This window comes from Phascolarctos cinereus, unplaced genomic scaffold (assembly GCF_003287225.1).
Source record: "Phascolarctos cinereus isolate Bilbo 61053 unplaced genomic scaffold, phaCin_HiC Scaffold_7;HRSCAF=346, whole genome shotgun sequence".
Lineage (NCBI taxonomy): Eukaryota > Metazoa > Chordata > Mammalia > Diprotodontia > Phascolarctidae > Phascolarctos > Phascolarctos cinereus.
Window position 1 is genome coordinate 122,023,509 of NW_027556180.1, and position 144,179 is coordinate 122,167,687.

Consider the following 144,179-nt stretch of genomic DNA (forward strand, 5'->3'; position numbering starts at 1 on the left):
ATGATATGAGTGAAGAAAAGGGAAAGTATGCAAGAGATATTGTGGATTATAATGACAATATTTTGCAATGATAGTATATTACATGTAATGATAATGATAATATATAAATAAATATAAATAAGTAACATTGGGTAGGTATTACACTTGTACTGTATCAGAGGAAAAAAGAATGAAAACATGTTTGTCATCACCATGGCAATTTTTTAAAAAGTAAGATTATTACCCTCAGGTAATTTTTTTTTGTTAGATCAGAAAGAAATGTCAGCTAATGGCTAGCGTGATAACCTTGAACTGTTTTAAATTTGATACTCCATGTTGTTGTGTAAAAGACAAAACAAAAATGACCAATTGTCAATTACTTGTAGGTCTTGTCACTGCCTGAGGCGAACAAAATATTTCCTAAATATTGTCCAATTCTAATAATGACTGTACTCAAATGCATAGAACAGGGTCATGTTTTGTATCTAAATGGTAGCCAGGGTGTGAAGAAGTTTCATTTACAGCATTAGCTTGCAGATTCCTATGTGGTAGGGAAAGAGTAGCATCTAGTGGTGTGAGGTATAAGCTACAGGCCATCAGGAAGTTGCCCAAGAGATCCTTCACAGTAAGACACTCTGAGAGCATTGGGCCTTTACAAATGATCAGCATTCTCTAAGGCCTTTTCCAGCTCTAAGATGAAATAAAAGCTTCTCTGTTTTAGCTGGTAAAGATCTTCACCGGGCCTCAAGCTACCTTTCCAATCTTATTATTTATTATTCCCTTCTCTATTCTACAATCCAGCCAAAGTGGCTTTTTTGCTATTCTCCACAGACAACTCTATCTCCCATCTCACCACGTTTGCATCCCCATGCTGAGAATGCACTCCCACCTCACCACCACCAAACTAGAAAGGTCAATTGATGAAAAAAATTTTTTTTACTTTGAAATAAAAATTGTCATCTTGCTAGGAGAGCCAATTGACACAAATTTTTATTTTGAAATAAAATTTTTCATCCTATTGCTAGTTTTTTTAATGATAAAAAAAATGCACTCCAACAATTGAAGCAGCTTGGTCATTGAGTTATTCTTAAAACAGAATCCTTCTAGTGTTAAAATCCTTGGTTTTGTTTGAAACTCTGCTCAAACAATGCTTTCTACACAAAGCGCTTCCTCATCTCCCCTCCCCCAATTGCTGTCTTCTCCCTTTCCCTTCAAAAAACAAAATATCACTTGTGTATTTTTTGTATGTATTTGTGTAACATAGCATTTCCCCAGTTAAAATGTAAACCCCTCATGGGCAAAGACTATTGTCTTTATGTTACCAAAACCTAGCCCAGTGCCTGGCACAAAGCAAGAACTTAATAAATGTTTGTTAATTGATTTGTTGATTAAAACTAGGATCCTATGATCCTGGGCTTCGGGAGTTTGTGCACATCATGTTAGTTTCAAGTTTTGAAGGTAAGTTAGGGATAAGCCAGGAACAGTTTCCAAAGCAAGGCAATTGATTCTCCAGGAGTTCCAGCGAGAATTCCATAGCCTCAATTTCTTGCTAATCCAATTTATGTTCTAGCATTTTCTTGTTAGGTTAATTATGTGGGGCACCATGTCTTATCATTTTATTCCACAACTTATCTCATTACTTGAAAAGATCTTTGATTTTATCTATTTCATCTATTGACCTATATCACAACTCCTACCTACCTTACTAGACAGTTTTATAAGTTTCTGTGGCCAAATAATTTTCACCTGTCAATTCATCATCTGGTGATGATCCTACCCGAACCTACCTTCTGTTGGTATAGCCTTCAACAACCCAGAATTACAGCCATCTCATGATGGCTATCACATATCAGCATAAGACTTTAGTATTCAATAACTAAAGTCATATTTATTTCACTGGATACAACATTAATTATTGAATATTACTATCAATAGATCAACAAGCATTTATTAAGCACCCATTATGAGCCAGGTGCTCTGCTAAATTCCACAGCTACAAAGACAAAAGACCCTGTGTTGGAAAGTAAACGCACCAACTATGCCATTTCTTAGGTAGAAGACACAGGAAGGCTTTTAGCACATCTCTCACTAGCAGGTTCACTTCTGATCAGGTCAGAAAGGAAGACAGGAATGAAGTCGTAATAAGGGGTTAAATAAGCTTACTTTATTCTAGTCTAGTCTTCTCTATACCTTTTTCTTTTCTTTTTGGTGAGACAATCGGGGTTAAGTGACTTGCCCAGGGTCACACAGCTAGTAAGTGTCAAGTGTCTAAGCCTAGATTTGAACTCAGGTCCTTCTGACTGCAAGGCAAGAGCTCTACCCACTGTGCCACCTAGCTGCCCCTCTAGTCTAGTCTTCTCAAAGGGAGTTTGCTGATAGTGGGAGCACCAACTCCTACAGCATTCCCTAACAATCCTTCTCTCAGGGGCTGGCATGAAGGGGGGAACTACCCCTCTATCTCTATGAGGTCAATCAAGACAAGCACACTTTGTGCACTCCCTTAAATCCTCTCAACCCTCAACGGGGGCTAGTTGAGGCAAACATAGATTCCCCCTTCTAAGCCTTGATGGAGGCCGATCAATGCACAGCATTCCAGCCTGCACATTCACCCCTAAGGGGATCCCCAGTCACTGCCCACTGCCCACTTGCTTTACAGGGCATCAGACAAAGAATGCACATTGTCAGCAACAGCCTCACAATTTTATACTACTGCACCCTTATATCTACCACAACTGTGCAGTACAAACTGTTTTGAACCATCATCATGAGAACTCATATCTAACACCTAGGAGGTAGAGATTGTTATGGCTATGGATCTTGGGAGGAAAATGCTAAGAAAGAATAACAAGAAATCTGCTTTACACACACTAAAATTCACCTTATATACACCCTGCCATAACAAGAGGGAGGGCACTAGTAGCTGAGGGGCTCAGAAATGATTTCATATAAGGAGATGCTAATAGACCGTAGTGTATATGAAGGGGAGTATCGTATAATAAAATTGGAAAGGTAAGAAGGGGCCATGTTTGTGAAGAGCTTTAAATGGCAGACATAGTGAACTGCTCCCTTTATAGAGAGCCAGGATCTGAACTTTCCAGTAACTTTCCACTTTCTAGGTGGCGCAGTAGATAGAGCCCTGGATTCAGGAGGACCTGAGTTCATATCCGGCCTCAGACACACAACACTTACTAGCTGTGTGACCCTGGGGAAGTCACTTAACCCCACTGCCTAGCCAAAAACAAAAACAAAAACATAATAATAATAATAAGTCCCCTGTAGGTCATTTGTGAAAGTCAGAAATATCCATGGCATTTTTCCCATCTGTAAAATTATCTTTTTATCCACTTTTATATATGATATGATGAAATCCATATACTGCTTAGCACAGGGGTTCTTAATCTGGAGGTCCATGAACTTGTATGTACTTATGTGAGTGCATATATATGTATATGTACATATGTATATATATGTATTTCAATATAATAGGTTTCCTTTGTAATTCTATACATTTTATTTTATACATTTAAAAACATTATACTTATAAGGGGTTCATATGTTTCCCCAGGCTTCCAAAGAGGTTACTGACTTAGAGTGAGCCAAAAGAACAGTGTCTATGGTAGAAGCTAGTTTGACCTTTGTAGGTTATCGTCTGTCTGACTGTGTTTGTGACAAGGAAGAACAATAATAAAAATAATAAATGAGACTTGTTAATTCAAAAGTTTCATATTATTTGAAACAATCCTTTATTGATAATGTTAGCAAATGGCAGTGTTAATTTAACTAAGCATAGCTTACTAATGGAAATGCTCAGCTTATGAGATGGTTCCATTTCAGTAGCCAGTCACAGTGGAAATAACACTGAGAACTCAGAAGATCCACATCTAAGTCCTGGTTCTATCTTTTACCAACTTCAGGACCTTATGCAAGTCGTGTATACTCTCTGAATCCCAGTTTTCTCATCTGTAAAATGGAGATAACACTATTCATAACAAATATCACTCATATTGGCCTGCGTCATTTTATATGGGGCTGCTAATATGTAGAAGGAGACAGACTTTGGATGCTAAGGAAACATTATGTAACTGTATGGGGACAGGATTGTTGCCAGAGCTTCTGAAGTGTGGTATGAATTGTTGAGATTCTTCAGGAGAAACACAGGAAGAGAAATTCTTAGGGAGCTATGGACTTGTAAGGAATCCAGCTCCTTGGTACATCCCCTATTTCCAACTTTCCTCCCTGGAAATTTCAAAGATTTCCCTTCTTCAGTTCCTGTCCCTTTCAGTTGGTGGATTTGGTTTAAAAAAATACCATAGTCTCAGCCTTCCAGAATCTGCTTTCATTTGCATCATAGATTTCAAACTGGGATGGTCCTTTAGAACTCATCTGGTCTAACTCCCATAACTTGTCCAAGCTTACATAGTAAGTGACAGGGCTGGGCTTCAGATCCAGGTCCTTTGAATCTAATAAATCCAAAGCTCTTTGCTTCTTCCAACTCTCAAGTCCAGGTGTGAGAAGCTAGAGCAGGAATCACTCTCCAGCTCAGTTTCTCATTATGGGCTTTATGTCTGTGTTTTCCTCATTCTAGCCTCACTAGCCATAAACACTTGAAGTCCCCTATGGTCAGTGGAGCCAAAGGGCAATGGAACATGATGCTTTTAGAAACACTGTTTGTACTCAGTTGATTATTGTCCTTAGAGCAAGAAGTAACAGGAGGTGTGGGATAGGGAGAGAGGAGATATGGCAGGAAGATGGTCCCAGCTGGGTGCCTGGAACTGGCTGAATGTGAAATAAGATAGGAGCTAGAGATCTAGTTGTGATCTCAGCGGAAGGAGGAGAGGAGTGAGCTAGGCTTCTGACTGTCCCTAGGTTTTTTGTAACAGGTTACATCTATTCTGAGTAGGCTCCCTTCTCCCTGGCCTGGTCCCCAAATCATGCCTCCAAATATAAAATCTACCTTGCTGAAAATTTCCAGCTTCCTAGCTAATTGGTGTTTAACTCAGAGTTTCATTTTTCTCATCTGTAAAATTGTTATACCAGCTGATCTCTAAAGCCTCTCCTCCCAGCTCTGACATTCTATGAATCTTTAGTTCATTAAAGTTAATCTCTTCATCAGTGTTTACACAGGACTTCTATTACAGTCTTCTGTTTAAACAACTAATCCTTAGCTTGAGAGGCAATCAAGGCATGATGATTAAAGAATTGGCCTTGTGTTCAGGAAGATAATAGGTTCAAGTCCTGTTTCTCACACATACAGGCTATGTTATCCTGAAAACAAACAAACAAAAAACCGCTTACCCCTTCAGGACTCCAGGCTGTGGCCTATGAGTTTATTTGTTTTTTAATATATTTTGATAATCTTGTTTCAAAATAATTTTCCTATTTCAAAATAATTTCAATATATTTTATTTTTGGCATTTAATAATATTATTCTTATTCACCCAAAATGGTGTAGCTCACATTAAAAACAAAAAAAGCCCCTGCTCTAAGATTGTATAATTATATAGGAAGTGCCATTTGCATTGGAAAATGAAGTAACTCATTGAGAACTCCTTACACAGATGAAATCATATGTCCTACTAAAAATAAATCTTCACCTTGCCTTTAGCTCAGATATTAACCCAAAGCGTTCAGGTAGATCATTGAAATGGAGGAATTGTCTTAAACTAATGAACAAGTGCATTAAAGTGATGAACGATATAATGAACAATCTTTCTGGTTTATCAAAGTTGCAAAGAATTTATCATCACCCATCCCAAAGTCTGATTCCCATCTCTCATCCCTCATTCAGGGGTAGAAGGACTCTGCATAGAGCTACTCTTCTTCCACATTCTGGCCCCCATAACCTAGTTTTTGGATGTAACCCTACAAAGGAATAGGGTAAGCCAGAACAAAATTGTAATACTGGCTCCGGCCTTCTCTGTTCCTCCAATACATTATTGAGCCTGCTTTTCACAAAGAGAGTTACTCCCCAAAAAGGTAGAATGATGTGGGATTGGAGGCCCATAGAAATAGAAAGTTGGAGAAGAATTAAAAGTTAGGTACTGAGTAAAAACAGAAGGTGAAAAGAGTTAAAGGTAACTCAGAGGCGGTGATAGTGGGGGTGGCATGACATGATGAAGTATAGTCAATATATAGGAGTGCTGGGGATTACACATTATACATACTAATTAGAGGCTGCAGTGAAGAAGAGGGAAAAGAAAGAAGATAACTGAAGCTGCAAAAATAGTGCACTAAGTTATACAGAGAAATTAAGGTAAAAAATAAGCTCTAAGAAGTTGAGGAAATGGGAATATAAAAACAAATGGGGGGAGGAAAAATCAATCTTTAGTCAATAAGCCTTTATTGAGCACCTATTATATGCAGGGCACTTTGCTAGTATTGGGGATACAAAACAAAAGTTAAACAGTGAAGATCTCGAGGAATTTATAATCTACATAGAGAAGATAAACAAGAGGAAGGAAGGAAGGAAGGAAGGAAGGAAGGAAGGAAGGAAGGAAGGAAGGAAGGAAGGAAGGAAGGAAGGAAGGAAGGAAGGAAGGAAGGAAGGAAGGAAGGAAGGAAGGAAGGAAGGAAGGAAAAGGGGGGAAGGAGGAGAAAAGGGGGGAAGGGAGAGGAGGGAAGGGAGGAAATGCAAAGTAATCGGGGAGTGAGATACTAGCAGTTGGAGGAATCAGTAAAGGCTTCATGTAGAAGGAAGCAATTCAAAGTAGAACTTCTAAGAGGAAGCAGCAGGGAGGTAATACACTCTAGAAATATGGGAGATGGAATACTGTGTAAGAGGGACCAGAAGGATCATAGTGTGCATGAAGGTGATTAATATATAATAAGGCTATTAGGTTAGGCTGGAGCCTAAAACCCTTTGTGAAGGGTTTTAAATGCCAAACAGAAGTGTTTATATTTTATTTTGGAGCAATAGGGAGTCACTGGCATTTCTTGGGTAGCAGATTAAATGGTCAGATGTGCATTTCAGAAAGGTCACTTCAGGAGCTGTGTGGAGAGTGGATTGGTGTAGAGAGAGAAGTGAGGTCAGGAGACTAAAGAGAAGGCTATTGCAGTAGTCTAAGCAAAAGGTGATGAGGACCTAAATAAGGGTAATGGCTGTATGAGTGGAGAAAAGGGGGTATATAACAAAAGATATTATAGAGATAGGAGCAGCAAAATTTGATGATTAATTTCATATGCAAGGTAAGTGAGAATGAAGAGCTGAGGCTAACATGAAAGTTGTGAACCTGGAGAGCTGGTGGAATGGTGAGGTCCTCAATAAAATAAAAGTGCTGGAGGGCAATGTCTTCAGTGAGGGGAAAGATGAGTTCTATTTTGGACATACTGAATTTAAGATGTCTGCAGAACATCCTATTTTAAAAGGTCTAATAGGCATTTTGTGATACAGGCCTGGAACTCAAGACAGAATCGAGGTCATGATATATAGATCTGGGACTTAACATAGAAATGATAATTAAACCAATTAGAGCTAATGAAGTTGCCAAGTAAGAGAATAAAGAAATAGAAGGAAAGAGAACCTGGAAGAGAAGAGAGAATTTCTAAAAATGGAAAGTAGGCCACAAAGTCAAATGCTGAAAGGAGGTCAAGAAGGATGAGCATTAAGAAAAACCCCAAGATTTGGCTTTATGAGATCCCTCGTAACTCTGGAAAAAGTCATTTTATTATAGCGATGAAATAAATCATAAGCCAGCATTGAAAAATAAGTGCAAAGGGCTGAGAAATGGGTGAGAGGAGAAATGGAGAAAACTAATATAGATAGCTTTTTCTAGGAGTTTGAGAAAAAGGAGAAAGATAAGGCAATAGTTTAAGGAGATAGTAGGATCTAGTATGGGTTATATATATGCAATAGGGAAGGAGATAAAAGAGAGATATGAGGAAATTGAAGATTAGAAAAGGGAGGAATGTTGGGGGGTGAAATATTCTAGAGAAGACAGAAGGGGATGGGATCAAGGATAGATATAAAGAGGTTAGCTTCTGAAAGAAGAGCCACATCTTCATCAGAGACTAAAGAAAGGGAGGAAAGAATGGGAAATTATGTCAATGGGTTTAAAATGTAAAGAGGATTTGAGGAAATAAAACCAAAAATGGCCTCTCTTTTCTTAATGAAGTATAAGGCTAAGTATTCAACTGTGAGGGTGGAAGAGGGATGGTTTTGGAAAGTTGAGGAAAGAAAAGTTTTAAAGACCACTTTGGGGAGTGGAATAAAGAATCAATTGGGGAACTTCTGGATCATGTAACCAAAAAAATGGAGAATTAGGCATTTTCTGCAGTCCCCTCCCCCAGCTAGTAAACACACGCGCACACACACACACACACACACACACACACACACACACACACAATTGTGAACCAGAGGTAGAGAAATTACAGCTGAATCAACAGGATAAGAAAGCGAGAAGCCCAACAATGTAACAGCCTTTTGAATAACATTGGAGAATACTAATCTTTAATAAGCTCACTCAGCATCCCTGCTTCCCCCAGCTATCTCCTACCTATCCCACTGCTGAAAGCAGCAGAAATTGACTATCAGTGACACGACGAGGAGAAGATAATAGGGTGGCAAGAATCTGGCTTCCTTCTGCCTGGGTTAGCCCATCCACAAGGCCACAGAACACCCACTTCACCCTCCCCCAACTTTGAAAAAAAAAAAGACAGAAATTGACAACTCAAAGAAGAAAAGAATAAGAACCAAGGACAAAACTGAAATTGGGAGATGGTGTGAATGGGAGGAGACTGAGGCAGCTTTGTACTCCAGCTATGGGAGTATATCCACTATCAAAGAAGTCATAAAGTGAGGAACAGGGGAACACACATACATATAACATGTTTATTACGTGTGTATAGGTCTATGTGTGTATATATAATTTTTAAAACTAGCAAACAGAAGAAGTTAGAGAAGAGGGGATATTGAACTAACAACTAAGAAGGGAGGACAAAAGGGAGAAAGAGGGGAGGAATTAGATAAATAAAAGAAAGAAAAATCAGTGAGTTAAGGGCCGACAAAAGAGACTGGAAGAAAAGAGGCAAGAGAGATGGGGGAAGATGGTTGCACCAAAGTTGATTAACCAAAATTAATCATAAGAACAAAGTACAGACTTAAAATAGGAAGAGGAACCAAAAAAAATCCTACCTATAAAAAAGAAATACCAGAGACAAATAGAGGAAAATATAATCCTAACTCTCATAACTTTAAACACAAATGAAACAGTCTGATTAAATCAGCCAATCAATAGACATTTATTAAGCACCTGTTTTGCATGCAGTGCTACACTAAGTACTAGTGATGCAGAGAAAAATAAGAGGCAATCTCTGCTTTCAAGGAGCTCACAGAGTAATGAGAGAGACAACAGGTATACAACTATGTACAAAGAAGACCAGAATTAAGAGAGATAGGAAAGACTTCCCGTAGAAGGTAGGATAAGAGATACGACATTACCATATTGGATAAGAAAGCAAAACTCAATAATCAATCATTTACACGAAACATATCTAAAAAGTAATGAGATATATAGAATAAAAATGGTATTCTAGAAAAAAATTTACTTCAAGTGGATCCAAAAAAGCAGCAGTTGCAATCATGCTATCAGACCAAAAAAAAAATTAAAATTCACAATATAAATAGATAAACAAGGAAATTACATTATGTTTAAAGGAACCATAGACAATTTCTTCAATTGGGGAATGCTTAAACAAATTGTGGTATATGAATTTAGTGAAATATTATTATTCTGTAAGAAATGTCAAAAAGAATGGTTTCCGAGAAACCTGAGAAGACTGTATTAACTGATACAGAGTGAAGTACATAGAAACAAGAGAACAATTGCTATAATATCAACAACATTATAAAGAAAAACAATTTTGAAAACTTTGGGAATTCTGATCAATTCAGTGACTAAAAATAATTCCAGAGGACTGATGAAGAAGTATGCTATCCATCTCTGAATAAATAAAATATAGAATAAGATATAAATTTTCAGATATGACCAATGTATGGATTTGGTTTTGTTGGGTGTGAGGGGGAGGAAGGAAAGGGATAAGCAAGAGGGAGAGAAACAGAGAGAAAAAAGACAACCAGACAGAGACAGAGAGGTAAGAAGAAGGAGATGAAGACAACCAGAGATAGAAAAAAAGAAAGAGGGAGAAGGAAGGAGAGCAAGCATTAAAAAAAAGCTAGAAAATTACCAAATAGATTCAAAACAAATTAAAAGGGAAATCTTGAAAGTTAGAGATATATAACTGGAAACCAAAAAAATACTATAGAACTGATAAACAAAACTAAAAGCTGGTTGTCTGATGACTCTCAAAATTTATAAGCTTTTAGCTAACCTGACTAAAAAGAATAGGGCAACAAAAATTAACAAGGTGGAATCACAACGAAAGCAAAAATAAAATAAAAAGGATGATCATAACCTAGTACACACAGTTACATGTCTACAAAACTGAGAAAATAAAAGAACACAAAAATATAAAATACCCAAACTTACATTATACCAAACAGAAATCTTAAATAATCTAATCCCATAAAAGGAATTAGAATTATCTATAAAGGAACTGCCATTCTTGGTAAATTTAGAGGAGAAAAACACTTAAAGAATAATACCTATACTATGTAAAAGTATTCTCAAAAATTGATCAAGAAATTATTTTACCAAATTCCTTTTCTATATAGCCCTAACATCTAAACAAAGGAAGGATAAAACAAATAAATAGAATTAAATGACCAATATCATTAATGAATATTTATTTTAAAACTTTTAATAAAATCCTGGCAAAAAAAGACTATCAACAATTTATCCCAAAAAATCATTTATTAAGTGAGTTGGAAAGAGTAAAGATGGTTCAAATATAATGAAAGTCAATCTAATTAATCATATTAAAAAGAAAAAAATCCAAAACCCCATGATTATCTCAATAGATTCAGAAAAGGCTTTTGAAAAAGTACAACAATTATGCTTTAAAAAAATTTAAGTTAAGGCATATAGGCATAGGGAATCTTTTTTTATATGAATATGAACACACACATATGTATAAAAGGAACCATAGACAATTAACCAAGGTCAACATTAGTGTGTGCATATAACTAAAAGCAGACGTCATCTGCAATGGGATTGCACTAGAAGTTTCCTGATAAATACAGTAATAAAGCAAGGATGTCTCCTTTCTGTGCTATTATCTGATATTTTCTAAAAATCTTAGCAATAGCAATAAGGCAAGTGAGAAAAATTAAAAGCATAAATAAACACAAAAAGGAGACAAAACAATCCCTGTCTGCCAAGGACTTGGTGAATGTTGACTTAGAAAATACTAGGGAATCATCCTAGAAACTAATTGAGACAATAACTTCAGCAAAGTTTCAAATAAACCTACAAAAAGCAATAGCATTTCTATATAATAACAATAACAAAATTCAGGAAGCAATACTAGCAAAGGAAATCTCATTCAAAATAACTACAAAATGCATAAAATATCTATCATATCACATTCCATACTTGTATAGATACGACTACAAAATGTTCTTTAAAGAAATAAAGAATAACAAATAGCTAGAGAAATATTCAGTGCTCATAGCTGGGATATACCAAAATAATAACAATATTACCAAAGTTAAAACACAAATTTAATGCTATAACAATCAAGCTACCAAAGGGATACATTACAGAGCGAGATAAAATAATAACAAATTTCATTTAGAGGAACTAAAGATCTGAAATGTCAAGGGAAATAATAAAAAATGGGGGTAGGAATGAAGAGAGTATAGCACTTCTAGACCTCAAACTATATCATACAGCAGTAGTCCTCAAAAATTTGGCACTGGTTAAAAAATAGAAAAGTAGATCAATTTAAGACTACACAAGGAAAAATGAGAAAAAGTCTAGCTCAGCAACACAGTGTTCAGTAAACCTAACAACATAGATTACATAAGAAAGAACTGTCTATTTAATAAGAACCACTGGGAAAACTGGAAAAACAATTTGGCAAAAATTCAGCTAGGACCAACATTTTATGCCATATTGTTACATAAATTAAAATCTCATAATTAACCTGAATGGTAAAAATCATATCCCTATAATATTAGAAAAGAAACAGATAATAAACATTTCATAGCTATGGGTAGAATATGGATTCTTAACCAAAAAAAAAAGCAATAGAGACAATTGCAATATACAAAATAGATTAATTAAATAATATTAATAGATTTTGCAGAAACAAAATTAATGTATCTAGGACAAGAAGGGGAGCAGTCAACTGAGAAAAAAATCTTTATATCAACTATCTCTGATAAGGATTTAATATAGAAAACATGTCTGCTGAGGTTCTCTAGTGTAAGAATCATAGGACTATCATTTTAGAGCTGGGAGGGACCTTTGGTGCCATTTAATTCAACTCCACATTTTACAGTTGAAGAAATTAGGCAAAAAAGAAAAGAAATTAGAGCGAGAGACATGAAGCAACTTCCCAAGGTACCCAAGTTAACAGAGTAGAGATCTGAGTTAGGACAATTCCCAAAAAAATTTCTACCATATTGATTCTCAGGAGCGAAGAACAAGAGTTGGAGTAGCGAGGAAGACCATTAGCCAGATATAGAACAGTGGCAAGGGGTCAGAACTTTAAACTACAAAGGAGTTCATATTTGATCCTGAAGATGATAGGGAGCTACTGGACTCATTGAGCAGAAGAGTGACAGGCCTACACTTTAGAAAAAATAATTTTGGCAGTGGAGTGGAGGATAGATTGGAGTAGGGAGAGAACTTGAGGCAGGAAGACCAGTTTGAAGACCATTGCAATAGTAAGACCAAGAGGTGATAAGGTCCTGCACAAGAATTAGTGTTGTGTGAATGGAGAAAAGTGTATGTATGCAAGAGAAGCTTGGAAAGTAGAAACCTCAAGATCTGCAATGGATTTGTGGGGTGAGTGAGAATGAAAAGTTGAAGATGACCCACAAGGTACAAGCCTGGGTGAGGAGGAAAATGCTACCATAATAGTGAACAGAAATAGCAGTAACAGGGAAATGGGGAAGAGGGTAGGGTTTGGAGAGAAAGATAATGAATTCTGTTTTGGACATGATCAGTCAACCCACAAGTTTTATTCTGCCTGGTCTCAAAGGTCAGAACTCAGAGCAATGCACCGAACTTGCAAAGAGACAAATTTAGGTTTTGCATAAGGCAAAACTTTGTAATAATTAGAACTATCCAAAGGTAGAGTGTATTACATTGGTTACCTTCTTCTTGGAGGTTTTCAGACAGTGACTGGATGAACACTTGAGAATACAGTAGAAAGAATCCTTAAGGATTCAGGAATGAATTGGATTAGATGACCTCTGAAATCTTTTATGACTCTGAAATTCAATGAATCTCAATCTAGTCCCCAGTATTTTTAAAGTTTGGGTTCACTAAAAAAATCATAACCTTTCATAACCTTTCATTGGGTTCTATTTCTTGGTCCTCCATTCCATTCCGTTGACCTATATCTCTGTTCTATTTCTATTTCCTGACAATTGTAATTGTGCTTCGAAGTACCTTTTAAGATCTCGTAGTAGTAGTTGCTCTTTGCCATTTTTTTCTTCATAGTTCTTGATATACTTAGCCTTCTGTTTTGTATGTGAATTCGTGTTCATTTAATCTAATTTTATGAGCTAAGCAATTAATATTGTATTAAATCTGTAATTTTGTGAAATGTTGATATATTGCTTGGCCTAACCATGAGCAAGAAATATACCTCCAGTAGTTCACTTCTTCCTTGAGTTCTGTCAAAATTATTTTGAAGTTATATGTGTGTGTATATATGTATATATATATATATATGTCTTATTTTTTCTTATCTATAAATGCTCAAATTGATAAACTTTGTTATTATTATCACTATAGCAAAAAGTATTTCTCAGGGGCAGCTAGGTGGCCCTGGAGTCAGGAGTACTTGAGTTCAAATCTGGCCTCAGACACATAATGTTTCCTAGCTGTGTGACTCTGGGCAAGTCACTTAACCCCAATTGCCTCATTAAAAAAAAAAGTATTTCTCTTTTTGTCAGTTTCTTTTGATTCTTGCTTGTAGAATATTAAAATAAAAGGTTTGGTTAGGGGTATATCATATCTTCTTACTTCATCAAAAGTTATTTATCTTCATTATTTTGTTGTTGTTCACTATCTTGAATGTTCTGGACAGAAATTTTTGCATTTTCTGTCTCTTACAAGTAGAGATATTTTAGTTTTTATTGTCAATGCTTGTTCATGTTCAGTTCTTCAGTCATGTCTGACTCTTTGTGACCCTACTTGAGGCTTTCTTGGCAAAGATATTGTAGCAGTTTGCCATTTCTTTCTCCAGCTCATTTTATAGAAGTGAGGCAAATAGGGTTAAGTGACAGCTACTCTGAGGCTGAATTTGAACTCAGGTCTTCCTGACTCCACACCCAGCGGTCTATCCACTGTACTACCTTGCTGCCCTCAATGCTTATTTCTTTCATTTCTTTTTTATTCCTTTTTGCTATTGCTAAATTTTCTAAAACTATGTGAAATATAAATAGCGGGAGTGGACACTCCTGTTTAACATCTGTTTTTAATGGGAATGTTTCTACATATTCATTTTAATTAGAAACTCAAGAAAAAATTATTTTTTTCATGAAGCCCAGGCATAGTACTAACTCCCGCTCTTACTCTATGGACAGGCTTGCTCATCCAAACTGCACTTTCACTGGTAGTTCTGGTGCTCCCAGAGGGGAATATGACATGCTGCTACAATTCATACTCTCTCCAAAGGTCCTAAGAGTAACCCTGGTATTGGGAGAAGGGCATATTCCTACTACCCACCACAGTGCTTCCTGAGACCCCACCTGTACACTTCCCATTTATATGAAATCAGTTACCCCGACACCATTAACTCAAACATAAGCCATTTACTTAACAATAAGGCAAAAGCAAGAATAATCATAACATTTATTTAATAAAAGGGAAGGGCAGGAATAATCTTAACATTTACTCAATAGAAGCCAAAAGAAGGAATAATATTAACATTCACTCACTAGGAAACCAAAGCAGGAAGAATAACATTATAAGAATCCATCTTTGAACCCTAGGTCATACTATTCCACCAATGTATCAAGTGAAAACTAGCAGGGAGAGATGAGAGTAGGGAAAATGATGTGCTTTGGGCAAGTCACAACTGGGGTATATTATTCCTCATTATTTGTCCTTTGTTCTTGAATCTCGCCACTGGACCCAAATGGCTCCGGAGGAAACAGTAAGGCTGGTTATATAAGTCAAGGAAGAATAAACAGCCCACAAAGGTGCTCCCCTTCTGGTCCTCACTGATTTCCCTTTGGACAAAACTCAGAGCCATTCTTAACAGGGCACTGAGGAAGCAGTGGTGTCAAACTCAAATAGAAATGGATCTCTGTGGGTTGCATATTGACTTAGGAAACCACAAATTAACATTATCTATGTTGTATTGTATTTCTGTTTATCTTATCAAACATTTCTATTTACATTTTCGTCTGGTTCTGGTGACACTTGCCACAGCAGAACTTTGACCCTTTGACACTTCTGTCAATAGAGTGAAAAGTAGTTTCTCTATGCCAGAGGACTACCAAGTTCCTCAACTCTGCAAATAGCGTTGGATTCTGCTTTGTCTAAGAGGTTCCAAGCCACGATGCATGGCAAATCACAGCCTAAGCAAAACATATACAAAGCTTGTCTTTCACTTCTGTTTTTCCCCCTCAAACCAGAGGTAGAAGTAGAAGGCAACTCAGATACTCCAGATGATTCCCCTTTTCAGCCTTTAGGTGGTACTAGAGAGCAATAAATACGAACTGATTCAGCCCCCTTTGGAAGAGCCTCTAGCAGCGGCTCTATCTTTTCTCCAAAAAAAATTCACCAAAGCTATGCATCTCTTTCAATCACGAAATTCCCAGACAGGAAGCCACAGAGTCCACTGTCCCAGCTATCTTCTTGTCTTTTGTCCCTGGCTTCATTGTGACAGATACCTTCATCTCATCTCATTTTCCTACTATTTCTTCTTCTATCTCTTCCCATACAGCTTCTTCTCCTGCTTTACTGCATAAGAGCTTCTAATACCTCAAACTAGTCTCCCAAGAGTCAGTCACTTGTGTTTTCCTTATGAAATAAAACTCAAGAAAATCCATCTTTCTTTTATGTGTGAACCCAGCTGTCTTGATATAATTGTCTCATAGTCCCCAGACTATTGTTTGATCAATAATTTTATTGCTTATATGCTTCAAAATTCTATAACAAACAGCCACATGCAAATAAGCTAATATACCACAATGCCTTGCAGGTGTCATAACACCTCAGGCACTATGCTGCCTTTCAAATAGATCCTCTCAGTAAATTCACCTGAGGAGCAGTTCTTATCAGGTTCTCAAAACAGTCTGTGTTTCATTTTGACATTTTATCTGAGATGCAGTGTTCCTCCCTTCCTACACACACACACACACACACACACACACACAATCAAACACACAAACACATACACAGAGGTTGCCTTTATAAGTTTTCCTTATGTGAAAGTTTTTTTTTATTCTCCTTTTCAGACACCAAATTTTCCCTCTACAAAAAGGGTAGTACCTTACAATGGCATAATCCCCTTCCCCCTCCTTTTTTTTTTCCAATTTGGAAATAGCAACTACTGAGATTTCTCTGACCAAAATCTTCGAATTTTAGAGTTTGAAGGACCTCAATTGTCATCCAGTCCAGTCCTAAACTTTCCCCTTATCAGGACAGACAGTTATATAAAGACAGCTGCAAGAAAAGCAAGCTAAATCAAAAAACTACAACAGAAATAACAACAATGAAATTAAATGATACAATCACAGCTCATGAATCCCCATTGATCTCTCTTTTACCAAACTAACCAGAAGCAATACAAGGTATGTAACAAAGAATTATATTAAGAAGGAACATTCCCAGCAATGATTCCCCAAAATGGTGTCTTTCCCAAAAAGTAGAGTTTGAGGGTAGAGGCAAGAATCAGGGATGGAATGCAGGTCTCAGCTATTACCTCCACATCACAGCAGGAACCAAGGAACAGAATATATTGTCACTCAGGCAAAGTATTATGACTTATTAAAGAGGAGGGGAAGAGTGCAGAATGAACAGATATCGAAATTCAATTAACTTAGCCATAATTGCTATGGAACTCTAGGTGAATCATTTGGTCAATGGAAGCAAGAATCTCAGAAAATCCAACCATAGATAGGCTTGTGTTTGTTTATATTGGGGAGTGTTCAGGAAAACAACGAGGAGCAACAAGTTTATTAAGACGTGGTGACAATGTTCTAGGATCCAGGTACAGGTGAAACTTCCCTTTTAATTTGCTGACAAGTCGTCAAACCCAGGCTTTCCAGAGAGACTGAAACTGCTGTCTTTTGCACAGCAGGTGGCAGCACTTCCACTGGGGGTCAGTCTCAGTGTTGCAATGGTATGACACAGTAGCAATTTCACAGAGACCTTGGAGAAGTGAATTACCTTGTTGGCCTAAAGATACAGACTAGAAATTTCTGTTCTCACTTTTCAGACTTTTTCTGACTTCTTCTGTCACTAGAATGCACTTGATCTTACTTTGAAGACGACAGGGCTTTCATAATCCAGTTTTTCTTTTCCTCAGAAGTGAGCAAAAAAGTTATTTTCATTTATGCAGATTAAGTCGAAGAATATGCAGTGGAAAGAGTGCTAGGTTTATACTCTGTTCATGAGACAACACCCTAGGACTTAACTGATAAATCATAGATGAGTTGCCCACTTAATGTCCACACCTGGAGTTTTTACACTCTAACATAATAGCAGATCTTTCACTTGCCAAGTAAGTAAAATACATTTCTAGACACTGAATCTTATTATTAGAAGGAAACTAGAGATTGAAAAGATCTCACTGGTCATTTAATCCAACCCCATCATTTTATAGCTAAAGAAAATGAGGACTTTGACCTAGCAATACCACTCCCAAACCTATATCCCAAAGAAATCAAAGTAAAGAGGAGAAGGAATCATAATGCACAAAAACATTTGTAGCAGTTCCTTTTGTGGTGGCAAAAAAAAACCAAAACAAAACTAGAAACTAAGGGATACCCATCAATTTGGAAATGGCTGAACAAATTATGACATATGAATGTAATGAAATATTATTGTGCTCTAAGAAACAATGAAAGGAAGAGTTTCAGAGAAACCTGGGAAGACTTGTAATGAATTGATACAGAGTAAAGTGAACAGAACCAGGAAGACAATTTATACAGCAACAACACATTATTAAAAGGAACAATTTTGAAGGATCTCTGATCAAGCACAAGGGCAATGGATGACTCCAGAATACTGGTGATGGAGAATATTAGCCATCTCTTGATGGAGAGGTAATGGACTCAATATGCAGAATGAGATATAGATTTTAGGACATGGCTAATGTATAAACTTGTTTTGTTTCACTCTTCATATTGTTATGAAAGGTTTTTTTTTCTTTTTTCTCATGGGGTAGAATGAGGAGAGAAAATAAATGGTTGTTAATTTTAAAAGTAAAGTTTAATTTAAAAAATATTTTGTGTAGAAATCTTTCAGCTGCTCCTCAATTCTCCCTTTCCTTCCTCTCATTGGTGATTAGGCATTATGGCACCATATATTTGCATCATGGATTTTCACTACTTCAGTATCTTCTGATATATAATCTGATACTTACAAAATCCTATCAAAAAAGGAAATGAGCTTATTTGGGCATGACTTATTTTTAACTTGACATATTGATTTCTAATGATCACTATTTTATTTTAAAAGTGATCATAATCATCTACCTAACAATCTACCCTATAGTTTTGCTTGGGCTCAATATCTAAAGACCCAAATAATTAATGAAATATACTTTTTTCTTCTTTTTGAAAATTGAGGTATTTGCCTATCTCCAATCTTCTGACATCTTTCCAAATCTTCATAACATTTCATAGGTTATTAGCAATCATTCAATGATCATACATTCAAGTTCCTTCAGAACCTGAGTAATAATTCTTCTGATCATTAAAGATTTTAAAACATTCAATTATTATTCATGTTTATATAGCACTTTATAATTTATAAAGTCCTTTCTTCATAATTATTCTGTGATATAGTAACATATCCTATTATATTATCTCTATTTTATCCTTGTGCTTGATCAGAGATCCTTCAAAATTGTTACTTTTAATAATGTGCTGTTACTGTATAAATTGTCTTCCTGGTTCTGTTCACATTACTCTATATCAATTCATTACAAGTCTTCCCAGGTTTCTCTGAAACCCTTCCTTTCATTGTTTCTTAGAGCACAATAATATTAGATTACATTCCTATGTCATATACCCATTAAATAAATGAAGAAAATTAAGTTGAGTGATTAAGTAAATTATCCATAGTTAACTAATAATTGTCCAAACTGGGATTTGTAACCAAGTCTTCTAATTCCAAGTACATTGCTCTTGCTACTACATCTAATGCTGTGAATAGGCACTTACTAAAACCCTAGAATATAAAATTTTAGTGCTGGTTAAAGGAATCTTACAGCTCGTCTGGTCTAATCCTCTCATTTTATAGACAATGACCACTCACCTATCTTTTTTCCATTTAATTCTGAATCCTTTCATCAAATTCTTCCTATTGGTTATGATTTTGTTGTGTTGTGGTCAATAAAAATATGTTTACTTGTTTTGCTTTTCTGAATTTTTATTTGTATTTTTATACCTTAGCACCTACTTAATTTTTGTAACAGTGCCATACAAAAGCAAGAAATATGTTTACTCCTTACAATTCCCATTCAGAGCCTTGAATTAATCACCTTACTATTTCACTTTACAGATTATTTTTATTCCCCAAAGAACTGAACCTATTAGTGTTTTAAACTGCATTCAGACACCATGTAAATAGTTCACTGTAGCTGAATTTATTTTACTTGTTATTATTCTCTTCCTTCCCTCTTAAGTCCTCCTCCTTCCCTCTCCCCGTGCCAACCTATTTCTTTGTTTTAATGCATTTCTTATTTATCTTTAGCTTCATATGTATGTGTATCTGTGTGTGTACATTTACATTTGGGTGTGTTGTGTGTACATTTACATTTGGGTGTGTTGAACTTCCCTTTGCCTCGTGAAGATAAGCATGAAGTTCATGAGATGCCTGCTCTACCCACCCTTAATTTCATGTTCGTATACTCTTCATCTAATATATTGCAATTACAAGAAATAGTAAGTTCCTGTCTTTTCTTCCTCATTTCTTCCCTCAGCTATTCCCATTTCCCCACTTCCCTTTTCTTTACTTTCCTAAATCAAACACAACACAACAAAACCACCCAGGCTCTGCATTTGTCATAGGATCATAAATAAAGAGTTGGAGAGAAGCTTAGCTCTATATACTCATTTAATAGATGAAGAAATTGAGGACCAGAGAGGTTAAGTGACTAGTCAAAGGCCATACAGGGTTCAGAAAGGACAATGGTCTTTTCTTCCCCTGTTGAGATATAAACACAATCATTTAACCTTGTTCAACTGTATTTATCTTTATAGGTTTTATTTGTTTCTTATGATAATGTTGTTTTTTCTTTCTCCTTTTCCCCCTTCTGATTCTTCTTTCACTACATGAATATGTTTAATATGATTGTAAGTATGTAGCCTATATTAGATTGCATGCCATTTTGGGTAGCAGGGAGGAAAGGGAAGAAAATTTAGAACTCAAAATCTTGTAAAAAATGAATGCTAAAAATTAATAATTTAATAAAAGTTTAAAATAAAGGGAAAAATTAAAGTTTCATTAAGGAAAAAAGAATATACATTGACAATTCCAGGGGATTCATAATGAAACATACTAGTCACATGCAAATAGAGAGGTCGTATACTCAGAGTACTGACTGAGGTATATATTTTTTTGGACATAGCTAATGCAATGATTTGATCTGCTTAATTATATGTTCGTAATGGGATATTAGTGCTCTATCTATCCCTCATCAATTTTTTTTGTGCTCTACTTGTTCACATGCTTTATTTCCCCTCAGTAGAACATCAGCTGCTTGAGGGTAAGAGCAGTTTTATTTTTGCCTTTTTTATGCTCAACACTAAAAATCCATACCTTGTGTCTTGCAGATAAAAGTTGCTCAATAACTGTTTAACTGACTTGAATTATGTTATGCTACAAAGCACAACAAATAGGGTGAATTGTTTTAATAAGTTCTATATTTGTTCACTACAACCAATGGTCAAAACATGTTGCATCTTCTTGGGCAACTATTTTCATCTCTGTGCTGAGATTATTTAATAATTTCCTTTTTTTAATCTTTTTTTTACATTAATCTATTTACTGTTCATTGGTCAATCCATTCTTCCTATCCCAGTGGAAAGTGAGCTCAACTGTGAAGGTGAAAAGAAAAATTACAGGATGATACCCCAAAAGGCATAGTAAAAAATAGGAATCTCCCTACATTTATAAATTAATTTGGAAATGAATCAAAGTTCATATCTTTACCTTTCTTTTTATTTCAGCATCACCCTCAATGTTTTCTTTCTTTATAGAGAATCCTAGCCAGGTATATTAAGAGCAAATAATATTCTGCCTTTAAGGAGCTTATATTTTAGGAGGGAGAAGGCAGATGCCTAAAGAGCTATGTTACAACTGAATACACAATAGAAGTCCAAACAAAGAATCAAAAGAGTGAACCCTCAGATCTGGAGAATTAAGGAAAACTTCAAGAAATAGTCAGGTCACACATGAGCTTAGCCTAAAAAGAAAGTTTTATCACCCTAGAGCTTTGTATATTGCTCCTTAAGCACCTAATAATTACCTATGTGGGCAGCCAAGAAATGTTCAATGCTACACTACACGTCTATTGAAATGTCTCTGTCAGTGTACATAAGGTCAGATGGTAGTAGGAAATGAAAGTGCTTAACTGAGAAATTATTTTTGTGGTTTTCCTCTTAGGAAAAGAATATACTTAGGTGAAGTGAAAAAAGTCATTCTACTTGAGGCTCAAGAGTCCATTTCTTACATCATAATGAGTGGGTATGGACCCAACCAGAGACCTTTGCCCCTTACCCCAAAAAGAATTTGGGTCCCATTTGTCTAATGACTCTCCTTGAATTCTCCTGCTAGATCTAGGAAGCCTCTAGGTTTGCCAGAGGCTATAATGCTATCAACTATCCTTTCATTATTGCCTATGCCCAATCTACCAATTCATTGTTACCCTTAATTTAGCCTAGCCCTGCTTTGTCTATTACCTCCTGATTCCCACCCCCCTGCCACTTCCCACCCTTGATCCTATCTAGACCCCATTCTATCTCCCAATCATTCTCATCAAGATCCTCCCTAGACCCCTCCTCCCATCACCCCAGGTTACTGTCCATTCCCATCAAGATACCTCTACTCAGGGACATCTGGTTGGCACAGTGGATAGAGCACTGGCCCTAGAATCAGGAGGACCTAAGTTCAAATCTGACCTCAGACACATAACACTTACTAACTGTGTGACTGGGCAAGTCACTTAACCTGAATTGCTTTATCAAAAAAAAAAGATACCCCTTCTCCCAGACCCCTCCTCCAGTCACCCCAAACTACTTGGCCACTCCTAGATCCCTCCCACAATCTTTCTGTATATAAAGTCCGACTCATCTCCATTAAGAGGCTGAGATTCTTAAAGTCTAGCCAATACTTAGATTCTTATAATCCCAATAGCTCAGAAATGTTCACATTCCTTAAGACTATGGTCAATATGGCAGATCTTTAATAAACCTTGTCTTTGGCTGAAAAAAAGGCTTGGATCAAATTCATTCAGTCAGGAACCACATGTCATGATTTTGAGGTGCCAGCACCCCTAAATCTCTAAACCTCAACAGTCATAGTTATCCTATAGCTATTCCTTCTACACCCCCTCCCAGAGAGCCAACCCCTACAACAAACAGTATTTTTAGAATGAAAAAAAAGTCAGTACAATTGATTAATACATTGAAAAAGTCTAAAAACATGTGCAATATGTAACACCTGTGATCCTCTACCCTCCACAAAGGGGTGTCCTCTCATATAGATTCATTCTAGTCCCACTTGAGCTTTATAATTTTGTCACATTCACTTTTTACTTGTATGTGTGTGGGTGTCCTTTCCATTTACATTGTTGCAATCATTGTGTATGTGGTTTTCTTGACTGCTAACTACTTACTTGGCTACTGCATCAATACATATAGATCTTTCCATGCTTCTCTGTATTCATCATACACATCATTTCTTACAGCACAGTATTATTCCATTATATTCATGTACCACAATTTGTTTAGCCACTACCCAATTAATTAACATCTACTTTGTTTCTAATTCTTAGCTATCACAAAAAGTGCTGCTATAAATATGTGGGTTTATTGAGACTTTCTTCTTATTGATGACTTCTGGTAATGGAGTCTCTGGTTCAAAGTGTACGGACATTTTAGTCACTTTATTTCCACAATTTCAAATTGCTGTCCAAAACTGCTGTACCTTTTCATCACGCCACCAACATCATATTAGTGTGCCAATCCTTCCATAGCCCTCCAACATTGGCTGTTGCCATTTTTTGTTCATTTTTGCCAATTTGCAGGGTATGAGATAAAATCTTGGGGATATTTTGATTTGCATTTCTCTTATTATAAGTGATTTGGAGCCGTGTGTGTGTGTGTGTGTGTGTGTGTGTGTGTGTGTGTGTGTGTGGTTGCACATATGGTGGCCCTGGCTGTCTTTTCCCGTTTGTGTTTTCTTCCCTGAAAATAGATGACTAAACCCTGAGGTGGGCATGTCTACCCTTGAAGGTGGTCTTGTTAGTTCAATAAATTGGGAGTTTCTGGGTCTGTCCGTCAGTCTTCACTGGAAGCCAGAATTCTGCATCAGAGAGGATGACCACTGACAGAAAGATGAGCACAAGGTCTCTTCTGGCTTACCAGAACACCCTACTGCTGGACAAGTAAACACATCGACTATGCCGTTTCTTAGGAAAGAGACACAGGAAGTCTCCTAGCACCTCTCTCACTACCAGGTTCGCTTTTGATCTGGTCAGAAAGGAAGACAGGAATGGAGTCATAATAAGGGGTTAAATAAGCTTACTTTATTCTAGTCTAGTCTTCTCAAAGGGAGTATGGGGATAATGGGAGTACCAACTCCTGCAGGAATTCCTTAACAACCCTTCTCTCAGGGGCTGGCATGAAGGGGGACAACTATCCCTCTGTCTCGATGGGGTCAGTCGAGACCAGCACAACTTGTGCATGCCCCTAAATCTCCTCAAGCCTTAATGGGGCTGGTTGAGGCAAACACACAGATTCCCCCTCCCAAGCCTTGATGGGGGCCAATCAAGGCACACACAGCATTTCAGCCTGCACATTCACCCCTGTGGAGGTCTCCAGTCACTGACCAGTGCCCATTTGCTTTATAGGGTATAAGTAAGGTAAATTTTAGAGTGTGTAAAGTGGATTTTTGGTTATTGTTTCTTAGAGTTTTCTTCCCAGGATCCACAGCCATAACAAGCTTTACTTCCCAGCTGTTAGATATGAGTTCTCACAATTATGGTTCAAAACAGTTTCTACTGCATGGTCGAGGTAGATATAGGGGTGAAGTGATATAAAATTTGGGGGCTATTGCTGGCAATATGCCTTGTCTGTTGCCCTATAAAGCAAATGGGCACTGGTCAGTGACTGGTCAGTGACTTGATAGGCCCCCTCAAGGCTTGGGAGGGGGAATCTGTGTGTTTGCCTCAACCAGCCCCCATTGAGGCTTGAGGGGATTTAGGGATATGCACAAGTTGTACTGGTCTCGACCCCTTCGAGACAGAGGGGTCGTTGCCCCCTTCATGCCAGCCCCTGAGAGAAGGATTGTTAGGGAATGCTGTAGTAGTTGGTACTCCTATTATCAGTAAACTCCCTTTGAGAAGACTAGACTAGAATAAAGAAAGCTTATTTAACCCCTTATTATGACTTCATTCCTGTCTTTCTTCCTGACCAGATCAAAAGCGAACTTGCTAGTGAGAGATGTGCTAAAAGCCCTCCTGTGTCTTCTACCTAAGAAATGGCCGTAGTCAATGTGTTTACTTGTCCAACACAGAGGAACAAAGAAGGCCCATTGCCAGCAATAACAATTTTACATCACTTCACCCTTATATCCACCTCGATTGTGCAGTAGAAACTGTTTTGAACCATGATCATGAGAACTCATATCTAAGACCTGGGAAGTAGAGATTGTTATGGCTGTGGATCCTGGGAAGAAAATGCTAAGAAAGAATAACAAAAAATCCGCTTTACACACACTAAAATTCACCTTACTTACACCTAGACATAAGACAAAATGCTAGGGTCTAACACTGAGAAAGTGCCCTTAGTAGAGGAGGATGTGGAGCATCCTAGTCACCCCACCCTCAGGTCCAGGAGTGAGTGTCATTATATACCATGGACTTGAAAATGGACTTTATGTTTAGATTGGTTTCATCAAGCCTAATCAATTCTCAGTTACTAACACAGTGATAATGTTAAAAAACCTGGTGCCTACAGGGCCTGAAATCCATGAGGCTCATTTGTGGCAAGCTGCCTCTGCTTTGAACTTTGTGGAAATTGAGCCATCTCTTCCTGCCTAACCCTAAAATTTTATAGACACTTCCATACCTAATATTTGCATTTCATATTTCTTTTACATTACCCTCCTAGAACCAGATACATCTGAGTGAGAGCTCCCTTCCTCACCTTCCCCCTCCTCATCACCCTCAGCTGCATTTGTAAGTTTCTGTGCTATGGAAGTGATGAAAACCCATATTCGTCCATATTTTGACTGGGTAGAATGCTAGAGAGTTTGATATGCAAATCTAAGGCAACCTCTTTGAAGGATCACCACTGAACCCCCTTTCCTTTTCACTGGCATGAAGAATATCTCGCCCAAAATTCTGGTGACTACCCTGGTTTTATTTATTAATTTTTTAATTAATATTTTCTATTTCTTACAGAAGATGCCCTCACCCACTTTCCATGGTCCTGCCTCCAGTTGTTTCATGTTAGGCCTTATGCTTCCTTTTGTGTGAGTTAAAACATGCCTCAATAAAGATTCATTGCTTTATTCATCACTGGTCTGTCTGATTCTTTTATGAAACCTCCACTATGTCCCATAACATTGTGATAGACCATAGCAAACACTGATGAATAGGGGCATTAACATACGGTATTGAAATCTGTGTTTACAAACTTTCCATCTAGGTCAGTATAAGCTAAGTAGCCACAGCAGAATGGTCAGCATTAATTTGTAAACTATATTTTTTTAATCTGATTCTGCCTTAAAATCATATTGGCCACCTCTCAAAGGACCAGTTGGATGTCTTGATCTGGTTTTCTTGATTTTGGTATTATTTGGAAATACTTTTCTGTTTGGAATATTCCTTCTAGGGGCCAATATTAGTGAAAGTGACAGCAGGGAGGGTCACTTCCCCCTGGGAGAATAATCTCCTGAATCAGAAGGAAAGACACAAATTACTACCCCAATTTTATTATCCTTATCATAAGCAAGTCCTCTGAGATTCAGTGTTCACTAGTTATCTACAACAGTTTCCAAAGCACTTACCAACACCTTTTACCTCTAAATGAATGAAAGCAAATGACTTCACGTAGGACTTCCCTGTTTCAGGGATCCTTTAAGACATCAGTTCAGAGCACTATAATGACAAGCAGAGGTGCTTGTGTGTGTCTGCAACATGTCTTGGGCGTATGTTTCCAGAAAGAGAAACACTAAAAAGGAAGTAACTATACTCTCTCTGCTTTCAAGAATGGGGATGACTTCAGTTAAAAAAAAAAAAGAAACTTAAGGAAGGAAGGAGGAGAAAAGAATTGCACGTTCTTCTATGACCTCTCACAGGCATCATGAGATAGTGAGGCTCCCAATCTAGACCCTGGGGAAATTCCCCATTGGAGTGCAGTGATGATGGGAAATGACTCAAACCACCTATCATCCCATCAGGTTTCTGACCAGCTACATTACTTTACTGAGGAATAAATATTTGAAAAATTTTTGTAAGCAACTGATGCTAGTGAGGACCAGCCAGTTCTAACTGGCTTAAATTTTCTGTGAGTGTTTTCATCTTAGAAATTTTTTTTAAAAAGCCACAAATCAGAGCTTTGTTTTATTGATTGTCTAAATGTTGCTAATGCAGATTAAATTTAAAAGTATGTCCAGAGGACATATTTTTTTTTCAGAGAGCCAGTTGTTAAACTTTTACCTTGGCCCTGGGGTCATAAAATGTTAGGACTGGAAGAAACCTTAGGGATCATATAATCCAATACCTCATTTTAAGGGCAAGTCAACCAAGTAAACCAAGAATTAGAGGTAAATGGGATGGCCAAGATCACACATCTCAATTGTCAGAGTTAGGACTGTAACTTTTTAGGGTCCTAGTACTCTTTCCACTACACCACCCAGGGAGTAAATATTGATTGGTCAGGGCCTCACAACAAGGTCCAACACTTTGGTCAGGTTAATGAAAATCATATTGATATCTTCATTGTGTGGTTAAGTAAACTTTGCCTGTCATGAGGTGAAGACCATCAGTCGATCAACTGGTTAATCAGCTAACATATATCAAGAGCCTCCTATGCCCAATGCTGATACAAATACAAATACAAGGGTGAGGGATACAAATACAAAAGTGAGCAGTTCCTGGCCTCAATGAGCTTATAGTCTACTGGGAGAATGTAACATGTTCACATAATAAATACTGTGTGTGTGTGTGTGTGTGTGTGTGTGTGTGTGTGTGTGGCACAGACTCTGCAGCTGTTCTCCTAACCAGAGGTGGGGGACCTGCAACCTTGAGGCCACATGTGGCCCTCTAGGGTCTCAAATGTGGCCCTTTGACTAAATCCAAACTTCACAGAACAAATAAATTTGGATTCAACCAAATTATTGACTTGAGGACCTAGAGGGCCACCTGTGGCCTCGAGACCACAGGGTCCCCACCGCTGTACTCCCCACCTCTGTACCCCTACTTAGCCTGGCAGGCTGAGTCCTAAAAGGTCTGATGACCAAGATTCTCAGCCAACACAGCCACTTCTCTGTTGTACCAAGGATGTGTTCAAACCTATCAAACAGAGTGTGTTCTCACATGATACATGTATGAGGGCTTGGCATCTTATCATTTACTGTAAATACAGCCAGTTGTTTGATTTATTCAATCATTCCTTCTCCCCTTACATAAGGAATAAATACAAAGTGTTTTTGTTGGGGTGTTTATGGAAGGGGGAGATTTGCAACTGTAAGAATCAGGAAAGGCCTGTTGAAGGACTTCAAGCAGGTTCCAAATGTTGGAGGCAAGGAGAAAAAGCACTCCAGGCATGTGGTGGGGAGGGTGGCTTAGTATGTGCAGAGACACAGAGGTGAAAGATGGTATGTTGCATATTCGGAAGAATGAGCAGACTATGTCTACAGACTCTTAAAGATGCCTGAATACAGACTCTTGAAGGGAGATCTTTTTATCATGGCTGACCTAAATCAATCACCTAATTAGAACTGTGGCAGAATTAAAAATTCTAATTGAATGGTGGTTTATCCTCAAAGACATCACTCTTAACTGAGTCACAGCATGAGTCAGAACCTCTGAAGCTTTCCTAGGATCACTGTTTGTGACCTGTACTAAGGGAAAGAAACACAAAGCAAAAGAGGCAACTGAGGACTTGAGACCCAGTCTCTGGTTCAGCCAACCAGCATTCATTTAGTGCCTACTATTTGGCAGCTAGGTGGCACAGTGGATGGAGTGCCAGCCCTGGAGTCAGGAAGCCCTAAGTCCAAATCTAACCTCAGACACTTACTTGCTGTATGACCCTGGGCAAGTCACTTAACCCTGTTTGTCTCAATTTCCTCATTTGTAAAATGAGTTGGAGAAATAAATGGCAAACCACTCCAGTATCTTTGCCAAGAAAACCCCAAATGGGGTCATGGAGAGTCAGACGTGACTGAAATGATTCAACAACAAAAGGGCAGCTAGGTGGCCCAATGGATAGAGCACTGGTCTTGAAATCAGGAAGACTCGTTGTGAGTTCAAATCTAGCCTAAGTCAGACACAACTGAAAAATGACTGAACAATTAGCCAGGAACTGTGTTGAGTAATGTAGATACAGGTTCACTGCTGGGTAGCTAGTGCTGGGGTGGGGAAGGGGAGAAAAATCACTTCCCACCCCTTACTAGAAGGAAAACTGACATTGTCATGATCCAACAGAGAGAGAGGATTAAGGGTAATTATTACTTCATTAGTCACCAATCCTCTTTGACTTAGTCCCTTTTACCTATCATGAGGACCAAAGAAGCAACCAGGAGTCAGTGGATTCACATGTCCCTTAGAAGATGGTCCACAGGAAGGGGCCAAGGCACAGTCCCATCCCCACACATGCTCCATAGGAAGTACTCCAAACTAATTCCCTGCTCTGTTGGGATGGGCCAAAGAACTATAGCTCATGATGGAGGCAATTGAAATGAAAATATTGGGGAAATAGGGAAATTCCTGGGTTTAGAGAAGGAAGTGACTGAGCAAAGTGAGATGAGGCAAGACGTGGTGGGAAAAAAAGTTGAAGGCCTCTATAAAGGAAGTTTAGCTCTTGTTCAAGTCACTTCTCAGCTTTGTTCCTGGAATTGCCCTCTTCCTTAGCTCAGAATGATTCTCAAGGTATGATTATGTTACAGACTATTTCTTTTGGTTTGATTTTCATCTCAACTCTTTTTTCCAGTTATGTGATGTTTTTGCTTTGAAAATGGCATTTTACTTTATTTAAATGGAAACTCTGATTTATAGATCACTCTCAAATATTAGTTATGCTTATATGTTTATATGTTTTCCCCCCAATAGAATATAAGTTCCTTGGGGAAGTAAAACTTTTTCATTTGTTTTTTCTGTATATTCTGTGCCTAGCACAGCACCTGACAAATAGTGAATATATAAGTGCTTATTGATTGAAAATTGAATGCATCTTTTTCTTCACCTGATACTATAAGTAAAAGGGACTCTTTTTTTTTAAATTGAGACAATAAATAGACATGATTTATTAAGAAGTTAGTCAACTCATATGTGTAATGGGTTTCATATTTCTTATCTTCTCAATAGTTGGTGAAAGACTGGAGGGAAGGAGAGAATTCAGAACTGGAAATAAAATGCTTGAATTAAAAAGAGATTAGTCAACATAGTGTTACTTATTTTTTACTTTGAGCATAGTTTTTATTGTTGTTTTCAATAAACATAGGACCTAGAGTGGCTGGGAACCTTAGAAATAGCCTAGTCCAACCCATCTCCTTTATCATAGGATGCGGCTGAAGTCCAAAGAACTTCAGTGTTTTGCCCAAGGCCAAACATGTAATGAATAATAGAGCCAAGATTAGAACCCAGACCCTTTGACTCTAGAACCAATGATTTTCCATTTTACCACCCTGCTTTCTCAGCTGACAAGGAAAAATCAATCAGATGCAAAAAGTTATTTTGAAGATAAGAGGGAGAAAGTTAAGTTCCCAAGTTGTTGAGTGTCACTTATTTCTTTCTCTTCATCTCATTTTTCTTAATTTCCTGGCCATTCCCTTTAGGGCCAATGTAGGGTTACTTGTCCTTTGGAAGCATGAGATGCCTTGTAGCATAGTGGAAAATGAATTGGTCTTGGAGTCAAGAGAGACCCGAGTTTTAATGCCATCTCTATTATATGCTCCCCACGTGGCCTTCAGCAATCCATTGAACTCTTAACTCTAGTTTCCTCATTTGTAAAATACAGGTGATAATACTTAACATAGCTCTGTCACTTAGTTGGGGTGGGGGGGAGGGAGAAAGCACTTTATAAACTGCCAAATGCTATATAAATATGAATGACTATGTTTATTTAAAGACTTCTAAGCAGGCTTCTCTATGGAGTGGCTGCCTGCAGTATTGATGGCATCACAGAGTTGGAGTAGGCATATAACAACCTACTCTGAGATCCCACTTTTGTATCTACTCTCCCACTGTTTTCCAAATGGAATGGACTTTTCACAAAGTAGTGAGTTCCCCATCACTGGAAGTTCTCAAGAAAAGGCTGGAAAAACACTTGTGGAGAATGTCATAGAAGAGATTCATACATCAAGCAAGGTTTAGACTAGACCAGGTTAACCTCCTATATTCCTTCCAGCTCTGAGGGTCTATGATTTCTCTGATTGAACCTCATCATATGAACACCCAACTCTTCCCCACATAGTAGTGCCATTACTGATAGCTTGTTCCAGTAGAGAAAAAGAGGAACTCTGCGCTATCACTAGCCAGCTCTAACGTAAAGATACAATTGGAAAGAGAAAGCATGTTTTAGAACTGCATTTCCCAGAAATAGACACAGATATGTTGGTAAATCTCCAAAGTGGCTACTATCACAATAATCTCTTCCTCTTTTCCCACTTTAAATTGGGTTTGCAGTGATTCCAGAGCACAAAATGGGAATGCCTCCCACTTTGCCTTTTTTTTTTAGGCAGTTGGGGGTAAGTGACTTGCCCAGGATCTCACAGCTAGTAAGTTTCAAGTGTTGGTCTGAGGCTAGATTTGAACTCAGATCCTCCTGACTTCAGGGCATGTGCTCTATCCACTTCACCACCCCGCTGTCCCCACTTTGCCTCTCTTGAGGCAGCTGGTGGAATGACACTGGACCTGGCATCATGAAGACCTGAGTTTAGCCTCAGACTAGCTGTGTGACCCTGGGCAAGTCACAACTTCTGTTTGCCCACTTCCTTAACTGTAAAATGGAGATAATAATAGCTCCTATCTCACAGAATTATTGTAAGGATCAAATGTTTGTTGTGGTTGTTGTTCAGGTTTTCTGACTCTTTGCAACTCCATTTGAGATTTTCTTGGCAAAGATAATGAAGTGGTTTGCCATTTCCTTCTCCAGTTCATTTTACAGATAAGGAAACTGAAGCAAATAGGGTTAAATGACTTGCCCTGGGTCACACAGCCAGTAAGTATCTGAGCCTAGATTTGAACTCAGGGAGCTGAGTCTTCCTGACTCCAGGCCCAACACTCTATCCACTATACCACCTAGATTCCCTCAAATCAAATGAGATATTTGTGAAAGGGTGCTTAGCACAGTGCCTAACACATAGTAGGCACTGTAGAAATGTTCATTCTCTCCTTCCTTTCCCTAGTGTAGTGAAAAGAGCACTGGCTCAGGAATCTGAGTACCTGAGTTCAAATCCCAACTTTGATGCTTATAATCAATATGACTTTGGGTAAGTCATTTAACTCCCTTCAGCCAGTAAAATGAGGGATCTGTAAAATGAGATGGCCTCTGAACTCCCATCCTACTCTAGATCTATGATCTTCTGACCTATTGTCCCTCAGCCCCATCTCAGAGACTTCCCTGAGAAAATCCCAACACAACAGCCTCCACTAATATCAAGGCTTAAAAATAAATGAATAGTAACTCATCATATAACAACAAAAGACACAGCGACCTATACGTAATAGGTAATTAAAAATGCCTATTTAATGAAAATGTTAGAGACAATTGGCTTAGATTTAGAGAATCTGGAGTTGAGACAAGTTCATGGACAAAACCCTTAGATCTAGAATAGTCAGTCATTGGGATTGGGGCCATTTGTGGTGGTGTTCCACTCGCTGGCTTCAAAGAAACGAGACAATGTATGGGGATGGGAGTTAGCATGGTCTGCTCACAAATGCAGGTATACCTCATTATAGATAATTAGTGTGTTCTTAGAAAACTACATGCAACTAAAGGAAGTTGAACTCTGAATAATTATACTGACCAATCTTGGTCTCAGAGAATAGATGATACATCCCTTCTCCTGGTAGGGACACAGGAGGAATATGCCACATCCAAAAGGGCACAAATAAAACTTGTTTTTGAAAAGTATGCAAATCAAATCATATTTTAAATTCATTTAAAACAGGAAGTTTACATTAAAAACCTCATCATGGTTCTTTTTGTAAAGCAAAGGACCCTTGTGAAATAGAGATAATGATCTCAATCTGTTATGTAAGGATTTCAGCACCTTAGTGAAGTGGGAAATACATGAGACAACCGTGATCAAGTCTCAGCTCTGCCATAGCCATCTGGGTGGCCACAGACAAGTGGCTGCACCAATCTGTGCCCAAGGCTCCTTCTTTGTAAAAGGAGGGCATTGGATCTGGTGATTTCTAAGGTTGCTTCAAACACTCAGATTCTGAGCCTACAATTTGTTAGCTCTGTATGTTACATTCACTAGGAAGGGGCACATACCTATAAGTAAAAATGGTAACTCCTCTTGTAGGAGTATGAAAGAATAAATGCACAATACTAGCAGCTCATTGAAAAATCTTTCCTTTTTAAGTCCATCACAGACAGCTTTGCCAGTGTCATCCATGGCCTAAATGTACAGCATCTGACAGACCAAGTCCTTCAGAGAAGCAAAAGGATGATCCTGGACACTCTGGGTGTTGGCCTACTGGGAACCAACACAGAAGTCTTCCACAAAACAGCACAGTATAGTAAAGTAAGAGTTCAAAAGTATATATTAGAGGGGCGAGTATGCCTGACAATTAGTGTAATGCAATATAACATAACATAGCATAGTATAATAAAATATAATGTGATGTAATATAGAGGGGCAGGACATTGTGGCACACAGGGCTTGGAGACAGGAAGATGTGTGGTCATGTCCAACCTCTGATATATTCTGTGTGACCATTGACAAATCACAACCTCTCAGTGCCAATAGCAAATGTTCTACCCTTCCCCAAAAACCTTCCCCTGTACGTAACTTGCATGTTCCTCTCAAGGGCACCACGATCCACTGAGTCATCCTGGCTTCCAACCGAAGTGTCATCCTAGACTACTCACTCTTTCTTACAACCCCATCTCCAAAATGTTGCCAAATCCTGTAGATTCTACTTGGACAACATCTCTCCCATATGCATCCCCTTCTCTCCTTTGACATGACCATAACCCTGGTGAAGGATCCCATCATGCCTGGACTACTACAATAGCTTTCTTGTTGGTCTCCTGCCTCAAGCCTCTCCCCACCATATCCTATCCTCTACTTGGCTTTCAAAGTGATCTTCTTAGTATGAGTTTTTACCATGTTGCTCTCCCTATTCAGTAAATGCCAGTGGCTCCCTATTACCCTAGGATCAAACAAAATTCTCTGTTTGGCTTTTAAAGCCTTTCATAACCTGGGCCTTTACTATCTTTCCTGTCTTCTTATACTTTATTCACCTCTATGATGCAACGACACTGATCTCTTTGCTGTTACTTGAACAAGACACCCCATCTCCTGACTCTGGGTTTGTTTTGGTTTGGTTTTTTGTTTTGGTTTTAACCAGTTGTGCACTATGCCTGAACCACACTTCCTCCTCATCTCTGCCTCCCAGCTTCCCTGACTTCCTTTGAGTCTCCACTAAAATTTCACCTTCAGCAAAAAAATCTTTCCCAATCCCCTTCAATGGAGAAGGGGAAGGAAATAAACCTCTATATAGCATCTGCGATGTGCCAGACACCACTGAGTACCCTGATAAATATTATCTCATTTGTCTCTGCAAGGTAAGTGCTGTTATTATCCCCAATTTACAGATGAGGAAACTGAGGCATTCAGAGGTTAAGAGACTTGCCTGGGTTCACACAGCTAGTATGTGTCTAAGGACATTTTTGAACTCAGGTCTTCTTGATTCCAGACCCAGAGTTCTATCTACCATACCACCCACTGAATCCAATACTACCTCCACATGTTTCCCAATGTTGAATGTCTTCCCTCTGGTAATTATCTCCAAGTTATCCTGTATATAGCTTGTTTACATATTGTCTCTCCCTGTTAAACTATGGGCTCCCTGAAAGCAAGGACTATTTCTTCCTTTCTTTGTGTGCTCAGCACTTACCACAGTGCCTGGTATCACATAATTGGTACCAAAGAAATACTTGTTAATGCTAAGACTATAAATTTCAGACAAATTGGTAAACTATATCAGTAAAATCAATAGAAGTAGTTTATGTAATTTCTTTACACCAGTGAGATCACAGATATAGACAAAAACCATTCACACATATGTGATTATATATGTGTGTGTGTGTGTATATATATATATATACATGCATAATACATATAAGATCTGGAACATGCATATATACATGTGGGTGTGTGTGTGTGTGTGTGTGTGTGTGTGTGTGTGTGTGTATACATACCCACACAGGGTTTCCCAAAACTCTTTCTTTTTTTTGGCTAGGCAGTGGGGTTAAGTGACTTGCCCAGAGTCAGATGCTAGTAGTAAGTGTTATGTGTCTGAGGCTGGATGTGAACTCAGGTCCTCCTGACTCCAGGGCTGGTGCTCTATCCACTGCACCACCTAGCTGCCCCTGTCCCAAAACTCTTAATGCAATTTTAAGCTTTAATAGCTTAAATACACACACACACACACACACACACACACACACATAGTCCAGATCCATGATAATATAAAAGTTGAGTTATGATATAGCAACATATACAACATATAGAGTAAAAATAATAAACATATCTATGATACAGCTACATATACAGTGTGTATGTACAGTGAAAAATAATAAGCTTTGTATATGTTATAGACATATCTCTAGTATTAATATAATGCTATACAGGCACTTATTTGTTGTTTATACAAATATGTCCAGCATGTCTATGATAATAAACATTGTATCACAGAGACCTGTTTCTATAATATAGGCATTTGGAGTATTATTTTTTGGACCAGATTTGTGACTTCATAGATATAAGGAACTCCCCATGTAATGAGGAAGCTCCCTCTACCAAAGCAGATTGGCATCTTCTTTGTACTTCGAAGTCTTAAACAGTTGCCTGAAAAGTATATCTATGAAGGGGAAATACATATATGTGTATATATACACATATATGTGTGTGCCAGTGTGTATATACGCATACATGTAGATCCACATGTGTGTGCACATGTATATATGTATGTTTACACACATATTTGTATATATAGTAACCTGCATATTTATAATAATATATTACATAATACATTATTGACAATATGCCTATAATAAATAAAATCTGTTTAGAGTCACCTTGGCATAGTGAATAGCGAGCTGGTCTCAGAATTAAGAAGACTTGGGTCCCAGTCTCATCTCTGCCACAAAATGGATGTTGGATGCAGGGCAATCACTTAGCCTCTTAGTGTTCCATGCCCCTCTCTGAAACTAAATTGCAGAGCAGTCCCAATCTCCAGTAGCAGAGGAAATTCCTCACCAGGAGCTCCTTAGGCTGATACAATTGCAGGTCTAGTTTAAAACACACACACACACACACACACACACACACACACACACACAAAATACATACAATAAAAACATATATATAGTAGGTATAAATGTCTAGGATCATCAGCTTAGAACTGAAATTTTTAAAAAAGAATGTGCAGATAAGTCAAACCTCTCTATGCCTCCCATTGTCTGCATCGGGAACTTATATGAGAGGCTCACAGTCTTCTCTAATCTAGATGTGAAGAAGGAATTGTATAATCCCCTGGGCCAAAGAAGAAGAAATTTATGGAATGTGGTTTACATTTGTCATCAAAATTTGTTAGACTAACAAATGCCAGCTAGTATTATTATTGATCTTATGTTCCCCATCTATAAAATGGGAATAATAATTGTACCTACCTCATAGGATTATTGTAAAGATCAAACAAAATAAATATGTAAAGCACTTGCAAACCGTTAAAAAAAAAATTGTTAGACTAGTGACCCCAATCATTAAAGAGGAAGGAGCAAGCAAGAGACAGGCGGTGACCTGCTGCCCCAGTTTGACTCTTCTGCTTTTGTTCCAGATCTACAGTAGTGACGCCTCCAGCTGCGTCTGGGGACGGCCAGACCTCAGGCTCCCACCCACATATGCCGCTTTCGTGAATGGAGTTGCTGTAAGGATCTTTATGTAGCTTTTCAAGTCTCAGATATTCAGTATCATCAGTTTTTGTCTCTGTTGTTTCTAAAGCTTTTAAAATAAGCCCTTTTAGAAGCTTCAAAGGATAGTTAACTATGAACAGATGAAGCCAAGGACTTGGGGAAAAGGAGGCTTTCATGAAGTACAGAACACTCTTAGGATACCCCAATGATAAGTCTGGACTCTTTCTCCAGATCTCTGTGGCAAAAAAAAAAAACCTCAATGCCAAAGCACTTCATCTAGTGGGAAACATAAGACTGATACACACACGGTAACAACCATAAAAGGAAACCTAAGATAATCTTACAATGGGTGATGTCGATACCATTAGAGGATTTCAGAATGGAGGGAAAGCATTTTTGGCAGGGGTAATCAGAGAAAGCCGCATGAAAGAAGTAGCATTTAAGCTTGGCTTTGAAAGGTCTCAATGGTTGTAGGGAAGGGGGTAGGTCAAAGGAACAGACCCTGAGTAATATTGTGTCTAATGCCAGCACTGCAATGAGGAAACCTTGATCTTGAAACTGCTTCAGACTGATACAAGTTATACAATCATGGACAAGTCTTTTAACCTCTCAAAAACTACATTTTCTTCATCTGTAAAATGAGTATGACAATACTTGTGCTTCCCTTTCTTAGGGTTGTTGTGAGGATAGCACTTCAACCAAAGTGTCATATAAATGTGTTTATTATATTACATCATATTATATAATCTAGTATTTCAGAAACAGTGAGTAAAGGAATTTGACTGGAGGTTAATTTTCTATGTGGTAGTAGTTGGAAGAAAAACTGGAAAGGTAGGTTAGGGCCAGATAACAGAAGGTCTTGAATGCTAAGTTACAGAATTTGGACTTTATTTGGTAGGTACTGGGGAGCTATTGAAGATTTTTTTTTTTAGCAGGGCACTGAAATAATCAAAGCAATGGTTTAGGAAGATGGCATGACAGCTTAGAGGTGTAAAGATCCTGAAAGCAAGAAGACAAATTAGAAGACTTCTGCAATGAGTCAGACATGAGTGATGATAGATGGCTAAGCAGTGCAGTGGGTATGGAAAAGAAGGGATGGAGTGAAAGATTATTAAGGAAGAAATAGCTGGACTTGTCAATTAACTTGATGCAAGAGGTGAGGAAAGAGGAAAAGTCAGAAACAACTACAAGGCTTCAATCCTGCATGAGCTGAGCAGTGAGAAAGGGAAGTCTCTTTAAGGGAGAAAATAGTGAGTTGTTTTATAAATGCCCAGTTGCAGATAACAGCAGGACATCCAGGTAGAAACATCCAGGAAGAATTTGGAAATGAAACTTATAAGCATGACAATATCCACAAAGATTTTATTTGAGAAGGCAGTGTTTGGAGTTGGAAGTATTTGGACTAGAAGAAAAACCATCCACTTCCTTTCTCTGGATGCACCTTTTTCTCACCCCATCTCTTCTGAGACTAACTTTCTCTCTAGTCACTGTGATTAGCACTCCACCTTCTGGGAGGTGCCTCTTATATTTATACAGGAAGAACAAAGGGACCTTTGAGGTATTGTAGGCGGCTGTCCATGAGTTTCTGATTTACCAATCCCCTAATTATTTCATTTAGTTCTCGTGTGCCCAGGGTAATTCATGAGTGGCCTGGGTTCATTTTTGTCTCTGTTTTTAAGAAGTTTAATAATATGCTTTCAAGAAAACTCTCTTTGGTCCCTTCAAGTTCCCAAATAGGGGAATTTTCCCTCTTCCTCTTCCTTTACACTTCCCTCCTTCTCTCCCTTTTTGTCCCTGCCTCTCTTTCTTCATGCCCCTGTACCCCTTCCCTCTCCTACCTTTCTCTTCCTCCTTACCTATCTTCTTCTCCTCTCTGTCTCTGTCTCTCTCTCTGTCTCTCTGTCTCTCTCTCTCTCCCTCCCTCCCTCTCCCCCTCTCTCCCTCTCCCTCTCCCCCCATAATCTCCCTCTCAGCTGTCTTTGAGTAAATTAAATACATATAGACTAATAACATTTTGGGGTTAACCACAGATTTCTCTTAATACTGGCTATAAAAGACTAGTAAGGGGAAAGATACAAAAACTTTAAACAAACATAGAAAAGTTTTAAAACACTGTTCCAGGTGGTTTCTTCATTACAAAATTTGGACCCAGGTCTTCTGAATTCTACCCCAATCCACACCATGCTCCTTCCTCAGACCTTAATGAAAATTTAGAGAACCTAAGATAAAATCTCAGCTCTGACAAAGTTGTCTTTTTCTCTGTTGTTTTTAGTGCATTGGGATTGAAGTGAACTGAATCTATGTATTTGTGTGTGTGTGTGTATGTGTGTGTTTTTCCTATCCTACAAAGGTTCATTCAATGGACTTTGATGATACATGGCACCCTGCTACACATCCTTCAGGGCCAGTACTTCCTGTCCTCTTGGCTTTATCAGAAGTCTTACCTCAGAATCCCAAGGTCTCTGGACTTGACCTGCTGCTGGCTTTCAATGTTGGAATTGAAGTACAAGGTCGATTAATGCGTTTCTCCAAGGAAGCCAGTGACATACCAAAGAGGTATGGAGAGAATTTGTCCCAGAGTTAGGCAAAGAGTTGTCTCACTCTTTGCTTCGTTTACAAAATAGTTGATTTTTTTAGGGCTCTGATCTCTATTAAATTTATCTAATGCTAAAGGCTAATTTTAACCACCAGGTGGCATTGCTAGCCACTATCCTAATCTTATTTATCAAAAAAAGATCAGCTATTAGCAAATGCTAACACATAGTAGGTACTTAACAAATGCTTATGGACTAACCAATTCATTCACCTGACCATCATAAATGCTATACCCCTTAAGGGAATTGCTGGTGAAATGCAGGGGGTTTTTTTTTTTGGTTTATCAAGAGTGAGTAATCCCCAGGTCCACTTCTCTCTGAGTGGCTACGCTCTTCTCATTAACCAAAGGGTGAGATCAGGGAGGATTTACCTAATCAGAATAGATCTGAGATTTCTTACCTACCAGAAAACCTTGCCTTGCTCCTAAACCTGCTGCATTTCACTGAGCTCTAGTCATGTGCTCATAATGGAAATAGCCCCCATTATAAAGAAATGTGAGGAAACTATGTGGTGTTTTGCCCTTTTATGTAGTAATCAATAAGAGAAATAAGTATTCTATAATAGAAAATCAGTCACACAGCTGGAGACCCTTCTCCTAAACCCAGTATCCCCCAGTGTGTAAGCATTCTCTTTACTATGGAGTTGCAGGAAAGACACAGTTCAGTTTATTTAGAGTCTCCACAACCATACTTCCTGCATATAGGGAAAGACGTAAAGAGAATCTAACATAGTTCACATTTAACTGTCAACTCATAGTATCTAGTAGGGCCAGCTATTAGATGAAGGAATGTTAGATCTGGGTCTCGGCTCTTCCTCATGGCACAATGGATGGTGTCAGGGGAACCCTGATGCAGAATGAACCTCCTACAACCAATGGTTTTCCATTTAGTGTCCTTGGCAGGAACCTCCAACTGCTTTTTGCCAGGGCTAACTATGGAATGGTACAGTGGTAGGCAAGGGCAGACCTGACTAAAATACCCTCATCATCATGCCCCCACAGACCTTCTCTTTGACCTTATCTGTAGTACTTCCCCATTGACAGTCCTGTCTGCCTCATTTCCTTCTAAGATGTTCCCTATTGACTAGTTACTAGAATTGATGCCAAAATCCCAACTCAAATTCCCTAGAGATTTTTCTTTCACCATGTATTTGAGCATGCAAGATATTGGCTCACCTTTCTAAGTTACTGCCTGCCCTGTGTTTTTAATAATCCCCTGCAAGGGGTTTTAGCCATCTCTAATATACCACAATTAACTGGCCTGTTCTGTGCTGTGCTTTCCAGATTCCATCCACCAAAAGTTGTGGGTACTTTGGGCAGTGCCGCTGCTGCAGCCAAGTTTTTAGGGCTTGACCAGACAAAGTGCAGAGAGGCTATGGCTATTGCCGTCTCCTATGCAGGCGCACCCATGGCAAATGCTGCCACACAGACCAAACCTCTCCACGTCGGCAATGCAGCCAGGCATGGGTTAGAAGCTGCTTTCCTGGCTTTGCTGGGCCTGCAAGGGAACCAGAAGATCTTGGACATAGAGGCAGGGTTTGGGGCCTTCTATTCCAACTACACCCCACAAGCCCTACCAGCTTTGGAATCTTACACGTTGTTGCTAGACCACCAAGATATAGCCACCAAGCGATTCCCTGCCCACTTAGGAACACACTGGGTTGCAGATGCAGCTGCTTCTGTGAGGAAGTACTTGCTCCCCACTGACAAGATCAAAAGAATTGTGCTTAGAATCCCTGATGTCAAATACGTGAATAGGCCTTTCCCAGTTTCAGAGCATGAAGCCAGGCACTCCTTCCAGTTCATTGCCTGTACTATGTTGCTTGATGGTGGCATCTCAGTCCAGTCTTTCCACAAGAGCCAGGTTGACAGGCCTCAGATAAGGGAGCTGCTTGATAAAGTAGTGTTGGAGTACCCTCCTGACAATCACCCTAACTTTGATACACTCTACTGCGAGATGAGCATCACCCTTGAGAATGGAAATACCTTCACGGAACGCTGTGATACTTTCTATGGTCACTGGAGGAAACCACTGAACCGGGAAGACTTAGAAGAAAAATTTAGAGCCAATTCTTCCACTGTGCTCCCCTCTGAGGCAGTAGAAGGCATTATAAAAACAGTGAACAGATTAGAAGACTTAGAGGATTGTTCTTTGTTAACCACATTTTTAAAGGGGCCATCAAAGAAGACTTCAAATTGTATTCAGCATGTACTCTCCAATCATAGCCTCTCTTGATACTTCCAAAGAATTGAAGGGTTTTGATACTTTAAAGATTCATAGGATCATAAATTTAGAACTGGAAGGGCTCTTGGAAGTACATTCAGCACACTCCCCACATTTTACAGACAAGGAAACTGAGGCACAAAGAGGTTATTTGCCCAGAGTCACACAACTAGTAAGTGTCTGAGATAGAATTTGAACTCAAGTCTTCTTGACTCTAAATATAGCACTCTGTCCACTATACCTCTCAGCTGCCATGATTTAGTAATTGCTTTCAAAGGGCAAGCACCTGAAACTTGGGTTCCTTATCAACCAACAAATTAAATAAACAGTGTTAAATCAAGCAAGACAAACTTAATTTCAGACATAAGTCTCACTTGGCATATATGGAAATGGCAAGTTTACCTTGCTCTGTCAAAAGTAATGGACATATTTCTTAAGGCAACATGAAAAATTTGCAAGGTAATGTACACATTGCTCAAGACAACAGGAGAAAGTTGCAAGACATTCATACAATCACAGGATCATAAATCTGAAGATGGAAGGGACCTCAGAGCTCATCTAGTCCAAACACTTCATTTTACAACTGAGGAAACTGAGGCACAGGGAGTATGTTACTTGCCTAAGGTCACACAGGTAGTGTCAGAGGCAAGAAGGTAAATAAAACTTAGTCCAAAAGTGCCTTGCCAGCAAATTTAGCCACATCCAAACAGTTTTACTGACTGATGGACTTTCAAGAGCTCCATATCTGGGGAGAAATGTCAATACAATAAGCTATTTCTTAGTCTGAGGGAACAGTTCTACAGCTTCCTCCACCAAGAGAATTCTTAATTAGTCCCAAGACTTGGCAAGACAGCCTGGTAGCCAGATACAGAGATCTGCATGCTTAGAAGTGAAGATCCAGGTAATAAAGCTATAGAGGAAGTTGTGCAAAGCACCAGATGAGTGAGTAATCAGAACCTATCAATTCCTAGAGAATTTAGGCAAAAATTACTTAACTTTTTGTTCCCTCCCACTTGTAAAGGTTGACATTTAATTACTGCAAAGTATAGTCATGCTTTCAGCCTGATTTTGTAAAAAAAAAAAAAAGGTATTGATAATGTACTTGATAAATATGCCCTGTGTAGACACTCTGAGCATATTCTGTCCCTTAATATTTCCATGCTTGTTTTGCATGTTCATTTACAGTTGGTTTACATATGTATTTTTTCTTCTCAATTAGATTATACACTCCTCCCGAGCAGGGACTTTGTATTGTTTCATTTATATCTCTTTCCCCCTCCTCCTCTGATAGCCCTCAATATCCGAACCCCTAGCCCTCAGACTTAACCCTTCTAGCATCTTGTAATTGCTTTCTCATCACTTAATAAATTTTGTTATTAACTGTCACCGTCTACATTTTCTCACAACTCATTCTAAAGAAGAAATTAAAACAGCCACCTTACCCAGAAGGGGAAAGGAATCAAAAGAATATAGTGTGATTTATTAGCCAGAATACTTTAGGCTAACAAGACTGACATAGATACATACCCCTGCAAACAAAACATGTCTTATATGTTAGCAACTGTTGAACAAATAAACATATCGACTGTGCCATTTCTTAGGAAAGAGACATAGGAGGGTCTTCTAGCACCTCTCTCACTAGCAGGTTAGCTTTTGATCAGGTCAAAAAGGAAGACAGGAATGGAGTCATAATAAGGGATTGAATAAGCTTACTTTATTCTAGTCTAGTCTTCTCAAAGGGAGTTTGCTGATAATGGGAGCATCACCTCCTACAGCATTCCCTAACAACCCTTCTCTCAGGGGCTGGTGTGAAGGAGAGGCAACTACCCCGTGTCTCGATGAGGTCATTTGAGACCACCACAACTTGTGCACTTCCCTAAATCCCCTCAAGCTTCAATGGGGGCTGGTTGAGGCAAACACACAGATTGCCGCTCCCAAGCCTTGATGGGGGCCAATCAAGGCACACACAGAATTCCAGCCTGCACATTCACCCCTATGGGGGTCCCCAGTCACTGACCAGTGCCCACTTGCTTTATAGGGCAACAGACAAAGAAGGCACACTGCCAGCAATAGCCTCACAATTTCACATCACTTCACCCCTATATCTACTGTGACTGTGCAGTAGAAACTGATTTGAACTATGATCATGAGAACTCATGTCTAACACATGGAAAGTAGAGATTGTTATGGCTGTGGATCCTGGGAAGAAAACTCTAAGAAAGAATAACAAAAATCCACTTTACACACACTAAAATTCACCTTACTTACAGCAACATAGGTGAACATGAAGACAGTCACAGCCATGCCCACCCATCCACCATGGCCCAAATGGCAGCATAGAAGATACCGGCTTAGGAAGCTGCAATCACATAAGTACAAAGGTAATATTGGCCGGCAATCTAGGGGCCGCTGCCTTCAATTATGGCCTCAGCATAGGGATTAAGGGTAACACGTAGAAGTGCATCAGCATTTCACAGATGTTTGTGTTTTTTCACACTAGTCACTATGTTCTTAGGGAGGTCAAAGCCCTGGTAGCAGTCAGTCAACAGTTAACACACATTAATTAAGTTCTTACTGTGCACCAAGTTCTGTGCTAAGGAGTTGGGATACGAGAAAGGTAAAAACATAGTCCCTGCCCTCAAAGACTTCACATTTTAATAGCAGAGACAACATGCAAATAACTAGGTGCATATAAGATAAACATAGTATAAATGGAATGCAATCTCAGAGAGGAAGATGCTACCAATGGAGAAGACCTGGAAGGTCTTCTGAAGGAGAGATTTGAGCTTAATCTTGAAAAAAGCCAAGGAAATTAGGAGGTGGAGGAGAGAAGGGAGTGCATTCCAGACATAGGTGACAGCCAGTGAAAAGGCACAGTCATGGAGTAGTCATGTTCATAGGACAGCATGTAAAAAAAGAGTAAGTTATTCCATCAGGTGTGACAAACTTCATGATCTGTGACTTTAAAAGACTCGGAAAGCAAGCACATAAAGATGGAAAATATTGTTGATTAACATCTACCTTTTGGATCTCCTGGCATGGAATGAATGGGCCATTTTCATGAGGAACATGAAGTTTAATCAGAGCTAGGTATCAGTGAAGGTTTTGTACCAAAGAGTCCAGTGGTCCTGCTTTCTTCTCTGGTCTTTGTGATAGGACAATGTAGTAAACTCAGGAATTTTATAAACTCAGGAATAATACCATGTTTGAAATTTGAACCACATTAAAAAGACAGACCAGTATATCTGGTGTTGACAATTGACAAATGAGTTGACAGATCATTTGAAGTTACTCCAGCTTGCAGGGGTCAGTATGAGCAATGACATAGTGCCTGGCCCTCTCCACATAGTGCTGCTAGTTCTCAAAAGCAGTATTGATGTCAAAGTCCTACTACTGAAAACATGCCTAAGAATAGGAAATAGAAAGACGTAAGGCAGTATTGTCAAGGATACAACTATCACTTCCTTTCTGATACACAAGCATAATTGCCCAACCATTCAATGTTCTTTGTGCCATGACGTCAGGCTGCTTGTTGAACAGCCCCACACGCAAACCTTCTCCAAGGATGCAGACAATACCCAATTTCCTACTGTAAATACTTGCTAGACCAACTGTGGTCAGCCACAATCTATGCCAAAATGAATGTCTGTCTGACAAAGGTAGAATGAGAAATCCTAGTAGTGTACTAAGAACCACAAACAGTGGATATATTTAAGAGTTGAGGGGACTCTGAACTAACTTTTGAATACATAAACCTTGTGTAGATCCATCTAAGTACCCCATAAATCAATCTTAAGGCATCCACTTGGGTCAGGTTGAATATGCATTTCTCCAGCCAGGCATAGAGTTGGTAGTGGGGAAGGAAGCCAGCACCTTATGGATGTGGGTGATACATTGGGCCATGGACCAAAAGTAAATTAAAATATCATCTTGGGGCAGCTAGGTGGCGCAGTGGAGAAAGCACCGGCCCTAGAGTCAAGAGGACCAGAGTTCAAATGCAGCCTCAGACACATGATAACTCACTAGCTGTGTGACCCTGGGCAAGTCATTTAACCCCAACTGCCTCGCAAAAAAAAAAAGTCATCTTGATACATCACAATCCAGCCAATCGGGGCAGCTAGGTGGCGCAGTGGATAGAACACTGGTTCTGAAGTCAGAAGGACCTGAGTTCAAATCCGACCTCAAACCAAACACTTGACACTTACTAGCAGTGTGACCCTGGGCAAGTCACTTAACCCCAATTGCCTTAAAAAAAAAACAGAAACAATCCAGCCAATCTCAGAAATACTGGAATACTGAAGCCATGTTGCAAAAGCTGAATGGTATCCAAACATATTCGAGGTGAGTCCTTCAGGGTAGCCATGTGTTCCCTGGCTAACCTTAGAGCTCTGTATACATATTCCTTACACATGTACCACTTCCAACACTGATTGTGCGGTAAACCATGGAAGAATGTATCGTGTGTGTTGTGTGTGTGTGTGTGTGTGTGTGTGTGTGTGTGAAAAATCCTTACTGGCACTAATTTTGCTATGCTATTTAATTATGTTTTCTGCTTTGAACAAGTGTATTCTCTAACTCTGTAAAAGTAAACACGCTGGTGGAGGTTTGTGAGATATGGTTTTTTGTGGATGTTGACCCCCAGAGTTTCTTGAAGTAGAATGATTTTCTGGGGGTCTGTATATGAGAGGAGGGGCAGATGCAACACTTAAAGGGGAGCTGAAATATAAGAGTAGGAAGATAGTGAGAGCACCCAGCTGCCTTCAGTGATTTGAAGTCAGCAGTCAATCAATAAATATTTATTAAGCACTTCACCATGTGCCTGGCACTGTGCTAAGTGCTAAGGATAACTCCTGCCCTCAAAGAGTTTACAATCAAACAAGGGAAACAATAGGCCAACTCCCTACCTCCAAACTAACCACATCATGCTGCAGTGTGGCTCAAGATTCAAAGGACCTGTGTGTTTAATTCCCACCTTTGACAGTTATTACCTGTATGACTATGGGCAACTCACTTAATGTCCCTATGCCTTAGTTCCCTCACCTATAAAATGAGAGGATTGGATTAACTGACCTCTAGGATCCCTTCAAGTTCAAGATCTACAATCCTACGAACATCCCAAGATAATAAAAGAATCAGTACAGTAGATATAACTGTAGCGTCACTGTCAACGATCTTTGAAAGATCGTAGAGAACAACAGGAGAACTGGGGAAAATATAGAACTGGGGAAAGGCAAATGTTTCATTTTTAAATTAAAAAAAAAAGTTAAGAGAATGGAGGTTGCATACCATAGGCCACTCAGTTTTCTGAGTAACACATTCTAAAATGTTGTTAAATGGATGCTTAGTAACGGTCTAAACAATGATTACAACAGGTCATGCCACACTGACCTCATCCCCTTTGCTCCTCTAGGTCGATACATTGAAAAATCAGAGGGTTGCTATAGACAAAGTTTACACCAAGATTTTACCAGTTTTTCAAGCTATTGGACAGTATGCAGACAATATGGATTTGGCCCACAGGTTTTTGTGTTTCAGACCGCCTGAAACCACTTTTCCAGGACTGGTCTAAGTGTGAGAATCTAAGGTTGACAGTACAGGTGCCTTCCTCCTATAACCACTCCCTAGCTGGGTCACCCTCCAACAGTGTTTTCCTGGTGCTGGTCTATGAGACCCAAAGTTATTTTGCCTTACTGTCTCCCTTGGTCTGTTTCTGAAAATGTCCACACTTTGTCCCCCTGGAACGTGCTTCCTCACCTCATACCATCTCTTCTTTTCTGACTTGCCTGCCTAAAACAGATTCCACCAGCTAGCTCTTGCTTGGCTTGTTCAGTCCTAATGGTGAAATTATTTCAGCTGCCAAAGTGATTTTCCTGAAGTATAGGTCAGACTATATTACCTGGCTATTCAATAAACTCCAGGGACCCCTATCACCTCCAGGATCAATTGTAAAGTCCCTTATTTTGGCATTTAAAACCCTTTACAACCTGGCTCCATCCTACCTTTCCAGATCCAGCTACCTTTACACTATCTATACCTAATGCCTGGAATGTTCTCCTTCCTGCTACCTCTCAGCTTCCCTTGCTTTCTTTAAGACTCAGCTCAAAAGATGTGGGAAAATTGGAACACTAATGCATTGTTGGTGGAGTTGGGAACTGATCCAACCATTCTGGAAAGCAATTTGGAACTATGCCTAAAGGGCCCCTTTGACCCAGCAATAGCACTTCTAAGGCTATATCCCAAAGAGATCATACAAATGGGAAAAGGACCCACTTGTACAAAAATATTTACAGCAGCTCATTTTGTGGTGGCAAAGAATTGGAAACTGAAAAATTGGTGAATGGCTGAACAAGTTGTGGTATATGAATGTAATGGAATACTATTATGCTATAAGAAATGATGAACAGGATGATTTCAGAAAAACCTGGAAAGACTTGTATGGTCTGATGCTGAGTGAAGTGAGCAGAACTAAGAGAATGTTGTTCACAATAACAGCCACTTTGTGCGATGACTAATATTGATAAACTTAACCCTTCCTAGCAATACAAGGATCTAAGACATCTCCAAAGGCCTCATGAGGGAAAATGCTATCCACATCCAAAGAAAGAACTATGGAGTTTGAATGCAGATTGAAGCATACTATTTGCTGTTTTTTTTTTCTCTTCTGTTGAGTTTTGTTTCCTCTTTCTGGTAGTTCCTTCTATTAGTTCTAATTCTTACTTACAACATCAGTAATGTGAAAATATGTTTAATAGGAATGTATATGTATAGCCTATATCAGATTGTGTGCCATCTTGGGCAGGGTGGTAGGGAGGAAGGGGGAGGAAAATTTTAAACTCAAAAGCATATGGAAGCGATTGTTGATAAATCAAAATAAATTTAAAAAAAAGACTCAGCTCAAGTCCTGCCTTCTGAAGGAGGCCTTCTCTGGTTCTCCCAGTGCCTTCTCTGAAATTAGCCTCCTTCTATTTTGTATGTATCTGGTATATACGTAGTTATATCCATGTTGTCTATCCCTTAAAATGTGAGTTCCTTGAGGACAGAGATGGTGTTTTATCCCTTTCTTTGTATCATTAAGAACTTAGCACAGTGTAAAACTTGCACATGGTAAATTCCTAACAAATGCTCATTGACTGACTATTCTACACTATCTATACAGCTGTCCGTGAATTTCAATTTCACCTAACACTGTGCTTTGTGGAACTAAGGAATAATCAAATGATGTTACCAGGGCTATTATATGACTGCAGCAAAAGAAACATATAACCTTAATAGCTATAAGTATTACTAACTCTTGCTATTACATTAAGACATTTTGAATGAGGTGAGACCACAAACCATTTTTAAAAAATATATTTCATTTTTATAGCAATTGATGGGGAAAAACTAATTAAGAATGCTGCTCACCCCAAGACAGAGAGGTGATGGACTAATATATGCACAATGAGAAACACATTTTTGGATATGGCCAATATTTGAATTTATTTTGCTTGACTTATATGCTGCAAGGGTTTTGTATTTATTTGGGAGGGGAAAAGGAGAAAAAATACTTGATAACTGAAAAAAAATTTAAACAAGAAAAGTTATCTTTAACAGGTTAATGTAATAAATTCAACAAATATTTATAAGGTACCTACTTTGTGCAAGAACTAATCATTAATCATATCTTCCTTGAAATTCCTACACTTGAGACTAAGAAGATAGATCTCTTCCTCCTCAAATTATCTTCCATTTACTTATGTTTGTCTTTCCCAGTGGCATGTAAGCTCCTAAAAGACAGGGACTGCTTTTAATTTGTGTCTTTGAGTCTTCGGTGCCTAGTACACAGTAGGTGCTTAATAAAAATACTGGATAAACTGAATTGGATAATTCCACTCTATTCTTATATGTGTTGCTGAAACTATATTTCCTCAGGGCCCAAAATCATTCATAAGAACTGATCAAGTAGATCAAAAGAGGTAGTACAGGGAGAGTACTATGCAAACCTGAAAGTGCTTTGTAAGTGCTAACTATTATTACCACGTACCCTTTAAAGATATCTTATGATAATGTGAAACCCAATGAATGCAACCAGTTCCTGAAGACAGAGGCTTTATACTGAGAATGTCCCTCTAAATCTGCATCATCCCCGGAAAAGTAAGAAAGAAATGCCTAGCACCTTGGGTGCAAATGCAGAAAACTGAAAGAAAAATGATATTTTAAACAGCTATTTAAGTTGTTTCAAACACAGTACAGAAACTCAAATACCAAGTGCTCTCTTTGTCACTCTGGGGTCCAGTCCTAGGACCAAGTTCATATGTACAATAAATTATATGACACATTTTTCAAAGCTGAACCAACCTACTCCAATAGCAGTTGGCACCTGTTTGAAGGATCCAACCTGGCAGTTCAGGAAAAAGGCTTTGCAACATTCTGCTGTCCATCTGCTTGAAAGGCAGAATTAAAATTGTGTCTTCTGCTTGTCAAAACACACCAAATGGCATAAGAGTGGTAATTTGCTTGTCTTTAGATTACATTTCCTGATGAAGCAATGAGTTTTACTTCATGCTATGTGGGCAAAAAATAATGCTTAAGTTATTTTTAATCAGTGTGGTGCAGAATCCACTTGGCTATGACTGAATCTCTTTTATTGGAACAGTCAAGAACATTTAAACCTTTAATGTTTAAACATTTAAACTAGTCACAAATCACGCAAGTTTCAAGACTTCTCCCACCATTGTTCCAATTCCATCAAAAATCTCATGCAGAGGGGCCTTGCACATGAAAGCACAAGTGGTGACGATCTTGTTGGTAGAATCTACATGGGATTCACCCACATCTTTGCAAACATGTTTGCATCCAAGCTCCTGTATAGCAGTGGCCGTTTCAGCATCAGGAAACCTATTGAAAGAAAAAGAGATGTGACTGAAACAGGTGACTTTTCTAAGTCACACAGAGGGTATGGTAGCAGGGAAGGTCTGGTTGACTTACATTGGCCCTCACTCATGAGCTGCAACATTTAAGATCAAAGTCTTTAAAGACAACACATTCCCACACTGGAAAGATAAAATGTTTCAATTTGATGCTGAAAATTAAGCATCCATTAATATGACAGAAAAAGCTAAATATATCAAATCTAATGACTAACGATTAGGGAAAGCATTTTTTGGTCCATATAACCAAGTGACATAATACAACCAAATAGAACGAAAAAATTTCTATTGCAGCTTAAGACAGCAAAGGGAATGGGTAGGGGATGGAGGGAAAGGAGGAATACTGTCTCTCTGATATGATTCAAAGCTACTATCCTTACTGCTTCAAATCAATTCAATTCAACTGAAGAAGCATTTATTAGTGCCTTCTATGTTCCAGGCACTGTTCTATCTATTAGTTAATCAAAGACAAATTGGAATAAATTCTTGCCCTCAAGAAGCTTGGGTCCTACTGGAAGGACACATCAAGAACACTGTTAAGTAAAGTCAACATATATACAATATAACTACAAAGTAATTTTTTGGGGCAGAGGGACTAACAACTGGAAAAATCAGTAAAGGTTCTGATAGGAGCCAGGACTTAAACTGAGTTTTAAAGTGGTTCCAAGAGGTGGAGGTGAAGAGAGGGGGCATTCCAGGGATGTGGGATATGCTATGCAAAAGTACAGAAGTGGGAGATGGGATGGCATGTAGACGGAATATTAGGTACTCCAGTGTGGCTGGAACATAATGTGAAGGGGAGTAATGTTCTATCATTCTGATAGTCAGATTTGAAGGGTTTTAAATGCCAAGAGTCTGTATTTTTTCCTAGAGGTAATAGGAAGCCATGGAAACTTCTTGAGCAAGGGAGGGACCTGGTCAGATCTGTGCTTTAGGAATATGGAAAATGGATCAGATAGAGAAAAGACTGGACAGGAAGATAAATTAAGAGTCTACTTCAAGAATTCAGAGAGGAGATGATGAGGGCCTGAACTTGGGAGACAGTGATATGTGTCAAGGCGGAGTGGATAATATGAGAGACACTGTAAAGATAGAGTAGCTTAAACTTGGCAACCGATTTGATGTGGTGAATAAGTGAGAATGAAGAGTCAAAGATGACTTCTAGGACTCTGGACAACTAGAAGGAATTGAGGTACTCGAAACAGAAAGGGAGAAGTTAATAAGATGGATGGATTTACAGGAAAAGACAAATTGTTTTCAGTATGTTGAGTCTGAGATACCTAAAAGATAAACAAATAATCAGGCGGTGGAGATACAATGACAAAAGCAAAATAGTCCCTGCCCTCAAGAAGCTTACATTCTAATGGCTTGCTACCACATTTATATAGATAAGTACATAAAAAGTAGTTTCAAGAAGTCAAAGATACTAATAATTGGGGGAAGTAAGAAAGGCCTCTTGTAGGAAGTGGAACATGAGTTATGCCTCATTCCACATTATCACACATATGTGAAATGGTAGTTATGAAAATCACTTTGGCAATATAACAAAAGGGCCACCCTTATATTCATTTGGGAAAGAGAAATCAAAAAGCATAAAGCATGATGACAGGCTCACTCACAAGTAAACTTTTAGTCATTTTGCTTACCTTCCACCCACATTTTTATCTTGGCCAACTGTAACTTCACAACCTGGGAAGACTTTGGCTGCCAGCACAGGAGATATGCAGCACAACCCTATGGGCTTCTTGGCACTATGGAAGGCCTGTAGAGTAGCCTTCACAATATTATTGACAGTACAATCCTTTCCATCCACAGCCCAGGAGCAGAGGTTCTTGGCTACACCAAATCCACCTTCAGATACAACGAGAAGTATCAGGACCATTTAAAGCAACTGAGAACAAGGACCTAGAGAATATTCTACAATACTAAGAATGTGAAACTAGGAAGTCATTATACTACATTAATAGTAGAAACTTGAAACTGATATAGAATTAACTTTGGTAAACAGAAAAATCTACAGGGGAAAAAAGGAAGCATAGTAACCTGGAATTTTTAATGTTCTCTGAATGCAGGGAAAAGGGAAAACCAGTATAAAAATATACCAAATAACACAGTAACCAGATGATACATAAAAACACAAAGGAACAAAGACTGTCATTATGTCCAAAGGGAACTGGCCCAGTGAGAGTACAAAACAAAAAAGAGGGTGTTAACTGTATGATCAAGCTTCAATGACAACAAAAAACCAGTCCAGGCACAAAAAAAACCACAACTGACTTTACAGGTAAAAATCCAGGTACATAAAGCTGGATAATATTAGCTGACAAAATTAACTTAGTTATTTTATCCTTTACCTGTAATACAAGTTCAAAATAGGAAGCTAGGAGCCTTTTACAAAAACAAAGAGTTAATTCTTTTTGTAAAATGCATTCATTTTTATCTGGAACTTAACAAACAAGAAAAAATGGGCATTTCCATACCCACAGTAAAAGAAAAAAAAAAGAGGATTGTACCTGAAACTGCTGATCTCTATTGTATATAGATTGCTTTTCTCTTCAAGTATATAATAAATTCTACCTGCACCTTTCAAAACCAGTGTGTTTGTGCTTCTTTCTGGACTTCAGTAACTGTTACTTCTCTTTTTTTCTAATTAAATTTTATCTTTTCAAATAACCAAAATCTATTTTCCCTCTCTCTCCAAATTTTCTCCCCACAAACGAAAAAAGAGAGAAAAATGAAGACCTTGTATCATATATGTATAGTCAAGAAAAACAAATTCCAAATTGGCTATGGATGTATGTGTATGTTTGCATGTACATGTGTGTGTTTGTGTAGAAGTGCACATGTTTGAATCTATACTCTGAATTCATCACCTCTCTGTCTGGTGGGAAATATGTTTGCACACAGTAAACACTTAATAAATTATTTTTTCATTCATTCATTCATTCATTCATTCATTCATTCCTCATGAGCTCTATTGAATTCAGTGATCAGCTTTGATCAGTGTTCTTAAGTCTTTCAAAGTTGTTTGTTTTTACACTATTATTGTCATTGTATAAATTGTTCTAGTTCAGCTCACTTCATTCTTCACCAGTTCATATAAGTCCTACCAGGTTTTTTTGAAATTGCCTCCTTCATAATTTCTCATAACAGAAAAGAATTCCATCACATACACATGCTACTACTTCTTCAGTCATTCCCCAGTTAATGGGTATTCCCTCAGTTTCCAATTCTTTGCCACCACAAAAAGAGTTGCTATAAATATGAACATATGGGTCCTTTTCCTCTTTCTTTGATCTCTTTGGGGTATAGGTCTAGTAATGGTACTGCTGGGTCAAGAGATATGCAGAGTTTAATAACTTTGGGAGCAAAGTTTCATATTGTTTTCCAGAATGGGTAGAATGATTCACAGATCCACCAAAGGTTTTACCTTTTTTTTTTCCCCAAAGATGTCTCAATCACTTTCCTTTCTGTCTTTTTCCTATCCCTATCCCCACTTCAACCTCCAACCCCACTGGGAAAAAAAAAGAGCAGAAAAATAACAAATATGCATAGTCAAGCAAAACAAATTGTCACAATATCTGTGTTCTAAAATACATGACTTATTCTGACTCTTGAGACCATCACCTCTCTGTTAGGAGGTGAGTGGCATGCTTCTTCATCAGACCTTTGGAACCATTGTTGGTCACTGCAATGATCAGAGTTCTTGAGTGTTCAAAGTTATATTAAAGGTGAATCCTTAGAAAAAATGTCAACAATTTACATTGAAAGAGTACAGATGTGCCGTGCAAATGTTTACTACTGCACATTCTTCTGAACTTGCCACAAAATAAAATTCTTCAATATCCACAGTTTTACTGTTATGGGTATTCCTTCCATCGATATAAATTTAAGTACATTTTTCATAAGTAGCTGGAGCCAAATATGTTCATCATCTTGTGGCCAAATTCTGGTCAAGACCTTTGGGGAGCAAAATCGGGTTGGTCCTCAAGGACCCAACCCACAGTCCAGTATTGGCTTGTTTTCTGTTTAACAGGACCTGAGAGAATTTGCACTCTGGTGGCAAGAGGTCTAAGGACCCCAGAGCACCTCCATAAAGTGAGAAGACTTTGCAGAGGCACAAAGTAAAAACAGCAAATCAAAGAATAGCTGAATAAATCAAATTTATCAAAAATCAAACCTCTCCTTTCAAAAAAGGTAAAACAGTTTAGTCTATTTAAGTAATTAAGGTCATTTAAAAAATTGTTCTCTGAGGATCAAAATACCTAAAAATATGAGAATACCAAATCAGCATCAATCCTCATGAGCAATCATTGTGGCAAAGTTATGATGAAATAATCCTGGTTGCTACAAGGGGATAAGAATGACCTACTTTGCCATTTGCCAGTTCATCATGTAGGTAATACTGCCAAATCACCTGCAGTCTAAAATATAGATCTATTGTAGACTGCCTACAACAATGATCCCAGATTATGGTTTGGGGATATACCAGAATATCCCAATATTTTGAAGGAATGTCATAAATTTTCAAAATAATTAACTTTGTAATTTAAAAAACGTATGCCATACTACACTGCTACAAGGGTTATGAAATCAAATATATAAATTGTTGTTTTTCAAAATTCAAACCAATACACTCTAACCAGCATTTATTAAGAGTCTATTATGCGTAAGGCACTGGGGATACAAAGATAAAATGAAAAATAGCAAAAAGCTTCCATTCTACAGACAGGACACAACAGATAAAGAGGTAAGTAATCAAAATTTTAGGCAGAAAAGAACATTAACAACCAGAGAAATAAGGAAAAGCTTCTTTTTCATAGGTAAGTCCTTAAAGAGTACTAAGGAGTATAAGAGGGAGAAGAGGCAGTGTACTTCTGTCATGTGAGATAGCCTCTGTCAGAGGGAAGAGACGCAGTGAGAAGTTTGTTGTTCAATTATGCCAGACTCTTTATGATCCTGTGCACCATATCACGCCAATACTGGCCATTGGGTTTTCTTGGCAAAGATTCTGGAATGGTTTGCTATTTCCTTCTTCAGTGGATTAAAGCAAATAGAGATTAAGCAACTTGCCCAGGGTCACACAACTAAATGTCTGAGGCCGAATTTGAATTCAGGTCCTCCTGACTCCAGGTCCAGGAATCTACTGGGCAAAGCATAGGAAACAGCAAACTTGGCTAGAAGGTAGAGCATATGAAGAAAAGCAATGCTAAATAAGTCTAAAGCCAGATTGTGAAGGGATTTAGATGCCAGTTTGAAGAGCCTGTATTTATCCCATGGCAACAGGGACCCACTGAAAACTGAAAGACATGGCTAGATACAGCAATATTGACAGCTATACGGAAAAGGGATTGGAGGCAGAAGAGACAAAAAGCAAGGAGACCAATTAGCAGGCTACTGCAATAATCCAAACATTCCAAATAAAAACCAAATTGTATAAGGTAGAACAAGTCAATCTCATTAAGACTATACTTTTTAAACATTATCAAGGAATTACTACTAATACAAGCTGAATATTTTACTTCGTGAAGTAGCTTCACAGACTTTTAATCCTGAAAGCGAAAGGCCCCATGATGGAGGAGAAAGCAAGTCCACTGGATTTAGAGGCAGAGATCCTGGGTTTGGCTCCCAGCTCAGCTACTCACTACCTGGGTAACCTTCTGCAAGCCTTGCAGTCCTTTGAAGACCAGGATGACAGAATCCCAGATTTAGGACTGGAAGGTACTTTATAGCTCCTCTAGTTCTCAGTTTTCTCACTTATAAAACTAGGAAGTTGTTTTAGATGACCTTAAAAGTACCATCAAATCCTTAGTTCTATGATCATGTGACTTTTGGATCCATAAATCCAAACTCCATTTAATCAATGAGAACACTGAAGCCAGTTCACAGACTTAGCCTACATACTAATGCTTGAGCCAAATTTAAAATTCACATTTCCTCGCTCCCAGAGCTATACACCAGAACTTCCAGTAGGTGTGCTTTTTCCTCTAAACAAAATGTATTAAAATGGAAGGAATAAGAGGTTTTGGGCCAACTCACCAGGAAAAATAACCGCATCGAACTCACTGACCTTCAGGTCCGCCAAATCTTGAATATTACCTCTTGCAATCCTGGCACTTTCCACTAACACATTTCTCTTCTCTTCTGTTGGGCTTCCAGACAAGTGATTAACTACATGCATCTGTTCCATGTTAGGAGCAAATATCTTTACCTTCAAAAACAGAATTAAAAAATAAATGGTACCATTGCATCACTATTTATTTTTAAATCCTACATATTTGAAAATAGGAATCAAAGTCAAAAAGCCACTCTACAACTATGTGGGCCCTCAGAGCCAATATACGGTAAGCATAACCAGACACATTGAGAATCCAGAGAAATTGCAGGTATCTTCTGGAGAAGATAATCAACAAATAAACCTTCCAATGGCAAATAGTCCAACAAGAAACTGAAAATCAAGTTTTAATAAATATATTTGGAAGGTAAAAATTATGGTAGAAAAAATGTTAGTAGTACTCTTCATATTACTATTATTACTGAAGATGAATCTAATTTAGAATTTTAGCATTCCATTCAATATGGGTGTGATTTTATAGCTACAATTTCAAGGAGCAGAAAAACACACGGGAGTGTATAGATTAAGCCATTCTCTTTCGATGCACCAAAAGCATAAATAGAGTCACCCCTTGAATTTACGGTCATGGAGTACTTCTTGTATTTTGTTCCAAAAGAAGGATCTAAATGGATTATTTTTTTTAAAAAGAGCAAATGGAAGGCTCACAGTAAAAAAAAATTGTCATCAATTGTTCATTTTATACATTTGTAAATCCCACAATTTCCCTCAAACTTTGGCTTATTAATTCCTAGAAAGCAGGTAACTTGTAGAGACTACATGCATTAAGTAGTCTGTTAATAAAATATGAAGTTGTAGTTAAGTGTACCACTAAGTATTAGGTTTAAATGTCACCTTTTTTATATTTTTTATTTAGCAAAAACAAATTAATCTCTGTCTCTGGAGTACATAAGCAAAAATCTTACATCTGTGGTTATGCATCTTCTTCACACACATATTTTTTGGCACAAAGTTTAAAAAATTTACAAGGAAAGGCAAAAATACAAAAAGAAAACCCCACCCATAGATACACAGAATGGATTCCCGTCACTTTACAATAACTCTGCCACATATCTTTGCCCTTGAAAGCTTTATTTCATCATTATTACTATCTATTCTGTTGAGCAGTTTCAAAAACTGTATTTTAAGACTTCACAACTTATATTCATGAAGCATTTGTCTTTTGCCAAAGTAGAGGTAGGACCTAGGATAAGTCACTTACCTGTTGCAGCCTCATAATTCTTCTCATTTAAAATGAGTAGTAAGACTAAATTATCTCTAAGGTCCCTTATAATGCTTTTTAAAAATCTATGACTGTAAAATGCCTTTTCTCCTCGATTTTTGAAAAGGAGAGTCTATGTATTATATCACAAACAATATTACTACAAGTTAGAAATCCACAGTCCCAAGACTAAAAACACAAAGTCTCAAGGACAGAACAAAGTACATAATTAAAATAGAAACAAGGTAATCTTGGGGAAAGGCGGATGGCCATCTTGATGAGGTGTTGGATTTTGGAGCTTCTAAGTGAGTGGAAACCACGAGAGGTGGGGTGGGGAAGATGTGCCCACTATAAGAGGCCTTTTCTTAAAGTACTCTCTCGGAAATGCAGTCCACTTTCTAGTCTTAGCTTTGCCTTCAATATTTCTACTTCCATTGGGAAAGTCTCCATTTGCACCGCAATCGTTTGAAAAGCTGGTGACTCGGCCAGAGCACAGAAAACGGAGCAAAAGCCACGTCCATCGCAATTTTAAAAATGGCATCGCTAGCAAATAAAAAAAAGAAAGAAAAGTAACGAAGTGGAGGAAGTTAGGCCTGGTAAATTCGTCCTGCCTTTTCTGATTGCAGCCTGGGCCAGTATTAGGGGGGTGAGCCATGATTAGCGCTTTCCTGTAGGACGCTTCCCAGCCCCGGCCCCGGCCCCGCCTTGGCCCTAACTGTAGCCCCGGCTGCAGCACCAGCTGCCGGATGATGGGCACTCTCTAGGTCAAGGCGACCCAGGCCATGCTCTCTGTCCACCCCTCTTTCCCTTCCTCCTTCCCCGGAGCCCCTCCCGACCCTGACCTCCGCCCCGCCACGGCTGAGATGAACCAATACGGCGGAGGCTTCGTGCAGTTCGCTGCCATCGAACACGCCGCAGCCGGCCAGGACCAGGGCCACCCTCCGCGGGGCCATGATGCCAGCGATGCAAGTCACCTCGGTGGCGGACTGTTGGGCTGCGGCTCTTGGCGAGGCTCGGCAGCGTCACAGCGCGGCCAGACAGGGTAACCTCACTCCCCACGACCGGACCGCGGCCCCTGGAGGCGGCTAAGAGAAAGGCGAGGAGAGGGCTCAATTGGCAACCCTTGGAGTTTATTGTATCAGGGTAGGGTGGGGTGATGGCTGGGTGGAAGAAGGACTGGAGTGAAGAGAAAATTGAAGACCAGAGACCTGTCTGCAGGTCTTCCAGTCGGGACATGAGGGCCGCACCAGGATGCTTTTAGTGTCAGAAGAGAGAAGGGAATACATGCTCACAAGTATGCATATTGTATGTGTATGTATATATGTGTGTGTGTGCATACTTAAATATATGTGAGTGATAATGCAAAGGTAAAATAGACAGGACTTGGCAACAGATTGGGTGTGGTGAGTGAGAGAGAGTGAGTAGTCAGGGATGTCATAACTCAGAGGGAACTGACCTTACCTGTCTTTGAAATGGCTGTATAGTTGTGCCCCACTGGATTCAGAGGAACCTAGGTTCAAAACCAGGCTCTGATATAAAGGATCTGTGTGACCTTGAGAAAATCACTTACCCTCTCTGGGCCTCAGTTTCCTCATCTGAAAAAATAGGGTGGACTAGGTGATCTCTAAGATCCCTTCCAGCTCTAAGTATCTGATCCTAAGATCTATCAGATTATGGTACTCATCCTTGAAAAAGTAAATCTATACCTGGAGAGTTGTGAATAGTATAGTCCAGAAATGTGAAGTTAACTGGGAACACCAAGTGGATGAGATATAAAAAAGGAGACCTTTGAGACAGAAGAGTTCTTTCAACAACAGGTGAGTTTTGGTGGTTGTGAAAAGTGCCAGTTCTGAGTAGGAAGTATATGCCTTCTTGGTCAGGATATATGCTACCAACAACAGAATGGCATAACATCATAGGGATGGGAACAGTTTAATGAAAAAAGTCTAGTATTATGATCATCCAGGGTAAAAGAAAATTGATCATTGGATTTTAGAGTTTGAAGGCCTGAATTCAAGTCCCAGGTCAGCAGCTTACCAGCTTGTTAAAAAAAAAAAAGTCCTTTAAAAAGGTCCCTTGAGGGGCAGCTAGGTGGTACAGTGGATAGAGCCTCGGCCCTGAAGTCAGGAGGACCTGAGTTCAAATCCAGCCTCAGACTAAAACACTTGACACTTACTAGCTGTGTGACCCTGGGCAAGTCACTTAACCCCAATTGCCTTAAAAAAAAGTTTAAAAAAAGGTCCCTTGACCTCTCTAGGCTTTGATTCAATTCAATAGAAATTTATTAAGCACCTACTGTATGCAGGACATGGTGTAGTAAAGGGCCAAACTTGAGGCCCGAAAAATGTGAATTCAGAGATGGCCTTTGATACATACTGAGTCTGTGACCCTGGATAATTTGCTTAACCTCTCAGTGCTAGGTAATTCTGTAAAACTATAAATTGCCAAGATGGAATAGGTGCTGCCCTATATAAGCAGTGGGACTTTCCTAAGCCAGGGTTTCCCATACCAATGAAATTGTAGATATGTTCATTGTCAGTATCCTTATATTCTGGGTACTGGGGTCAATGTCAAAATAAGAGAGTAGATAACCTGTAATGCCCTACCAGCTCTAACAATTTGTGCTTCTGATCCTGTAGCATTGTAGTGTTTACAAGCCTTCTCTGAAGAGTTCTTGGCTCTAAGTACATGTCTCACAGCATTGGGTATAGTAGCAAACGTTGAATAATATCCACAGCTACTACAGCTCCCATATAGTAATGTGTAAGATTTTGAATAGGGTCATGTAAGCAGTGGTCTGTTGTAGAAGAGACATAGAATCTCTCAAAGTATGGCACTTCTCATTTAATCTCCTGAATGGTTTGAGGGCTGTGCGGAAGTTCCAGGAGACCCTACATTCAGATGCAAGTGGACCTACCATCAGCCTGCCAAAGACTGATTCTCTTATGCCAGTTTGATGTGCATACAACTGGGTTTGGGTATATTCAGTGGCATACTGGAGCCTGTTAAGGATTGTTAAGGGGTCCCTGAATTGCCATATTTTCCAGAAACACTGGACTCAGATATTGCAGGAGGCCCTAAATGTGTTAAGGATGAAGCCCTCTTCTCCCCACCCCAGCTGAAATAATTTGTTGTTTACATCCCAAGCTGGACTCCCTGTGTGTCTTTGGGAGTCAAGACAGATGCCAGTCAGTCTGCACTAGGCTGGGAAATTGTTTATGTAGCTGAGACACTTGTAGATAAGCAGACCATCCCATCTTCATAGTCTAGCAGTTCCCAAAAGGAAAAGAATTGGGCTTTTGCCATTGCCTTGATCCTCCCCTTCAGGAGGGGTTTTGTCCTTTCCCACCTTCACATTTCCCTTCCCATGCCACACCCCTTTAGGTGGAGATTTCTGGTATGTCTTCCTTCCTTTATCCTGCTGTTATAAAAATGCAAACTTCCATATGGGTTGTGAACTCTTTGGGTTCTACATGCATGTTCATTTCTCTAATAAATCTAGTTTTCACATAAATTTCGTGAAGTTGTGATTGCCTGTTGACGAGCTAGAATGTACTAGTTCAGGAGAGTCAGTTGTTAAATTTTGTGTGAGCCTTTATACCTTGGAAATGTAAATACCTCAAATCAGGGCCTGATTTATTGTTTTGTTGATTGTCTAAACTGCAGAAAGTGGTGGAAAAATGTCAGTAAGGCAGATTAAACCTAAAAGAATGTCATATGTATGTTGGAGTTGGTTGCTAAGCATTTGCCAGCATACCCCTGGGCATGTTAATCTTGTGGCAGCTGCTAACCGGGTAAGTTCTAAGTAGCTCTAGTTAATTCTGAATAGCACTAACTGGGAGTTTCAGGAAAGACTCTTGGAGAAGGTAGAGATGATGGATTACAGAGAAAAGACTGAATTACTCAAATCTTATTTTCTTTCTGTTTTCTCTGTCAAGGAGAATGATCTTCAGACTTAGAAAGATGGAACAAACATGGTTAATAGGGAGTTGAAACCACAAATAAATGAGGAAATGGTAAGAGAACACCTAGCCACCTTTATCAGTCCAGGACAAATTGCATTCTAGGGCACTAAAATTAGTCAAGCAACAAGCATTTATTAAGTACCTACTACATGCCAGGTACTGTGCCAAATGCTGGAAAAACAAATGAAAAAGAGCTTAAGGAGCTTATATTCCAACAAAGGAACTTACCTTCCAATGATATGATTGACAAATATGCTTGCTGACTAATAGTCTTTATAGAGAATGCTGGAGGTAGTCAAGGCTGAGGTGATTTCATCTAACTTGTTGGAAGTCCTGGTTTGGGCCCTAATTTGGAGGATCTGAAATATGACAAAACAGTGACTCTACCATTGTTTGGACAGATGTGGAAGTTTGTTTTGGTTTGTTGCATAGCAGGGGTTAGACTGTCAGCATTTTTCATGGAGTTAAGTATGTCTTTTGGCCCCTTGCTAAAGGAAGCACATGATTTGTGCCTCCTTCCAGACTCGTTCTTTGAACCTTTTGACAGGGCTATCTCCAAAATGATTAGCCATTGAGCCAGATAAACCTGGCTATTCAGGAGGCTAGGAGAAGAACTGAGGAGAAAGATTTTTCTCTCTCCATTTTTGGATCACCTTGATTTGGATATTTGATGGTTCTTTTTTAGATCCTGAGGGAAAGCTGGATCCTTGCATTTTCAGATAAGGAAACTGAAGTTTTAAGGATATGAAGCCACTTGCCCAAGGTCACACAGCTAATCAAACACAAGGCAGGACAGCCAGGAGTATTTGCAGGCCTTCAGCAAAAAATAACTCAACTTAGTAGCCTTTTTCTCCCAATGGGCATAACCATCCACCCAACCCCAAGAGAAGAGACAAGGAACCACCACCTTATTTTCCTGTGTTGTGTGGGTGTTGGTAAAACCTTGAGCTTCAAGGTGCAACAAGGTCCATAGGTCACCCAGGCTTTGGGGGAGCACCTCTGATATCCTTCTTCATCCACCTATCTGTGCATCTTCTCCCATGCATTTCCTCCATCCCCCAGTGTCTGGCATGCAGACAACCCAAGACACCCACCTCTTCCACTTTGAGCTGATGGTGGGGAAGGCCTAATTCTAGGCAAGAGGTGAAAAAGGCCTTGGATCCTTTTCAAAAGTCTCCAAGCAGACTGAATGACTTGCCAGTCAGGAATGTAGTAAAAGGCATATATCTTCAGTAGGCAGGAGGTTGGACCTTTACAGTTCAATTCAATGGGAGGTGAGATGTGTATTATAAGCTGTGGTTCTATTACTTATTAATAGAATTATCTGTTTGTGAGAAAATGATTTATAATAACTTCCTGCCAGAAAGGAGTTTAGGTATGGTACTTAATGTGGAGCCATTCATTCTGGAATTTCCCCTAAAAGTGAGAGAATTCTTCCTGGGCTTTTAGAAATCCCATTGACATCTATTATACCACCCTGGATTCTACAAATCTTAGAGTCTCAGAAATGGGGACTGGGCAAGAACATAGAGAGATCTGGGATCTCCTTTCTTTTGGAAGGTGAAGAATACACCTATAGTTCACTGATCCCTGAGAATAAACAAGGAATGAGATGCCCCGGGTAGGGCTGCCTGAAAAGAAAGGATCTGGGGGGAAAAAAAAAGTTCAGCCATGGAAGAGGGCATTTCAATTCAATTTAGTAAACAGAACTAAAAGCAGAACTAAGAAAGATTAGGATCTGTTTCCCTGTACTTTTGCATGAAAGACCAAAATCAGCTTTTACAACTTCCTCACTACTTTAAAAAAAAATCTGTATATTTCTCTTCAGTGAAATGTAACGTCGGTTGCAATTCCATTAGCAATAAAAACTTCTCTAAAGGCCACAGAATGGCTGTGCATTCCTTTCAGAGACCAGAGGTGCCAGGGAGAAAAGATCACAACCCATCTCTTCTGCCGGGAAATTGGGTGAAGGTAACCTACATAAAAGAAAAGGTACTGGCAAGGAGAAACCAGTAGAGGGAGCAGGATGTCTAGGTCTGGTGTTTCCAAAGAGTAGAAAAGTGGAGCTCCGGGATTGGGTTGAGCAAACTCATGACTATCATAAGATGATGAACTTGAGTGTCTGACTGTATGTCCGACTGCTGAGGAGAGATAGACAATACCAAAATGTATATGACTGTTATTTTAGGGATTAAAAAAAAAGTGTGTCAGCCAGGCACATTTTGTTACAGATTTTGTTTTAGACTGCACATATCTTTCAAATCTAGAACTGAAAGCTGGGGTGGGGAACAACTTAATTTGCCCTATTAGTTTCCTCTCCCCTTCCATTCAGCTTTGGGGAAAACTGACTTTGAATGTTTTAAAGAAATTGCAAAATCTGGTTGTTTAAATAAGTTGTTCCCAAAGGATGGCCTTCCAGGCTACCGGTATCTGTAGGCTGTTCTTTTGTGCAAGAAATGTTTACAAGGGTAACCCATACACCTGCTTCCACCTAACAGATATCATTTATGTGTGATAGTCATTTAAAAAAAAACAGCCAGACATCACCTCAAAGGACCATAAATTTAGAGCTAATGGATCTGAAGAGACCATCCAATCCAACCTGCTCATTTTACAAATCAGAAAACTGAGTCCCAGAGTGGGGAAATGACCTCATTAGCTCTCGTTAAAATTAGAGCCATTTATCCCCCTTAATGGGGGGGGGGAAGGGAGGAAGGTGTTGGATAGCCCCTAGGGTTTTGTCCCACCTAAATGGTAGTTGAAGTCTCCAAAAGTATCTCCATTCCTTCCTCCCCACAACCCCAATCACTTAGGTGGAATAACTGTATTTCACAACGATTCCAGGAAAAAAATGTCATCAGGCCCCTCCGACTTGAGGTGGTTGGTATTGTGCAAAAATCACTGCCTGTGGAGTTGGGGAACTTGAATTCAAATCCTGTCCCTGAACCCTCAGTTTCTGCTCTCTACCTCGGTAAAGCGAAGAGGGTGATGGGATGCTTCAGGAGCCACTGGCTCCGCCCTTGGCGAAAGGACCCACCCCACACCTCCCTCCCCGCCCATCACGAGGGAGCTTGGGCAAGTCCCTGACTGACAGAGGGGTGCGGCAGCAACACGTGACACAGAAACCGGTACAACTTTTAGTCAGAAAAGTTCCAGACTGAGCATGCGCTAACTATCCACGCATGCTCCGTCGCTTCGGAAACCTAGAAAATCTTTCGCAGAGGCCTTGGAAGTTCGAACTGTCAGGTGGTAGCGGCCTGGGCATGGGGCCCAGGACTTGGGGAGAATGGAGAGAGGGTGGCGGCCAGTCATGCTGGGCCCTAGCGTTGCTTTGGCTGACGGTGGCCGCTGATTTGCCCTCGGCTTGGGGTAGCAGCGGTCTCCGGCAGCGGCACTGGCCGGTTCCCTACAGGTGAGTGCGCGTGCGTCCCGGAGAGGCCAGGGGTCTTTGCACGGGCGGAGGGGGAGGTCAGGTGCGGCTGCGCGCGCATACCCCGGGCTGCGGGCTTGGGGGCAGCATTTAAATTCCTGAGGTTAGAGTGTGGACGTAGAGTTGAATCCTCGTTCTGCTCCATCCCAGTTTTTAAAGATCGATTGTCTCTCAGGTCCTTTTCCTAGCTCCCCTGGCCCAGGGACTGGTTAGATGTGAGGTGGGGAAAGTAGGAAGAAAAAAAAGACCAGAAAATGGAAGGTTTATTTCCTGAGCTCCTCTTCCTCTTGATGGTTAAAAAAAAAAAATCAGACATGTAATTGAGGGTAGTAGCAGGGTATTTGTGCAGGAAGCGGTTAGGAGGAGTTCTGTGGCTACTCGGGGGTGAAACAGACAAACCACACTAGGGGAGTATGTGAGCATAATAATACCTGGGAGGCTTAAATGTATATAAAGTACTTTCCAGCTTTTAAAGCAGCGAACATATATGTCAGTTGTCACATAGGAGAAAAAAATAGCCGACGTGATGATTACACAAATTAGTTGCTTCTGACTTCCTTGACTCTGTATAGGGAGATACTACTCAAATATTGAGGAGGCAGCTAGGTGGCTCAGTGGAGAGAACAGCGGGCCTCCAGTCAGTAACACTGGAGTTCAAATCCAGCCTCAGACATTTACTAGCTGTGTGACCCTGGACGAGTCACTTAACATCTGTTTGCCTTAATCCACTAGGAAGGAAATGGCAAACCATTTCAGTATCCTTGTCCAAAAAAACCCCAAAAACCCCATTCGTGGACATGAAGAGTCAGACACAACCAAACAACAATTCAGACATTGCTGTTGATGAAACCAGTAGGCCAGCCTCATGTGTTCCAGAGCAGTAGTGTCAAACTCAGATGGAAATGGGGGCATTAATGTGAATGTAAGGATGCCTGCCCTGCATGTCTATATTCTGTTTTTATTCATTTTGTTAAATATTTCCCATTTGCATTCTGTTCTAGCACTTAGGGGTATTTCAGGCTGTGTTTGACACCTATATTCTAGAGTATTGCAGACCCAATTAAGAAGTTGGATGCCCCTCTAGTGTGTGTGCATGAAGTCTTAAGGGATAAAGGCTCATCAACAGATAATAGATTTAGAGCTGGAAAGGACCTCATAAGTCACCTAGTCCAATGGTATCAAAGGCAAATGGAAGTGGAATAGATTTAGAAAAACCACCAAAAAAACCATAATTAACATTATGTGGTATTAGTTTGTGAAACATTTTCCCAGTTAAATTTTAATCTGGTTCCTGCCACACTGAAGTTTTGTAGGCCTATGAGTTTCATAACCTGTGATCTAATTGAACCCTTCCTCATTTTATAGATTTGATTTTTAACTTCTAATATTGTTTTTAATATGTTGTCAACTGGCATCAAGTGCCTAAAAAGGTCAGGGTGTGTGTGTACTAAATACTGATGATTCATGGCATGTTAGCGCTGAAAGGAACTTGAGATTTTTTTAGTCCAATCCCATCATTCAGTGGATTAGAAAAGATGGCCAGAAGTAGTAGGCATTTTACTCACATCCCTAAAAACAGAGCAGTTGGGTATATATATCACAGCACACAAACACCAGTGTCCTTAAATGAAGAGACAGGAACTCTGTTAGGGACGGAGGAGAGGGGACTTTCTAAGGAAGTAAACTGAATAAATTAGGGAAGTGGGGGTGGGGAAGTAATGTGTCCAAGACACAAGGTCTCTCCCGGGAGGTAAAATATCCCAAGTTGGGTACTATAAGTGAAGGGGAAAAGGAATGAGGGTCAAGTCACTTATATTTCAGTTTTTGTTTCTTGAGAATCTATGATTTAATTTTTATTTAGGCTCATAGGTTTAAAGCTGAAAGTCACCTCAGTGGTTATCTATTTCAACTTTCTCATTTTTCACACAGATACTAAGTGATAAAATACCTCAGGTCCTCCCTATCCAGATGATTCTCAAGCCAGCATTTTTATCGTCATACCACGTGAACACTTCCTGAACCAATATACGTCATAATCCTTCGGTCTCTTGGTTGACGGTCTTTCCCAGTTGCCATAAACAAAAGTTCACCTACTGATCAGATGTCTGATGAGCCTCTAATTTAGCTTGGCTGGTTTCATAGGTATAATATCGCAAGACCTATCCTAGCAGCGTTGTCTAGAGTTGGCCAGGATATGCATTATTTTGGGGGTTTTTTAAACCTAATGTCAGTTAAGGATATTGAGGTCACTATATTTGTTGTTAGAGGCAGCATGGAAAATATGTTAAGACCTGACCTGGAGTCGGGAAAATCAGCCTCTGACACATCCTGGCTTCGTGACCCTACACAAAGTCACTACCCCAGACAAGCTGCAGAATAGGTGTCACTATGCTTTGGTATGGGAGCTCAGTGGAGCTCCCTAACTTTATGAATTACAGGTCCAGTCCATTATTTGTTCTTGGTCTTACTTTCTGGGATCAGTTAGTCAGCAGGCATTTATTAAGTGTCAGGCATTGTGCTAAGCACTAGAGATGTAAACAAAGGCAAAAAACATAGTCTCTGTTTTCTAGAAGCTGACATTCTAATAGGAGAGAGTAAATTTTTTTTTCAGTTTCTACACTTTACGCACAACAACCTATAGTCCTTTATTCACTTCTTTTTTTTTTAAATTAAAATATTTTCTTCCCATCTTCCATCTCCAACCCCCACTCCCCCTGCCCTCTGCTGGGAAAGCAAAATCCTTTTAAAACAAATATATGCATAATCAAGCAAAATAAATTCCATCATTGGCCATATCCAAAAATATATGTTTCTTTTTGCACCCTGAGTTCATCATCTCTCTTTCAGGAGTTGGGAAATTTGCTTCCTCATCAATCCTCTGGAATTATGGTTGGTCATTCCTTGAAACCTGTATTCTTGGAGAGTTGACTAGAACACTGGAGGTAGATAGGTTTAAGCATTATTATCCCCATTTTACATACTAAGAAAGTAAGGCTCAGGTCAACTACCCATGGTCACACAGCTATTATGAACTAGAGGTTGGATTCAAGCCCTCATCTTCTGGCTCCCACATCTAGCATCCCATAGAGAATGGATGGAGTACCAGACTTGGAGTCAGGAAGACCTGGCTTTGAATTCTTCCTCTGACCCTATGTTGTGGCCAAGTCAAGAATCATTTATTAAGTGCTTACCATGTGCCATGCAAATTGGTCCAATTTGGCAAATCACTTAACTTCTGAGCTTTAGTTTTTTCATCTGTAAAATGGAGATAATACCAGTAGTATCTCCCTCACTAGGCTGCTATAAAGCTCAGAATCTATATAAAGGTTTTTTTGCAAGTGTTAAAGTACTTTATCAATGTTAGTTATGTAATCTTTAGTGATAGGTTTTGTGGAATCACAAAGACCTGGGTTCACGTGTAGCCCTTGCTATTTAGTAACTGTGTCACTATGGGCAGGCCACTTAAACCTCTCACAGACTAGGTTGCCATCTGCCTTTTTGAAGGAGCTTCCTACAGAATCACCGTTTTCGAAGTATTGACAGTTAGCAGTTCTATAAAGATCCATAAAAACTATGTTCAGGTAATCCCAAAAAGTTGTAAGGAAAGTATTTGGTAAAGCTAAAAGTGCTATGTAGATGTATTATTACTTGTACAGCAAACATCTAGTGACTCCATGCTCATTACCCTGTTGTATAAATAAAGAGGGCTTCTCTTTAAAGGGGTAGAACAGGAAGAAGTAATGACATTTGCATTAATAGGCTTATATAAAAAGTATATTCACAGGAAAGCTAGGTGGAGAAGTGGATAGAGCACTGGCCCTGGAGTCAGGAAAACCTGAGTTCAAGTCCAGCCTCAGACACTTGACACTTACTAGCTGTGTGACCCTGGGCAAGTCACTTAACCCCAACTGCCTCACCCCCCAAAAAAAAAAGTATATTCGCCGTAGGCTTGAAAGTCAAATTTCTCTCAAGTTCTTATGTTGAACAAAGTGAGCAATGGTACTGGAATAATTATGTATTATTTAGCTTATTATAGCTATTAGCTTATTATAATAATTATATCCTATTTAGCTACATAAATTTGCCTGGCATGGTTTTTTTTTTAAAGAAGTCCTAGTATAATGATATTATTGGAGAATATACATATTTTCCCCTTATTTCCCTTAAAGAAATCAGAAAAACTCAGAATGACCTGAGAGTAGTTGGAAATAAGAACTTTTCTAAAATATGTAATTAGGAGAAAATATGAATTTATCAAGTTATTTTTGTCATTTTGGTATTATAACAGTTATGCTTATTGTTTACATTTTCTTGGCACTTTATGATTACAAAATCCTTTATTGTGTTGCCTGATTTGACCCTTGTAACAAACAGCTCTGTAAGGAAGATAGTATAAATACCCCTATTTTACAGTTAAGGAAATTGAGACTTAGAATAATTAAATGAGCTGCCCAGGATCACATAGCTGGAGGTGTGATTTGAACCCCAGATAATTTAACTTGTACAAGCCTTGATTTCCTCATATATAAAGAGAGAAGGTTGAACTGCTTACCTAAAATGAGCTTTAAATGAAATTTGGATTCTTAAACATATAAGATCAAACTAATTCCTTTCAAGTTGATAACTGTTTTTTTCTTAATGAAGGCGTTTTGAATTCCGTCCTACACCAGATCCTTATTGTCAAGCTAAATATACTTTCTGCCCAACTGGTTCTCCTATCCCAGTTATGAAGGATGATGATGTCCTAGAAGTCTTTCGATTACAAGCCCCAGTATGGGAATTTAAATATGGTGATCTCCTGGGTCATTTGGTAAGAATGGACCTTTATTTTGTTATGGCTCTGAATTGTTGAGTGCAGTTTGATTTTGGGGAAAACCAATTAAATTCTGTTGTGTATATGTGTGCACACGCTGATGTATATGTACATATGCATGTGTCCACCTAATTTCTTAATTTACATTCATGTGTGGGTATATATACACATAAATATGCTTATATATATTATCCTTATATTGATTCTATTTAGAACAGTTACACTAAGAAGTAAAAAGTTGTGAATCAAAATATCAAATTAATAATTTTAATGGCAGCAAACACTAACTTTTATAGCCTTTTTTTAAACATTCTAACAAATTTTGGTTAAATTAAATCATTAACCTTATTTTGAATAATTTAACTGAAGCAATGATGCTATGGTCAACAAAATAGACTGTACTAGTTGCAAGACATTTTAAGCTTTGGCATTCCTAATGTACTGTAACAGTATGTACGTTAGATGTCAGTCTAAGTACCCTGGGTTTTGTATATTTACAGTACTTAAATTTCTTTGAAGTATTTCTTAAATGTGTTGAAGTATAGGGCATTTTAAGCAATTTTCTATTAGTCCAGCAAGTAGAAAACTTTCCTACTGGGAGTTGGAGGTGGGATATTAAGGCAAGAAACAACAGCATCACAGGTAGAATTTTATTTTGCAATTTATTCTTTCCTCTTTTCTAGTCTTTCCTATTTCCTTCCTCTGTGGTAAGATTGGGGGAGGGGGCAATAGGGAAAAAAGAAGAGGAGGTCCACACTGTTGATAGTAGTATCAAGTGAAATAAGACTTGGTAGAAGCTTCTGAGATTTTAGTGATGATTGTTGTATTTATAGGCTTTCATATCATATGAAAAATCTATTCACTATAGGCTTGAGGGTCAAATTTCTCTGACATTCTTATGTTGCATAAAGTAACCAAAAATGTTGAAAAAATTATATCTATTAGCTACATAAATTGAGTTGGCATGATTTTTTAAAAAATCCTAATAAAATAATTTTGGTCAAAAATAAGACCAAAATTTTCCCAATCTTTATACAGCACTACCTAATGAAGTTTTTGTTTGTTTGTTTGTTTGTTTGTTTGCATTTTAAGTCTCTAGGGGAAAGGGGAGTGATTTTTCTAGTCAGGTGTTTGAGTAAAGGAATCGATGTATTATTGCTGGGTCCACCTCCCACTTCTGTGCTTGATCTGTCCACCACTAACTAGCATTAAATGCCTACTAGGTGCTAGGCACTGGAGATGCAAAAACAAAGAATGAAACAATCCCTACTTTCAAGAAACTTCCATTCTCCCTCTTAAAATCTATGCTATTGCAGCAAGTACTTAGTCTAAGGAACCTCTCTTTGAATAATCCACATTACTAAGCCCCAACTAAAAGTAAAGATTGAGAACATTTGAAGGACCTATAAAGACTTTAATATTCTCCAGTATACCCTTTAAAACCATCATAGATGGATCATAGGTTATAACTGTCATGATGTAATTATCAGCAGTGAAAATAATTGTAAAACCAGAACTTCTGTAGTTTTTCTGCTCTCCTGTGATCACATAAAGTAGGAGTGCAACATTTGTTATTTCTCCATCTCTCAGTCTGGACCTACCATTCTCTAAGTTGAAAGAGAACCACTGCATCACCCCTCCCCGTTAAAGAGAAATGCTCAGCACTAAGAACCCTGTCCAGGAGAAGTATCCTATACAGAGGGTAAGGTCGAGCCAGGGAACAAAGATCCACAGCTTGGGGAGCAAGAATGAGAATGTGCAAAAGGAAATGAAACTTTCAGATAGCTCATGTCCCAAGTGCCTTGGCCAGTCTCATTTATTAAGAGCCTACTATGTGTAATGCTTTTTCTAAGTACTGGAAGTGTTTTTCAAGGAACTTAAATTCTACTAGGGAGTGACAGAACACGTACACAGGTAAGTCATTCACTATAGCGTAATTTGTGGGGAGAGAGAGGGAGGTGCAATGAGTAAGTAGTATTTGAGAATGAAGTCTCTCAGGCACAGAGGATAGCCTATAAAAGTGCTGAGATAGGAGATGGAATGAATAGTTCAGGTAGCAGCTTTCAGCTTAGCTGAAATGTAGACTTATGTAAAAGGCAATAATATTAATTTTCAAAAAAGATGGATTGGAAACAAGTTTTCAATGCCTGGCTGAGGAGTTTGTGATTTATCAAAGTTTTTTAGCAATGCAATGACATGCTCAAACTTACACCATGGGAAAATTATTTGAGCAGCTCTCTGGAGAATGGATTAAAGGGTGGAGAGGCTAAAAGGACAGAAGCTCATCTCACGGTTTTTTTCAGTAGGCAAGGCCTGAGCTGGCATAGGGCTTTAGAAGTGACACAAAAGGGGATGGATATGAAAGGCATTGTGAAGGTACAACAGACAAGGCTTAGATTTTGATTAGATATAGTCAGTGAGGAAGCAAAGACTCTAAGGCTGCAACCAAAAGGGGGAATGATACCCCCAAAAGAAATAAGAGAAGTTTAAAGGATAGATGGTTTAGTGGAGAAAGATAACTTCCATTTTGGACATTAAAGACACATTAAATTTAGAATGTAAGTAGCACAAAGGAAGGGATTATTTCAGTTTTGTCTTTTATGTTTTTGTCCCCTTACCTATAGAATAGGTTCTTAATAAATGATTTGCTATTGAATTTGAGATTTTGATAGCATGTTTAGGTGGAGATATGTAGCAAACAGGTAGCTAAAGATCCAGGAAAGGTGTTCAGAAGAAAAATTAAGATTGGTTTATGTGGCAAAGAATTGGAAATTGAAGGGATGGCCATTAATTGGGGAATAGCTGAACAAGTTGTGGTATATGAATATAATGGAATAGCATTGGGCTATAAGAAATGATGAGCAGGCAGATTTCAGAAAAACCCGGAAAGACTTATATGAACTGATGCTGAGTGAAATGAGCAGAACCAGGAGAACATTGTACACAATAACAGCCACACTATGCAATGACTGACTTTGATAGACTTAGCTCTTCTTAGCAATGCAAGGATCTAAGACAATTCCAAAAGACTCATGATGGAAAATGCTATCCACATCCAGAGAAAGAACTATGTAGTCTGAATGCAGGTGAAACCATACTATTTGCTCTACTTTTCTTTTGTTATTTTATTTCTTCTTTCTTGTGGTTCCTCCCATTAGTTCTAATTCTTCTATACATCATGACTAATGTGAAAATATCCTTAATATGAATGTATAAGTAGAGCCTATGTCAGATTGCACACTGTCTTGTGGAGGGGGGAGGAGAAGAAGGGGGAGAAAATTTAAAACTCAAAGTCTTATGGAAGTGAATGTTGAAAACTAAAAATAAATTATTTAAAAAAAAAAAGATTGGATTTATGGATTTGGGAGTCCTCTCTGCAGAGACGGATATTTGAATATGTGGGGAGTGGAGATCACCAGCAGGTTATTAAAAAGCCCAGAACAAAAGCTTTCAGGGACACCCAAGCTTAGAACACAGGAGATATAGTCTCATTTTGCAACTATTTTTTTATATCTGACATTATTTTTACACAGAATATTATGCATGATGCTATTGGATTCAGAAATACTTTGACAGGCAAGAACTACACCATGGAATGGTATGAACTTTTCCAACTCGGAAACTGCACATTTCCCCATCTCCGACCTGAAATGAATGCACCATTCTGGTGTAATCAGGGAGCTGCCTGTTTTTTTGAAGGTATTGATGATATTCACTGGAAAGAAAATGGGACCTTGGTTCTGATAGCAACTATATCAGGTAGGTTTTGAAAACATGATAGTATTTGGGTGACAGCATAAACAGATATTAAAACCAGCTTCATTTTGAAGCATAGTTCATTGTTTTCTTCAGTTTTAGAAGCCATCTGTAAAATATGTAGCTGGAACCACTGACTCTTAAACCAAAATATTATTCATGTGTTATATTGCCTATTACCAATAGAATTTAATAGAAAATTATGGCTTAGTACAACCACATTGTAAAAATTTAGTGAAAATGAGTGAATTGTTCGCAGTATTATGTTTGAGCCTCTGGAATGCTTATACTTCCTAGTTATGATTTTAGTAAGAATTAGACAAGTAGCTTAGAAAAAACTGGATTTGGGCCTTTGTAACTGAGCAAAGCTTCCTGTTAAGCTATTTTTAAATGGTAAAACAGATGTTATATTAACAAAGCAGCATTCTTAGAGTCAGTTCTCTTCTAAGATTTTTAGTTCTAACTGCCTCTAAATTTCAAGTCCATAAAGCATTACTAGGAAGTAATAATAATAGTGTTATTTCTATCACTGTTTAATATTAAATATTTAATTTTATTTATTAAATTTAATATTAAATGTGGTAAGATTAAGCTATGTCACTGTTTTCAGAAAAGAGAACTATACTAGGAAGCAGAAAACCTTAGCATTAATGGTTTTCAACAGTTAACTGGCCATTACCTTGGGCTGATTCCTTACTCATGAGTTCTTTGAAGTAGGAGTGGGCAGTGAGCACATGTATATTGTGTATAATGAGTATGATAGTGTATAGTGTGGTATCTGTTACATGTAGAGGTGTGCTTCTAATGTGTGTATGAAACATATTAATGTATATAATGTGTATAAATATCCCCAACATTATCCCCAACCTTATGAATCCAGGAGGCCTTACTGTTTTCCTTCCCTTTCCTGTCCCTGGGGCTAGAGGTGAGGAGAATCCAAATTGCAGACTGTTTGATTTGGACTCACAGAACTTGGGTTTTAATCTTGGCTACAACATTCGAGTAGCTTCACTTCTCTGGGCCTGTTTCTTTTATAAAACGAGGTCAGATTAGGTACCCTCAAGTGCCTCTTCCAACTCCTTTTTTTAATATGTATAACACAATATGATTACAAGTCCAGGTTCCACAATTCTGAATGTTAATTTTACATTCTTCTTTTCAAAGTAGGGAGAGCAAAATCCCAAATTGAGAGTCAATGTACCCAAGTGAAATGGTAAATCACTCTCTGCAAGAACTTTATTTAGTCACACAATCCATCCTTCTACTTTCAGAGTATACTACCTGACCGAGCCAGGCTTATAAAATATGTCTTAAAACGTCCAGGATGATGAAAAAGGTAGAGATAGCCAAATAGAATTAGCTACTGGATATAATGTGTTGTCACAGTTAATGATGTCCTTAAGTAAAACAAACACAAGTTGGGTTAAGAACTCCAGTAGAAATTCAACAGAGGGGCAGCTAGGTGGCACAGTGGATAGAGCACTAGCCCTGAAGTCAGGAGGACCTGAGTTCAAATCCGGCCTCAGACCAAACACTTGACACTTACTAGCTGTGTGACCCTGGGCAAATCACTTAATCCCAACTGCCTAAAAATTTGAAAAAAAAGAAAAGGAGGAGAAAAGGGGGCAGCTAGATGGCGCAGTGGATACAGCACCAGTCCTGGAGTCAGGAGGACTTGAGTTTAAATCCAGCCTCACACATTTGACACTTACTAGCTGTGTGATCCTGGGCAAGTCACTTCACCTCATTGCCTCACCAAAAAAAAAAAAAAAGAAAGAAATTCAACAGAGCCTGTAAGTTCTTTTGGTTTGGCAAGTTTAAACTAATTCAGAATTGATCCTAGTAAAGATCCAATGCTGTTAAATATGGTTAAAAACAAAAAGGTAGAGCTTTGCATCAAACCATTTTTATAAATCTAATTATACATACAGAATTGGTTAAATCTCTCCCTTCTTCACAATATCTCATTCCTGATCATCTTTCCTGACCTCTCTTTTACTTTTCTGCCTTCTACTTTGTCACTTATATATCACTTCCCATTCCCCTTGCCAGTTTTTTTTTCTTTCTTTCTCATTGGTACTATTTAATAATAACATTCAGGAAGAAGTGCTTCAGTTTTTGTAAACTTTATAACTTAAAGATCTGATAAATGACATCATTACTAAAATTCATTTTCCTCATAGATGAAAGGAGGTTGGATTAGGTGATTTCTAAGTACCCTTCTGGCTCTAAATTCTGAACTTATAATTATAAAATAAATGAATTAAGAAGGTAATGTGAACTAATGGATTGGGTGCATGGCAACATGCAGTGTTATCATAGGCATGTCAACTAACTTCTCTGAGTCTGTCTCTTCACTTGTAAAATGGGATTTTATGGTAGTACCTAATATCACAGAGTTGGTATTAGGCTCTTAGAATTGTATGTAAAGTGCTATATAAATGTCAATTGTTATTATCCTTCTACCTTTCTTCTGTGAAGGATAATTTGAGATATTGCTTGCCTTTGACATGGGTGTGAGCATATATGATTGGATGAGTTTGAATCCCTGCTATGAAAGCCAAACGTTTTCATTTATTCATGTCTATTTACATATATGTGTTTATATATAAGATTTAATTATAAGTTTTTTCTTTTTTAAAAATAGGAAAAATATTTAACCAAATGGCAAACTGGGTGAAACGGGATAATGAAACGGGTATTTATTATGAGACATGGACTGTCCAAGCCAGTCCAGAAAAAGAGTCGACAACATGGTTTGAATCTTATGACTGTTCAAAATTTGTATTAAGAACATATGAGAAATTGGCAGAACTTGGGGCCAAGTTTAAGAAGATAGAAACCAACTATACCAGAATATTTCTCTACAGTGGCGAACCTACATTTGTGGGAAATGAAACCTCTATTTTTGGACCTGCAGGAAACAAGACTCTTGCTACAGCTATAAAGAGATTTTATTACCCATTTAGACCTCATTTATCAGCTAAAGAATTTTTGTTAAGTCTTGTGCAAATTTTTGATGCAGTGCTTATCCACAGGCAGTTTTATTTGTTTTATAATTTTGAATATTGGTTTTTACCTATGAAGTCCCCCTTTATAAAGATAACATATGAAGAAATTCCTTTACCAAACAAAACACTGGTTTCTAAAACATTGGGACTTTGAGGAAAAAATGTCAGTATTATCTTCTTGGGAAGTGATTGAGAGAGTGATTTGGTCCCATTATGGATCATCTAGGTCTATTCTCCATTCATTGGTTTTTAAGGATTAAGGAGGTGAAACTCTAATCAACAAATCATTTTGCCTCTTAGTATCTCTTGGGAACTGGGTGGGGAGAGGTTAATACGTTATTGTACTGGCAAAAGATAGCCCCTTGGATTATCTGGATTTCAAGGCTACAACTAACAGGGAAGAAGAATCACAGTACAAAGGGCTAATATTAAACAGACTATGTTATGATGCATTGTACATAGTAGGTGCTTAATAAATATTTGAGTTGAATTATATATAACTACAGTACAAAGGTTACATGTTTTGTTCTGCATACCACTTAAAACCTTTAAGTATTATTCTGTTGTAATAATTTTAAAGTGCCTTTTGATCCAGGTGTCCTGAATGAGTTCCTCTCATTGGAGTTTCTAAGACTTTTTTTTCCCTCTTAAACATGGCAGATGTGAAAGTTTTTCCTTTCAGGGACAAAGGTTTTTCTCTTACAGAGTTTGAGCTTCAGAATTTCCTGGGGTTTGCAATATCAGATGTTGAACTGAGTATATAGTGCCTCATGGTTTGTCATTAAACATCTGAATACCCTTGGGCACAGCTAATCCTTAAATTTATTTTACTAGTTTTATTTTCCTCCTCATTAACTAGCAGTGACATGTAGGATAAGTAACAATGTTTGTGTTCACATATCTATGTATGTCATATGTTTAACTGCCTACTGAAACATTGTATTCCTCAAATAGAGAGGCAAGGCTATACTTGACATTTTGTCACCAATTCACTGATGCCAAAAATTATATTTTTCAGTCCTTTGTCTTGTTCATTAATCACTTTAAACTATAGCCAGTTTTTGAAAAAGCATCCTTGTTAAAGGGATGGCTGTATTGGAAAGGCATTCCACTAGGGGGCAAATGTAAAGTTTATACACATTTTTTGTTTTTTTTTCCAAATAGCACATGTGAAGGAAACAGTCCACTCTGGGAACATGGTGAAACAAAAAGCAGGGGACTGTTAACTCTGAGTAAAAGCATCTGTATTAATTACAAGTTACCATTGTTAAACCTCCATGAAAAACTAGAACATGTTTAGATGTAATTATGATGTTTCCAAAATCAGGATATTATGTATCATGTGGTATCATACTTTATAATGATATACAGAGTTGCTAGGAGAAAATAGTTGGGTTTTTTTTTTAAGAAGTCACACAATGAAGCTTCTGTATAGTATTATATGTGCAAGTTGACAATGGAAGGCTTCTCATTCATATAAATGAATCTTAATTTTATTTCAAATTAAGTTATAGTAGGCAGTAAGAAATAATGTGAAGGTCACACTGAAGAAAGACTTTTAAGTAGTAGCCAGAAAATAATTTAGATGTATCAATCATGTGCCCCTTAACATATTAAAAACTCTATTGTATTTAATATTCTGTAGGTATTATTTGCAAGACATTTGCAAATCCATAATTAGTGATTACCTATTAAATATGAGATGCTGTTAGGGAGATTGGAGCCAACATTTTTTAATTTTTAAATTATTTTTTAAAATTTAAATTTTAACTTTTAAAAATATATAATCTTAAAGTTTTTTTAAAAAAAATGCTATTTTTATGAATTATGTTCTGTAGCATTAATTTGAGGTTTAGTGAGTATACTTCTTAAGGGGCTTTTGCTTAGAACTATTTCTGGTAAGTTGTGACAGTTAATTGAAAGAATACAACCAAAACAAAAATAAGAATGCCATAATGACTATTACATTTTACAAGGTTAAATAGTTCTTTTACTTACTTCTTACAAAAAGAAGGAAAAAAATGTAGCTTTTAAAGGCCTCAACGGAGCTTATTATTCTGTTGTGCTACTACAGTGAAATCTTAATCTTCAGGAAATGGGCCTTAAAGCAAAGTCAGCTGTGGGGTTGTTTGGTTGGTTTATAACTTAACAAATCCTGCATTAGTGGTAGTGTGTACCATGTATTTCAGAGGTGATGTTCCTGCTAAGTAACATAACTGTGGGAGAAAAAAGATCTCTACATAGATTGAGCACACTCAAAGTAAGCGAAACTTGATTTGACAAGTTCAACCACTTCTTTTTTCCAAGCTGTGACCAAGTGAATGTCTTTTTCTCTCCCTTCTTAAAAAGAAAAAGATAACACTTATTTACACTTGATTGATCTAATACCTTAGTATGAATGCATTCCATTCGAGGTGATTAAAATCAAGCAATTACTTCATAAATCTTTTTTCTCACTGTAAAATTATGAGACCTATTAAATTAATTTTAGGTACTAGCAAGTGGGAGGAAATATATTTTGCAAAGATAAAGCCCCTTGTAATTATTATACCTATAAAGATAGTTATAAAGGTACACCCACAATTTTTTGTGAGAGGGTGGGAGATATAGTGTTAGTCTGCAGTCTGGGTAGACTTTTCTTATAGCTGGCATGTCACACCCAACTCCTGATAGAAAGGGTTCAAAATCCACTGGATTAGAAGTCTGGAGTCCTGTATCCAAAACTTGTTCCACTTATACCAGTTCCATATCCAATATGACACTGGATAAGTCAATTTTTATGTGCTTCAATTTCCTCACATATAAAATAATGCAGAATTGTGCTGCCACTGAAATACATAGTATACTACCACTTATGTTGGATTTAAGTTATCAAATAAAACCCAAAACACACAGCTGCCTTTGCTATAAAAGGCCCTTTCCCAGAAAATTAAGATTTTACTATAGTAGCAAAATAAGAGTATTAGATTTCTTAAGGCCTTTAAAAGGTGCAATGAAGAGGAATAAAAGCATTGCTAAATGAAAAAGGTTGATGGTTTATTAATTGATAGAAATTTTAGGAATGATTTTAATAATGCTTTATATGTAAAAGTTCTTGTCACAGGTCAAATTGACTATTCTCTAGTTTCCCTAAAAACCTCCAAAAACAAAGTAAATACAGATTGGCGGAAATTTTTTTTGAAATTAAAGTCATGTGTAATAGAAGTCTTTATGACTGAAAATGAGACTAGCAAGCTTGAAATGTTTTAAAAGTATGGATGTGCAAGAATGTGAGAAAGGCAAAATTATTCTTTTAAAGGTACTTCTCACTGATTATTTGACAATTCGTTTTCTCTGCTTAGAGGTTGCAGTATTAATCTTTACCATTGTCTTTCATACCTCTGTATTAGTCATTGTCAATAAATAATCTTTTTTTAAAAAATGAGTCTTTTTTTTTTTAATGTGAGGCAGTTAGGGTTAAGTGACTTGCCCAGAGTCACACAGCTAGTGAGTGTTATGTGTCCGAGGTTGCATTTGAATTCAGGTCCTCCTAACTCCAGGGCTGGTGCTCTATCCACTGTCCCACCTAGCTGCCCCAGGAATTAGTCTTAAGCAAAATTTTGTAATCATATTAAACTGAGCACATAAATAAAATTCCTCCAAACCAGAACATCATTGAAACTGAGTCTAATTTGAGTTTTAAAGTCAGAAAATAATTTTTAAGTGCTTGATTTGATTATGGTTAATACTCCAGAATTAAAAACTATATTTTCAAATAGACAAAAGTATTGAGCATATAAAGTATAAGTAAAAATTAATCTTAAATGTTATGCATGTTTATAAACTGAAATTAAGTATTTCATGTATTATATAAATCAGCTTTTGCAAAATGTAAACTTCCAAGTAGAACTTTGGTTATTAGAATGTATTTTGTCAAATCCATTTACTAAGTTCAAGGAGATCTGTGCCTCTTTTAAAATACCCCAAGTACTTAACATTCATTTCTGTTAAAAGTCAAGCTTATGAAGGAGGGGGGAGGGGAATGTGTGTGTGCGCGCAAAATAACCACTATCATTCACTTGTTATTAATTTTTAAATTTGAGCTATTATATTGTTTCTGCTTATTTACATGTTGCTGAAGATTAAGTTCTCATCATTTCAAAATCCTACGGCAAATCAAAATTATTTAGAAGATCATCAACTGCTCTATTCAGTATGCAATCCTATTTTGAAATAGATAAAATTTATAAACAGTCAGTACCCACAACTGGTAATTGAGATAAACTTTTTCAGAACACTGATGAAGTAAGTTCAAGCATCAATTTATACTATCAGGAATAAGCTACTTTTAAAAAATGGATAGTTAGTGCTCTTCCAATTTCTCCCAAACAGGGAAACATTTAGCATTAGTCCCCATAACCAAAGTTTATACAAAGAGTAGGAAATTCAGGTGTTTGAAGATAAAGCTTAATATTTTTATGAACTATGCTTTATACCATTACCTTTGTATAGGTGAAAGCAACTTAAAATGACACAACTTTAAAGTGACAAAAAAGTCATTTAGAAAATATTCATTTAACTAAATGTGATTGCTGATTACAGGAACCTGCTGATACTTTTTTCTGTTAAAATTGTTCTATCCACTTAGCAATATTCACTCAAAAAATATAATTATAAACTTAAATATGCCTTTTAAATTTATTATAGCTCACCCTAAAAATATACATTTGGAGCTTCATGTATGATTAATAAAAACCAAAATATCTTACACAATTTAGCAGTACAATCCCTAAAAGAAAAATAAGCCACCATTAAGACTCACTGCTATCTGATAATCTTTCATACAATTTATAAACATTTTAGAGTTTACCTTTAATTATAATTTTGATTTGGCTTTTTAAATAAGTTTGCCATTACAACAAATTCAGTTACATTATACCTCAAAACTAGTTTAAACAATATACAAAAACCAAATATTCCTTACTTCACATAAAAATGCCTCAAGTGCAATTTACAGAATAACATATTACAGGATGAACTTTATAAGGTTAGTAGATTACAAAGCAATTTTCAAAATGTAAATCAAATGCTTTTCCTTCTACTCCTTGTGCACTTGCCCTGTGGAAGTTTGATCTTGGCTCTAATTTATGTTCTCATACAACAGCCATTTTGTTAAATTTACCATTTGCCTAATAAGTGTATACATATTTCCCCCCAAGAAACATATACAATAAGAAAAAACAGGGCTGTGTAAAAACTGCGAAAATTTGGCCAATCTTCATGAGCAAAACATACCTACACCCATCTCCCATAAACCTTATCTTCCTGAGCTATATCTGACACCTTATAACAGATGTATGAAGACCCTAAAAATTGTCAAATTTACATTTTAAAAAACTGCATAGAGAACAAAACATTTTTGAAAATCTATTACTACTTGGATTTCATAATCTGTAGTAAACAAGTTTCTCGGGCTTAACATGTTTAAACTTTACAGCTGTTGATTATTCTTATATTTGAACCACTACTGATTTTTCTACTGATATTTGACTGTTACTAGGCTAAAGAAACAGATTTTTCTGACCAAATCTGGCCCATGGATCTTCCACATTACAATCAATATTTAAGCCTGTTTATTAGTCACTGACTGCAAATATCAATTTCTATGCCACAGTCATATAATTATATGAAAACTACATTAAATAAGCTTTTTTTCCTTTTTTACAATATGGTATGCTCAAGTTTAAGGTGCTATTAAAATTGCCTTTTGGCATAAGATCTTTACCAAGTGGGCATCATGTCTGGAAACCAAACTCTACCAAGATGCTTTGATACTTCCCAATGAATCTGCTCCAAACTATACTTCTGGTCAGGAATTAATACTTCTTCCATAATGGATAGCTGAGACAGACGGCCACCACACAACTTCACAAACTCAACAAAGGCACTGCAAGAGACTTCACATTCACCTAGTCCAATAGCTGACAAATTTTTGCAACGTTCTGCAATGCGAATTAATTCCTCATCCAGTGGTCGTAATCCATTAGCACACACTACTAGTTCAACTAAACGAGGGCACGTCATTCCAACACGGCCAAGCACATCTTTACTTACTGATCTGCCAAAGTAAAGATGAGTGGCAGGAATTTCATAACGAAAGAATGGATCAAATTCTTCTTCATACAAAAAAAAATACATCACTAAATTTACTTTAGGTGAATGTCTGACAAAAGCATCCCAGCTGCTCTTCTGAATTGTATGGAAGTGTGTCTGTCCTGGATTTTCACTGACTACATCAATGCGCAAGTGTTCCAATCTGACATGTTTCTCAGAAGACAAAGCGAGAAGCAGTTCATCGCTTAAGAGGTGGTAGTTCAAGGCCAGTTCACGTAAGCCATGACATTGGTCAGCCACACAAAGGATACCTTGGAAAAGAAAACAAATTCAGCCAATTCACAACTGAAATTGTACTTTTTATAATGATTTAATTATAACTTTAAAGATTATAAGACAGAGCTACAATACTTTAATGCAGTTTTAATGGGACACAGCATGGTATAGTGGAAAGATTGTTGAACTTGGAAGACAAAGGAAGTGGATTCAAATCCCAGCTTGATCACTTACTAATTATGTGACTTTGGCCTACTTAGTCTTTAACTTCTGTCACTTTCAGTTTTCCAATATATAAATTGAGACTAACAATACTTTCACTACCTACCTCATACGGTAGTTGCCAGAAACAAATGTGACAACATACATAAAGTATTATGTAAACCTTAAAGTGCCATTTATGTATCCCATGGCAAAAAGAAAGGCTCCATGTGAGCTAAAATATTTATAGCAGCTTTTTGTGATAGCAAAGAATTAGAAACAAAGTAGGGATCCATGAATTGGGGAATGGCTGAAGAAACAGTGGCACACAAATGTAATGGAATATTACTGTGCTGTAAGAAATGACAAACATGATGAATGAAAAGCATGGAAAAATGAATGTAAGGTGATGCAAAGTAAGCAGAGCCAGGAAACAATATACATACAAGGTACATGAAAAGAACTATCATAAAACAATTGGAAAAAATGCTGTGAAATTATAGAGAATAACCTTGCCACCCCCCAAGAAAAGAGAAATACAAGACCCCTCCCTCTACTCCTCTGTAGAGCTGGGAGAGGGTATAAAACAATACTTGAGATTATTTTTTATGCTAATCAGTTTTGCTAATTTTTCCCCCTTTTTAAAAGTAATCTTCTATAAAGGAAGACTCTATGGGAGGAGGAAAAAGAAAGGAGGAAATCCAGGCACACAAATTTATCAATAAAATCAATTTTTTAAAAATGCTATTCAAACTATGATTATCAGTAATAGGAAACATCAACAAAGTCTAAATATCTTACTAAAAAATTTTAGTAATGGCTTTGAAAGCTAATTATTCAGTTAAAACTGTATGCTTAATCTTTACTTAGCTAATCAAATCATCACCTAATTTCAAAGACTAAATTCTAGAAAATAGTTTTTAAACTTATTCTTCATTGTAAATACATCCAATATTTAGAATTCCAAATTTAAACACTTAGAGAAAACTATGAAAAATATGATAATATATCCTTTCTATAATACCACTAAAGCAGCTATGTGGTATAGTGGATAGGGTGCCGGCCCTGGAGTAAGGAGGGCCTTAGTTCAAATCCAACCTCAAATCAACCATTTGCCAGTTGTGTGAGCCTTGGCTAGTCAACTAACCTTGTTTGCCTCAGTTTCCTCATCTGTAAAATGAGCTAGAGAAAGAAATGGCAAACCACTCCAGCATCTTTACTAAGAAAACTCCAAATGAGGTCACAGAGTCAAACATGCCTGAAAATAATAAAGCTATAGACATTGATTTCACATATTTTATTGGCGGGAAGAAATCAGAAAAAGCACTTAAATGTAAGTTAAGAAGGGAGCCCAGAGTGATTTGACACTGACTTTCCATAATTATAAACATTTTCCAAGGTTTGCTGACAGATTCTTTTGGGTTTTAAAACTACAAACCAAATCAAACTATCAAAATCTGCCTTGGTGATGATGGGGTTACATGCAAGGTCGGTTTTATGGGACCAATAAGGTAAATAAATGGGAGTTTGTTTTACTATTGCTGTTAAAAACATAGATGTGCTGCCTAATTGTAAAGACATAATACTTCTGAATAATGAGCTGAATTATGGGCTCAGAGCAGAGTCTTATGAGGATGCTAATTTATTAGTAAATGGAATCTGATTTTTTTTCTTTTCAATACCTTTAGGTGGGGGGAAAAGATAATAGGAAAACTAAGCATTAATTGCATTTGTAAGCTTAAATTTGGAGAATGAAGAGTCTTCTCTCTCTGCAAGGAAATAATATAAAAGATTTAGATGAAATAAATGAAGGTATGACTTAGAACCATGAAGAACAAAGCCTTCTGTATGTCTTCATGAATTTTCTTACTGGGGAAACTCAAAAGAGTGGACCATTTCGACATGGGGTATGGAAGGAAGGTTAACCTAGGTTTTCCTTAATTCTTGACTCACATTTTTATTTCCTCACTCCCCTGGAAGCACAGGAACTTGGGCAAAAGGTTCATTTATTACACTCTCTCACATCACCATTCCCCTGGCATGGTGCCACACTGGATCTGATCTAATTAGAAGAATGTTTGAATAAGAATATTACTACTCATCTGAGTTTCTTATTGATGTTCCCTTTTTAACTATGGGCCAACAGCTGAAATGGCATCCTACTCCACCCTCCAGAAAATGCCTACCAAATAAGCAGATGTAAATATTGCAGCTTTTACATTACAAATATGATCTTTGGTTAAGTGAGTTTTTCTATTTTGAATAAAAAAATTATTGTCAATATCCTTTAATATATAATAGCCAGAATTGAACACAATATTGAAGATGTGGCCTGAATAGCATAGTGTAGAAAACTGTTAAATCCTTCTGTTCTGTTTTCATACCTTCATCAAAAATACCTCTGATACACATGTATTTCAAAGATGTTGCAGATACGCTATGGTAGGCATGTAAGTTGATAATTAATAACATTTTCTCAATCACCTTTTTTCAGTAATGGACCTGTGCCCCTCTCTCAATTCGGATAGGCATCTGCTCTGCAGTTTTAGTCTGAGGGAGCTACTTGGGGCAGTGATAGGTTAAGAAATTTACAAAGCATCACACACCAGGATGTATCAGAAGTGGTACTTGTACCCATGTCTTTCTGAATATGAAGATAGCTCCCTATCCATGATAGCATGCTGACTCTACAGCAGTGTAAAATAGCACTTAAAAATTTAATTATAGCAGATCACAGAAATAGGCCCCCTATAATGTACTAGTCCACACCTAGAATATTGTGTTCAATTCTAGGCATCACAGATAAGGGAGATACTGACATAATAGCAAAAAAAAAAAAAAGAAGGGTAATATGTTGAGAAGCCATCTCATAAGGAATAAAGAAATTTTATAATACTTAGTCTAAAAAAGATTAATGGGAGAAGCTATTATTGTGGCCTTTAAATATTTATTATATAATATTAAATATTTTATTATGTTATTATAAATATAATTATATAACATTAAATATAAAAGATTCATGTACAAGAGTAAGTTTACCTGTTGTGCCCAAAAAAAAACCAGTCTTTGTAATTTTTTGGTTTAACATACCACACAACTTTTATTCAAACTATAATGAGCAAAATATAATACAACATACCTGCTGGAGAGACATGAGGACAACTGCTCATTTTTAACAATTTGAGTGTATCACTGTTGTTAGCCACTAGGACCTTGAGGGATGGATCATCTACAGGTGTATCATCAATCTTAAGTGATGACAGTGATTTGGAGTTTACAAACACAACGGTCAGTGCAGAGATAAAATGAGACTATGGGGGAAAAATAAGATCATCATTTAATTTTTTTTAAAATAAAGTTTCCATATAATACAACAGCAAATATATCACTCCAAAACTTATGCTAAATTTGCTACGTCAATATAGTTGTTGCCATTTAGGGGGGAGGGGGAGGTTGGTGGCTGGTATTAGGAAATATGAGATAAAAAGGATGCTATTCATTCTATTTTTTGCTTCCAAATAGTGAAAAAGATTAAAGGGTACTTGTTGGGAGAGAAAAGGCTCAGACTGAAGGTCTCTTGAAATTACTGTAGTCTCTAGCAGGAGAAGAGAGAAATTCTTTCCAGGAACTTATGGTTACAGTGTTACTTAAATACATCACAGTACTCTATTTGGTAACCAATGTTATGTTTAATGTAGTAAAAGTAGGCTGTATCCTTTTCATTAAATTATACTTCAACACTATTTAAAAAAAAACTTCATCTAATTCCTTACTAGTTAAAAGTATTCAAAATGGATGTAGTAGCCAAATTAAAACCAATCAATTCAGAAGCTAGCAGAAACTTTGAAAGTGCTGGAATTCGCAACTTGTGTAAAATTTGATTATAAAAATCAAAATCGAGACAGCTAGGTGGCACAGTGGATAGAACACTGGACCTGGAGTCAGGAGGACCTGAGTTCAAATACGGCCTCAGACACATAATACTCACTAGCTATGTGACTCTGGGCAAGTCACTTAACCACAACTGCCTCACTAAAACAACAACAACAACAAAAAAAGATGAAGGCAGGGAACAGGGAAAAAGACTGACACATGCCCTTATATACTTTCTCCCTTAATCACTTTATGTTCCCACTCAGAATCTTTTAGGTCAGAAGGTACCTCAGGCATCTAGTACAAATCAGATCTCATCAAGAATCCCCTTATATAATATGCTTAAAAAGTTGGAATATAGCTTTCCTTGATAACAGCTAACATGGGAGGAAGTCTGATTACTTTCTAAGGAGATTCATTCCACTTATTTCCCTAGCTCTCTTATGATTTTTCTCACATGAGCCTTAATCCGTTTCCCACAACTTTTCACCTGCTGTTCACCTAGTTCTGCTTTTTGGAGCCAAACAACACAAGTCTAATACCACTTCTACATGACTGCTTTCCAAATAGTTCAAGATAGTTCTTGTTATCCCCACCATCCTGCAGGATGAATATATCCTCAGTTCCTCCACTAATCCTGGTCACATTCCTTTACATTCTCCAGATTTCAATGTCCTTTAAATATGGTACTCATAATCAAATTACTCCAGTTATGGTCTGATTAGGGCAAAGCACACAACAGGGCTATCAATTCCCTGATTGTAGAATAACATCATGCCTCACAATGCAGTTTAAGATTACATCAGATTTTTTTGGCTGTACCACAATATTGCTGATTCACATAGAGCCTGCAACTCCCAGATCTTTTTCATATAATTTGCTATCTAGTTATATGTCCCCCATCTTGTTCTTGAGAAATTGACTGGTTTCTTTAACCCAACTATAAAACCACATTTAGCCCTATCATATTTCATCAGCTAGTTTTGGCCTAATTCAGTCTAGCAGTTGTCCACATGTGGATACAAGAAGTCAAAACTATTTGCATAATAATATTAAATTCTTTTAATTTTAACAAAGTAAATGTTATAACCCACATAAACAAAGGTCTTTAGGGATTCTTCAATATTTTTAAGAGTGTAGAAAGGTTCTAAGATTTAAAAAAAAGTCTGAGAAGCATTGCTGTAGTCTGGTCTCTTAAGATTATTTTTGGATCCTGACTAAACGTTAACCCATCAAGTTTTGTGTCATCTACTAATTTGCTAATAATCATTCCATTTGTCTTTCTCCAGGTCAGTGAGAAAAAATGTTACTAAACATCACAGTGACAACCACAGATCCCTAGGGCACTCCGCTAGAGATTTTTGAAGTTAACATCAACCATTAATGACTACTCTTTGGGTCCTAGCATTCAACCAGTTTGTAATCCCCCTATCATCTAGCCTATATCTTGTCTACATTAACATCAGAGACTGTCAGATGCTTTTTTGAAATCTAGGTATATTGTTGTCCACAGCCTTCTAACACCCTGTAAGCCTACTAACCAAATAAAAAAGGAAATCATCTGAAGACAACTCCGCAGACATTTCCCAATTAGCTGAACTTATTTTGGACTTTCTGGACTTCTCTGGCAGCACTCATTTTGGACTTCTTTGGCTTCTCTACCATGTCCCTGTGCTCGGTACTTTCCTCTCCCTCTGCTTTTCAGCTTTCTTTTGTTTGTCTTCCTCCATTAGAGTGTAAGCTCCTTACACATAGTAGGCACTTAATAAATGTTTCTTGACTTTATTGACAGAAATGAATTTAATCTGGTATGACCTATCTTCAATAAAACCACACAGGCTCTTTGTGTTTGCCACTGTTTTTTTCTATATGTTGACTAACCATCCCTTTGATAATACATGCTTTAATTTTTCTACCCATTGGCTTACAAAATGCATACTTACCTCTTACCTTTTTAAAAAACTGGGACTTTTCCCATCCAAGTATACATTATAGGACAATAGACATTTTCTGCCCATTTAATTTTTCCTCTATAGACTGATAGGGCAAGCTCTTTTGAGTAAACATAGTTATCACTGAAAGAGCCTTGTAATGTTCTTGGAGCTACTATACTACAACACAGTATTATCAATTTTAAAATTCGATCATTATCTACAACTAGGACCTTATCATTTACATGGAGGCCACTTTCCCACTTGGACAGACACAAGGACATTCTCTATTACAATGACAATCACCTTTGGTGAACATACATTTTCTTGTTTTATACTGGGCTTTGAAATAAAAAAGATTAGTTCAACAGTTATTACTGATTTAATCTATTAAAAATAGCACTGATCTTAACATATACAGAGATACTCCTTTATTGAAGACAAGTGACTTTATGGTTACATTATGTCCTACCAATTCAAATGCCTTTTGTAATTAAAAATAATGTACTGCAAGCTAAGTAAGCAGTGTGATGTGGCAGTCAAAAAAGCTAATGTGATCTTATGCTGCAGTAAGAAAAGCACAGCTTCCAGGAACAGGGAAATAAATCATAATCCTACCATACTCTGCTCGCATCAGGATTCATTTGCTAAGGTCTCAACATAGAATACTAGTAAGCTGGAGAATGTCCAGAGGAGAGAAACCAGAATGGTGAAGGGCCTTGAGGTCAGCTGATATAAGGAACTGGGCCCATTTAGCCTGGAAAAGATAATACTCTCAGAAACAGGATTCAACTATCATGTTCTTCATCTTTAAATATCTGAAGAGCAGCCACATGGAAGAGTTTAAGAACTTATTCTGCTTAGTCCCAAAGGGCAGAACTACCAAGTCAAGTAAACAGGTATTTTTTTCAATGTTTACTATGTGCCAGGTACTGTGCTAAATACTAGGAATATAAATACAAGCAAAAAGAAAAGGCAGTCCCTGCTCTCAAGGACTTATGTTTTAATGGAGAAGACATAAAAGGAAGCTAAAAAAAGGAGAAGGGAAAAGGCATCCAACATAGAAGTATGACAGAGAAGTCCAGAAGCAGATTGAGAGTGCAGTCTGGTAGGAAATGAAGAGATGAGTGGCCCAAGTGCCCTCCTTAAATAGTTGTGGAAGGGGCCCTCCACCTTCCAATCACAGAAAGGGCCTGGGGGTAGAGGGTAATTTTGAGTTGTGAGTTCCAGGACTGAAGTTTCTGGAACATAATGTAAAAATCTAGTACAGTATAGCTTGGTGGGAGCTAATTAAAAATGTGTGAGTGATCCTTGAGTCAAGTGTCCATAAACACACTGACTATAGACTCATAAGAATTAATATCAGAATTTATAATAAACAAGAAAAAATAGTAATGAGAAAGTAAATGAAAGCAATAAGTGAACACTGCAGAGGCAAATTTAGGCCTGATGTCAGGAAAATCTCCACAGAAGTCCTACCCTGATTTCTCATCTTGGCATGAGGGTGAGCCTTTGTTCTTGAAGGTTATACCAGCAATGCACAAGCTCTTGCAGATTCTACCATGCTGGAAAGGTTTCAAGATGGGGAAAAACAGATTTGGTTTATTTTCCAAGGAAGAGACTAGCTAATTATGAAGAAGTCTATCACCGACATTAAAAAGAGCTGCTATAGCGGGGTGGAGCCAGATGGCAAAGTGAAAGCAGTGACTTGCTTGAGCTCTCTCCCAAACCCCTCCAAATACTCATAAAAAATGACTCTAAACAAATTCTGAAGCAGCAGAACCCACAAAAAGACAGAGTGAAACACATTTCCAGCCCAAGACAACCTGGATGATTGATCAGAAAGGTGTATCACGCCAGACTGGGAGTACAGTGTGGGCGCGCAGGCCTCACCAAACCTGAGCAGGCCTCAGAGAACTGAATCGGGGGCAGCTGTGGAGGTTTCCAGACTCCTCAATCCACAAATGCCAAAGACAACTTAGAAGGTCAGTGGGAAAAGTCTGTTTCTGTCGCTGCTCAGAGAGGAAGGCAGGGTTTCAGCTCTGTTCCCCAAGAGCGTGGCCGGGGAGGGGGGCAGCTGCTTCCTGAGCTTCTGGCCCACAAACTGAGGGGGAATCCAGTGGCTGATCAGAGAGGGATTGCAGGGATCTCTTTGCCAGTGCTGAGGCAGCAATCTCTTGCTTTGCCCATCTGTGGATCTGGGTCACAGTTCTGGGCGGCAGTGCTGGGGTGAGGAGGAACGCTGGCGTGGTGGAGCTTGTAGTGGCTGTGCAGAGGAACCCCTCCTCACAGTTACAGGACAGAAAGACTACTTGTGGTCACAGGCCAGGAAAGGAGTAAACACCTGGCCCCTTATCATACCACCTTGGAAGAACTGAAAATTTACAGATCCCTATAGGTATCTCTGAAAACAGCTATACAAACCCCTGAAGCTTGGGACAGTACACTCTCCACATTGGAAGCAGACTCTTACCTTAATAAAGAATTTAAAATACAAGTAATTGGCCAGGATCATGAGCAAGCGCGCAAAAAGAGTCAGACTATATTATCCTACTTTGGTGAAAAAGAAGATCAAAATATACAACCAGAAGAAGACAACAAAAATCAAAGCTCCTACATCCAAAGCCTCCAAGAAAAATATTAATCAGTCCCAGGCCTTGGAAGAGCTCAAAAGGGATTTTGAGAAGCAAGTAAGGGAAGTAGAGGAAAAACTGGGAAGAGAAATGAGAGTGATGCAAGAAAATCATGAAAAACAAGTCAACAGCTTGCTAAAGGAGACCCAAAAAAATACTGAAGAACATAACACCTTAAAAAATAGCCTAACCCAAATGGCAAAAGAGGTCCAAAAAGCCAATGAGGAGAAAAATGCCCTAAAAAGCAAAATTGGCCAAATGGAAAAGGAAGTCCAAAAGATTACTGAAGAAAATACTTCCTTAAAAATTAGAATAGAGCAATTGGAAGCTAGTGACTTTATGAGAAATCAAGACACTGTAAAACAAATCCAAAAGAATGAAAAATTAGAAAACAATGTGAAATATCTCATTGGAAAAACAACTGACCTGGAAAATAGATCCAGGAGAGAGAATTTAAAAATTATTGGACTATCTGAAAGCCATGATCAAAAAAAGAGCCTAGACATCACCTTTCAAGAAATTATCAAGGAAAACTGCCCTGATATATTAGAATCAGAGGGCAAAATAGAAATTGAAAGAATCCACAGATCTCCTCCTGAAAGAGATCCCCAAAGGAAAACTCCTAGGAATATTATAGCCAAATTCCAGAGTTCCCAGGTCAAGGAGAAAATATTACAAGCTGCCAGAAGGAAACAATTCAAGTACTGTGGAAACACAATCAGGATAACACAAGATTTAGCAGCTTCTACATTAAAGGACCGCAGGACATGGAATATAATATTCTGAGGGCAAAGGAGATAGGATTACAACCAAGAATCACCTACCCAGCAAAACTGAGTATAATCCTTCAGGGGAAAAAATGGTCATTCAGTGAAATAGAGGACTTTCAAGCATTCCTGATGAAAAGACCAGAGCTAAATAGAAAATTTGACTTTCAAATACAGGACTCCAGTGGAACATGAAGAGGTAAACAGGAAAGAGAAATCATAAGAGACTTATTAAGATTGAACTGTTTACATTCCTGCATGGAAAGATGATATTTGTAACTCATGAACTTTGTCAGTATTAGGTAGTTGAAGGAAAAAAAATTATATGTATGTATATATAGATAGATAGAGGGCACAGGGTGAGTTGAAGATTAAGGGTTCATATCTGGAGAATAAAATTAAGGGATGAGAGAGATATACTCGGAGAAGAAAGAGGGTAGAATGGGGTAAATTACCTCACACAAAAAAAAACAAAAGAAAAGTTTCTCACAGTGGAGGGGAAACAGGGGAAGGTGAGAGGGAATGAGGGAATCTTATTCTCATAGGATTTGGCTTAAGGAGAGAATAACATACACATTCAATTGGGTATGGAAATCTGTCTTACCCTACAGGAAAATAGGGGGAGAAGGGGACAAGAGAGCAGGGAGATGATAGAGAGGAGGGCAGATTGGGAAAGAGGGTAATCAGAAGCAAATACTTCTGAGGAGGGACAGGGTCAAAAGAAAGAATAGAATAAATGGGAGGGCAGGATAGGATTAAGGGAAATAGAGTTAGTTTTTCACAACATGTCTACTATGGAAGTGTTTTGCATAACTGCACCTGTACAACCTATATTGAGTTGCTTGCCTTTTCAGTGAGGGTGGGGGAGGGAGGAAGGGAGAAAATTTGGAACCCAAAGTTTTAAAAACACGTTTTAAAAAAAATGTTTTCATATGCAACTGGGAAATAAGAAATACAGGAAATGGGGTACAGAAGTCTATACTGCTCTACAGGAAAATAGAAGGGGATAAGAGAAGGGAGGGGGGAGAGATAGAAGAGAAGGCAGACTAGGGGAAGGGTATTCAGAATTTATGCCATCTTGGGGGGGGGAGGGGTGAGAAATTTGGAACTCAAAAACTTGTGGAAGTGAATGTTGAAAACTAAAAATAAACAAATTCATATTTAAAAAAAAAAAGAAGTCTATCACCAGGAATCCAGCAACCTGCTGATGAAACTTTTTTGGTCATAGCAACTTGTAAAATGGGGGAAAAAACTTTTAATGGCCCTCAGTCCCTTAAGGCTCTTTTCTGCTTCAATGCTGATAGTGGAAGGATGGTGGGGAAAGGGGCACAGTGTCTTAAGAATCACACTGTTTTTAGACCTACAACAAAACCTTGATTTGACTATTGGTACTCTAAAGTGTGATATCCTTGTTCAGTGACCAATATATGAATATTTTGCTAGAGGAACTGAATCATATAAATCATTTTACATTCTTGTAATAAATGAAAACTGAAGGAAATTGCAGCTAAGTAAAAGGATCACACACAGGTACTCCTTGGAAAGGCAAACAAGAGTTGAAGTTGGTTTTATTGTATTCTGAAAAGTTACAAGATATATTATCAGGGGACATTTGATCTTCATAGATAACAATGTTAATTCTAAGTTATGTGCAAAAAAAAGACCATCATTAAAATAACTGCAGCTTACACAAAAGTATCAGTTGTTTAAGATGAAAGGATAAAGAGAAATTAAATGGAAAACCTTTCTAAGACTCTCCAAATCAAATCTCTGATACTTGGTGACTTAAATGCAAAAGTGGGAAAAAATGAGGATGGGGAAAATATCTATAGAAAAGTATGGCTTAGGAGAAAGAAATAAGAAAGGCCAAAGACCTGAAGATTACACAGAAGCCTCATACTTCTATACCATGAAACAATTTCTTCCACCAAAAAAAAGTTATTTGCTGGATATGACAAATACCATAAAAAATGAAATTAACATTTTAACAGATGCAAAAAGAATCATTAGAAATGTGTGTTATCCTTGCATCTACTGTCTCCACAGACTTTAGACTCATTGGAGTTAAGGTCAGAATAAACAAGAAAAAACAACAATGAGAAGAAAGATATGGCATGCAATTAAGATCAACACTGAATCACTTAAGCTATTGAAAAATTTAAAATGGGCAATGTGCAACAGAAATGACATTGATACCAACTAGAAGGTAAACCAATGATAAGTGATTGCTACACGGAGACCAAAAGAGCCCAAGAAGGCTACAAACATTTGATTTACTTGCCAAAGATGGCTGCTAAAGGCAACAGAATATAATCGTCCCTATATAATCTTGCAAAGAAGGACAAAATGACAATTATAAGCAATATTCTTTTTAAATTAAATTATATTTATTTTTCAATTAATAAGCATTTATTTTTTCTCATTCACACCCCTTAACTCCCTTCAAAAAAGAAAAATAAAACTCTTGCTTACTAATTTGCATAGTCAAAGCAGAAAAAAAAATTCCTTATTGAACACGTCAAAAAAGGTCTCATTTTGCATATTTAGACCACAACATCTCTGTCAAGAGATGGCCAGCATTCCTCACCACTGGTCTTCTGGGATCAAAGTTGATCAATACATGAATAAGATTTTTTAAGTCATTGAAAATTGTTCATTTTTACAATGTTGTGGTTAATGCAGAAATGGTTCTGCTCACTTCACTTTCAATCAATTCATACAAGTCTTCCCAGATGTCATAGAAGCAACATTTTAATCCCTTCTTCTCTGCAGATATGACTACTTTCTCCTTAACAGGTATTGAGATATTCTGGGGGGCAGCTAGGTGGTGCAGTGGATAGAGCACCAGCCCTGAAGTCAGGAGGACCTGAGTTCAAATCCGGCCTCAGATACATAACACTTACTAGCTGTGTGACCCTGGGCAAGTCACTTAACCCCATTGCCTAGCTTAAAAAAAAAAGTACTGAGATATTCTGTAGACACCACTTCCTCATCAACTGAGTAGAAAAGAAACCACAAGGAAAAAAGGGGAGAAGGTTCTCAAGAGGTTTGGCTGGTAGGACATGATGAGTAACACAGGCTTTGTGCAGCTGGATCAATTCAAAGTGTCCTTGGTGCCTATCCTCGTCAAATATTCTTCCTTAGCTAGGGATAAGTAAATCTCCTTTTGTTAACTGTCAAATGACTTTGTGTCTCATTTTGTTCTAATATCAACTATAAACTACCACCAGAAGTGCCTATGTCAAGCCCAGCCCAGAATGCCAGGTTCTTCTTGAAACTTTCCATTTCATCATTTCTTATATTCATATACCATAGTTTGTTCAGACATTACCCAATTTATATGGGCGCCCCCTTAGTTTCCAGGTCTTATCCACTACAAAAAGAGCCTCTATAAATGTTTTTAATAAATATATTCCTCTTTCTCAGATCTTTTTGGGACATAGGCCTAGTGATGATATCACTGGGTCAAGGGGTATACACAGTTTAGTAACTTTGGGAGCATTGCTCCAAACTATATTCCAGAAAGGCTGGACCAATTCACAGCTCCACCAACAACGTATCAATTTGCCTGTTTTCCCACAGCCCTGACAATTGTCACTTTTCTTTTTGCCATCTTTGCCAATCTGATGAGTGAGGCAGAACTTCAGAATTGATTTACTTATGTTCCTCTAATTATTAGTAATATGGAGCATTTTTTTTCATGTAGCTATAGAAAGGTTGGATTTCTTCTTTTGAGTGTTACTGTAGTCATATTCTTTGACTATAAGCATCTTGTAAGGCAGAAAGAAGCTCAGTAGATCGTAAAACCAATCTGATAAAGGTGTGACAAGACATTCAATGAAGCAGAGTCTTCCCAAAGGCATTCAGGGAGGAAAATAGAAGACTACAAATAGAAGAAAAAGGGGGAAAAACTGCAAAAATTATTACAACTACCTCTATCATGGACAGTGGAACCACCACAAACAGACCATCCATTAAGGTACTAAAAAGAGGAGGTATAAGTAGTAGCACTGAAGAGAACAAGGATGGGAAAAGTGGCCAGAATGGATCAAGTAGATATACAGAAGGCAGGTATTCTTTTGAGGTGGGGGGAGGGGGTTGTCAGTGAAATTTTTTCAAACATTTTGATAAATGTATTTTAGTATAATTAGTTTCCCTTGTAATCCTAAGTATTTTATCTTAGGCACTTAAAAACGTTTTGTTCATGTATTTCACCATATTGCCAAATTTTAAATTTATTTAAAAATTTTTAAATTTAATTTAAATTTTTTAAAATTTTAAAATCTTAAAAGTTAAGAATCCTTAACATACAGGATATCTGCACTGAAAGTGATATAACTGAGAATACTGGGGACCATTTTACCAAAGATACCAATTTATACAGTATCTAAAGGAGGGGAAGATTATCAAGGGGGGGGGGAGAACTCAGATCTTACGGATTCCAAAACAAGATGAATGAAAAAACATCAGCTACCACCCATCTATATACCTGTTCTACCATCTATACAAAATCTTTACGAGGGTAATCTACACATGAATTACAAACATCCTCCATGATAATATTAGAATAGAATAAGCAGGCCTTCTAAAATAATATTCCACAATAGGCCAAATCTATACCATAACACAACTGACTGAAAGATGTAGAGAATAAAAGATCTCATTATGCTTATTTGTTGATTACAGAAAAAACATTCAACTCCGTAGAACAAAATACCACCTTATCTCATCCAGTGAGCTGGCCCCAAAGTTGAATTAGAAGAGCAAAGGATGAATTACTTTTACTGACCCCAAGCTTCTCATATCAGCAAATGCTTATTTTTTTAATACAAACAATTTTACTAGTGTTGCTGTATGGCAGTAAGCTGTATGTTTGCCAAAGCATACCTAGAACATAAATTCTGATAAGCTACAAATAAGCATCATAACAGAGGGCAATGGAAAAGTGCATGGTGGATGTGAGAAGGCTACAACATATAACTAACAAGAAATTAAAAACAGAAGAGAGGAAAAAAATAGGAGCAAAAGATGTCATCAAAGAAACATAACGCAGAAAAAGAAGATGGTTTGGTCATGTGGCAAGACTGAGGGATGACGCGTGGACAGTGCCAGAGTACTCTACTGGTACTTTACAGATATTGGAAAAAAGTGTGGAAGACTTCCAGCACACTGGGTGGAACTTTCATGTGCATTTTTGGGAGAACATGAATTCACATCGTATAGGATGGGCAGGCACAGATGGATTGCAATCTGCATCACTGGAAGAAATTTCTGAATCAACAAGATCAGAGATCCATTTGAATGAAAGGCAGAAAACAAAGCTCCCTAAATATCAGAGCTGGGCAAAAATGGAATGGGCTACCTTTACAAATGTTGGGTTCCCCCTCTTTGGGGGTCTTCAAGTAGAGGTTGGATGACCACTTATCAGACATGTTTTCATGAGGATTCCTTTCACATAGGAGTTAGACTACATGGTCACTGAGGTCCCTTCCAACTCTCAAATCCTTTGACTCCATGAATTTTGTTTTATGATCAATAAGTAAGTACAATAGGATCTTATATTTTCTACATCTTTTAGTCAATAGTGTGATGGTGAAGATGTAAACAACTATGGAATGCCACTTGTAAAATCCTACCTGTTTCCTCTAATACCCCCTCTAACATCAGGAGGATGACCTCAATATGTCCCGGTGATTCTAACTGATAGTATATGTAGTTAGGAAATCAGGCCTAAAGCTTCACAGTTGTTACTCTGTCCAGTTAACTTTTTCCTACCAGTAAAGCCTGAGATTTTTTCCCTTGCCTTTGGTATCTTTCTTTATTCCTTAATATACGTTATGAATTTGGGGGAAAAAAAAGATATGTTGTGAATCAGTCCCTAGACCTCTCACAATGGTGGTGTCTTCCAACACAGCTATCTAATCTAGATGCTTTTCCCACCTTTGTTTTCTTTAGTGCCATTTCTACCTCTTACATCAGCATATCTAAGACTGTAATTAGAGTCTTGTGATTAGGGACTATGACTAGAGTCCAAATGTAGTAGAGTTCACTTGGACTGTGTTTGACAGTGAAAACCTGGCTATGAAAATCTTTGCAGACATTTTCAATGGAAAATGTTTCTTAAATGAGCAAGTGGGTTTTAAAAAAACCTGGAAAGACTTATGTTACTGATGCTGAATGATGTGAGAAGAACCAGGCGAACATCGTACACAGTAACAGCAACATTGTACTATGATCAACTATGACTGACTAAGCTCTTCGCAGCAATACAATGATCCAAGACAATTCCAAAAGACTCATGATGGAAAATGCTATACACATCCAGAGAAAGAACCATGCAGTCTGAATACAAATCACTTTTTTGTTTTTCATAGCTTTTCCCTTTTGTTCTGTTTCTTCTTTCACAACATGACTAATGTGGAAATATGTTTACATGATTGCACATGTATAACCTATATCAGACTGCTTGCTGTCTTGGGTCGGTGGGGGGAGATGGAAGGAAGGGAGAAAAAATTTTATAAAATTTTATAAATTATTTATAAATTATAAAAAAATTTATAAAAAATGAATGTTGAAAACTATCTTTACATGTAATTGAAACAATAAAATAGTATTTCCCCCCCCACCACCAAAAAAGCTGTTTGTTGTCTTCCTTCCATTTTCATCCCTTGGGATGACTTTGGTGAGTTGAGTCTCTTGACAAATTTTCATTAAACTGCTTTTACTCTTCCCTGGCTCTCTCTGTTTTATGAAATAATACTGCTTTATAATTTTCCATTGTTCTCTATAAACAAATTCATATTTTTAACTAGTATTACCCTTTGTCATTTTTCTCTACTTTATGAAGTATGTGATTAACTAAGGCATTTTCTGAACTCTCGTAGTCTCCCTTCATAGGAACTGATTCATAGTGGTTAAATTTCTATATAACCTTATTAGAGTTTGTATCTAGTTCCTTTCTTTTTATCTATTATCTACTTCACATTATTAACAATAAGCTGAATGAGTCAAAATTGAGTTGTTTCAATTGCAGGTCACATCTTTTCCCTCATTTTTATTCCTTCTAATTCTGTTATAATGTTGATACTCCACAAAATTCTATCCCAATACTTCATAGTGTTATGGGGTTCTCAAAGACCATGCCAGCAGAGTGCAAGTCCTGGCAAGTTCTACAAGGCTGGGACTACAAATATAGTCTTGGCAACAGAACAAGTCTGATCTCTGAAGACTGACAAGCCTAAGCAAGTATTAGAAAGGCTTGTTACTAGTAGGTCAGATATTTGGTCGTGAGTTCTTTAGCTAGGGCAACTCATGAAACAAAGAAAATTACAAAATGGTCCCAATTTTTATGCAGCCACTTTCTGCTTGTGCAGTGACAGTGACAAAAAGGTTGTGGTAACAGTGGTGGCGGAGGTTTGAAAGAGGGGAAAAAGTGCTAATAATCAGTTTTTAGCTTATCAACAAACTTTAGCTTGGTTGTTGGTAACTTTAAACGTGAGATCCTTGTTCAATTGACTAACCAGGGGAATTTCTACTGGAAAAACTGATTTGTATCAATATTAACATTCTTTGTATAAAAGAAATCAAAGTATTTGTTGCTGCAGTTGTTTTCAGTTGTGTCTGACTTTTTGTGACCCCTTTTGGAGTTTTCTTAGCAAAGATACTGGAGTGGTTTGCCATTTCCTTCTCCAAATCATTTTACAGATGAGGAAACCCAGGCAAAGAGGGTTAAGTAACTTGCCCAAAGTCACAAAGCTAATAAGTGCCTGAAGCCAGATTTGAGCTCAGGCCTTCCTGACTCCAGACCTGGCATTCCATCTACTGTGCCACTTACCTATACCTATACTGCAGCTAAACAGAAGGACAGCTCACAGGTTCTTCTTGGGGAGGTGAATTAAAAAAAACTAAGTTGCTTTTAAAACGCACCAAAGATAAAACCAATTTAACCATCTGTACATTGTAGGGTTCATGATAAATACTGGCAAAAAAGATTACCATGAAAATAAAATAATGCAGTCTGTGGACCGACATTGGTGCCATGGATGAAGAGGTTAAGTTGAACGAGAAATTGGATAAGGTCCTTCAAACAAAATCAACATATACTTTTGATATTTCGTGATTTCAATGCAAAGGTGGGGATAGGTGAGGATAAGAAAAAATAGAGTATACTGGAAAAAAACAATCAGGAATGAGAGAAACCAAAGACTTGTAGAGTACACAGAAGCCTCAATATATCATCATCCATATCATCAATACTTTATTTGAGAAAAGAATCAGGTACAGGGTATGGCAAGCAACAAGTAACATTAGAAAATGAAACTGATTTTTTTTTTAAAGGAAATGACTAGTTACTGATGTAAAGTCATTTCTGATTCAGTGGTCTACATATAGTCAGACTACCAACTTGTTAGAACAACCTTCTGCATGTCTTTTAAAAATCTAAGTTGGTCGGGGCAGCTAGGTGGTGCAGTGGATAAAGCACCAGCACTAAAGTTAAGAGGACCTGAGTTCAAATCCACCCTCAGACCAAACACTTGACACTAGCTGTGAGACCCTGGGCAAGTCACTTAACCCCAACTGCCTAAAAAACAAACAAACAAATCTAAGTTGGTCAATAAGTTTCTTGAACAACAAGATCCATTTTTCTGACATTTTCTCCCATTTTTCTTCTTACCAGAATTTTTCACTGTGTACACAAAATTTTATTCTTAAGAGCATCCCATCTGTCCTGGACTGAGTCTCTAGAACTTTACGCTCATAGGAGTCTACCTATTCTTTCAAAAAACAAAACACTACAGAAACTGTTCTCCTAAAATCCAGATTTTGTGTTAGTTTATGCCTGGCTTTCATCTCCTCTCTATCAAAGTCTAAGATTAGTCACTTACCCACAAGATTATTATCAGTTCTCCCTCCCTCCCCCACCTTTACTTTCAAGTGACGAGCAAGAAGTCAAGCCTTTAACCCACAGAAATTCACATCATGGTCATAGTTCTCTAACTTATCTCTTCTCCATTTGTTGTCACAAAATAATTGGTTAACTATTACATGTTAACAAAATGTGATTCAGAAAACACTGACCTCTCGGTCACATTTCCTCACTATTAAGTTTGTAGCTACATCACTACTTTCCTTTGACTCCCCAATCCTTTTCATTGTAGTTACTCATCTCATTCATACCCTCTATGCTTTCCCACTATTTTCATACTTTTTCTTATTTGACTAGAAAATTAGAGTAAAACCAGAAAAACCTGGAGACCAAAGCAAAAGAAAAAAAAGGAATTTTCAAACACAGCAGTCACAAAGCCTAACAACATTACTAATCTGAAAAATAATGAATCCATTCTCAGGCTCTGAGCCTACAGAGTTAATTTAACAATTACTAAGATTACTAACTTAATAAGCTTAGTTATCTAGCTTTCCCTAGTAACCTTTAGTTCTGCCTTAGGTTAAAGGCAAACACAATCAGAAACATCAAGACAGGTTGCTGAGAGTAACAAGCAAAAATGGACAGTGAAGGATCCCACTGGCACTTCAAATCCAACAGGTCTAAAATCAAGTTCATCACCTTTCCGCAAACTTCCTCTTCAATCCAACATCAATATTTCTCTCAATAGTACCCACTATCACCTCATTTGCCCATGTTCAAATTCTTGATATTATCTGACATTTGATTATTTGCACTATTTTTTACTCTCCCCTCTTCCTCATCTCTCACATCCTCATCAAATATAGTCTATCCTATCTTCTCAAAATCTCCAGTATCTATCCCTTTCCCCTCTTCTTTATTACCACTCCTACTAGTGAGGCATAGGTTTCCAATCTTATCTCATGCTACTCTTCTCTACCCTCTCTGTCACTCTAGGCAAACTGAAGAATTGATGTGCTGTCCTCCGTACGCACCCTGTGCTTTCCCACTTCACTGTTTCTGCCATATTGCATCTTCCGCCCGTAATGATCATGTCCCTTCTCCTCTCATGTACTGGATTTCTACCTGTCCTTTTAAGACTAACTCAAATGTCACTTTGAACAAGCTCCACGAAAGATAACATTCTACAACGAACTCTTCCCCACTCCACGGAATTCACATAATGTTGAATCATTTTATTACAATAAAATACTTAAACTCATCCAGACATACCTTTATGAAGACTGCAAATTCCAACACACTGTTAAATCAGAAGCTTTTAACTACCTAGGAAAGATTACTATCTAAAGAAATTCGTATTATATATGCAAATTATCCCAGAGTTTCAAATACTAGTTTAATCCTCAGTTTTTATCACTTCAAATTTGACCAATTTGCTCATCTGACAGTGCCAAAAAAGCAACTATATTTAATTTTTCATATCTCAAAGAATGGGGATTAGGAATATCCTAAGGGCAAAAAAAAAGGTTCTACAAGGGGGAAACTAACCTTTTTTTGGCTAATTTTACCACTTTTCCTGTTTATGGTAACTTATATTTCTATCTGTCAGTTTCAAGTATTTCGTCTTCACTTTATATAAATGATTTGTTAGAATTTCACTTTACCAATGTAGAATCACCATCTAATGGCAAAATAGAACAATTACAATATGTAAAGTGGCTTGTTTAAAAAAAAATCATTTTCTTCAATTACAATTTTCAAGAAAAAGAAGGAATTGGCTGTAGGTTATTCGTACTGCTTTTCTTTCACTCCCATTTATCAAGAAGATAAATACCCAGGGTTACATTAAAAATTTTCTAGTAATAGTCTAAAAAACTAAAGTAGTTACCTTTGGTAAATCCATAAAACTTGGTCGAGCAGTAGAAATAAGTCCAAGTGTTTTTAAAGAACAATTTACAAGTTGAGATAAAATATCACAAGCTGCTTCAGCTGATTCCTTGCTGCTGTCCACCTAAAGGAAATAATTATTTTAGTACACTTTACATTTGCAAAAGAAGTAAATATGATTAATATCTTGGAACAATATACATTAAAGAATTAGACTCTATTCTTAGGAACCTTCTGCTTATATATAAAACTTTAGATTTACCAACAAAGTCCCACTGAAATATTAAAAGGGCAACTGTAAAAACTATTAGTTTCTCAGAATGTTGAGCATACTTTATGGTTGAACAATTCAACATTAAATTGATTTCTTCTTATGTTATACAATGTAATGAAACAGCAACAAAAAAAATGGATGCCGGCTTTGAAAGCAATCAATTTGTTCTGAATATATATTTAAACATTTCCATGCTTCCCTATGGTACACATTTCTGTGGTTCCCAAGAAACTGAAATTAAATCGGTATTTGCTGAGAAAGTCAAGGTGACAAAGTTGGGAATTAATTACTAAATTTGTACTCATATTGTCCCTGAATAGAATAAGGATCTCCAAGCAAGTTGATCATGGAATCTGATCTCCTCAGAAAACAGCTCCTTGTGACCAATCTCCTTGTGACCATTTCTAGTGGAGAAGACAACATGTAACCAAAAGTCTCCATAGTTATGGCTGGGCTTTAGAGAAATAGCAGCTTCCCACAAAAAGACTACATCTGTGCTGGCTTTCTTCCAGTGACAGTCATTAAAATAAATCAACTTAAAAACAAAAGAACTATCTACTGTATCACCAGCAGCTTAAAGGATCCAAGGAATCTAAGACATTCAGGTAGTTCCAATGCCTATTTAAGTTAGAGCCAATAAAGAATACAGGGTTTGAGTCAGAAACAAGGGACTACATAAAACCAGTCTTTGGAGGACAGAACATCCAGGGACTGGGACATTTAGGGAAGCAACAATGACAGTCTCTTGTCCCAAGGCCTTACTTTTCCCCAAAATTTCTACCAACACCATCTTGGAGTTTCTGCAGAGGTGGGGGAAAAGGCAAGTTGGAGAAAGAGCTTCCGAGGCCCTCTGCTAAAATTGGAAGTAAAGGGGCAGGTAGGTGGTGCAGTGCACAGAGGATCGGCTCTGAAGTCAGGAGGACCTGAATTCAAATCCAGCCTTAGACCAAAACACTTGACATTTACTAGCTATGTGACCCTGGGCAAATCACTTAACCCCAATTGCCTAAAACAAACAAACAAACAAAAAAAACCTGGAAGCAAAAGTTGGAGACAAAGTCTGGAGGATTATGCTTTCCATGCAATTTTCTTGCCCCCACTTCTCATTCTATGTTCTGAAGCATCTCACTTCTCTTCCAAGAGTCCAGTGAGGTTACTGCTATCTTTTCCCATAGCTACTCCCCAAATCCCATTCCATCATCCCTTTTTTACTGCCCCTTCCTTTCAACCACTTTTCCTATTTACTTGATTTGTATTCCTTTCTGCCTGTCCCATTTTCCTCATTAGGATTCACGGGCTTAAGAGAACTGTAAGGGAACCTTGTGGGAAAACTATCCTAAGACTCTCACAGGTATCTGCATTTTTAGCAGCTGTCAAGTGGACAGAATTACAGGAAACAAAGTAACCAGGATTCTTAAAAACTCTTCTTTTCAGATGACAATAATAATAGCACAAATGACACAGGGCTTTATGGTTTTGAAAGCATTTTCCTCACTTTACACTTTAGGGAAGGCAGTATAAGTATTATCATCTTCCCCATTTTACAAATGAGGAAAGCATTTCTCAAGAGTGCCCAAAGTCAAATACCTAGACTGAAAACCAGGCATGCTAAGCTAACTGAAGTCCAGTGTTCTTTCTGCCAAGTTTTAAAATTAAAAATCAAAGTTTGGAAGAAATTAAAAGGGTTCTTCTGGAGCTTATTCTTATAATTAGGTCAATGCAGCTCTACAATTCAATGCTTGTTTTGTTTTCTTATAAAAATCAAATAGCCTTTTATTATTGGTACCAATAAGACTAGGCATTTAGAAATAATTTATAAATATATTACAACAAAGGTACCAAAATTTTGTTTAAAGTGAAGGACTCCACTGCTACAAAAAGTATGAAAATCAATCTAGAGTATTTAACTTAAATACTATTATAAGAAGCAGAGAAAAAAACAATATACTTCATGCCTAACCCTATCAAGACATCCATATAAACAAAATTAAGAGCTTGTGAACATCTCAGTAATTTTCTTATTCAATCTTAGCCAACTTTCAAAAACAAAAGACCCCAAATTTAATTACCACAAATATTAAAGAAATATTTTCCAAAGGGTTTCTTGGAATTAGATGTAACAGAATCCACAGAATAATTTTCCATCTCCCCATTATTTCTCTACTCCTAACCTACCATCTACCAAAAAAAAAGCATCACTATTTTTAACAGTAACAATTTAAACTATATTACCTTGAAACTGACATACTGTAGATGGTTTGAATGTTTTTTAATAATCTGCTTTATCAGCTCTGGATGTGTAGCTTTCAAATAAGATGTAGCTGGTTGGTTAAGTTCAAACTCAAAACACCTCCACAAGTCAGGCATATGAAATACCTGATTCCAGTTTCGACAAACTTGTGATGCATGAGCCCGATCAAGAAGGGGTAAATATTTAAATATTTGTAGAATAATGTCCTGAAGGAGATTACCCCAATCACATGTTTGAGAATTCTCACTGGTAGTCCTCCGTTTCTTGGATTCTTCTCTACTGTCCTCCTCTGAAGAAGTTTTTGTTACCTCACACTCTTTCCCACCTCGCTTCATCCTATTAACAAAAATACATTAAATGCTTCTTCAGTCCTGTGTAACTTTTAGACAGAAATCCAAATTTTATACTCTTCTTTCAAAATCATTCCCACTAAAATACATATGAGGGAAGATTATGTACAATAATACAAAAAAACTAAAATGGTACAACAAAATCATCTTTTAATGGAGACCAGCTGCAGTTCAACCCAAGTCTTGGTACAACCGTTTTTTGATTAGGTAATTTAATACATTTGCAAAAAAGTTTGCATAAATTTTCAAATCAGAGTTGCTGGATGATACTTTAAAGATTACTTTAATTTACAATCTACTTAGGTAATTGATGATCAATGAATTTGAAAACAGGGAATTTCTAGTGCTATTTTTTAGAGTCCTTTGAAATGTCATCAGGAGATTCTTGGTCTCCCAGAACCATCCCAAACCATTCCTTTAAATCTCAGTCTTGAGTTTGATCCTTTAAAGGTTAAATAAATTGATTTTTTCCCCCTTTAGGGGTTTTTGATCCCCTTGTAGACCCTTCATATCCCAATAGTCTCAAGAAATCATTTACTGATGAAAACTCCTGCATCTCCTTTAAAACCAAATACATATGTAGCCTATAGCTGATTTCCTTCTCAGGCCATATATTTTCTTTGCTCAATACTAAAAAATTTATCCATGGGGCAGCTAGGTGGCGCAGCGGACAGAGCACCAGCCCTGGAGTCAGGAGGACCTGAGTTCAAATTCAGCCTCAGACACTTAACACTTACTAGCAGTGTGACCTTGGCAAGTCACTTAACCCCACTGCCTAGCAAAAATAAATAAATAAATAACTATTAAGAAATTTATCCATGCTACATATTAGTTTAGGTTGACTGCTATTCTTTTTCTTTATTCTGAACTTAAGAAACACCAAATAAGCATTTTGAAATACAAAGTAGAAGACAAAAAGAAAAAGGATTGTACATGAAAACTATTTCTGTGAAGAACTTGTTTTTCCTCCTAATTTAAAAATAAATTCAATATAACTCTAAAGCTGTCTTGCTTGTCTGTGTTTCCATATGGTCTTTCTTCTGTTCTCTTCAGTGTCTTTTAAAAATATGCTTCAATTACTGCTTTTCTATTTTTTTTTGGCAACCCTATTGCTAACCTCTCCCTCCTACCCCCCAAATTGAGAGAAAATAAGGAGATTTCAAAACAGGTGAAGACTGGGGAGAAGAAATAAAATAAAAACAAACCCCTTGGTAACATACGCATCTGATTACAATTCCTTTTCTTCTTTGCAACTTCTATCCATTACACCTGTTTCTACCTTTCTTAGGCCCAAGACAAGAGTATAATCCAGGGCTGGGGAACCTGCAGCTTCAAGGTCACATGTAGTTTTCTAGGTCCTTGGGGGCAGCCTTCTGACTGAATCTAAGTTTTACAGAACAAATCCTTTTATTAAGGGGATTTTATTAAGAGGATTTTGTTTAGATTCAGTTAAAGGGCCTTACTTGAGGACCTAGTGGGCCAGATGAGTCTCCATCCCTGGATCTCTCTTCCATACGACAAATATTCAAATACTTGAAAATGGCTTGTCCCCCCAATAATCTTCTCTTGTCCTGCTACCTGGTCACCTAATCCAACCTCTTCATTTTATAGTTTAGGAAACTGAGACCAAGGAAAGATAAATGATTTATTCAAGGTCACATGGGCAGCCAGCATCACAGCTGGATTTTAACCCAGGTCCTCTGACCGTAGAGCCAGCCTTCTTTCCACTATACTGCACTGCCAGGTCCTTTAACCAATCCACATACGGTCTCAAGGTCCTTTGCCATCCCCTATGTCCTTTCCTGGACAAGTTATCAGTGTCTAAATTGTCACTAACCAGTGACACACAGAATTAAATATAATATCCCAGATGTGATCTGAGCACAGCAGAGCCCAAGATTCCACTGGCTTTCCAGTGGAAGTCACAACATGGACTTATATAATGAGTTTGCAATCCACTAAAACTCCTAGACTGTTTTTACACAAACTGCTATTTAATCATACCTGACTCATCCTGTACTTGGTTTTTGTTGTTGTTGTTGTTGTTGCTGTTTTTTGTGAGGGCAATTGGGGTTAAGGGACTTGCCCAGGGTCACACAGCTAGTAAGTGTTATGTGTCTCAGGCCAGATTTGAACTCAGGTCCTCCTGACTCCAGGGCCGGTGCTCTATCCACTGCACCACCTAGCTGCCCCCTCATCCTGTATTTGAAATTGATGTTTTTGAACCTGAGTGTAATGTTTTACTTTTTGGGGGGGAGGAAAGGTAGTGAGGAGAAGATCCAGATCCTGCTGATTTCATTGGTGAAAGAAACTCTGTTGGTCAAAAACTTCCTTCTGATAAAATTGTATATCAGCAACTGTGCTGCAATTTATACTCTTAAGAGAATTACCTATCAAGAAGTTAGAATACTTGCCCAGGGTCATACAACCAGTATGTTAAAAACATGACCCAGGTTGCCCTGACTTTGGGAGCAGCTTTGCTTGCACTATACCACAATGCTTTTCAAGGCTTTTCATTTTCCTTTATTAAATTTTATCTTATTAGATTCAACTCAATGTTCTGGCCTATCAAGACCTTTCTGAATACTATCATCCAAGGCTATAGCTATACCTGTCAACTTTGTGTCACAATGAAATGGGAGACCAGGGGAGGATATGGATAGTGGAGTGGTAAGACGAAGTAGATAATGATTAGAATACAAGGGGAGGTGGAAATGATTTTCACTCCTTGAATTTTTTTTGTCTTCTGACTTTTATTCTTCTTCCTATGTTATAGCTACTCTGCATGGTATCTAGCTTTATACTAGATTTTTTTTTTACTTTGGGCAATTTTCTCCTTCCTCATTCCATTTTGAACACTTCTTGATAAGATTTCAAGACCAAGAAGTAAATTCTCACTCTAGCTCTTGTTAGGTGGTCAGGAACTTTTTATTCTTACATTTTAAGCCATGTTCAGAAATCTAAATTCCACTTGGACATCTAACCACTTTTTCGGTGTCTGACATTCCTAACCAGTTGTTCATTTCCCAAACCAGTCTTTCTCTTCTGAAACCCTTGTTTTCAATTGGCAGGGATAATTATTTATAAACTACCTGTGCACATAAGGTCTTCAGTTTCTTGCTCAAGACTTCATGATTCTTAGCACTGTTTCCTAATTCCTTCTGGCAGTATCATTTGTGCATGTGAAATCACAAGAAATAAGTAGCAGCCATTAAGCTTCAGAAGTCTTAAGAGGTTCTTTGTCACATCCTGGTTACATTCTCAGAAGACATCAGACTTTGGGACTCAGAATCCCTTATTGAAGAGTCACCAACTACTACTACTACTACTTCTTTTCTTCCACTGACCCTTACTGGGCGATCTCTCACCTGCCAGTACCTGTGGATTCACATCATCATTCCTCGAAGGACAAGCAGATTCTTCTTCATCCTCAGAGAATCCTGATGCTTCTTCCTCAGAGATTCCTTATCTTTTCACGAAGATAAAACGGATGAAGTAGCCCAATGGGTCTTTTCTCCTTTTTTTTTCTTAAATAGTTCTACTGACCAAAAAAATTTAAGAACTATTGCAATCCAGCACTACTTATAAGATTACTCTCTTCTATGTCTAAAAGCAGATAGTTCTAAAAAAATGAATTATGCCAGGGGAAAAAAAAAGCAACAAGACCACATATCAACTGCCCAATTTTTAAAGGAAGATAATAGAGGCTGGAGAATACCCCTATTAAAAGGGAGGAGAAAAGAGATATAAATGGAGATTAATAGGGGAATTCCCTTCAACTCTGGGACACAAGTGGATTTACTCCATAAATCAAACAGATAGCAAAAATATATAGGACATAACTGTTGTAAATCATTTGCTTTGGTCCATAATGGCCAAGTTTTACTTATTTTTGCATGTTTAGCTTGGTAACTGGGTTACATTTTAACAACTAGCATCATTGAAGAAAACTTTCACCGAAGAAACATGATTTGCTGTCATAGGGAAAAGGGAAAGCAAGATGACTAATGGATTCAAAAGAAAGAAAGAAAATGTTTCAAACCATGGGGTCAGTATACCAAAAAGTCTGGTATAAATTCAAAGAGTATTTTTTTTTTTTTTTAAAGTTGTATGCCCCAAAGCATTAACTCATAAGAAAAGACAGGAGACAACACCTCAAATACAAGAGAGCTCCACCAGGGTTACACATTGCACCAGTTTTCAGACTTTTTCAATATACCAATCAGTTGTGATGACTGTTTTTTCTTCCTCTTTAAAAAACAGTTATGTGGGTTGACTCTCTGAGAAGGGACAGGGATATCATGAGCAACCAGGATGACATAAAAAACAGAAGACATCAATAAAAAACTTTTTCTTAAAGTAGTATGCCAGAATTCTGACTCACTAGATTCTGTTATACCAGGAGAAAATAACTTCTGAATCTCAAAATGTAGGATGGGAAAGAGGGAAGAAGAAAAAGGAAGGGTTAAGAGTAAGATGATACCTTGGGCATACTGAAAAGGTACAAGTCATTGCAGTAAGTATTCATTATATGCAAGGTACCATTAAAGCAGAAAATGGGTCACAACAACAATGCTGTTCAGATTTTCAAAAAAGGAATAGGATAGAATTTTCAAAGTACAGGACAGTGAGCTTGACTTAATTCTTGGAAAAATTCTAAAATATATTATTAAAGGAATATTCTGTGAAAATTTGGAGGGAAGCAGTAACTCTGGCTTTAATCAATACCAGAGTAACCTCATTTCCTCTTTCAACAAGGCCTGTTAGATTGATCCATCAGGAGAATGGAGTAGACAAAAGATAACAAGATTTCAGCAAAGTCTTTAGCATATTTTCCAATGCTATATGCCAGTTGAAATTATAGAAGTCTTAACTAATACAGTGAGATGAATTCAGAACTGACTAAATAATAGTATCCAAACAGGAGTCATTAATGGGTTGAAATCAAGTTGGAGGGAGGTGTGGAATACTCAGGTAATCTATCCTTTATAATGTGCTGTTTAGCAATTTTATCAATTGACTGCACAGCTAGCATGGAAGGCTGAGAAAGGCAAATAGCATTGAAGATAGAGAATTGGCTTTGGAGACAGAAAGATCTGGACTAAAATCCCATCTCTGACACATACTGGCTATGTGACCCTGAACAAGTCACTTAACCTCTAGGTGCAGATCTACATTTGGTAGAGGAAGTTCCTCACTGGAGACCCTACATTGATAAAAAGGTCCAGTGGATAAAAGGAAGGTTGTAGGTATAGTTCACAATGGATAACAGTATCAAAACACAAAAAGATATTTTAAAGCCTATAAAACAGGCTGAATTTAGTCACATGAAATTTAATAGTTCTATATTTGACTTCAATTGTTCTAACTTTCAAGACACATAAAGTGCTGATTAAAATGTATAAGAATATGAGCCATTTCCCAATTGATATATGGTCAAAGGATATAAAATGGTAGTTTTCAAAGGAAAAAATCCAAGCTCTCAAAAGCCATTTGAAAAAGTGCTACAAATCACTATTAAAAGAAATGCAAATTAAAGAGACTCTGAGTTTCCACTTCACATCTAACTGGAAAAATGACAAAAAAAGAAAAATTACAAAATATTGGAGAGATCACAAGTAAACAAGTAGTGATGCATTGCTGGCGGAGCTGTAAACTAGTCCAGCCATTCTGGAAATCAGTATGAAAGAATGCACCAAAAGTCACTAATCTGTGCATATCCTTTAACCCAGTGATACAGCTTCTAGGCTTATATACCAAAAAGATTAAAGAAAAAAGGGGTGGGGAAGGGAAACTCTATAAAAATATTTATAGCAGCTCTTTTTGTACTGGAGAAGTAATGGAGACTAATGGAGTGCTCATAAATTATGTAACTATTAAGCAAATTATGGTATATGAAACCTGGGAAGATTTGTATGAACTGATGCAGAAGAAAGTGTGTGGAAATCAGAACAATTTATACAACAGCAACAACAGCAATGTAAAAGAAAAACAACTTTGAAAGACTTAAGAACTTGCCTGGCACAGAAGTTAGGGACCCAAGTTGCAGAATGAGATACATAGTTTTGGGCATGGCCAATTTAGGAATTTGTATTGCCTGATTATGCCTATTTGTTCAAGGGTTTTCTTTTTCTTTTTTTCCGGGGGAAAGGAGGGCATAAGAGGGAAAGAAAATAAATGTTTATTCGTTGAAAAAAAAATTTTAAGTAGCCATAAAAAAAAAATCAGTTTCACAAATACAGGACAGGCCAGAGCTAAGAAATAACTGCAGATTTTAGTGAAGTGCTAACTTAATATGAGTCAACAGTATGACACAGCAGCCAAAAAAGCTATTTTAGTTTTGAGCTGCATTAGAAGAGGCATTGTGTTCACAACTCGGGAGATGATAGTCTCGATAATCTTGTTGTACAGAGCCCTTATCAGACCACTACTAAAGTAATATGTCCATTTCTAGGTATCATATTTAGGACACTAACAAACTGGAGAGCCTACACAGTAGGTTACACCATACAGTTTCCTGCACTCAAAGTAAGATTTAGAAGAATAGGAGAATGGCTCACTAGCAACAGCTATTGAAAAGCAAGGTTTGGACAGGGATCACAATGGGACCAACTGCAACATGCAAATTACCTTTTGCTGATGGCATAGACTAAGAAATCAGAAGTAACACCACACAAAAAAGACAAAAAAGGGAGAGGGGCTTCAAATAATCTATATTGACCTGAGAAGTTAACTGGATGGGATAATACAAAATGACAAATACAAACAGAGGCAACATGATAGTATCTTCTGAAATTCAAGTGATGCAGCTTCTAAGCTTATAAGAATCTTTCATTTGAATGCATGAAGTATATAGTGTCTACTACTGTCACTTTCAATACTATTCTGTATCAGCTGGGTTAAAAAGGGGTTGCAATAACAATGTCATTCTGACCCATTTTCTACTTTAATTCATCTTGAAGGCTTTCTTTAGTTTTAACATAGAAGATTTAGGTCAAGAACAAAACAGAATTTGCTAGAGTGCTTTCAAATTGCTTAATATTTTGAGAAACTGATATACTCAGGAAAATAGTATTAAAAATTTTCATTTATAGTCCTTTTAATAATTTTCTCCAAACATGAAGAATATTATTTTAAAAAACCAATTACTGTCTCAGTTTCAATTACTTGCTTTTTCTGGAGTACCTAGACATGTAAAAAAAATGCATATTTATAGCCTAATTCTAGGCAATTAACTGTATAATATTCTTCTTGTCCTGAAAATGCCCTTCAACTTTTTTTCTATTTAGTACTGTATTTTAGAACAGAACCTTGTTTCAAGGTGCTGTGAGTTTGTGAAAAATGACAGAGCACACAATTATAATACAGTATTTTTCAGGACCCAGGTACAAAAGATACGTATCGCATACTTGTTGTTCAGTTGTTTCAGTTGTGTCCAACTCTTTGTGACCCCATTTGAGATTTTCTTGTCAAAGATACTGGAGTGGTTTGCCATTTCTTTCTCCAGCTCATTTTACAATGAGGAAACTGAGGCAAACTGGATTAAATGACTTGCCCAGGATCACACAGCTACTAAGTATCTGATTTTTTCTGGATATGAAAGCATTTAAGATGGGGAGGTGTGGGGTAGGAGCGTACAAGGTATGTTCAGAGGACAGCAACAGCAGTATAGTAGTAATCCAGTTTCCCTCTGTCAAAGAGCTATAGATGACAGTAAAGTTAAAAACATGGTCTCTAAAACTATAAAGATGGGGGAGGGGAGCAAAGGAGGTATTTAAAATTATGAAGTGTCTTGAATACTAGGCAAGAGTCCAAATTTTATTCTGTAGATTTTAACTTCTGAGAGGAGTGACAAGACCAAATCCATGTAAGGAATATATTAGTTTGGCAGTGCCAGGGCAGGACTGGGGGTGGGGTGAGAGGGGGGAGGTTTGCAGGAATTATAACCGAAGACAGGAATGAATACTAGAAGGCTATGCTACAATAACTCAGATAGGTAGTCAGGAGGATCTGTGGTAGAAGCGCAGCAGTGGGAAGGACAGAACAGAAAGATAACAGGCTAAGTATATGAGGAGAGGAACAGTGAAGAGTCAAAGATAACAGCAAAGTCTCAAACAGGAGAATGGAAAAATAGTGACTGATGCCAAACAGAATGGTTACAAAAAAAAAAACAGTGAAACTGATTCAACATGTGTCTTAAGTGTGACATAACAGGAAAAAAAATGCTATGTGATATTAGGCTGCATTATAGACACACTGTCCAGAATTCAAGAGGTTAACAGTACCTTTATACTCTGGCCTCACCAGACCACATCTGGCATACTGCATTCACCTCTGGTTGCCATATTTTTAGGAAGGTAAAGCTAGAGCATATTTTAAGAAAAATAACCAGAACACAACTAGGACATGAAACCATGCCATATGAGAGTTGTTGGAAGGAACTAGGGATGTTTAGCCTGAGGAAAAAAACAAAAACAAAAAACTTAGCCAACTAGATGGCTATCTTCAAGTATCTGGAGAGAAATACAATCTGGAAGGATTAGTCTTGTTTTGCTAGTCTTAGGGACAGAACTCAAATCAATGGGTAGAAGTTGATAAGGTCTTGGCCTTTTGAGCTACAATGGACCTAAAAGTCATCTAGTTCAAACTCCTTCTTTTACAGATGGGAAAAATGAAGGCCAAAATGGTGAAGTGACTTTTCCAAGGTCACACATATAATAAACAGCAGAGCTAAGATTTCAATTCAGATTCTCTGTCTCTAAGTAACTCTTTCTACTCTACCCTGCTACTTCCTATTTGCAAGAAGATAAATATTGGCTGTATTTAGTCAAGTCAAGAAGTATTTATTAAGCATCTACTATGTGCCAGCCACTGAGGCTACAAAGAAAATGGCAAAAACCCTGTTCTCAGTGAGCTCATAGTCTAATGGAGGAGATAACAAGCAAACTACTTTGTATAGACAAGATATCAGAATAAAGGCAAACTGTTAATCAATTAAAAAGTCCTATACCCAGAATTACAACCTAAAGAATGCAAATGGTTATTTTAGAGGCCAGAGTTAATAGCCAACTGAAATCTATTGCTTTAGTAGCAAAAGTGTAGTCTTTCTTACAATCTTTTACTGTATGGGAAAGGGAGGTAGCAAATGTACTAAGACCCACCACTCTTCTTTTTATGGTCATCTACATACATAAACTAGGGAACAACTTTCTAAGTTGTTCTGAAGCACAGGACATCTTTTTTTTTTGTTTCGTTTTGGTTTTTTAGTGAGGCAATTGAGGTTAAATGCTTTACCCAGAATCACACAGCTAGGAAGTATTATGTGTCTTAGGCTGGATTTGAACTCAGGTCCTCCTGACTCCAGGGCCAGTGCTCTACCCACTTTGCCACCTAGCTGCCCTCACAAGCACGGGACATCTTCAAGCATAGGCTGGACAATAATTTATTGGGAATGGTATAGAAGTCATTCCTGTCAAAGCATGAGTTAGACTAGATGACTGAGAGATTTATAAAAGGGGAAAAAAAGTAAACATCTGGGTTATGGGTATGTTGAGTCAACAACAGTCATATAGCATATAATTAAGCTTTTAGTTTTTTTAATATGCTTTTGCCAAGTAAATGCAATATATTAATCTACCATCTATTTACCTACAATATTGGATCATCTTCAAAGTTAATTATTTAGCCTATTTGCACATAAATCTGTACTTTATAAAGTTATAGATGCTTCAGGGACATCCACCTGTCTGCATTTAGGTCAATGAACTACTTATTTCCCATTTTTGGTCAAGTTGAGAAGAACATATTTGAAGAGAGGGAGTGGGACAGAAGAGAAATAGAAAATAAAAGTCAATCAAGACTTTTTACAGAGCAACAAAAATCAAGCCTCTGCAGTTGTACTTGTTAAGTGCCAAGTTACCATCTTTTCTAATTACGGATGCTCCAACACAATACTTTTGTATATAACTGTTCTACGTTCCTAAATATTGTAAGGAATCAGAGCCTTTGGATTTGAACTAAAATCAAACAAAACACAAGCTACAGGTTTTGCTGTAGGAGGAGTCACTGGGCTAAATTGTAACAATTGCCCAAAACTATCAGCAACAGTATACAAGACTGCCAAAAGGAACAGCCCTATGATTTCATTGGTAGATGGAACTCCCAGATGTAGCAACTAATTTTATTAATGAATGCGCAAAACTTGTCTTTTGAAAGTTGCCTAAAGCAGAGGTGTCAAGCTCAGGGCCAGCAAAATTCCAGAGGCCTTTGCTACTGGAACCAGATTAAAACGCCATTTGAAATGTTCAACAAAACAAAAATATGACAGAGATAGTTAATTTGTGGTTTTCTGATTCTACATGCAGTGCATGGATGTTTCTATTTTGAGTCTGACACCATTGGCCTAGACAACGAAAGGTAAACTTACCATGGTCACAGAATTGTTAGGGGGTTAACTCAGGTCTCTCTGGTTACAAGATCAGCTTTCTAACCATTAACACCATGCTTCCTCTCAAATGGGAAGTGTTCATTTTAATATTTATTTGTAGCATGAACTATGTCTGAACAATATCTTTTGTTTTGACTAATGACATTCAACTCCCACCTCAATATACTCCCGCTTTGACTCTAACTCGAATTCTGGGCAAGTTAATCTCTCAGTGTCCTAGGCAACTCTCAAAGACAAAAGCTTTGCAAAAGAAAGGTTACCGACCGACGTGCACTGGTTACCCAACTAAAAATTCTAGATACCAGTGAAATTTCAGGACTGGTACCAGTCCCTAGTCTCTGGCTAATGTTAAAATCAGTGTGTACTTCCAAAGCGAGAAGGAAAGAATAGAAATATAACTCAGACACATCTGGATGGCAGGTTGAAGTCCAGGTAAAGACACCAAAAGGATAACCCACACAAAGAAAACTAGTTGATTGTATTTTAATGAACTTTAATGGACAACAGAAAGTGTCAATTTCACAAAGTAAACAAGAACCAAAGTAAAAATTTGGGCCCTCCCAACTGAAAGCATATTAAATAACGTAAATAAAGCATATTAAGTCTTTCGTCATTTTCCTTACTTTGGAAATATTCCTCACAGCTTGTTTCCCAGTCCAGCGTAACTGAAACAAAACTAAAGGAGGGCGACAACCAGGTTATTCTCATCATTAGCTCATTTCCGCTTCAGCGGCCCGTCCTCCCCCTGCCACCCTAGCCGCCAAATCTCGTGCCTTTCCCAGAAACATACGGACAATAACGTGCGTGGGCAGGCTTCCCGAGGCAGTCTGTGTTGACATCCTTAACGCCACTCATTCCAAACTCCACGTTCGAGGACCCTCCCCCGCCAGCGCGCCCCACTTCTGAACCCTGGACGGGAGTCACCCGGCGCGAGCAACAACAACCACCACTGGGGCACGGCGGAGCGCCCGGGCGGGGTCAGCCACACGCCTCCCGGCGCACCTGATGGACCTGTTTTCGCGGGGGGGGCCGAGAAAAGGGGGGGCTGACCGGAGCGACCCCCTCCCTCCTCCCGCTCTGGGTTCTCAGCAGGCGGGGTCGGCCCCGCGGGGCGTCCGGGCCTCCCCTCCCCCAGACCTCGGCCAGCCGGACCCTCCCACTCGGGGGTCGAGGAAGGGTGAGGGCGGGGGGCGGCCCGGACGCCGTGGCTCCGTTACCTGGTGCTGGTGGCGGCTTCCCTCACACGCCACCCCCGGCTCTGGAAGTGGCGGCGGCGGCTACTCCCGCTGCTCTCACGTCAGGCCCGCCGGGGCCCCCTCTCCGCACACCGGCCGCCGCGGCCCCTCGCGCTCCACCCGCATCCGAGCCCGAGGTTCTGGCGCGGCTGCCCAGGCTGCTCCGCCTCTCCGGCCCCCGGGGCCTCCCCACAACCTCTCCGCACCCCTCCCTCCGAAGGAGCCCTGGGCTTTGATCACGCCCACTCCTAGTCTCCCTGCCCGAGCCCCGAAAGTCCCCGTCAGAACGCCGCGGCCACAGCCGAGCTTCCCTGCCCTTTCTGTGCCTCTCGGCCGCCCTGACACTCAGTCCAAAATGGCGCCCGCCGCTGCGGCCGCGCGCACCGACTCTCCCCACCCCCACTCCCGAGCACTGGCAGGCGGGCAGGCGCGCACTCGCCACGGGAGGCCAAGGAGCCCTGGAGCCGAAGCTGTCAGTCGGAGGAAAACTAGCGGCCCCGCCCCCAGGCCTGGAGCATGCGCCATGGCGGGCCCCGCTCTGCTCCGAGCTCCCTCCCTCCAGATTACTGGGGGTTGGACGTGTTTATTGCTTTTAATTTTCAAAGGGAAGGGGAGGGGCCAGCGAGAATCCTGCAGTTTTTTTACCTTTGAAAGTGTAGGTGGATGCAGGCAGAAAGGAAGGTGCCCATGGCGGGGGTGGGAGGTGAGGGTGGGGACCCAGCATTAGCCAGACTCAGGCCAAGGGCAATTAAGTGAACTCAAGGCACGGATAACTTGGGGGGTGTCATTGTAAAGAAGAGGCTCTGTCCTGGGCCCTGGTGTCTGTTCTCTCTACCGTATTTGCCTCTGCCTCTGTCTTTCAAATGTGCAAAGACAGATAAAAATACTGATGAGGTGACTATCTAAAAGAGGAACACCTGGATTAGCCACTTTGTAAAGAAAGGCTAGCAGTAATTATTCCCAAATTCACCTATTTTTTAAGTTTTAAGTTTGCTTCTAGAATTTCCTTAAAGATTGGAAAAAATAGCAGAATCCTGGCAGAAACACGTACTAACAAACACAGGGACGTGACCTGAAACATCTGTAAGAAGTTTGGGGAAATGCTGGAACAAGATCACACTAAAAATAACCCTCAGGAAATTGCAATGAGTATCTGTGTAGAAGAATGGAGGCTCAGAGATTTAGTGATTTGTCAACAGTGATAAGTGTTTGACCCAGCAAGGGGTGGGGAACCTGTGGCCTGTGGCCTTCTAGGTCCTTGAGCGCTGCCTTTTGACTGAGTCCAAATTTTACGGAAACAAATCCTTTTATTAAGGGCCCATGTGGGATGCCACTCAAATTAAAAAACACAGAGGTATCCAAGGAGAAACAGAAAGTTAATAATTTATTATTATTATTTCAAATCTCAAGATTTGGGTGTCCCTCCACCAGGATGCTCTGATGAGGGGAGACCCTGATGGGTAAAGTCCCCCTCCCAACAACTGGCCAATGTTTTGGCTCCCAATCTACAGAAACAGAAAACATAACATAGAGAATATACATTTCTGTATTTAGCCCCTTAGTTTACTGAAGTGTTACCAAAGAAACAATTAAAAATGTGCAGTCAAGCTAGACACTGTGCTGTTGTGGCAAGGTTACCACTGTAACCAGAATATAGCAACAGGTGTAACAACATGATGGGAGTGGGGTTCCCAACTGTAACCACTGAGATATATTGCACTGTATAGCCAGGTCACCATGACTGGAATATAGCAACAAGATACTGGAGGGGCTTCAGGAGTTTCAGGCTTGGCAAACTTTAACTGCTGAAATAACAATGACATAGAAAAGGGATTGGGGGTACTTGGGGCTAGACTCCCATAACTCAGGTGATTTCTAGTAAACTAAAACTTAGGCCTGTCAGGCTGAGTCTAATACAATTTCTATTTATTCTTCTAAGAAGTTTTCATGGGACCCCTCATCCCACTCAGCCTTATCCCAAACTTTAATTACACTGAGGAGTCTTCACTGGGACATCCCATTCAGGCAGAACTTGAGGGCCTTGAGGCCACAGCACCTCTACCCCTGAATTCCTAGACCATTAAGTTATTTTAAACTGGGCCCCCTGCCACCCCGTTCACCCCCCAGTAACAATGCTATTTGAGCTGCTCCACTGAAACTGGAATATTTTGCCAGATTTTTTTTTCCACTGGAGTTTTCCTAAGTGTTAGTACTCCCTCCACTGATGCAGACTATTATCTTCCCATTCTTTATCATATTATCTGGTGATTTAAATCAAACATCTTGAAAAGAGATTTCTTTTTTATATATGTATATTTGTAACCCCAGTACTTATTACAGTGACTGGCACATGTCCAACTCTGTGACCCCATTTGGGGTTATTTTGGCAAATATACTGGAGTAGTTTGTCATTTCCTTCTCCAAGTCATTTTACAGATGAGGAAACAGAGGCAAACAGAGTTAAATGATTTGTCCAAGGTCAAACAGTAGTAAATGTCTGAGGCTTAAAATTTGAACTCAGGCCTTCCTGACTCCAAGCCTGACAATCTATCCACTGCACCATCTACCTTCTCCAGCTGGCATATAGTAGGCATTTAATAAATGCTTTGGATGGATTATTGAGTAAAGTCCCCCTCCCAAAGCAACTCTTTTGAAAATTATAGTTTTGGGGGCAGCTAGGTGGTGCAGTGGATAGAGCACTGGCCCTGAAGTCAGGAAGACCTGAGTTCAAATTTGGCTTCAAACCAAACACTTGACACTTACTAGCTGTGTGACCCTGGGCAAGTCACTTTACCTCAATTGCCTAATCAAAAAGAAAATTATAGTTTGAGAGAGTTGTATGGAGCACTGAAAAGTTTAATGCCTTGCTCCAATCATATAACCAGTAGATCATAAATCCCTATATCCCTGCCTGACTCCAAAGTCATCTCTCTATCTCCTACCCATTGTTGTCTGTCTTCACAAAGTAGGCACCCATAAATATTGTTACTGGGTAGCTTTTAATGGTAGAAATAGGGAAAAGGCAAGCAATATTTATATAATGCCAACCATGTGCCAAAAGAACTTTATAAATATTATCTCACTTGAGACAACCCTGTGAAGTAGGTGTTTTCTCCACCTTATAGTTGAGGAAACTGAGGCAAACAGATGTTAAGTGACTTGCCAGAGTCACATGGCCATTAAATAAGGTTAGACTTAAACTGAAGTCTGCCCTACTCCAAGCACTGCACCACTTACTTTTCTTTAATGGAGTAGACTGTCTTGTGGAGTACTGAGTACCCACTCCATGGAAGTATTCAGACAGAAGTTATTGAAGCCAAAGATCACTTCTCAGTTATGTTCAGAAAATCTTTGACCTGGAAACTGACCTTAGAAAACATTTAAACCAACACCTTCATTTTATAGATAAGGTAACTAAGGGACACAGTTAAATTACTTGTTGTGTAAATTACAATATTATGTAATTAGTTGCCTCTAAAGTTGAAACTAGGAGGCAGCTAGGTGGCACAGTGGATAGTGCACCGGCCCTGAAGTCAGATGGACCTGAGTTCAAATCCAGGCTCAGACCAAACACTTGATTCTCACTGGCTGTGTGACACTGGGCAAGTCACTTAACCCCAATTGCCTAAAAAAAAAAAAAGGCAATAAATAAATAAAGTTGAAACTAGAATCCAGGTCTCTTGATTTCAATTTCAATATTCTTTGAAAGATTGAATTCATCCATGAAATGGTAAGTTGGGACAGATGTCCTCTAAGGTCACTTCTAGGTCTGAGAGTCCATAATTTTTTATTAACGTAAGCTGTCAAATCCAAAAATTAGCTTCCTTCATTTTCATAAGGAGTGCTAATGTTCTTTATAAAATAAAAATGTCCAGGTTCACTGAATTTAACCAAATTCATTATTTCTACATTTTCTATGACTCAGAGGTTTAAAAAATTAAGAAAATAACAGCTTTTAAAAAATGAAAACGTGACTTCTCAATGAGTTAAATGAAAATAGATATTACCTCATTGGTTGCCATGGAAAACAAGCCAGCTCTTTCATAAAGAATCCATTCCTTGATTCCTCTGGAGGATATTGTAAGACTGGGTAGCCTTAGTTCTAAGATACAACAATTCTTAATTTGGGTAACATTCTATAGTATCCAGAACTATTAATTTTGTGACCATAATAAATCTATAATGACAGACAGAGTAGGAGGATAAAGCCTAAGTATTCACAGTTAGAAGGGCCTGAGAGATCATCTATAGCTCTGGATGAATCCAAGCTCTACTTTGCATTTGTATAACTTGTATGACTTTGGATGGTAAGCCTCACTGTGCTTTCTGAATCACCTTGGGTCTTTTCACCATGCCTGAGAAAGCTCATTATTAGAATAACCTCGTCAGCATCATGAAAGATTATCAGCCTTGGTATTCCATTTCATCACTATCCCTTATCTCTCTTATTAAATGGTAGGGCCTCTGAATTCAACATGTAGAATGTCTCAAAAGTTTAGTATGAGTGACTATAAGTATTTAATGCCCAAAATTGTTGTTTAGTTGTGTCTGACTCTTCATGACCCCATTTTGGGTTTTCTTGGCAGATGCTGGAGTGGTATGCCCTTTCCTTCTCCAACTCACTTTACAGTTGAGGAAACTGAGGCAAACAGGTGACTCACACAGATCACACAGCTGGTAAGTATCTGAGGTCAGATTTTAATTCAGGAGGAGGAATCTTCTTGACTCTAGACCTGACACTCTATCCACTGTGACACCTAGCTGTCCTATTATCTCAGAATAATGTTTGTTACCTACATTCATAATTAAAAGATGCTAAAGTCCAGTTTTGAGGACTGGAGAAAAGTGGTTTTTTTTCTCTTGTTCAAGCCCAAAGATTCCATGAAATGTATCCATGATAGGTGTGAACTCCTTTCTGGTTTGCCAATGTCCTCAAATGTGGTGCTCTGAACTTAGTATAGTACTCCAGATTTGATATGATTAGGACAAAGACCAATGGAACTATTCCTCTCTTTCTTCTAGACACTTTGCCTCTCAGTTTCCTTAATTATAAAATGTTGGGGAGTGGGAAGAGGTTAGACTAAATAATCTTAAAGATACCTTCATGTTAATGAAACTTAGGGTAGCTTTTTTTTTTTTGGCTTCCACATCATTCTCTTGACTGATTTGGATTTTTCAGTTAACTAAAAGGTCAGGTCTTTCTCAGATTAATTTCTAACTATTGTTTCCCCACCAGCTTCTGAGGTTGATTTTTTTTTAACCTAAGTGTAACAATTTATATTTATCCTATTAGATCTCCTTTTTATTAGACTGGGCCCAACTTTTTCACCTATTAAGTGCTTTTTTGGATACTGATTGTCAACTAATGTCTTAACTATGCCTTCTAGATTATTTTGGGTGTATGATAACAAACCTACCAAATTATTAATATAGTTGTTAAAAGCATAGAACCTTCAAGAATAGATCCCTGAGGCTTTAAGCTTTCTAAGTCTTAGTTTCCTTATCTGTAAAAAGGAGAATAATATTTATGCTAGCTATCTTACAGTGTTGTAAGAATACTTGAGATAACGTTTAAGTACTTTGTAACTATTAAATGCTGTAGGATGTCCACATGAGAAATCAGCAAAAGCTAAAGGTCTGAATTAGCTAAGAGATATAGGCATTAAAAAAATAAAGAGGAAAGCCTAGAGACACAAAGTGGATATTCCTCACCTAGAAAGGTAGAATTTTAATATGAAGAACCCAGCAAGCGGGGACTGCATTCTCATAATTTGTCCTAGGCACTTATCTACATAAAATCCCAAAGGAGTATGGGAGATAAAAAATACTGATTCTCCTAAGGAAATATGGAGTTGTTTATAGTGACAAGGGGCTTTTGAGCAAGAATCATTTGTTGAAAAGGAGAAACAAATCTTTTCTTATCTCTTGCACAGAAATGAAAAATATCTCAGATCTGAAGCTCTGCCCAAGTTGAAAGGAAGATGCATCTGCCTAAGTTAAGCTAAAGGCCATTGCCCTAGCTGAAAGGGCTTTTGTAGCACTAAAGCTGAAAGAGGGAAGCTAACTCTTGGGCTGAAATGAGTTCAGCCCCATTAGTAGCTGAAAGTAGAAAAAGGCTTCAGCTCTCCATCAAAGTTAGAGATCAGAGGATCTGTAGCTCCCTTAGAAGAACAGAATGGCAAAGTTGCCCACCCAGCCCTGTCCACAAACCACTGTCCAACAGCCTGTTGGGAAATATTCAGAAACAGAACAGCCTTGTTATGAGTCAGTGAAGCCAAGCTTAGCTGAGCCCCCAGAGACCCTGTGCCTAAAAAGAACCAGCTGAACTAAAGAGAGAAGTAACTCATAGTGAACTTGTGAGGCCTGCTTAGTTGAACAGAGGAATGACTCAGTGAACTCTGTGAGGATCTTTGGCAGAGAGATCAAGGCTGTACAGTTACAGAGGTGTGAGTTCACTTGGCCATATGTGTCTGCACATGTGCCTCTGTGTCATTGTATTTTGGGTTCCTTTTTATCCTTTCCCTGGACTCTGGACATATTTGTGGGAAACTGCCCCTGGTTTAGGGAAAAATGACTTATAATTACTGTTGTGGATGTGTCATTTAAGTAAATGCCTTTGCTAAAGATTTAGTCTATTGACTGATTATTAAGGGGAAAACACACCACTGGGGGCTCATGAGCTAGTTTTCAGGAGGATAGTTACCCTCAGGGTTAACCTCCTAGAACCCTGGGAACAATAATAGTTACTCCTCTATAGCCCTAACTCTAACTGTTCGAATTAGGCCATTGAGCCCCAAGGGGGTGTTAGAGATTATTTTACCTAACATCAGTTGATTTTTCTCTTAGAATTAGACCAAACCTCAGAAAGAGGGGAAGAAAAAACAAACATTTTTGAAGCACCTACTATATTCTAGGCACTGTGTTGTTTTATATGTTATTTCATTTGATCCTTACAACAACCCTATGAGGTAGGTGCTATTGTTATCCTAATTTTCTAGTTGAAGAAATTGACACAAACATTAAGTGACTTGCCCAGGATAATATAGCTAGTAAGTGTCTGAGACTGAATTTTAACTTAAGCCTTCTTGACTCTAGCCCAGCTCTGTCCACTGTGCCACCTAACTGTCAAAAAGGCAGTTGGTGACTAACAAAAATATTTTGAATGAGAACTGAGTTTCTGTGTAGCCACAATCAAGAATGTTAAAGCTTAAAATTATCTTTACGTTATAGTGGGCATGAACTGGAGCACTTACTGTTGAAGCAGGCATTCACTTTGGCCCTTTTGGAACATGTGTTCTAGCCCCCTACTTAAGGACATGAGCAATGGAGCAACTCCTGTTTGGTTTCTTGGTCTTTGTGACTGGGGCTGTGTCAAAGATGATTCCTGAACTAAGGGGGAATTAGCCTCCCCACTCAGCAGACCATAAGAGCTATGGAAAGGGTCTTTTCTTTTAGATTCTACCAGCTCAACCTTGGGCTGCCATGGCTGAAGGGGAGGGAGTAATAGAGAAAAATCCTCTCCCTCTGCCCCCAAGTCTGAGGGAGACCTCAGAGTCCCAGAGAGATGACGGACAGGGAGGGGATCAATGCTGTGGAAGAGATCTGATTCTGGAGCAAAAATGAAGTGAGCTATGAGAGAGTGAGCAGAAGGAGAATATTGATTTTTCTCACCTTCCTTCATGTGCTTCTTTTTGTTATCATCCTCAGCCCTGAGATGGGGTTTTGGAGACGCATGAACTGGCCTTTCCCTTATTCCTTTCCATGAGCTGGAAGTGGTTTAGAGATTTCCCCATCATCACTTTAAAGTACTAGGAGGGCAATTTGGAAGAGGTTTTAGGAAATGGCTAGAAGTAGATGGCTCCATATTGGACCATGTGACCTATTTCCCTTCAAATTCCGTATATCAATTTGGGATGATCATGAAATGTTAAGCCCTATGGATGTGGGTAAAATTGTAACCAATGAGAGGAGAATTGAGAGAAAGGAGAAGAGCTCATGAGCTGTGTACAGATTATAGATTCAATGTTTTAATATGTAATGTAGCTCTTTTGATGTGGCTCACAAGGAGGTAAGACTAGACATCTCTAGCATCTCTTCCCCCTCCTTACCTCCAAGGGAAACTTTAATTCCTGCCAGGCAGGGAAGCAGGTGGCTGGGAACTCTGCTCTCCTCAGAGAGAAGGGGCACTGGGCTAGAATTATATCTATCTGCTCCCTTAAATAATATTAGTCTAAAAGGGAAATAATTTTGAGATTCAAACTAAACTCCTGATCACCATTAATTAATGGAGAAAAGGGAAGCCCTAAGCTTTATATCCAAAGCATAACCTCCTTCCCATCAGATACCAGTTCCACAGTGAACACATATAGCAAATAGCAAAGGAATTCAATTATCCAAGTCAATAGCAACTTAAAAATCAGAGAAAGTATACATATGACAAGGGGCAGCCAGGTGGCACAGTGGATAGAGTGTCAGATCTGGAGTCAGGAAAACTCATCTTCCTGAGTTCAAATCTGGCCTCAGACACTGACTAGCTGTGAGACCCTGGGCAAGTCACTTCACTCAGTTTCCTCATCTGTAAAATGAGCTAGAGAAGGAATGGCAAACTACTGTAGTATTTTTGCCAAGAAAACCCCAAATGGGGTCATGAAGAGCCAGATGTGACTGAAAACAATTGAAAATATATATGACAAAATATACCAAACAATATAAATTGAAAGATCTCTCTCATAGGGAGTGAGATAGCTTAAACAGAGAGAGAGAGAGAGAGAGAGAGAGAGAGAGAGAGAGAGAGAGAGAGAGAGAAGTCATCAAAAAGGGAAAATTCCTTTAAGATTCTAGTGTAGTAAGCTGGGTATAGAGTCTGTCAGCTAATCTTGTTAGCTTCTTCTGAGAGTTTTCTCTCCCTTCAGCAACTTGAAGATAGATTGGCATTATGGATTTTCTCTCTTGAAGCTAGAAGCCAGAAGAACTCCAGATCTCTCCTCTCTCACCAACTCTGTCACATCCCTCATACAGGTATGGGGCACTGATCTTCACCATTAAGGAAAAAGTTCTATACCAATGAACACTGAGACTCAAGTTACATATATAGAGTAATATTGCTATTTTATACCCTAAATTAAATTCCATACCTTCTCAGTGCTTTCTCTTGAAGCTGTGAGCTTGGAGATGAGGGTATTGGTGGGGAGAAAAGCATTCTGAGTATATACAGGCCAAATGCCCTGCAGAAAGAATACTACAAAGGCTATGCCACATATGCACCAGAAACACTCAGAGATCACCAGTCTCTACCTGTTGGGCATCTCAAATATTGTACTCCCTTGATGAATAATTAATATTCTAGGTAGCTAAGTGAAGCAGTGGATAGAATACTGGACTTAGAGTCAGGAAGACCTAAGTTCAAATCTTACCTCAGAAATTTACTAGCTGTGTGACCTTGAACAAGTTGCTTACCCTCTCTCACCCTTGATTTCATTGTAAAATTAGGGTTATAATAACACCTTCCTTACAGGGCTGTCGTGAAGATCAAATGAGATAACATTTAAAGTGTTTTGTAAGTGCTATATAAATGTTATCTATTAATAATATAGTAAAGAGAATAAAAACATGGAGGAAAGGGTGGAAGAAGTGTGTATCACGTGAAACAAACTTTTCTCTTAACTATACAAAAGAGAGTTGAACCAATGTACATATGTATATACAAAGAACTGGATGTAGAAATGTTTAACTCAACAGGGAAACAGGCAGGGGCAAAGAAGAAAGAGGGAAGTTGAAGAGGTAGGGTAGAATGGGAAGTTAAAAGTCAAAATAAAATTAACTTTGGAGGCCTGCTAATGAGGGGGCATTAAAAGGAAAGGAAGAGTAAGAAACAAGATTAGGATCTGAGTGAAGAGAATAAAGGTCCGGTAGAAGCAGGTTGCTTCAATTGGAAATTTCATACTCCTCTTTCGCCACCTTATTCTTCTTTGTAAATAAACCAAAAAATGGGTGTAGGACAAAGAGAAAGAAAAAGTAAAAAGATATGATGGCAAAAATACACAATTAACAGTCATAACTATGAATTTGAAAGGAATGAACTCATTCATAAAACAAAACAAACAAAAAAAGATAGCAGAATAGACTAGGAAGGAAAACCAAACAAAATGTTGTTAAAAGAAACACGCCTGAAACATACAGATTCAAATGGAGTTAAAATGAGGGAACAAAGTAGAATGTATTATGCATCAGTTGAACTAAAAAAAAAAATAGGGGTAGCAATTTTGGGGTCAAGCAAGGCAATAGTAAAAACAGACATGGTTAAAAGAGATGAACAGAGAAAATAACAGTATATTTAAAAGCACTATAGTTGATGAAATAATACCAATTCTTAATACATATACATGAAACAAGATTGTATTTAAATATTTAAAGGAAAAAAACAATCAAATTACAGAATGAAATAGACAGGAAAACTATAATACTGGGGACCTCATATTATCCTTTATATAAACAAATCTATCCAAAAATAAACAATACAGAAGTTAACGTTCTGAATACAACATCAGAGCATTCAATATGATCATTTTCTGGTAATTACTAAATGGAAATAGAAAGGATCATATTATATATATGTATATCCATATATACGTATGTTATGTATGTATGTATGTATGTATGTATGTATATCAGTTTTATTGGCACATTTGTCATTGATCATGTCCTAGGGCATAAAGTCCTCGCAAACATGTTAAAAAGCAGAAATATTAAACACATCTTTTAATACTACAAAGAAAATTAGATTCAATAAAGGGCCTTTCAAGAAAGGGTTAAAATTAATTAGAGATCAACTTATTCCTAAAGACTTTGTGATTCAAGGAACAAATTATAGAAACAATAGACAAGTTCTGCAATGAAAATGAGACAATATACCAAAATTTTGTGATGTAGCAAAGGTGGTACTGAGAGGAATATTTATATCCCTAAGCATGCTCAATAACAAAAAAGAGAATAAATGAATTTAGAATGCAACTAAAAAAAGAACTCTAGAAAACCGACACATTAAAAAAAAACACCACAAAACTAAATATCAAATTGGATATTCTGAAAATCAAATAAGATATTAACCAAATTGAAAGTAAGAACCAAAAATAAACACTGTAGAACATCAAACTGATAAAAAGAGAAGCTGAGATTTTTTTTGGCAGGGTGGGAGGAAGAACCAATAAAATTGATAAACCATTTTCTAATCTGATTTTTTAAAGGGAGAAGAAAACAAATTGTTAGAATCAAATGAAAAAAGAGAAATGACAACAAATGAAAAAGAAATTGTAAACTATTTTGCTTAATTATATGCTTACAAAATTGACAATATAAATGAAATATATGAATATCAACAAAAACATAAACTACCCAGATTAACAAAACAAGAAGTAGAGAATTTAAAGAAACCTATGTCAAAAGAAAAAGACATTGAAGAAACTATAAATGAACTCCCAAAGAAAAGACCCCAGGACCAGATGGAATTAGATATGAATTCTATCAAGCACTATTATGTAAATGCTAGCCATTATTTTTTATTAAAACAAAATAATCAAAATCACATTTATATCAATAAGTGCAGCTTTTGACAAAACATGTTACCATTTCTGTTAAAAATACTAAAAAGCATGGGAATAAATGTATCTTTCCATAATATTGTAAATGACATTTATCTAAAACCAAGAGCCAACATTTTATGCAATGGAAATCTAGAGGCCTTTCAAATAGATCAAGAGTAAAATAAGAAAGTCCATTATCACCATTAATTTGGTATGGAGGTAAAAATGATAACTATAGCAATTAAACAAGAGACAAATCAAAGTTATAAGCAAAGGCAAAGAGGAAATAAAATTGTTGCTATTTTGTAGATGATATGATGATCAACATAGAGAACCTGATGTAATCAACTAGAAATTAATTGAAACAACTAAAGTTGCAGTAAAGTTGCAGGATGTAAAATTAAGGCACGTATATCGACTTTTCTGTATATTATCAACAAAACCCAGGAGTAATGATAGAAACAGAAATTTCATTCAAAATAATTATAGAATATATAAAATATTGAGGTCATCTATCAGTAAATACACAGAAACTGCATGAACATAACTGTAAAACATCTTCTAGAAACAGACCTAAATAAATGGGAAAGGACTAATTTCTCATGGTTTTTTACACAAATATAATTAAAATTATCCTTCTACCTAAATTAATTTCTTTTATTCAGTGCCATATTAATCAAAATATCAAAGGATTACTTTAGAAAACTAGAAAAAAAACAATAACAAAATGTACGTGGGGGAACAAAAAGTTGAGATTCCTAATGGAAATAATGACAAAAAAAAAGTGGAAAGAAGAGGCCTAGCAGTACCTGATTTCATCTACATTACAAAGCAATAATCATTCAAACTATTTGTTACTAGTTAAAAAACAGGAAAGATGATCAATGGAATTGACTAGGTATACAACATACAGAAGTAAATGAACATAGATACATAGTGACTGATAAACTCAAAGACCCCATTATTAGGGTAAAGACTCATTATTTGACAAAAAATTCCTGAGAAACATGGTAGAAATTAAGTTAAACCCAACTTCACTCTTTAAAAAATTTTTTGTCTCCCTAACTCCTCCAAATAACTGTAAAAAAAAAGGCTCATTTGTCATTAAACATGTAAAAACAATTCTTAACATTTGTTTTTAAAACTTTGCGTTCCAAACAAATTCTAGAGCAGCAGAACCCACAAAAAGACAGAGTGAAACAAATTTCCTGCCCAAGACAACCTGTATGGTTGATGGGAAAGGTCTGTTTCAACAGTCTGGGAGAGGAGTGCAGTTCAGCATGGGCTGCACAGGCAAAGACCAGGCCTCAGAGAACCTAGAGCAGGCCTCAAGGGAATGAATCACTAGCAGCTGTAGTGATTTCCAGACTTCCCAACCCACAAACAACAGACCTTTCAGTAGGAAAGGTCTGTCGAACCTCGGTGAGAGAAGAGCCTGGTTCAGCCCCAGTTCTGGTGCAGCCTCAGGGCGGAGGCTGCTTCTGGAGCTCTCAGCTTGCAGACTGTGGGGGGGGATCAAATGGCTGATCAGAAGGAGATTGCAGGGATCTCTTTGCTGGTGCTGGGGCAGGATTCTCTTGCTTTGCCCATGCTTGGATCTGGGTCACTGTCCTCAGTGGTGGTCCTGGGGTGAGGAGGAGCTTGTGGTAGTGTTGGAGAGAGAACCCTCCTCACAGTTTAAAGGCAGAAAAAAGTGCTCGTGGTCACTCATAGAACAGAATACAGGCCAGGAAAGGAGTAGACACCTCGCCCCTTATACCACCTTGTAAGAACTGAAAATTTATAGGTCCCTGGAAGTATCTATGAAAACAGCTGCACAAAACCCCTGAAGTTTGGGACAGTACACCCTTTACACTGGAAGCAGAGCCCCTTAACAAAGAGTTTAAAAGTCAAGTAATTGGCTGGGAACATGAGCAAACAGCATAAGAAAACAGACTATAGAATCTTACTTTGGTGACAAAGATCAAAAGATACAACTAGAAGAAGACAACAAAGTCAAAGCTCCTACATGCAAAGCCTCCAAGAAAAATATGAATTGGTCCCAGGCCATGGAAGAGCTCAAAAAAGGATTTTGAGGAGCAAGTAAGAGAAGTAGAGGAAAAATTGGGAAAGTGATGCAAGAAAATAATGAAAAACAAGTCAACAGCTTGCTAAAGGAGATCCAAAAAAATACTTAAGAAAATAACACCTTAAAAAATAGACTAACTCAAATGGCAAAAGAAGTCCAAAAAGCCAATGAGAAGAAGAGTGCCTTAAAAAGCAGAATTGGCCAAATAGAAAAGGGAGTCCAAAAGTTCACTGAGGAAAATAATTCCTTAAAAATTAAAATGAAGTAAATGGAAGCTAATGACTCTTGATGAGAATCAAGAAATTATAAAAGAAAACCAAAAGAATGAAAAAATAGAAGATAATGTGAAATATCTCATTGGAAAAACAACTGACCTGGAAAATAGATCCAGGAGAGATAACTTAAAAATTGTTGGACTACCTCAAAGCCACGATCATCTTTCAAGATAATATTAAGGAAAACTGCCCTGATATTCTTGAACCAGAGGATAAAATATAAATTGAAAGAATCCACAAATTACCTCCTGAAAGAAATCCCAAAAGGAAGACTCCCAGGAATATTATAGCCAAATTCCAGAGTTCCCAGGTCAAGGAGAAAAATATTGCAAGCAGCCAGAAAGAAAAAATTCAAATTTTGTGGAAACACAATCAGAATAACATAAGATTTAGCAGCTTCTACATTAAGGGACCAGAGGGCTTAGAATATGATATTCCAGAGGTCAAAGGAACTAGGATTAAAACCAAGAATCACCTACGCAGCAAAACTGAGTGTAATTAATAAGAGGGAAAAATTGATATTCAATGACATAGAGGAATTTAATGAATTCTTGAGAAGCCAGAGCTGAATAGAAAAATCGATTTTCAAATACAAGACTGAAGAGAAGCATGAAAAGGTAAACAAGAAAGAGAAATCATAAGGGATTTATTAAAGTTGAACTGTTTACATCCCTACATGGAAAGATGATATTTGTGACTCATGAGACTTTTCTCATTATTAGGGTAGTAGGAGGGAATATAAATAGCCAGAAGGCACAAGGTGAGTTGGATATGAAGGGATGATATCTAAAAAAGAAAATTAAGGGGTAAGAGAAGAATGTACTGGGAAAAGGAGAAAGGGAGAGTAGAATGGGGGAAATTATCTCACATAAAACAGACAAGAAAAAGTTTTTACAGTGGAGGGAAATGGGGGGAGGCAAAAGGGAATGAGTGAATCTTATTCTCATTGGATTTGGCTTAAGGAGGGAATAATATACACACTCAATTGGGTTTGCAAATCTATCTTACCCTACTGGAAAATAGGGGAGAAGGGGATAAGAGTGGGGGGATGATAGAAGGGAGGGAAGATTGAGGGAGGGGGTAATCAGAAGCAAAAAGTTTTGAGGAGGGACAGGGTCAAAGGAGAGAATAGAATAAATGGGGGGCAGGATAAGATGAAGGGAAATATAGTTACTCTTTCACAACATGACTATTATGGAAGTGTTTGGCATGACTACACATGTATAACCTGTATCGAGTTGTTTTCCTTCTCAATGAGGGTGGATAGGGAGAGAGCAAGGGAGAGAATTTGGAACCCAAAGTTTTAAAAACAAATGTTAAAAATTGTTTTTACATGCAACTGGGAAATAAGATACAGGCAATGGGGTATAGAAATCTATCCTGCCCTACAGGAAAATAGAAGGGGAATGGAAGAAGTGGGGGGGAGGATGATAGAAGGGAGGGCAGATTAGGAGAAGGGGTACTCAGAATGCATGCCATCTTAGGGTGGGGGGAGGGGAGAGATGGGGAGAAAATTTGGAACTCAAAATCTTGTGGAAGTGAATGTGAAAACTAAAAATAAATTAATTTTTAAAAGTTAAAAAAAATTTCTAGGTGATTTTGCTTTTGCACACATGACTTTAGAGTGAAGTCAAGGGAACAATGTGGGTTGAATACAGACAACTATTATGATCATGGCTCTAAACAAATTCCAGAGTAAACTAAAAATATGGGGGGAAAAGCCAGAAGACAAATGTAATGATGCCATTCTGTATAGGAAACCTGGGCAAAGAAAGTTTTGTCTTTATCCTTCCAGGAAGAGCAGTGGGACAGGCTGAGAGAACCTTGCCAACTCCCGAAGAAACAATGGAATCAATGCTTTCTCTAGGGTCTCAATTGCTTCCCTTATTTAAATAAAAAGCAATTAAAATATCACCATGAAGTAAACAACTTTATGTTATATATTTCTGGGGCCTTCTCTGGTCTATTCCCATTCAATAGACTTGCTGCCCTCAGAGAAAATGTGAACCAGGGATCTAAGACATTTCCAGAGGCCTCAGGGTGGAAAATGCTGTCCACATCCAAAGAAAGAACTATGGAAGTTGAATCGCTATCACTTATTTTTAACCTTCTGTTGAGTTTTGTTTCATCTTTCTGATGGTTCCTCCTATTGGTTTTAATTTAATTGCCCAGGAATACCCTTCTAATGATACAAGACTGGGGTCTGGAGTCTCCAAGGATAAATCATATGAAATTCTTTTCTCATTGGTGGATGTCACTGTCCTGTACTTGCATGAGGGGTGAACCAGAGTTGGTGAGAGTGGGAGAGTGGGAGAGAAGAGAGATCCTGCACTCTTCTGGCTTCTAGCTTCAAGAATGAAGATGCACATTCCAACTTCTCTTCAGATTGCTGAAGGGAGAGAAAGCTTCTTGCAGAAGCCAACAATGTAGAATGATCATATCTATATCTATATCTATATAGAGATATAGATATAGATATAGATATAGATATAGATATAGATATAGATATAGATATAGATATAGATATAGATATAGATATAGATATAGATATAGATATAGATATAGATATATCCCCATTCCCAGATTGCTATACTACAAACTTCAGAGAACTTCCCCCTTGGGTGAGACCCAGGAATGAATCATGAATCTCTCTCTGTCTCTCTCTCTCTGTCTCTGTCTCTCTCTCTCTCTCTCTCTCTCTCTCTCTCTCTCTCTCTCTCTCTCTCTCTCTGTCTCTCTCTTAGTTATCTCATTACCTCACTCTCACTGGGAGAGCTCCTTTACTCTGTATTATCTGTATATATTCTCTTATGTATATTTTCTCTGATTTCTGTTTTGTATCAACTTGGATAAATGGATTTCTTCATTATTTCTTATGTGTATTCATTATGGAACTGGCCTCTGGCAGGAAAAAGGTCAAAACTTGGATATAGAGCTTGGGACCCTCCTTTCCCCAATAAAGAATAATGATCAGAGTTTAGCCTGAATCTAAGAATTACTTCCCCTAGACTAATCATAGTTAAGGCAGCAGATAATATAATTTTAGCCCAAGTCTCCTTTGGAGGAAAAAACACTAGAGATGTCTATTCTTGCCTCCCTGTGAGCCATATTGAGACAGCCATACTACATTTATATCCTCTCAGGACATCTGTGGGAACACACACAATCCCCATATGCCTTCTTCCTAAGGCAAGTCCTTTACAATTCTGCTTTTAGCTTTGGTGAGCTCCCAGGACTACTCCAAAAGGAAGGGGAAAAGGTCCCTTTCAGGGAGGATCCCAAAATGTCATCTCAAGTTTACTGGCTAGGCAAGAGGGGTGACCCTTTTCACAAGAGTCCATTCTACATGAACGAGAGCTTAAAAATTCATTTTGGGGATATCTTCAGTCACTGAAACTCAACCTTTAGAAGGTGCCAAGGGGCATGTCCATGACATTTATAGATAAAAAACAAAATCACCCCAAAAGGCTCATCAAGTTGATATAATCCCTGTAGGATAAAACAGAAATGTCGCATGGATTACTGTAAAATTTTGTGAATTTCTACTTTGCTAGTTGAATGATGGTGCCCTCTAAATAACAACTAATACATTAATGTTAACCTAATCCAGTGGCATTCAGCAAAGCCTTATATTTTGGCCTTATATTTTTCAGTGTTTTTAACCAATGACTTTACCCTTTGGAAAGCCATTTAATTAATCTCAGTTTCTTTATCTGCAAAATAAGGGAATTGGAGTAGATAGTTTTTAAGTTTGTGTCTAGCTCCAACTCCTATGATCCTATAACTTGCATGAGATCAAAGAATTCATGTTTATCATATCTATGAATGATGCAAAGTTGGAAAGAATAGTTAAAAGAGTATATACCATAAGCAGGATTCAATAAATATCTTAAAAGACTTTCTAGTCTTCCAATTGTCCAAGGCTAACAATATGAAATTGATATGGATAAATTCAGAGAATAGGCATCCAGGAAAGTAGAGGGAATTACCTGGAAACGAATGCCAAAGTCTAACAAATGGGGTGGAGAAACTTATATTTGTGCCTCAAGGCTCAAGTCTTACAAACAAGCAGTTTTTCACAGTAAATCCCTAGGGTTAACCAAGAGAGTCAACAAAAAAAGATGAGAATGAATTGCAGAACCCAATTAAAGCAAATAAAAGGGGCATGGGAAACTGTAATCTGCAGAGATAGGACTGTTTTTATGTTTTTGTCAGTACCATGTAACACCTAGAAGAGAAAGGTAAAGGGCTTAAGAAATGAATTTCTACTGTTCAGATTATCAAGGACAATGAAGTGTTCATAGAAAGTGTGGGCAGAAAGTGATACTGAAGAGCTAAACAGACTCAGTTATCTACTGAGACAGCAGACCTATTAAGCACACTTGTCCAACTTATTCCTCCTATTTGTGTAGGTGCAGTTTCCCTAGAAGCTTACTCCTTTCAAGAACGTGATTTTCCTTGGCCAAACAACTCATTGTTGTCTTTGGTAGGCTATTGGGAGTCATAGGATTGTACCTGGTGATATCCTAGGTAGGAAAGGTAATTTCCCACACTATCTAGTACATAACAACTGAATTTCATAATTTCTCTCCCAGTTGGATAGTTTGTTCAGATCAAGTTTACCTAAACAGAGGATAGTTATGATGGGAATATTATTGCTCCTGACTACACAGAGCTAGCTAGGCAACTAGATGGTTCAGTGGATAGTGTGCTGGGCCTGGAGTCAAGAGGACCTGAGTTCAAATTTGGCCTCAGACATGTACTAGCTGTGTGACCCTGGGCAAGTCATTTAATTTCTATTTGCCTTAATCTACTGGAGAAGGAAATAGCAAACCAGTCTCTTTGCCAAGAAAAATCCCATGGACAGTATGGTCCACAGGGTCATGAAGAGTTGGACACAACTGGACAACAACAACAAAGAGGTAAAGACACTGATTAGGGAGCCTGAGCAGGAAGGAAGATTGTGGAAGGAGTCAATCAGTAGTTTTCCCAGGATCCAGGATAAAGGGTAGATCATCTCTGATAATAAGATTATTTGGAGCCTTGGGTAAATGGGTAGCACCATCAGTAGTTCTAGTGATAAGATTTGTATCCAGTTTACTAAGTTTTTGCTTAGAATGTTCTTCCCAGCAACTAATTTGATACATAGTATTTTGACTTAGATTAAAGATCTAGGCGTAGTATTTCTTTTTTTTCTGCTAGGCAACAGGGTTAAGTGACTTGCCCAGGGTCACATAGCTAATAAGTGTCAAATGTCTAAGGTCACATTTGAACTCAGGTCCTCCTGACTTCAGGGCTGGTGCTTTATCCACTGTGCCACCCCCTGAACCTGGTATTTCTAAAGATGATTTAGATTGTGGGATGGTCTTCTATGAAGTAGAATGTGGCTATAGTTAAGCCTATCCACATTATAAAGCAGAGAGGAGACTCTGTGGAACAGAGAAGAATTTTAAACTATGTGGGCATTAAAGTTTGCAGCTGACTAGTTGGCTTTGCCACACAGACAATTAGAGAACAAGTCTCTTGGTTTCAAGCACAACAGAAGGCTTTTCACTGGTGATATAGTGCCTGGCAGTCCCATGGAGGTATAAAAGCACCTAGACTACAGAGCCATTGCCTTCTCAGATCTGGCTAGTCATCACTTTGTTTGGGCTCCACTAACTACTGTTTTGGGAGGAAGGGAGAAGAGGGCAATTAGAACCAGGAAGCCCAGACACTATATTTCAAGAAATCATAAATGAAAGCTGTCCAGCTTCTACTATAACTGACAGTAGATCTTGGAATCCAATATTTCAAAAGGTAAAAGGTATAGATCTACAACTGATGAGGTAGAGGTGTGTGTGTCAAGGTGTTGTCTCGAATTCTCTCAGGCTGTCTCCAAATCAAGTAAAGATGTTTATTTGGGGTAATGCACCCAGCAGGCCTTTCTCTAAGGGAGACAGCAGCCCTTTAAGAGAGGCAGAAGGAGATGGCTCCTTAAAGGAGACACCTGCTAGCCTGGAGAAGCTAGGGATTCTTATAGAAGAAACATGCCCTGTGGGCAGGGGTGAGGTAATCAGGGATATGCAAGGAAGTGGTGATGGAGTTTTGATTCCATTGTCCAACCCATTTGTCCTGGGAAGAGGGTAAATGTTAATCTCCAGAAATGCTTCAGTCAATCTCATCACAACCAAGAATAACTTAGCCATCAAAGAGGGTGGGGGGGAAATGAATCTTTAAACGAACCGAAGATTTTTAAGGAACTTCTGTCAGAAAGATCAGAGCTGAATGAGAACTTTGGCAGCTAGGTGGCACAGTGAATAGGGAACTGGCCCTGAAGTCAGGAGGACCTGAGTTCAAAGCCGGTCTCAGACCAAAACACTTGACACTTACTAGCTGTGTGACCCTGGACAAATCACTTAACCCCAATTGCCTAAAAAAAAAAAAACAAATACAAGTCAAGAGAAATCCAGAAAGGTACATTTTACATGAGCAATTGAATAAAGACTTTCTAAGCATTTCCGATGAAAAGAACAGAGCTGAGTAGAATCATTGTCATGCAAACACAGGGGTCAAGAGAGACTTAAAAAGATAATATATTGGGTCAATGGGACTTGTGGGGATGAATTGATTCTATTCTGAGGTTTTGAAGAGGGAAAAGAGAAGGGAGGGTAAAAGAAATAAACTGGTATAGAAAGGAGAAAAAAAAGGAATGAAATTTCCTGTTATAATTGTATAAGAATAAACATGTAAGAATAAAAGTATATAAACACAGAGAAATGGGTAGGGAGAATACAATTTAAAAAATAGTACTTTTTAAAGAACAAATAGAACCGTAGAACAGTTTAATATCACAATATTGATTTTTCAAAGAAAGCTACTTAAGAAATAGCTACCATGTTTTCTGTTAAAAATAAAATATTTTATCTTTTCTTTTAGAAAAATCAAGACACTGGTTGATTAGTAAAGTCAATATTGTGCCCTTGGGTGTGTTCCTTTAGAAAATAGAAATTCTTAAGAGAGGAAAATGCTTGCTAGAAAATAAAAACCTTTATTGTTTAGTCATAACAAGTTATAATTAAAATAATTTGTCTTGGGTAAAAAATGTTTTTCTTTGCTAAAATATAGCCATTTAAGTAAAAACAGGCTCTATTTCAGGTAGAGAAAGCCATGGCTAAGTTATGAGAGATGGGCTGTTTTGTTGGCAGTAGAATGGGCTCTGTGTGTGTGTGTGTGTGTGTGTGTGTGTGTGTGTGTGTTCACATAGAAAACATTTTATAAGTATTACCAGAAAGGCATCAGATTAAAATATAGGAGCTAGGTTCTGGAAAGGGGATGCTTACTGGAAGGCATGCTAACACGCACTGTCCCTCTCGGGAACTGAAGCTGGGCAGGAGGGTTATCAGTCTTCCTCTAGAGAGGATCTGAGAAACCTCACTCTGAACTGAAACAAAGGATCTCTGAACATACATAGAGACAAACACACAAGCACAGCAAAGTTTAGTCTACAGATAAACAATAAAGAAACAAGCAGTGTAACAGATTAGGACAAAACAGAAACAAACTTTCATGTTTGGTAAAACCAAATACAAAGACACCAATTACTGGGGTAAGGGCTTGGCAAAAACTGTTGAGAAAAATGGAAAGAAGTTTGGCAGAAATTAGGTTTAAATCAACATCTCCCAAAATATGCCAAAATCAGTTCCAAATTGGTGCTTGATTTAGATTAAAAAAAGGTCACGTCATAAAAAAATTAGGGGGGGCAGGAAAGGAAATATTTTTCACTTCTATTAATTGAGGAAGAATTTGTGACCATATAAGAGATAAAAGGATCACAGAAAATGAAACAGATGGTTTGATTACGTAAAAATGGAAATCTTTTGCACAAATTCAATGCAGTTAAAATCACAAAGGTAATAACTATCTGAGGGGAAAAAATCTTCACAAGTCTGATGTAAATAAGGAACTGATTCAAATATATAAACATAAGAGCCATTTCCTAGTAGATAAATGGTAAAAGTGATGAGATTAACAGGGGCCCCTCTGCCTTGGGCAAATGGGCTGGCTCTGTATATCCCCGATTACCTCATCTCCCTGCCCACACAATATTTTCTCTATAAAAATCCCTGGCTTCCCCTGGCTGGGGCTGCTGTCTCCCACAAGGTGATGCTAGATGCATCACCCCAAATAAATTCCCTTGTTTGGTTTGGAGACAGTCTGAGTCTGAACTATTTTGAGACGACACACGTTGCACCTCAACAAAAGGATACAAATAGACAGTTCTCAAAGAAAAAAGCTCCAGCTATCAACTGCACCATGAAAAATAATTCTCCAAACTGCTATTGATGAGGATGGGATCTAGACCCCAAAAAACAAAAGCCCTGGACTTTCCCACATGGCCAAATCTCTGGCATTCGCCTGAGACTATAATTCCATCAACTGGCTTTTCGTTGTGGTTGTGCCCAATCTCCCAATTCTCTATTACCCTTAACCTAGCCTAGCCCTCCATTGTCTTACCTCCCTATGGGCTCCCAGCCATTTCCCACCCTTAATCCTAGGTAGGCTCCATTCACCCTTAGCCTCATGGTTTAGGTCCCTGGCACTCTATTACCTCACAGTCCCCCCCACTGCCCAGGATCACATAGCTAGTAAGTGTCTGAAGTCAGATTTGAACTCAGGGAGCTGAGCCTTCCTGACTCCAGGCCCAGCACTCTAATCACTGCATCACTTATCATTCTTGCTATATATCTTTGTAGTAAATATCTTTTTATAAAAGCTAACTGATGTTATGTGGTTACATGGAATTGGGACGTTAGTAACTAGGCCTCAAATAATGGAAGGAACACAGCCTGTGAAGGTTCTATCTGATATTACTAGGAAAAGAGACACTCCAACCCCTCAGGGTGCTCCTTTGGAACAATGAGGGACAATATAGCAGATCTAGTTCTGGGAGGGAGGACCAAAATGTAGACATTACACAAAGCAGACATAAAGATGGGAATTCTCAATTGTGCATGGAAGATGGAGGAAAAGGAAGAGGTTCTAATAGGCACTTTTAGTTATAAAATAGATGTGTCACTTTGTGGAGAAACGAATTGAACAATCTCTGGAAGTTATTTGATTGTACAAATCTGTACTAATCATGCCCCTTGGACTAATGAGGTGAATATCTTCCCTGGGAGAGAAGCTAGGGGATAGAACCGTAGAGAATTTGGCATTTCTTTTGAGTTGCTTTTGGCATTAAGTGAAGTGTGGAACCACCAGAGAAATTGTTGAACTTCTATGAACTTCTAGTTCTTATTGGAACTAGAATTTTGATTAGTAGCTAGCAGTGCCACCTGGTGGTTAAATATTACTTGTCTCCAAATCTTCAATTATCCTTCCCTTTCTTCTCTTCATCATAATTCTATACCCTCCAATTTCCTTACAGATGTAAGGATTTCCTCTTTTATCCGTTCATCTAAGAGGGAAGCTAGCATGCTTTTTGGACATATACACTTGGTTGAGGAAGAAACCACAACTGGGGAGTAATGTGTTCAGACTCATCACGGACTCTGTCTAGGCCACTACAAAATTGTCTCTTCTCTCCATACTTCACTGAATCACAGAATTTCAGAGAGGGAAGACTTTAGTAGTAACCTGGTCCAACCCATGCATGGAAAAAAAATCCCTTCTGCCACACATCTGACAAGTGGTCAACTGGCCTTTTCTTGAAGACCTTCAATAAGAGGGAATCCACCCCTCCCAAGGTTGTCCATAGTATTTTAGAGAGATGTAATCAGAAGTTTTTCTTTACATCAGTCTGAATTTATCTCTTTGAAGCTACTATGATTTTTTCCTAGTTCTGCTTTCTGGGGCCAACTAGTAAAAGCTTAATCTCTCCTCCATATGACAACTTTTCAAATACTTTAGGATCTATTATATATCCCAGTAGAATCTTCTGCGGAACAAATATCATCAATTTATTCAATCAGTCTTCAGAGGATGGCATGAATTTGAGGCCCTTTAACATTCTGGGAATCCTTCTTTGGACATTGTCCAACTTATTAATATTATTCCTAAATTATAAAATACAGTACTGAACATATGATTTGATTTGACAATAGCAAAATATAGAAGAACTTTCATTTCCTTATTCATGGAATCTTTGCTTCTATTAATGAAGCCCAAGAATACATTAACTTAATAAAAAATCTCACTTATCACACTATTGACTCATTGAGCTTGCTGTTCACTAAAACTCCTGATCTTTTTTAGACAAAGCACTTTAATTTTCTCAGTTTGTACTTGTAGATTTTTTTTAACCCTAGTGTATTCAGCTCAATGTTCTAGATTAATGAAAAAAAAATGCAAAGGAAAGTGATCTAACTGTACCAGAACTCAAACTATATTATCAAGCAGCAATCATCAAAACTATCTGATACTGGTTAAGAAAGAGAAAGTTGGATCAGTGGCATAGATTAGGTGCACAAGACACACTAGTAAATGACCATAGTAATCTAGTGTTTGATTATCAAGATCTTTTTTTTGGATTGTGTTGGTCATCCAGTTGTTAGCTACACATTCCTGTTTTGTGTGATGTGCAAATTTTATAAGCATAGCATTAATGCCTTCATGTAATCATTGATAAAAATGTTCAATAGCACAAGGTCCAACAAACATCCCTGGGGATACTCCACTAGAAGTCTTCTTCAAAGGTGACATTAAGGACTACTCTTTGGGCCCAAATATTAAATTACTATTCTCTTGCCCATATTTCATCAACTATTTCACAAATTAGCATGGTATATTTTATTGAAAGCTTTGCTAAAATTTAGGTAAACTTTATCCTCAGCATTCTCCTAATTACCAATCTAATCCAACCAATCATTACCTACTATATGCAAGGAATGCCTTGTTAAGTGTTACAAACTGGGGATACAGAGACAAAACAGAGAATAGTCCCTGTCCTTAAGGGACTTACATTCTATTGAGGCTTACAAAATATGTGAATAGTTAAGTATACATACAGCATAATATGATGAGGAGGGAAAGAATACTAATCCAAGGGATCAGGAAAAACTCCCCATAGGCTAGTTTCATAATACTGTTAAAAAAAAGGAAATAAGGTTAATGTGGCATGATGTGTTCTTGATAAACCCCTACTGGCTATTTGTAATCACTGTGTCCTTTTCTAGGTGTTCACTAATGAGCTCTTAGAATTTTGCCAAGAATTAAAATTAAGCTCACTTTTCTTCCCTTTGTTGAAAACTAGGACACCATCTGTCCTTTTCCAGCCTTATAGTATCTCTGCCATTCTCCATGGTCTTTGAAATATCCCTAAGTGCCTCAGCAACCACATTCACTAGCTTATTCAGTACCAAAGAAGGTAGTTTATCTGGGGCTGGTCACTTAAAACCAAGAGCAATTAGGTATCCTCTTACAATCATACTTATCTGGAGCATCAGTTCCCTCTCTGTTATTTTTGTTCTGTACTTTCTATTCAAAAGGTCATTTTTCTTGGCAAAGAAAATAAAAACAAAATAAAAATTGAGCAACTTTGCCTTTTCCCTATGGTAAAGTATCATCTTATCTACCCTATGCACTCAACTTAGGATGTCACTCAGTCCTTTATTATCTTGTTAGTAGCCCTTAGAACTGTGGTAGGTGTTTTCAGCTTTGTAGTTGTCATTCTCCTCATCTTGTTAGCACCTTGAGAACCACATTACTCTACCCATTTCCTTATCTTACAACTTTGTTCTCTTTCTCTAGTTTTTCTCCTTTTGCTCTTCTCTCCAGATCCTAGGATTTTATAAGTTCTTTAAATTTCTCAAGTTCTCCCAAATGCTCCTTCACAAATTCAATCTCTGGACTTGTTCCAATTTCTAGAACCCTCTAAATATACTTAACAATAACTTCTTCAGCTCAAATTCTCCTCCTATACAATCTTCTCCCATTAATGCTAAGGGTAGTTTGTCTCCTATCAGAAACCATGGTTTTGTATTTCTGGACCAGACCTTTAAATACAGAAAATTACTGGATTTAGGGAACAACTAGGTGGCACAGTGGCTAGAACACTGGGCTTGGAGTGAAGAAGACCTAAGTTTAAATCGGACCTCAGATACTTACTAGCTGTGTGACCCTGAGAAAGTCACTTAACATTTGCCTCAGTTTTCTCATCTATAAAATGAGCTGGAGAAGGAAATGGCAAATCACTCTAATATCCTTACCAGGAAAACCCCAAATGGTATCACGAAGAGCTGGACACAACTGAAACGACTGAACAACTGGATTTAGAATGCTGGATGACCTAGTCTCCTATTCCAACTCTGTCACTTACCT

The 144,179-nt window shown here is 38.0% G+C and overlaps 4 protein-coding genes across 17 annotated transcripts; 2 read left to right on the forward strand and 2 right to left on the reverse strand.

The window, feature by feature from the left end:
* The first annotated feature begins 29,533 nt into the window (after positions 1–29,533).
* On the forward strand, positions 29,534–43,041 carry ACOD1 (aconitate decarboxylase 1). 2 transcript variants are annotated; one of them, XM_020973305.2, is made up of 5 exons: positions 29,534–29,616; positions 33,279–33,440; positions 36,763–36,852; positions 39,189–39,394; positions 40,716–43,041. In XM_020973305.2, the coding sequence occupies exons 1-5, from the start codon at positions 29,605–29,607 to the stop codon at positions 41,665–41,667; spliced, it is 1,422 nt and encodes a 473-aa protein (XP_020828964.1). In that variant the 5' UTR covers positions 29,534–29,604; the 3' UTR covers positions 41,668–43,041. The 2 variants fall into 2 exon arrangements, with proteins under 2 accessions (XP_020828964.1, XP_020828965.1); XM_020973306.1 differs by lacking the exon at positions 33,279–33,440 and having other exon boundaries at positions 29,540–29,616.
* Positions 43,042–50,262: 7,221 nt separating this feature from the next.
* Positions 50,263–58,919, reverse strand: LOC110198798 (glutamine amidotransferase-like class 1 domain-containing protein 3, mitochondrial). 2 transcript variants are annotated; one of them, XM_020973277.2, is made up of 4 exons: positions 58,741–58,919; positions 56,604–56,775; positions 52,211–52,415; positions 50,263–50,532 (listed from the first exon to the last, which is right to left on the reverse strand). In XM_020973277.2, the coding sequence occupies exons 1-4, from the start codon at positions 58,849–58,851 to the stop codon at positions 50,340–50,342; spliced, it is 681 nt and encodes a 226-aa protein (XP_020828936.1). In that variant the 5' UTR covers positions 58,852–58,919; the 3' UTR covers positions 50,263–50,339. The 2 variants fall into 2 exon arrangements, with proteins under 2 accessions (XP_020828936.1, XP_020828938.1); XM_020973279.2 differs by lacking the exon at positions 58,741–58,919 and adding an exon at positions 57,899–58,088.
* Positions 58,920–65,003: 6,084 nt separating this feature from the next.
* On the forward strand, positions 65,004–80,522 carry CLN5 (CLN5 lysosomal BMP synthase). The gene is made up of 4 exons (XM_020973250.2): positions 65,004–65,275; positions 69,938–70,103; positions 73,640–73,865; positions 76,510–80,522. The coding sequence occupies exons 1-4, from the start codon at positions 65,046–65,048 to the stop codon at positions 77,025–77,027; spliced, it is 1,140 nt and encodes a 379-aa protein (XP_020828909.1). The 5' UTR covers positions 65,004–65,045; the 3' UTR covers positions 77,028–80,522.
* Positions 80,523–80,931: 409 nt separating this feature from the next.
* On the reverse strand, positions 80,932–118,030 carry FBXL3 (F-box and leucine rich repeat protein 3). Of its 12 annotated transcripts, none has more exons than XM_020973257.2 (7): positions 117,940–118,029; positions 117,346–117,398; positions 109,644–109,744; positions 105,907–106,261; positions 103,402–103,524; positions 86,583–86,754; positions 80,932–83,277 (listed from the first exon to the last, which is right to left on the reverse strand). In XM_020973257.2, exons 4-7 carry the CDS (start codon positions 106,258–106,260, stop codon positions 82,634–82,636), a joined length of 1,293 nt encoding a protein of 430 aa, XP_020828916.1. In that variant the 5' UTR covers position 106,261; positions 109,644–109,744; positions 117,346–117,398; positions 117,940–118,029; the 3' UTR covers positions 80,932–82,633. The 12 variants fall into 12 exon arrangements, with proteins under 12 accessions (XP_020828916.1, XP_020828915.1, XP_020828913.1 ...); XM_020973256.2 differs by having other exon boundaries at positions 109,644–109,813; XM_020973254.2 differs by having other exon boundaries at positions 109,644–109,816.
* Between the last annotated feature and the right edge of the window lie 26,149 nt (positions 118,031–144,179).

Bases quoted from the DNA above. Each gene is read 5' to 3' on its own strand.
- ACOD1 (XM_020973305.2), top strand. The intron at 33,441-36,762 runs GTAAGAGTTCAA...CTTTTGTTCCAG, and splicing joins AAACAGCACAGTATAGTAAA to ATCTACAGTAGTGACGCCTC. The intron at 36,853-39,188 runs GTAAGGATCTTT...TATCCTACAAAG, and splicing joins CTTTCGTGAATGGAGTTGCT to GTTCATTCAATGGACTTTGA.
- LOC110198798 (XM_020973277.2), bottom strand. From the start codon at position 58,851: ATGGCCCCGCGGAGGGTGGCCCTGGTCCTGGCCGGCTGCGGCGTGTTC. The intron at 56,776-58,740 runs GTCAGGGTCGGG...CTGTTTTTGAAG, and splicing joins TCAGCCGTGGCGGGGCGGAG to GTAAAGATATTTGCTCCTAA. The intron at 52,416-56,603 runs GTGAGTTGGCCC...TTGTATCTGAAG, and splicing joins CGATGCGGTTATTTTTCCTG to GTGGATTTGGTGTAGCCAAG.
- CLN5 (XM_020973250.2), top strand. From the start codon at position 65,046: ATGCTCCGTCGCTTCGGAAACCTAGAAAATCTTTCGCAGAGGCCTTGG. The intron at 65,276-69,937 runs GTGAGTGCGCGT...TTCTTAATGAAG, and splicing joins CACTGGCCGGTTCCCTACAG to GCGTTTTGAATTCCGTCCTA. The intron at 73,866-76,509 runs GTAGGTTTTGAA...TTTTAAAAATAG, and splicing joins TCTGATAGCAACTATATCAG to GAAAAATATTTAACCAAATG.
- FBXL3 (XM_020973260.2), bottom strand. From the start codon at position 106,260: ATGAAGCGAGGTGGGAAAGAGTGTGAGGTAACAAAAACTTCTTCAGAG. The intron at 86,755-103,401 runs GTAACTACTTTA...TTTCCCCCATAG, and splicing joins GTTTTATGGATTTACCAAAG to TCTCATTTTATCTCTGCACT. The intron at 83,278-86,582 runs GTATGTTGTATT...TTCTTTTCCAAG, and splicing joins TCCTCATGTCTCTCCAGCAG to GTATCCTTTGTGTGGCTGAC.